The sequence below is a fragment of the Pleurodeles waltl genome, chromosome 3_1, assembly GCF_031143425.1.
Source record: "Pleurodeles waltl isolate 20211129_DDA chromosome 3_1, aPleWal1.hap1.20221129, whole genome shotgun sequence".
Taxonomy (NCBI): domain Eukaryota; kingdom Metazoa; phylum Chordata; class Amphibia; order Caudata; family Salamandridae; genus Pleurodeles; species Pleurodeles waltl.
The window spans coordinates 565,035,596-565,179,774 of record NC_090440.1 but is presented as its reverse complement, the minus strand read 5'-3'; the positions used below and the strand labels follow the sequence as shown (position 1 = coordinate 565,179,774).

General features: G+C 45.4%; 1 protein-coding gene across 1 annotated transcript; it reads right to left on the bottom strand.

Moving 5' to 3' along the window:
- Window positions 1–67,036: 67,036 nt before the first annotated feature.
- Window positions 67,037–124,091, bottom strand: ANKRD34C (ankyrin repeat domain 34C). The gene is made up of 2 exons (XM_069222981.1): window positions 123,919–124,091; window positions 67,037–73,138 (listed from the first exon to the last, which is right to left on the bottom strand). Exon 2 carries the CDS (start codon window positions 73,117–73,119, stop codon window positions 71,539–71,541), a length of 1,581 nt encoding a protein of 526 aa, XP_069079082.1. The 5' UTR covers window positions 73,120–73,138; window positions 123,919–124,091; the 3' UTR covers window positions 67,037–71,538.
- Window positions 124,092–144,179: the final 20,088 nt, after the last annotated feature.

The following is a 144,179-nucleotide window of genomic DNA, read 5'->3' as shown; positions in this document are numbered from 1 at the left end:
TTGAATCTGTTTGGCTGTCCTTTCAGCTTCAATCTGTTTGGCTGCTCTTTCAGCCTCAGCTTGTTTGGCTTCTCTTTCTGCCCTCCTCTCCTCCTGTTGCGCCTCAATTTTCAGTTTTGCCATTTGCAATTGGAACTCCCTTTCCTCTCTCCTTTCCTCTGCGGTCAGGCTTTGCATGGAGACACTGCTCCCTGGTCTGGAAGGGTGCACAATTGCAGTGGTAACACCATCCATAGATAGTGAAAATCCTTCTGAGGGGCCATTTTCTGGCTCCCCTTCCTCATCATCCTCTAAATGGGCTTCTGCCCAGGCCCTCAGCGCCACTTGAAAGTCCTCCTTTCTGGAGGCCCCTTGGGTGGGTACCCTTAATGCCCTGCAGAATCCTCTTAGTTGTTTGACCGTGTATGTATCCAACTGGACTAGGTCAAAGTCCCCTGTCTGAGACCCAGTCAGAGACATGTTGAGTGAGGATTTAGTTTTTGAAAATTGTCAGGAAAAAACGGATTTTCAAAAAGAGATAAAGACCAAGTTGACCTTCAACTGTGGGTAGGTAGTGAGATACTTAGCTACTGTATGTCACTGCACAAATACAAGTCCTATCCTCACCGCTGATCACCAATGTTAGAAATGGGGTTTTTGGTTGGCAGTCAGGTTTCCCTCTGTCCAAGCAAAAGCCCTCACTCTAGTCAGGGTAAGTCACACACTATCCAAGATTATCCTGTGCCCACCCTCTGGTAGCTTGGCACGAGCAGTCAGGCTTAACTTAGAAGGCAATGTGTAAAGTATTTGTGCAATAAATCATACAATACCACCATATAGCACCACAAAAATACACCACACAGTGTTTAGAAAAATATATAATATTTATCAGGATAATTGTAGGTCAAAAAGAATAAAGTTGCAATGGAAAATTGTAGAAATATCACAGGGAAGTGATATAAAGTGTCTTAAGTCTTTAGAATGCAATACAGTGTCTTTCAAGCACAAAGTACCTGGTTTCTGGTGGAAAATCTCCTCAGAGGGCCACGGGTGGAGAGATGCGTGGAAAAAGGGTGTGTGCGTCGATTTCTCCTCAGCACACAAAGACTTGCGTCCTTCTTTTCCACGCGGGGAAGTCGGGCGTCGTTTTCCTGCGCGCAGACAGTCTCTTTTCGTGGATCGCGGGGATTACCAGATGTCCCGGGTCTGTGCGTGGATTCTCCTGCTTGTTTTCCGGCTGCGCGTCGTTCTGCGGGGCTGCGCGTCGAAGTTTCGATCTCACGGTAGGCGTCGCGTCGATTTCCCTTGGAAGTCGGGCGACGTTGTCCTTGCGAGGCCGTGCGTCGGAAGTTTGGTCTCACGGCAGGCGTCGTGTCGATTTCTCCTTGGAAGTCGGGCGGCGTTGTCCTTGCGAGGCCGTGCGTCAAAGTTCCGCGCTCACGGTAGGCGTCGCGTCGATTTCTCCTGGAAAGTCGGGCGGCTTTGTCCTTGCGAGGTTGTGCGTCGAAGTCTCGATCGTCCCGAGGGCGTCGCGTCGTTCAGCGTCGGTGTGCGGCGTTTTTCTCGCCGCGAAACAAGCGGTGCGTCGAAATTTTCGGCGCACGGAGCGTCCAAGTGAAAGGAAGAAGTCTTTTTGGTCCTGAGACTTCAAGGAACAGGAGGCAAGCTCTATCCAAGCCCTTGGAGAGCACTTTCACAGCCAGACAAGAGTTCAGCAAGGCAGCAGGGCAACAGCAAGACAGCAGTCCTTTGTAGAAAGCAGACAGGTGAGTCCTTTGAGCAGCCAGGCAGTTCTTCTTGGCAGGATGTAGTTTCTGGTTCAGGTTTCTTCTCCAGCAAGTGTCTGATGAGGTAGGGCAGAGGCCCTGTTTTATACCCAAATGTGCCTTTGAAGTGGGGGAGACTTCAAAGAGTGGCTAAGAAGTGCACCAGGTCCCCTTTCAGTTTACTCCTGTCTGCCAGGGTCCCAGTAGGGGGTGTGGCAGTCCTTTGTGTGAGAGCAGACCCTCCACCCTCTCAGCCCAGGAAGACCCATTCAAAATGCAGATGTATGCAAGTGAGGCTGAGTACCCTGTGTTTGGGGTGTGTCTGAGTGAATGCACAAGGAGCTGTCAACCAAGCCCAGCCAGACGTGGATTGTAAGGCACAGAAGGATTTAAGTGCAAAGAAATGCTCACTTTCTAAAAGTGGCATTTCTAGAATAGTAATATTAAATCCGACTTCACCAGTCAGTAGGACTTTGTATTACCATTCTGGCCATACTAAATATGACCTCCCTGCTCCTTTCAGATCAGTAGCTGCCACTTCAACAGTGTATGAGGGCAGCCCTAATGTTAGCCTATGAAGGGAGCAGGCCTCTCAGTAGTGTGAAAACGAATTTAGGAGTTTTACACTACCAGGACATATAACTACACAGGTACATGTCCTGCCTTTTACCTACACAGCACCCTGCCCTAGGGGTTACCTAGGGCACACCTTAAGGGTGACTTATATGTAGAAAAAGGGGAGTTCTAGGCTTGGCAAGTACTTTTAAATGCCAAGTCGAGGTGGCAGTGAAACTGCACACACAGGCCTTGCAATGGCAGGCCTGAGACAAGGAAAAAGGGGCTACTTAAGTGGGTGGCACAACCAGTGCTGCAGGCCCACTAGTAGCATTTACTTTACCAGCCCTATGCACAAAAAGTGCACCTTACTAGGGACTTATAAGTAAATTAATAGTCCAATCAGGTAGGATCCCAGGTTACCATGTTTTAAGGGAGAGAGCATATGCACTTTAGCACTGGTTCGCAGTGGTAAAGTGCGCAGAGTCTATAAACCAGCAAAAACAGTGTCCAAAAAAATGGAGGGAGGCACGCAAAAAGTTAGGGGTGACTACCCTAAGGCTGTCAGGTCTAACACTGGGGAATGCACAGTACAGTGGGAAAGTGCCAGAGCCCTAAGGCCACGCAAAGAGAGTCAGCAAAAAAACACAGGATGAAAAAGCAGAAAGTGTCAGGGAAATCCCATAAGAAGGGCCATGTTCAAATGTCAGGCTATTATCCTTCTGGCATTCTTTGTTCCACATCATCCCTCCAACGAGGAAGAAAGACTGTATTGTCTGGACCCCAAAAAAAGCACTAAGCGTTTATATGGATCACACAAAAGAACAGCAGGTGGATGATCAGCTCTCTTTAATATTTTTCAGACTCAAGGAGGGCAAGGCAGTGCAAAAATGGTCAATTTCCTGATGGATTGTTCTCTGCATTAAAATGTGCTACACACTGGCTAAGAAGCAGCCTCCAGAAGGCTTACAGGCTCATTCTACCAGAGCCAAATCGGCTACCACTGTGTTGGCACAAGGTGTGCCTGTCCTGGACATTTGTCAGGCAGCTACATAAGCAATCGTGCATACGTTCATGAAGCGTTACTGACTTGACAGTCAGGCCCATTGAGAGGTGCATTTTGACCATTCTTTTTTGAAGAACATATTGGTCTGAGGCAATTCACACACCCACCACCTGGTGATGTACTGTTTTTTTTATCTATTCACAAGCTGAGGAGTCTGAACTTAGAAGTATCCATCAGAAGAACAAGTTACTTACCTTTTGAAAAGAGCTTTCATGTAGATACTACATCTAACAGCAGATTCCTCATCAACTCTTGTGCATCCTGGTTCTGTGAACTGGGCTCTGTTTCCATCTAAAAAGGTCCCAATCTAGAGATATGCCTACTAGTCATGACAATTTGCCGATGGGCTCTGAGTCTGAGGGTGCGGACAGCCTAAGAAAGCATCTGACTTCATTGTGCATGGGTGGTGCTTATATGCTGCAACAGGTAACTTCCTCATCACAGTATATGCCCCTCAGATGTAGTACCTCATCAGATATTGTGACAACCATTTAATGTGCCCCTCGGATGTTCTGCACATCAAACGCTAACTTTCTGATGCTGTGCTCCCAGAAACAGTGCTTTTCACATGGAGTACCCCTCAAATAGTTGCTACTCCAACAAACTCTATATCTCAGATGCTTTGCCCTTCAAAAAACCTTTCTCTTAGAAATTGTGTCCCTGCAGTGAATGCTCATTAGATGCAGTGCCTATGAATTACAATTCTCATCAAATAAGGTGCCAGTCAGATGCAGTGCCTCTTCCTGTGCTATGCCCTCAGAGACAGTGCCCCTTTGGTGTTGTGCATTTCAGAAACTATGCACTCCAGACCACTGTCCTACAGGTGCAGTGCCCATCAGATTTCGGCCCAGACTCATGTTTGTTCCTCAGATTCAGTGTCCCTCAGATGTTGTGTCTGATCCCTTGGTTTTCTTAGATGCAGTGATTCTCAGATGCATTGTCCTCTTTGTGCTGTGCATTTTAGAAATTACACCCTGAAGGTGACATGCTCTTTGGTTGCAGTGTCCGTGGAACAAATGCAGTGCCCCTAGTGCTCCATCGATGCTGGGCCCCTTGTACGCTGTGTTATTTCAATGGGCTCCCTACGAACTTCCACACATTATTGTGTGTGCAATATAGTTTTATCAGTGAAAGTGTGTGTCTGCGCAAATTTAGTGGCCATTCCAACTGAAATGTGCTGTCTGTAAGTGACCACACAATGCGTTATTACGTTAAAATACTGACCGCCTCGCGTTATTACATTAAAATACTGACCGCCTCATATTCATCAAAGCTAGGCGGGTCGTTTGGTGGATCTTATTCTGTTCCAGATCCCACATTGCTCCTCGGATGTAGTGCCACGGCCTACTATGCCCTTCAGTTGAGTGTCCGTCCAGCAGATGCAGTGCCCCTCTGATGCAGTGTTGCATCTATGCTGGGCCTCCTGGATGCTGTGCTCATACAGAGTCCCTCCCAGACTCTGAGCCCACATTGTTCCTAAGATGCAATTCCCTCAGATGTTGCGCCAGATCCCGTATGTTCCCTCGTGCACAGTACCCACTGGATTCAGTACCCTTCCGATGCTGTGTCCCACAATGATGGTTCTGTTCGTAAGGTGCAGTGAGACTCTGATGCTGCCGCTCCCATTGGCTGTCTCCTACGGTTCTGTGCCCCTTCGGTGATATTTAAAGCAGTAGAAAAAACATGTTTTTTCTGTAGGGGGCAATGGCACTGGAGCTTTGCGATTTTTACAGCAAAGCACGTATAGTTATGTATTTCCCACATTTGTCTCATAAATCTTCCACCATCTTCCACAGAGCCCACTGATGCCACCTTTCATCTGTTGATTGCTGTATTCAGACTTTGAAGACGCAAAAACCCTTTTCTCGAGGGACTGGGGGAAGATAGCACTTTATATATCGTTTTCATCAGTGACAGACAAGACCTCTTCAAAACAAAATGCATTTAAAATAGGATTGAGTGAATGGTGTATTTGTGCAGAAGTGCGTAAAACTAACATTTTAGGTGAAGATCAAATAAATAACGAAAGTGAAGAAAAACAACCCCCAGATGCCTACCAAGGTAAACACCCCAGAAATTAGACAGGTGACATGTTTCTCGTTTATTTAGATCGTGCTTAATTACCTTTTAATCTTGTTTTCTACCTTTTAAAGACACGTCGGGTGTACTTAACATTGCCATATACTCAAAGCAGCATTTGTAAAAGGAAGCCGCCAGAAAGTGATATAATGATAAGCATCTCTGTCTTTCCTTTACGGCCTCTGGGTTTGAATGTAACGCATCTTTAGGTGAAAGCCAAATATGTAAAACAGGGAAGTCCGACGTACTAGGTGGTACCGGAGATCCAGGAGGGGCGAGTGAGTGCAGTTTTAAGGTACCCACCGACTACGGAAACGAGTTCCATTTCGATGCATTTCCTGTGGAATTGTTTTTATGTGGCGATTCTGAAAATCTGGCATGATCCTCCCCAACCCTGATCTCCGCTGCACTAGAGCCATGCTTTATCAGAAGCACTGCTCTGCTGGGCTTCTGATTATTAGTAGGTGTGGCTTGCAGTCCTCCCACAGCGGTGTTACTAAATAAACACCAGCCTGATTCCCAAGAAATGTGTAAAGATTTGCTGTAGCCCGCCACCCTCCATATAACGCATCCAGGACAGCATTTTAATGTAAAGTCCTTTCATATTGCTGCATAGTAGGCTCGGCTCTTGGTTTCGGAAAGCCTCACCTAGACATGAGGCCCCCTCTGCCTTCTCTAAATTCCTGCCCTTCCCCGCCTCCTTTTCCATTTCCAGCCACCTCCATTTCACACATCTCTCCCCTGAGTCTTCTCTGTCTCTCTTCAGGGGGTTCGAAGCACTGTAAAGTGACCAAAGGGCTCATGTTGACGCCACACAGTTTCATATGTGCAGAAGAGCCAATAAGCTCACATGACTTATTTCACCAGCTTAGATAAATCCGTTACCCCAGCCTCAAGCTGCCCTTTTATGACCGAAGAAGGAGCAAAACGAGAGACGAATCCTCCCAACATGGTTCAGATGCGCTGCACGCACTAATCCTCTTTCAGAAAAAGACACACACATCATCTCAGAAGGATGTTACCGCCCCCTAGTGGACCCGCGAGGCGTGTTCTTCCGTCCAAGGGTACCTCATTATTTTTATCCTTTTGCGCCCTGATCTGCTATGTAGTTAATGGTCGAAGCCAGGGGCGTAGGAGACAATAAATTTCTGGGGGGGACAGGGACAGCCTTTGGGACTTTTAATCAACCCTATACAAATCGCTCGTTGTTTACGAACTGCAGGCTCCGATAAATATACACAATCATACAGTATATATTGGAAGTGAAATAGGGCGAAAGGAAAGCATGTTTTCACAGTCTGAAAGTATCTTTTATTGTTATTTACATTCACAAAGTAATTAGCTCAAATGTGAAAATAACGTGTTGATTAGCCTTGCATCTTCATGCACCAAGCACATAAAGGTAGGAGGGTAAAAAGTAAGAACATACCCTTTGCGCCCCATACCCATCATGCCCTTCGCCTCGCCTCATGCCAATTGGAACCGCACTGGAGATATCAAAAGCGATTAGGTACATTCGTGTAGCATGTCTTTTATGATGAAATATCGAATAAAGACTTCATTGACTTGACTTGATTAGGTACAATAGTTGTAAACTGTGCTCGGAAACCATAGTTCTAATAACACTTATATTCCTGTGTGTGATCTTGGGAAGCTCAGCTCCACATCAGTCGTAACTAGGAGCATTTCAACTGAAAAAGCTCTTGGAGTTACAGGCTATATAAACATGGATTCTCTAATCTCTGTATAAACTGCAGTCACTAATTTCTTTAGAAAAGGCTGTTTGTGATGCACCAAGTCACTACGTATAAAGAAAAGACATTCACTGATTATAAAGAAAAGACATCAGAAAATGACTATGATAGGGTTATTACAGACGAGTTCTGACATTACAATGCCTTCTGCTAGAGCTAGCAGCCAAGGTAAAAGGCAGCTCAGGTCACAGAGCATAATTAATGCAGCTGTTTAAAGCAAAAAATGGAATGTTGCTTTTCTTTCTTTTGCTGTACTTTAATAGCTTGGAATGACAGAAGGTATGCACTAAGGTTTTAAGTGGTTTGTGTGAAAGTTGGTGGTGTGATCATGTATTATATGGGGTAAAATACCCCCTGCGTACATAAGGATATTGCAAGTCACCTTAAAGTTCATACCTTATAAACAAGCATTGGCAAAGCCAATAGGTCTCCCCTATGCAAGTTCTATTGCCTTTGCCAATGTGTTTTAGCCATGCTGTACACTAGTGAGACTACTATTCAGCATGGCTCAAAGTTAATGGCATAAAGGAGAATGATGTGTCATCGACTGGTGTGGCGTAGTGTCATGGAGTAAGTAGAGTGTCCTAGAGTGGAGCAATAAACTAACTTTAAAGAAACAAGGGTCCCTTGAATAAAATGCAACACCACTCCCCCAAACAATGATAATAAAGTAGTATGCAAATTTAATGTTTCATGCAATATTCAATCAAAATATAAAACATCAAATGTAGTGGGAAAACATCAACAGGGTAAATTGAGAAAGATTGGTATTTGGGCATTACACAAGTTATCTGGATGACCCAATGTCACCAATTAAAAGAAAAATGGAAAAAGGAACCTATATAGTACAGTGGTTTGAAGGAGGCTGGCTGGTTTGTAGTGGGTACCTATGGTACTTACACCTTATACCAGGTCCAGTTACCTCTTATTAGTGAAATGTAGGCAGTGTCTAGAAGCCAGGCTCTCTAGGGGTAGCTGTAGCCAAGGCTTATCTAGGAGACATGCAAAGCTCATGCAATACCACTGTACTCACACAGTACTCACACACGACAGAAAATGCTCAGTGTTAAAAAAATAAAGGTACTTTATTTTAGTGACACAAATGCCAAAAATACCATAGAGACTATACTCCCTTAGGAGGTAAGTAATACACAAATTATATACACTGGTATGCAGAAATAGCAATAAAAACAGTTAGAAAACAGTGCAATTAGTGAAAATCACAATGGTTAGAAATGGGCATAGGGGAAACAAAAACCATATACTAAGAAAGTGGAATGCAAATGTCAGTTTCCCACCTAGGCAAGTGTGGTGTGTAGAGGGGCCCTGGGAGTATTAGAAAACACCAAAGGTAAGTAATAGAACCCACCTCAGAGCCCAGGAAAGCAGGAGTAAATCACAGTAACGTTCCTAGAACACACAAGAACACGAGAAAGAAGATAATGCAAGAACCAGAAGATACTTCAAGACACAAAGGGTGGTCTCCTGGACCTAAAGACCTGTGGAAGAATGGGACTAAGTCCAAGAAGCACAGAAGAGTCCAGGGAGGACAGGAGCCCCTGCTAACCCGAATCAAGGTGCAAAAGAAGAACCACTGTTGAAGAACAACAGTCAGTACTGCACCTAAGAAGATGGATGCGGGTTCCTGGTTGGTGCAGATGATATCCCACACCGGATGGATGATTGCCATCTGGTTTGCATCGCTGGATTCCGCCAAAAAGCCTTTGCACACGCAAAGCTCACGGTTAACGGAAAATGGCACTGCCTGGGACCAGGAGGGACCTGGTGGACTCTACCCAGGAGGAGTCAGAGGGGGCTCTCAGCAACTCAGAAAAGCCCACAGAAGACCAGCCAGCGCACACAGGAGTCCCCCAGCACAGGGACAAAGGAGATGCAAAAGGAGGCCCATGCAGCACAAAAACAAAGGATCCCACGCCACCAGATAACCACTCAGGAAGCTGAGCATCAAAGGAAGGAGTGCTGGGGGCCGGAGCTACATTGTGCACAAAGAATTTCATAGAAGGATGCCAACAAGCCTTGGCAACTGAAAAACATGTGGTGCACAGGGGTACTGTCTTGCTTGGGAAGGCAAGCTCTTACCTCCACCAAAGTTGGACAGTAGGACGTCAGGACCATCGGGACCACTTCAGTCCATCACCCGTGATGTAGGATCCATGCAACTCGTCAAGAGAGGGGACCCACGCAGATGGTCATCGTTGCAGAGAGGTGCCTGCTGAAGCAAGGGAGTGACTCCTTCACTCCAAGGGAGATTCGTTCATTCTTCTGGTGCAGGCTGAAGACAGGCTGTCCTCTGAGGATGCACGACCGGGAAACTGTTGCATTTGTGGGAGCTGAAGATACAATGTTGCAGAAGTGATCTTTGCTTCGTTGTTGCAGTTTGTGGAGTTCCTGGAGGGTCCAGATGCAGTTTCTTCGGTGAGAAGGTGAAGTAAAGGATACAGAGGATTCCTGCTGGAGTCTTGCAATCTGAATCTGAAGAACCTCCCAAAGGAGAGACCCTAAATAGCCCTGAAAGGGGTATTGGTCAGCTAAACAGGTAAGTACCTATCAGGGGACGGCTCTGACACCACCTGCTGGCACTGGCCACTCAGATGCTCCTAGAGTTCGCTGGCAACTTGGAATCCAAGATAGCAAAACCCAGGGACCCTCTGGAGGAGCTCTGAGCACCACACCTGGGGTGGTGATAGACAGGGGAGTGGTCACTCCTCTTTCCTTTGTCCAGTTTCGTGCCAGAGCAGGGACTGGGGGTAGCTGATCCGGTGTAGACTGGATTATGCAAGGAGGGCACCAAATGTGCCCTTCAAAGCATTTCCAGTGGCCTGGGGAAGGAAGCTACCCCTCCCAAGCCTGTAGCACCTCTTTCCAAAGGCAGAGGGTGTAACACCCCTCTCCCAAAGGAAATCCTTTGTTCTGCCTTCCTGGGCTTGAGCTTTTCAAGCAACAGGAGAGCAGAAACCTGTCTGAGAGGTGGCAGCAGCTGGGGCTGCCTGGAAAACCTCAGAAGGCTGGAATGGCAATACTGGGGGTCCTCTAAGGAGCCCATAGAGTGCATGAAATCATACAACCAATGCTTGCAAATGCCTTGGGGTATGATTCCAACATGTTTGATACCAAACATACCTGTGTTCAGAGTTACCATTATGTAGCTGGGAATAGGTAGTGACCTATTTCCAGTACACGTGTAAAATGGCATCCTCGCACTCATGAAGTCTGGGAAAATGGTCCTGGAGGTCGTGGGGGCACCTCTGCTAGTGCAGGGGTGCCCTCACACACAGGTACTCTGCACCCTGCCCTCGGGCTGGAGGGCCTGCTATATGGGTGACTTATAACTGACCTGGTGCAGTGTAACTGGCAGTGAAAGGGTGCATGCACCTTTTCACACAGGCTGCAATGGCAGTCCTGCAGAAGCCTTTGCATGGGCTCCCTATGGGTGGCAAAAGAAATGCTGCAGCCCACAGGGATCTCCTGGAACCCCAATGCCCTGGGTACCGAAATACCATATACTAGGGACTTATAAGGGGGCACCAGTATGCCATTTTTGGGTGAAATACTGGGTTACCAGTATGCAACAACCATAATTTAAGCGAGAGAGCATAACTACTGGGGTCCTGATTAGCAGGATCCCAGTAGACACACTCAAACACACATTGCAAGCAGGCTAAATGTGGGGGTAACCAAGCTAGAAAGAGGCTACTTTCCTACAAGGATAGCATCCACAATAATGATTTACAAGCTTTTATACACCGACTCTTCCATGAATGACTCAAATAGTGAATCACAAAGTCATAAGCTCATAGTACCTATGCTTAAGCCAACTTATGTTTAATATCACAAATTCAAGTCAAGGTACCTTGGCCGATGATATTTCGATCCCCTAGACAAGTATCAGGATCATCCTAAGCCTTCGTTAAGCTTGAGTTAAAAGGGTTACAGAGTGCTTGTAACGAAAATGACGAAGATAAATCGGACTCACGTCTCATATGAGTGAGAAGGCAATCAATGGAGATCTGAATCTCTAATCAAGCGCCAATGACATAAAGTAGTAGTAGAGTGGAGTAGTGTCACAGTGTAATAGAGTGTCATAGAGTGGAGTGGCAGAGTGTCGTAGAGTGGAAAGGCATAAAGAAGAGTGAACTGGAGTAGAGTGGAGTAAAGTAACGTGAACTGGCATAGAGAAAGTTGGGTAGAGTGTTGTTGAGCATAGTACATTGTTGTATAGTGGAGTGGCACAGAGGGTTGTGCAGTGGCGTTGAGTAGAGTATTGTAGATTGAAGTGGCATAGAGTGGTGTGGAGTGGCACAGAGTGGAGTAAAGTGGAACGGAGTGGCGTATAGGGAGTTGTGTATGGAGTTACAGAGTGGAGAAAGAGTTTAATGGAATAGAGTGTCAGAGTCTAGTACCATGGAGTGTAATGTCAGAGTGAAGTGTTATAGAGTGGAGTTGGGTGGTCTAGAGTGAAGTGGCATAGAGTACAGTGGTGCAAAGTAGATTGGTGTACAGTGTAGTGGTATAGAGTGCATTGGTTTTGAGTAAAGAGGTGTAGAGTGCATTGGCGAAGACTGCACTGGTTTAGCGTACAGTGCAGTAGCGTAGAGTGGTGAAGAGTTGAGGGGCGCAGTGTGGAGTGGCACAGCATGGATTGCAGTGGTTCAGAGTGCTGTGTCATAGAGTGATGTGGTGCATGGTAGAGTGGTGTGGTGCAAGGTAGAGTAGACTGGTGTAGAGTGCAGTGGTGGAGTGCAGTGATGCAGAGTAGAGTGGCACAGAGTGTAGTGGCATATGGTACATTGGTGTAGAGAGCAGTAGAGTGGCATATAGTTGAGCGGTGCACATTAGAGTGCCGTGGTGCAGAGTAGAGAGGAGTATGGTTCAGTGGCAGAGTGCAGTGTTGCAGAGTAGAGTGTCATAAAGGGAGTGGTGTAGAGTAGAGTGGCATAGAATGCTTTGGTGTAGAGTGCAGTGATGTAGAGTGATGCAGAGTAGAGCAGAGTGGCTTAGAGTACAGTGGTGCAGAGTAGAATAGAGTTGCATATAGTGCCGTGGCATAGAGTAGATTGCTGTAGAGTACAGTATAGTCGTGAAGAGCAGATTGTTGCAGAGTCGAGCATAGTGATGTAGAGTGCAATAGCACAGAGCGGTGCAGAGCAGATTGGAGTGTCACACGGTACATTGGAGTGGTGCAGGGTACATGGGAGTGGTGCAGGGTAGATTGGACTGGCATAGCATACAGTGGAGTTGCGTAGATTGCAGTGGCATAGAGGAGATGATTTCAAATAGAGTGAAGTGCCCTACAGTGGAGTGGTGTAGCGTAGATTAGAGTGCAGTGGGACAGAGTACAGTGGCATTGAGTGCAGTGGTGCAGAATAGAGGGGCATGAAGTTCAGTGGCAGAGAGTGCAATGTTTACAGATTAGAGGGTCGCAGAGTACAGTGGTGTATTGTAGAGTGGCATAGAGTGCAGTGGCATAGAGTGCTGTGACGCAGAGTACAGTGGCAATGGACACAGTGGAATAGAGTGCTGTGGTGCAGAGTAGATTGGCATAGAGTGCAGTGGCAGGGAGTGCATTGGTTTTGAGTAAAGTGGTGAAGAGTGCACTGGCAGAGTGCAGGGGTGTAGTGTACAATGGTTAGACTAGAATAGCATAGATTGCAGTGGCGTAGTGTAGAGTGCTGCAGACTAGAGTGGTGTAGAGTGGTGTGGTACAGCATAGATTGCAGTAGTGTAGAGTAGCACAGAGTGGAGAAAAGTGGTGTAGTGTGCAGTGGCATAGGGTAGATTGTTTTAGAGTAGAGTGAAGAAAAGATAGAGAAAAGATAATATACTTCAATATACTGAAGTATGTAACGATAACAACAACATAAATAATAACGCTAGGCATAACAGCCCAAAATGAAATATGGCTTCTCCCTGTTAGCCACGCTTTAATCGAGCCCTTCATTACCCAGATAACAAAACATCAAACATAAATGTTAGAAAAATATACCCTTCTAATAGCTAAATTGTTGTGTGAAAAGGTCAAATCTGGGCTCAATTTCAACTTCACTGTTTCACCAACTGGTGTGATCTTAGACAAATACAAATCTTGTGTTTCACAGAGTCTCCTTTCTAGCCTGCAGGCACCAGGGTAAGTGGGACTCTGTTTCCTCTTTAGATCTTCCTCATTGTATTGCAGCTCCTCTTGAAGGCCTTCTGCAGTGCTCCTCTTCAAGGCGGCAGGTGATGCAGACAGTAATCACCCAAAACTCTTCTCCTCCTCGTGCCCTTTGTTCTTATAAGCACCCTTAATGCCCACAGCTGTAAACAGGACAAACAAAAGGGCAGAGGGCGCAGGGGGCCTCCTGACTCACCTTCATTCTGTTCCCATCAGATTGGAGGATGGTCCGTACAGGGCTATCATAAGTAGCGCGTTTGTGCACTAATGGCCCTCTGAATAATAGAAGTGAGAGGGGAAATTATTTGTCCCCTTGTCCCCCCCACCTTCGTCCCCCCTGTCCCCCACCCTCCAAACTCTGGGGGGGATATATCCCCTGCGTCCCCCACACTTCCTACGCCCATGGTCGAAGCGTAATAAAAGTATAGGAACTTAGGGAAACTGCAAGGATGAGCAGGAAAAGTTTATTAAAATGCCATTTACATTTTGTTTTATTTCTACTTTGAGACGAGCCGTATCGGGGTTTCAGCGATTGTGCCATAAAGATACGTCCACAACACGTATTTCCAGTGATGTCAATGCATCAAAATGCCTGGGGAAGCGGAAATGACATGTCATGGTCTTTGACACCCCCAGGACATTTCATGCAGTGACTTCACATGGCATTTTACCCTGATGACATCAAAGGAAGTGTTAAACGCAATGAAAATAAAATATTTTTCTGTAAAGGGAAGAAAGGAATATTTTGCCTAACCAACTTAGATGGCCTTAGGGAACTCAGAGCAGAAACTGTTCGCTGACGATGGAGCTTGCTGAAAAGCCGATCTTTACCTACATAGACATGTTTTCATAAGATGTGTTACATGAAGGTGTTTCCTTTTTTGGATGTGGAGGTGAACAAGCCATTTAGAACTAGAGCCAGATGGTGTGCTGTGGCTCAGCTCCACGGCTTTTTTGGAACCTTGAGCCCAAAACACCCCGAGCTTTCATGTGACTTCTGCCTGCGACACTCGCTGCACCATCCTGCACACAATTAAAAACACAGCATTAGCATTTGAGGAAAAAAGTAGAGGCAAAGAGATACCCATTTAGTGGCTGATTTATACAACGTGAAACCAGAGAACCTGGAATTAATCTCTGCCACCCTGCATCACCAAATGCTGTGATTTTAGGAAAATATTTTATTTAACCAATTCCCTTTTTTTCTTCATTACCTGTCAATGAATTTATAATGTGACTTATTCATGTCAAAACTGCCACATGTTAAAGAAACATGATTTTTAAATTTTGAAGAGACTTTATCCTATCTTATGTGACATTTTGATATATGTATCGAACATTTCCAGGGCTGAAATTGTGCAAGGGTTCTTGGAGCAGTGCTTTCCAAACCTTTTAGAACCCCGATCCAATTTTTAAAACAACACACTTTTGTGACTCACCTAGCTTTAATGGACATCAGGCAGGCAATATTTTAATTTAACTAAAGCATCGTGCGATAGCAATCTGTCATTTACAGTCAGCTTATTTACCTTTAAATGGCCAGTAAATATGCACAGAAATGCAGTTTTACTGTTAAAATTATATTGCACACAAACGGTAATGTGTGGAAGTCAGGTTTCAGTGAATATTTATCATTTGTGTATCACCAAGTAAAGTATCTTGATTTGTTTTGTTTTCACACTTAAGAATTACAAAAAAATGTGCTTCGTTTTTGCTTTCCTGACTACTTAATGTGTGCAGTTCGTTTACAAGTATTTACATTTTGTTGTTTTTTACACAAATGGCATCCTACAGCCTTTCACTGTACTCTAGGATAAGATTGTCACAAAATTCACTTTACTTTTCTTTCTCTGACTGCAAAGTGAGAATGTTTGTAAACACCAGGACGATGTTAAAGAAATAAGCAGCAATTTGTCAGAAGACATAGCCTGACATTTGACCTGTCTTTGAAACCAGTAAATATGACAAGAAAATACATAATTTAAAGGCATTTCTATTTATTGCTTGGATTTTTGCAAAACACCAAAAATTGTCTCACGACCCACAACGGGGTCGCAACCCTTGGTTTCGGAAATACTGTCTTAGAGCCAAGCCAGACCCCTGGCTCAGGTCTGGCTCAGCTTTCGCTGGTGATTTGTTTGCTTGCCCACCTCTGTTTGGATGCATGAAAGAAAGCTTCTCAGAAAAGCGCATTAAACATGTTGTTATTTTTTACACTTTACAGACACCAGAAACATAAAAAAATACAATACAAAAAATTGGATTCTATAGACATTACTTTTGGATTACACTATCATGTTAAAACTAAATTTTGACACTTTCAATGCGATCCTGCCTCAGAGAGATTAAGATAGATTGGCTAAAACATTCATTTGTTTTTCATTCTTCAGTACTGAGCAGTGGCGGCTGATGGGTACAACTTAGAAGGGGGTGGGTTGACCACCCACACATGCACTCTCGTTTACACCCAGGCATTCACATGCAGACACGCACACACTCACCCATTCACAACATTCACCCACAAATACACATACATTCATGTATACATGCACGCACCAAACAGTCAATTAAAATACAAAATGTACTTGCTGCCGCTCTCAGGGAGGGAATCCTAGAATGTGCCTGGAGTGTTGGGGCAACTGCATTAGGTCAGCCAATCAGGTCAGCCAATGAAGGGAGCCAATGAGGGGATGCAGCAGTCCCTACCTCATCACAGAGACAGCTTACCCCACCCGCTCTGTGACAAGATGTCAGTGATAGACATTCAACCCTAGGAACTTCAAAGATTAAAACTGAAGCACCCAATTACAAGGCTATCACTGGTGCTCCCATTTGTCACAAGTTGGAGGGCTTCTAAGACCTTTGCTGAGCTTCGGAGGTCTCGCCCACAAGACCTGTGACATTCTCAGCCCAGCAAACTTCACTCCAGGTGGCCAGGAGCCTGCGCATTAAGCAGGTCTAGCTCCTGGCTGCCTCACCTGAAAATAAAGAATGTCTGTCAGACTGACTTTTGCTCAGCCTAACAGACACTCTTTATGTCCGAAAGGTTCGGGGGCATGGCACCTCCGCCCTTACAGATGGGCCGCTGATGGTACTGAGTACATGTAGGTTACATAGATGTGCATGCTTGACTGTTATCTGCAATTGTTGGTTTTAGCTTGCCTACAAACACGCTATTGGCAAGTTCTCATAGTCACCAACAATTCTAGGCACCAGCAAGACAAATTGGTGGATTTGCAGGAAGACAGAAGATTGTAAGAAGGAAGCCGATTTTTGCCAGCAGCAGCACTTGGTGAGCAGGTCTGCTCCCTGGTGACCTCAACTGATGTCAAGGTAGCTTCCCCTGTGCTAAAGTGTTCAGGAAACTGGACCTTTGCCAGGGCCCCTGCATGTCCAGCCTGAAGTTCTGAGTTTGAGGATGCCTCCCCGGTGTGTTATTCCCTATTTACTTTCTGATCTACAGCACACCTTGTAGTGCGTGGAGTGCTTCTCTGTCCCTCCATCAGCCCTGGTACAACACTTATAGAAGAATGGTTAAAGGGCAGACTCCGACATTGAGCCAGAGAAACATCGACCAACACTAACTCCCGTGCAGACTGGAACCTTACCATTCAGACCGGAGCTGGAATCCTGTTCCTTCAGGCTAGGACTTGGAGAAGATTGGGAGGGGCCACTGGACCCTGAGGAATACCAGCCACTAGACCCCAACATGGACTGGTATGAGGAACTGGCAGAGGCCAGTGGACTGGACAACTCCCCAGATACTGGAACGGGCTCTCCTCCTACAGTGGCTATGGAGGAGGGAGCTTTTTTTGCCGGGGTGGTGACAAAGGCAGCCAAGGTCCTGGACCATAGCCTGCCCTCAGTGGCAGTCAAGATAAGCAGTATGACAGAGGTGCTTCAGCCGGAAGTGACCCCCTCGAAACCATTTCTCCCATTCAATGAAGCCCTTTCAGATGTTCTGCTTGGGTCCAATCCAAGCACAGGGGGCCCTGTGATTAGGACAATTGCATGACGTGATCGCCCCATCCAAGGGGATCCCAATTTCCTCACACAACGCCCTACCCTGGAAAGCTTGGTGGTCCAAGCCTCCACTTCCAGTGTAAATCATGGCACATTCCACTGCAGAGGCTAGACATTTAAGGCAATAAAATGTTTTCTTTCACCAGCCTGGCACTGAGGTCTGTGAACACTGCATGCCTATTGGGCTGTTACTCCCAGGCACTGTGGCATTCAGTTGCACAGGTGCTACCCATGGTCCTAGAGGAGACCTGGGCCATACTTTCCCAAGCTATGGCAGATGGGAGAGATGCAGCCAAATTTACAGTTAGATGTGGGCAGGCTATGAGCAACTCCTTAGGCACAGTGGTTTCTTCGTCTGTTGCCTTACGGTGCCACGCCTGGCTGAAAACGACTGGCTTTCAGGGGATGTCCACGCCTCGCTTATGGACATGCTCTTAGATGGCTCCCATCTCTTCAGAGACAAGGCAGACTCAGTGCTGGTGCACTTTAAGGATAGCAGAGCTATGGCCCGGTCCTTGGGTCTCTCCATAACCCCCCACCAACCTCAGTCTGCCTTTTGCTCCTTTTGTGGCCACAGAAGGTGCTTCTAGCCCCATCCTTACCCACCCAGCCACCACAGCACGCAAGCTCCTTAGCCTCAGTGTGGCCGAGGATGCAGTACTCCCAGACCTCATTGGTCAGGCAGCCAGAGTTTGGGCCAATCCACCACCTCTACAGTATCTGCAGCCTCCAAACTGCTTTAGATTGACCTTCAGCTATGATTGGCAACCAGTGGAAGGCAGGATATACCATCACAGGCACCACCTGAGGTTGATAACATCAGACCACTGGGTTCTCCCGATTGTCTAACGTGGCCACTCCTGCCCTTTTGTCACTACCCCGACCCATGCCACACACTTGTGACAGGCTGACAGAAGATCACCGGGAAGTGACAGCTCTTTTGGCCAAGGGAGCCAGAGATGGGGTGCCGATGCCAGAAGTAGGTTGTGGTTGTTATTTCCTCTACTTTATGGTGCCCAAAAAGGATAGATGCCTTCATCCTATCCTAGACCTGCACCCTTCAATTTCTTCATCAGAAAGGAAAAATTCAGAATGCTCATGCTTGCTCAAGTCCTTTCTGCCCTGAAACCAGGAAACTCGATAGTCATGTTGGACTTGCAGAAAGCATATTTCTGCATTCCTGTCCTGCCTGCCCACAGATGTTACCTGTGGTTCATGGTGGGCCACAAGCACTTCCAATTCGCCGTCGTCCCTTTTGGCCTTGCCAGCATGCCTCGGGTGTTCACCACGGTGATGGTGGTGGTTGCAGCTCATCTGAAGAGATCGGAGGTACCAACCTGTCTCTACCACGATGACTGGCTATTGAAGGTGGGATTGCCCCAGGCGGTCGTCTCCCACTTCCAGACTACGGCAGCCCTTCTGCATTAGCTGGGGTTCACAATCAATGTGCCAAAGTCACACCTGGCTCCCTCTCAGATGCTCCCTTGTTGCTGTTCTGGACACAGTGCAGTTGCAAGCTTTTCTTCCTGAACAGCGAGTCCAGGATATTCAAGCTATGATACTGATGTTTCAGCCTCTATTCTGGGTTTCAGTGAGATTGATTCTGAGGCTCCTGGGTCTCATGACCTCCTTCATCCTGCTGTTGAGATGTACTCACTGGCATATGCGTCCTCAGCAGTGGGACCTGAAGTTTCAATGGGTGCAGCATCAGGGGAATCTCTCTGACATGGTCCAGATCACAGAGGGAACTGCAAACCATCTGCAGTGGTGGTTAACAAACAGCGATTGGGTCAGTGGCAGACACCTCTCCCATAACGAACCAGATCTGACAGTGGTGACAGATGCATCACTCCTCGGATAGGGCAGCCATCTTGGAGAGACAGAGATCAGAGGCCTCTGGTTTCTGGCAGAAACCCGACTCCACATCAACCTACTGGAGCTTGGGGTGATCCAGCTGGCATGGAAAGCCTTTCTACCCTCCATCAAGGGAAGGCTATTGCACTTATTCACTGCCGACACCATTGCAATGTGGTACAGCAACACACAGGGAGGGGTTGGGTCATGGACTCTTTGTCAAGAGGCCCTGCATCTCTGGACATGGCTGGAATATCAGGGCATATGCCTGGTGGTTCAAAACCTGGCAGGCTCTCTGAACACTAGGGCAGTTGTACTCAGCCCTACAATGCCTATAGTGGTTCACAAATGGCGTCTCCTTCCGGAGGTGGTACAAGGTCTCTTTCAGCAGTGGGGAGAGCTTTGGTTAGATGTATTTGCCACCACTGAGAATCCACAATGTCAGCAGTTCTGAACACTGTAGTTTTCAAGGTGGCTCTCGCTCTAAGACGCCTTTTGTCTCAAGTGGAGTTTAGGCCTCCTGTACATCTTTCCACACATGCCATTACTGCCAGAGTTCTCAAAAAGATCAGGAATGACCAGACTCAAGTCGTCTTTGTGGCTTTGGACTGGGCTTGAAGAGTTTCGAACCCCAAACTGTTGATCATGGTCATTGGTTTTTTGATCAGGCTACCCCTTTGGGAGGATCTTCTGTTGCAGCAGCAGGGAAGGATTCGCCACCTGAACCTGACAGCATTCCACCTTCATGTGTGGAGATTGAGCGGCAACATTTGACAGCTTCTGACCTTCTGCCTGAAGTCTGTAATGTTATTTGGCAGCCAGGCGTACCTCCACCAAGATGGCACAGGCCTGCAACTGGAGTAAGTTTGTGGCATGGTGTGCAGAAAAGCAAATTGATCCTCTTTCTTCTCCCATTTCTCAGGTCCTTCAGTTTATTCTCTCTCTTGCTCAGCATGACTCTGCTTTGGGCACCTTAAAGGGCTATCTTTCTGCCATATCAGCCTTCCTCCACTTGACAATTCAGACATCCCTCTTCATATCCCCTGTGGTAAATAGGTTTTCAAAAGGTCTCCAACATATGCTTCTACCTTCACCCTTATTCATGTCTTAGTGGGACCTCAATCTTGTACTTGTACTTGTACTTACCTTCTTGACCACTCCATAACTGTCCTCTCTAGCTCCTTACCATCAAGATGGCCAACATCTGCCTGAATGGTCAGTGAGCTTCAGGCCTTTTCATCGTAGCCTCTGTACCTAACCATCTTCCCAGACAACATGATTATTCGCAGTAGAGCTTCCTTTCTGCCGAAAGTTGTCACTCCCTTTCATGTAGGCCAGTCCATCACCCTGCCTACAGTTTAAGCTCTGCTGCATGCCTCTAAGGAAGAGAAGCCACTACATCGGCTGGACCCCAAAAGAGCATTGTCATTCTACAGTGACCACACAAAAGTATTCTGGTGGACGACCACCTCTTCACGGGGTATGTTGGAGCCAAGAAGGTGTAGGCTTTGCAGAAATATTCCACCTCCCAATGGATCGCACTCTGCAATAAAATCTGCTTCACACTGGCCAAGAAGCAACACCATGAGGGTTTGTGTGCTCATTCCACCAGAGCTGAGGCTGAGACCATTGCCTTAGCACACAGAGTTCCGATCCTTGATATTTGCCAGGTAGCAACGTGAGCTTCTATGCACATGTTCAACAAGCACTACTACCTGGACAGTTAGATCTGTCGGGATAGGCACTTTTCCCCTTGGGCCCTGCAGGAATTTTTAGTGTGAATTCGTCCCCACCGGTTGATGTTTAGTCCCCACCTCTGGTATCTATTCTAAGGTAAGGAATCTGTGCCTAGGAGTCTCTATCAGATGAACAAGTCACTTACCTTCGGTAATGCCATGTCTAGAAGAGACTCTGGGCCTGATTTAGAGTTTGATGGAGGAGTTACTCCATCACAAATGTGACGGATATCCCATCCACCATATTACACATTCCATAGGCTATAATGGACTTGTAATACAGCAGATGGGATATCCATCATGTTTGTGACGGAGTAACCCCAACCCGACAAACTCTAAATCAGGCTCTCTGTCTAACTGCAGATTACTCACCGACCTACCCATCCTCCCCACTTTTTGAACAGATTTCAAGGGTCAAATCTGTTCCACTTTCGGGGCCTTAGTTTTCCACATCAGTGGTCAGTGTTCTTTGTGGCTCTCCACTCCTTGCATGGAAAGTTGAAAAAAGAATTTGATGTCAGTGTGTTGGGGTGGTGCCTATATAGGCACTGTGCACATCGCTGCCAGCATAGACGATAACGACAATACACACACAGTGGAACAATGCCGCCTTCTGTGCACAGGGCTGCTGCTCACAAAACATTTCCAGGTCCAGTCTGATGCCTGGTGATAATTCTAAGGTAAGGAATCTGTGGCTAGAGTCTCTACCAGATAAGGTGTTATCGAAGATAAGTAACTTGTTCATTTTGAACACAAGGATCCTTTTATATTCATCTTTCTTTCATTTTGTATTGGTGAAAGTTACTTTCACTATAGGTTTCCAACTGGAACGGACCTCTGCAAGCAGCTTAGCTCAGCTTTCTGTTTCTGCGTTACAGCTCCTTTCACCACAGAGCATTTATTCCAGAAGTCTCACCAAAGGCAAAAAGAGCAATATGAAGATTTCTTTTGGTAGCTTCTTTGTTTAGCTCTACTTGAGCCTAGGGCCAGAACCCCGGTCAAACTACACTGTACCTAATCACCTCAGTTAATCTACGAAATATTATTGGTCCAAAAAGGAGCTGTACCAGCCAATAGCCCCAAGTACCTTCTTTCATAAGAGCCACTGATCTGCCTCCCCTCTGATAATCACCTATCACTTAGATTTTCTCTCATCACTTGACACCTGTTATAGTAAGTTCCTTGTACCCCAGTTATCTGTCACTCTGCTTTAGGGAACACTCGTTACATCTCTGTTTCACATAACTAAAGATATTCCCTGACCATCAAGCGCAAGCTGGGTCCTGTGCCAGGAGGATCAGTACTTCTAGACCTGTCTGAGCTGTCATGCAAATTCCTGGTGGCACATCACCTAGTGGGAACTCTAAATATCAAGGCAGACAAGGTCAGCTGCTGAAGCTAGAAAGTCATGAATAGTGGTTACACCCGGAGGTGGTGCAGGGTGTCTTCCAGCAATTGTGAGAACCCTGGCTTAATCTCTTTACCACCACTGGGAACATGCATTAGAGTTCTTAAGAAGATTCTTGCTCAGGGACACATTCCACATGCAGTGGAGCACAGGACTCCTATTCACCTTCCTGCCGATGCCTCTCCTGTCCCGAGTTCCGAAGAAGATCAGGAACAACTTTCCCAAGTAATTTTGGTGGCTCCAAATTGGGTCAGGGCAGTGTGATACTTTGGACTTCTGGGCCTGAGCACCTGTTCTTCTAGCAAACCGCTGCTTCAAGAGTATCTTTCATTGCAGCAGCAGGGCAGGGTCTTGTATCCCAGCCTTTGTAATCTGTATCTCCATATGTGGAGATTGAGCTGTGTCAGTTTATCATCTTCAGACTTCTTATTGAAGTTGTTGATGTGATCCTGGCAGCCAGGTGCCTGGCCATGAAATCAGTGTATGCTAGATGCTGGTATACGTTTGTGACTTGATGTGGCATTTGCCAGATAGGCACATGGAAGGACAAGCTGTATTGATGTTTATTTTATTTTGGCCCTACAAGGGCTTGCTGTGGTTACTGTTAAAAATTGTCTGTCTATTTGGCCATTTTAGTTTTGATGTACCAACTGTCTTTATTCAAATCACACATTATGATGTAATTTCTAAAAGGTTTGCAGCATATGTTTTCGGCAAAGCACTTTGTGATGCCACAGTGGGTCTTGAATTTGGCCCTCACTTTACTCATGTGTACCCCTTTCGAGCAAATCCACAGTGTCCATTGTGCCTCCTCACATTGAATATAGTCTTTTTGGCTGCGATAACATCAGCATGATGTGTGAGCAATATTCAGTCCCTCTCGGTCCAGCCTTGTTATACCACCTTTTTTCCAGACAAACTGGTGTTATGGACTACAGCAGCATTCCTACCAAAAGTGATGATGCCTTTTCGTGTCAGTCTAGCCATCACTCTTCTGACCTTTTGTGCGCTACCTCATCCCTCAAAAGAGTTAGAGAGACTCTGTCACTATGGTTAGATGTATACATCAGAAGAACAGGTCACATACCTTCTGTATTGCTCTTTCAGGCAGATATTTTATCTAACTGCAGATTCCTCATTACCCTCCCACCTCCCCATTCTGTAGAATGGTCTTCTTTTCCATCTGAAAAAATCTCAATTTAAGAATCTACCCACTGGCCATTCCAATCTGCTGATGGCCTCCACATATGAGGGCATGGACATGCTTATAAAGAAAATGGCATCAGCATGCATGGGTGGTGCTTATTTGCTGCAGTATTTTTGACTATTGAAGAGCAACAACGTCAGCATGGAGCCGCACTGCGCCATCTGACAGGGACCAGGGGTATTGCTTTTTGAGTTTCTGGATGCAGTCTGGAGTGAGGGATATTCACACGGTGAGCGTATCCATCAGAAGGTGCATTATTAAAGGTAAGTTGTTACACTGCTTAAATGAAAATTCACAAAAAAGTACAATGCAGGATTGGGGCACTCCTCTACAGTCTGGAACAACCTGATCACTGCATACTCCCCTTGGATACTGTTACTGTTGACCAGGCCTTCCTTCAACATATCTGAGGCAACTTTCCTTGTTCCCATACTTGCTTCAGACATTGAAAAACATTAATGAGAAGCAGGGGTGGTACTGCAGAAAGCAAAAATGCAGTAATAATCCAGTATTCCAGGAAGCGTGTACACTTCTGGAAGAGCCAGTGAGCGTTCAACAAATATGTAAACCTCCCCTAGCAGGCAAGGTACGGGTAAACATTGTCTGCTCTCCGGAATAGCTCACATTGGCAAATCAGACATGTTTGGCCTACATCATTCACAGTGGCCATTAACTTAGCATTCCTGTAAAGGAATTACCTCCTTCCTCTTGACCTCACTACTTAGACTTTTTGATGTTCTTGAGAGCTCAGTCTTCGGAGATACATGTATCCTTTTAACAGCTTTTTTAAAATTCTCCTGACATTCTCAAAGTGTTTATAAATATTTATACCATTGCAGATACATTCTAAAATGCCTTCCTGCCTACAGTTAGACATGTTCTCCTTTGTGCAGCTATCAATATTTCTTGACAATCAGAGTAATATGACAAGCTACCTCAAAGCCTGGTATTTGATATATAATGCAGTATATGGGTACCTAGCATATATTTTGGGAATGTATGGATGTTGTGCTGAGTTTTGAGCCAGAGCCCTGGCTCATCGCAGAAGGTGATAACCCATTTGATTATCTGTGCCTCCCTATCCAGTCTTCCCATTCTTTGCTCTTTACGCTGCTGATCCTTGATGCCATCTTCTTGTCTTTCCTTATATTTACTTTTCTTATATTTTATCATTGGACCTTTCTGCCCAGCTTCTGGGTCTCATGAGGAACTGGACTACCAAAGTAAGAATTTGCTGCTTCTCGTAGGTGGCGGTAGGCGAGGGGTTGCTTTCGCCTTGAAGTGTCAGTAGGTAGAGATAGTTTAGCCTGTATATTAGTGGGCACATGTGAAGGAGATGAAATGGAACTAGGATTGATTGGCTTACCTTTTCTATGATCAAGAACAAGTTGTGTTTTTATCTTCTGAGGGATTTTCCCACTAGCCTAAATGCTTATTATTGTGCTCTCTCAGAGTAGGTGAAGAGATTTAGAGCACAATTTGTGACTTTTAAGTGGGGTTTGATATCTGCCAGTATGCCACAGATGTATCTTTGCTGCACTGGTGTGGAAAATCGGTTTTAATAAAAGAGGGCAGTCCAGGTGATGATGTTTTTCTTTCAAACTTGTTTTTCCCGATTGTGGAGGAGCCACTTTGTCAGCAAAACCTGTTATAGGAATCACAACATGCAATTGACAGATGATGACATATCGGCCATCATATGTGGGTTTGAGGAATGACATTGTCAATACTAGGATGTCATGTTCCCCAAACATGTTGTGTGCTGTTTTTCAGAATTAGGGGGAGATTTGACACTTGAAGAAAGATCTTCACCATCTCCTTGACATTCTTTAATGAAGCACATACTGCTAAACATGGTGACAGACCAGGTACTCTAGATGAAGAAACTGATCTGCCACCACTACTGATGGCATTGGCGATGCATCATAGCAGAACAAATGGAGGCTGCACTAGAGAATCTCCACTAGAGGAAGGTATTACACCTTCTGCCTTCTGAAAAGAGTGGTTGGGTGGCAAGATATGCAGACAGGAATCTTGCAATTGTCTGGGATCATTCCTGTTATTGCCCTTCTATAAATCATCCCAAAACAAAGTGATGGATAGAATACTGGAATTAATCTAAGCCACTGGATGCATACCAATCTATCATTTTCCACCCACCATACCACTTCAGTTTAGACCCAGCCATCTGCAAATCAGCCTTGACTCTGCTCCTCGTGGTTTAATAGTCCAGTCCAAACTGCCAGGCCAGGTCCTCCCCGAACCAGAATACAAGCAACAAAGGCCCTGTTTTGCCCTTATTATGGGCTCATCAACCAGGTATAGTTTGACTACAGTGGCACCGTGAGCACGGGACCCAGGTCTCGATATTCCTGTCACACTCAGAGCATCCAAAAACAAAAGTGATGGGTGGAATGTTTGAAATAATCCTAGCCACCTGTGATCATTCGGCCCACATCCTAATCCATTGTTTCTCACCCACCGATGCACCTCAGTTTGGACTCAGCCTTATACACATCAGCCTTGACCCTGCACCTCGTGTAAACATCCAGCTTCAACAACCAGGCTAGGCCCTCCAAGAAGCAGAATACAAGCAACCCAGGAATGGGGTTGTCCTTATTATGGGCTCATCAGCCAGTTATAGCTTGATTTCAGTGACACTTGAAGAAAGCTCTCCGCTATCTCATTTATATTCTTTCATGAAACACATACTTCTAAAGATGGTGACAGACCAGGTACTCTAGATCAAGAAACTGACCTGTCACCATTACTGATGGCATTGTCAATGCACCATAGCAGAGCTGATGGAGGCTGCACTAGAAAACCTCCACTAGAGGAATGGGTTATATCTTCTGCCTTTTAAAAAGGGTGGTGGGGCGGCAGGATACGCAGACAGGAATCTTGCATGGATGTTGCATCCATTTTATAGAGAGTCAACAAACTCTTTTGCATTATTTAATTTAATTATTTTCTTTTCAAATCTTCATATTTTTAACAAAAAGATGTTAGAAATGGATAACATTGGTGAAAACCATGGGGATCGTGGCTTAATCCCTGGACTTTTTTATTAGCTTGTGTGACGCATCAATGAACACCATATGACAATAATTCCTTCAGTATTAATTCTTCAACTATCTAAGCTTGAGTTGGCGCAATGGCGTGGTGCTTCAGACCGGGGCTGTCACTGTGCAGTTCACCTCGGTTCCAATGGACTGATCTCAGCCACGTATTGGATTGCCCTACGTGGACACAAGCAAGCAATAGGGGGAATAGGGGGAGCATCAAGGAATAAATGGCCAGATTTAAGAAAAGTGGCGCTACATTTCATATAGTGCACTTTCCTTACGGCCCCTTGCGCCCCCCTACCGCCACCATGTGTGAGCTGTATTTAAAATACGATGCACCATGGCGCAAGGTAGGGGGCAAAAGCATCAGAATTTCTGACGCTATTGATGTACTGTTCAGGGTTAGTGCCAACATTTTGGCACTAACCCTGGACAGTAGATAGGGACCCAAGGAAAACAATGGCATACCTCCTTTTAACTCCTGGTCTGAGCAGATGTTAAAAATGCTGGAAAAAATTATGCGAAAAAATCTCTTCGATTTCTCTGCGTCATTTTTGCAGCCCCCCTAACGGGATCACCCTCCTTGCATACATTATGGCACAGGCATAATGTGGTGCAAGGGGTTACAAAGTGTCGCAATGCATGCATTGTAAATATGGCGCAGCAAATTTGGCCTTGTTGGGCCATATTAGCATAAAAAAAATACTCTAATGTGGCACAATGAGGGAAGTATTGTTAGAATACTGAGAAACACAGCTTCTTAGTGATACCTCTTTTACAGTGAAACAGTGGGATGTGATCGATTGGCACTTCCACTAGCCACCAGGGATTGTTTTGTAGGAGAAGCAGGCCCTTGGGCAAGGGCCTGTGCTCTCGCACCCCCTCCCCTAATACTTTCAGTCTTTCTGCTTCCCTTGGGAGGTGGGTGGGACAGTCACCCCAGTCTCCCATCGCCCACCCTCCCCAGTCTGGGGAAAGGCAAATAGCACACTAAACAAAAGAAAAACTTGTCATAAAAAATAGTGAGGTGCACAATGCAGAGAGCCATAGAGCCATGCACAAAGGTGGAATTACAGTCTTTCTTCCTCCTTCCCCTGGGGCTCATATTGGTGGGTTTGCCACAAGACATCAGGGAAAGTATTTTAAGAAACACAAAGGGGTGGGGTTAGCCCACAGTGCATAAGGCCATACACTCACTCCAGAAGGAGATATTACAGTCCCCCAGTCTGCACCCTGGGTGGGGTAGAAAGCCAGCTACACTCAAGGGATATATCATCTTTTTGTCCTTGCGGCACATGTGGGGGTGTTTGATATAGTCTGCCTCACCTTGGGTAGAGGTTGGGGGACAAAGAGCCCAACAGACTCTTAAAAAAAAACCAAAGGGGTGGGCGGCCCACCAAGGCATAGGGCTATGCCCCCACCCCAAAAGGGGGCTATGCAGTCTTGCTGGCCCCTTTCCACTCAGGTGTCAGATCGGGGAGTTCACAGCCACCCAATTTGCAAAAAAAAGGTCATTTTGAGTGGAAAAACCTGATCTGTCTATGTTGCGTTTAGGGCAGTACTATTATTGAGAGATGTCTGGGATCACTGAGTTGTAGTAACTATGTGGATTTCTGCAGTTTCTTGGAAAATGTTTGTTTTTAGCCAAAGGTTGAGGTTTGCAAGGGATTTGGGGGTACAGTAAGCCTTGTGAGAACCACACAAATCACATTATCTTTGACTCCCCCATGTGTCTAGTTTTGCGACATATCTGAGATTGGTAGGTTTTCCTGGGTTGCAGCTGAGCGAAGGACAAAATTGCACAGCTACTTAGAATGTAAAAGAAGCATTGTTTTTTCTGGCTGAAAAATGACTCCAAGTTGCATTTTGTGTTGCAGGTGCTACTCTGAGCCACACAAGTGAAGACCATTTTTATCAGAAGGAATGTGGGGACACAAAATAGTAGAGCATTTGTTACTACCAGTTACATTTGTAACTGGTACCAGTTACAATGTAAGCCATTGTTCCAAACACATTTTGCAACATTTCTTCGGATTCACATGATAATATAAGTACACACAAATTTAGAGGTACATCATTAATCACTGTTCAAAAATTCAGTTTGTTTAATACATTTCAGAAATAGTTGGGTTTCCTTCACACCCTTTTTCGTTCTTTATATTTTACTATATAAACTGCTGTATAGCCATTACTCAAAGAAAAATTCATTGTAAAGGGCAGCTCAGCTGTTGTCTCTGGGCATCTCAAGTTTTTGCAGAACCTACAAACACTATGGGGGTCATTACAACATTGGCGGTAAAAGCCGTTTACCGCCGTGCAGAAGACCGCCAACACACCGCCGCGGAATTCCCCCACAGCTATTATGACCCACATCTCGAAATCCGACAAAAATCAGACACCCACACAAGTCCGCCACACCAAAGGTCAGTGATAAACTGGCGAAAAAAAAACCGACACCGTCACGCCAACAGAAATACGCCCACACTATCACGACACATGAATCCACGCGGTGGTCTTTCAACCGCGGTATTCCATTGGCGGTACACACTGCCGCGCTCAAAATACACACACTTCTACAAAACACCGCCACATTGGACAATTCGAAATACACACACCTGATACACATACACACACCACTCCCACACACCCAATACAATATAAAACACACACCCACATCACCCACAAACCCCTACGACCACTATTACAGAGAGAAGGTCAGAGAGAGACACCACCATCCACAAACTAGCAGCCACAGGCACACAACACCATCACCCACACAACTTCCACGCACCCAACACAACACACCGCTACATATCACCACACTTATCACCACACACACCACCCCACACATCACCTACACCACCCCATGGCACGGCAAAGACACCCCAGGTTCTCGGAGGAGGAGCTCAGGGTCATGGTGGAGGAAATCGTCCGGGTAGAGCCACAGCTATTTGGATCACAGGTGCAGCACACCTCAATTGCAAGGAAGATGGAGCTATGGCGAAGAATAGTCGACAGGGTCAACGCAGTGGGACAGCACCCAAGAAATCGGGACGACATCAGGAAGAGGTGGAACGACCTACGGGGGAAGGTGCGTTCCGTGGTCTCAAGACACCACCAGGCGGTTCAGCGGACTGGCGGCGGACCCCCACCTCCTCCCCCACAACTAACAACATGGGAGGAGCAGGTCTTGGCGATTCTGCATCCTGAGGGCCTCGCAGGAGTCGGTGGAGGAATTTTCTCTGGTAAGTCAAAGCTTTACTATTACATCCCCCACCCTACCTGCATGCTATCACATACCCCCACCCTCACCCCCAGCACCCCAACTCCTCAAATATGTCCCAACATCACAAACCACCCATCCCAACACTAAGCCCTGCATGCAACAACAAAGCATGGACACCCATCACTAAAGCGTGCCCACTGCACATACCCATACACCCCCCTAAACCATTATCACAAAAGCCCCCACACAGGAATGCCAGCACTGGGGTACACGCTCACCCACCCATTGCACACCATGACACACACAGATGCAATAATCATGCTTTTCCACCCCTGCAGGACCACTTCCCAACGTCACCAGACAGGAGGGTCCAGACATCTCCACCCCACCCACAGAAGAGGCCCACAGTGATGACAGCAGCTCTGTCCAACTGGATCTAGATGACCAGCCCGGACCACCATGGGCCTCGGGACAGTCGGTTCCCCTCACACAGGCACAGTCCACCACAGACCTTCCCCCTTCTGGTAACACCAGCACAGCACCCACCCAGCGGGCCCATACCTCCATCCCCAGGACACGTCAATCAGCTGTGTGTCCACCACTACAGGGAACCCAGGATAACCCACCACCCCAACAACAACAGGGACCTGGGGGCAGTGGTAGTGGGCACACGGTCCAGGGGATGGAGGCCCAGGAACACAGGGGAACTGGGAGGGCTGGGAGGGCTGCTGTGCGACAGGGGACGGACAGGCCAAGGGAACCCACTCTCCACGAGGCCCTCTCCTCCATCATGGGAGCCTACCACCACTCCCAGGAGACGATGGCAACGGTCCTGGCCAAGTTTCAGGAGACCCAGCGCATACAGGAGGAACAGTATTTGGGGTTCAGGGAGGAACTCAGAACCATCAGCTCCGCCCTGGGCACCAGCGTAGGGGTGCTGAAGGAAATACTCAACACCAGGAGGGACACTGTGGCACTACAAGGGGCCCCTGACACTAGCATGGCCGATGAAATGCCCACCACCTCCGCCGGCGCTAGTGGACAGGAGGCACTGCCACAGGACCACCACACCAGCACCCCACCCCCTGCAGATGGAGAACCACCCCGCAAATGGTCCCTGAGATCCAGGAACAAGACAGAGCACGATGCCAAGACCCCCGCCAAGAGATGAGATCACCCTGATTGTCAACCCACTGTCCCACTTTGTCACCCTGTCCATATTGAAACTGCCCCAGCTCCACTTCCCATGCCCATATGGGCAATGCACCTAGGAGACAAATAGACTGGAGTCTGCCATGGACACTCCTCCGCCATCACCCCTCACCATTTAACTTCCCCCTACAATATTATTTTATGTAAATAAACACACCTAAAGCACCAAAAGATCTGGAGTCTGTCTGTGATTTTGAAAATATGTATTTGCAATTACAGTGACAACATTTTCAGGAAATAGTCATTTCAACATACCTATGTCACACAGCTCTAGTCCAAGAGGAATCTAAGCAGATGACACACGTTGGGACCCACACCTGTGAAACAGTAAGGGAAAGTGACAACTCAGTGACCATACACTGGGTGAAATCGACAGACAGGATAGAGGTAGAAGTGTAAAAGTACTTGTAGTAGGCAGGAAACTATTCTCACCTGTGTTTCACTGGAAATATTGCTGGATGACTGAGTCCCTGTTGTCAATGTCTTCTTCCTCTGCTTCCTCCTCATTACTGTCCACAGGCTCCACAGCTGCCACAACACCGCCATCTGGACCATCCTCCTGCAGAAAAGGCACCTGTTGTCGCAAAGCCAAGTTGTGAAGCATACAGCAGGCCAAGATGATCTGGCACACCTTCTTTGGTGAGTAGAAAAGGGATCCACCTGTCATATGGAGGTACCGGAACCTGGCCTTCAGGAGGCCGAAGGTCCGCTCTATCACCCTCCTTGTACGCCCATGGGCCTCATTGTAGCGTTCCTCTGCCCTGGTCCTGGGATTCCTCACTGGGGTCAGTAGCCATGACAGGTTGGGGTAACCAGAGTCACCTAATAGCCACACACGGTGCCTCTGGAGTTGCCCCATCACATAAGGGATGCTGCTATTCCGCAGGATGTAGGCAACATGCACTGAGCCAGGGAACATGGCATTCACATGGGAGATGTACTGGTCGGCCAAACATTCCATCTGTACATTCATCGAATTATAACTCTTCCGGTTCCTGTACACCTGTTCACTCCTGTGGGGGGGGCCAGAGCCACATGGGTCCCATCAATGGCACCTATGATGTTGGGGATATGTCCAAGGGCATAGAAGTCACCTTTCACTGTAGACAAGTCCTCCACCTGAGGGAAAACGATGTAGCTCCGCATGTGTTTCAGCAGGGCAGACAACACTCTGGACAATACGTTGGAAAACATAGGCTGGGACAACCCTGATGCCATGGCCACAGTTGTTTGAAAAGACCCACTTGCAAGGAAATGGAGCACTGATAGCACCTGCACTTGAGGGGGGATTCCTGTGGGATGGCGGATTGCTGACATCAGGTCTGGCTCCAACTGGGTACACAGTTCCTGGATTGTGGCACGGTCAAACCTGTATGTGATTATCAAATGTCGCTCCTCCATTGTCAACAGGTCCACCAGCGGTCGGTACACCGGAGGATTCCGCCATCTCCTCACATGTCCCAGCGGACGGTGCCTATGAAGGACAACAGCGTCCAGAGAGTCAAACAAGTCAGAGGTATGTACCCACTGTCTACACAGAAGACGATTCATACACAAAATCTGGCCTGTATGTGTGTTGAGAGTAGGCCTAGGTATGTGTGACGCAGTTGGTAATTAGGCCATGTGGGCCCCTGAAATTGCAGCTGCCTGACCTGTAAAGTGGGACAATGGGATGTGAGGTAACTGCGCTGGCGTTGTACACTGTCGCGGTAGGCGGTTGAAGACTGCGGTGCAATGCTGCATTGGTTAACATTGGACCCTATGGGTCCCAGGAGCCAATGACGTTGTACGCCGGCGGTGATGGTACACACCGCCGCGGACGTGACCCCCGCGGACGTGACCGCCATTTTCTATCTGTTGAATCACTCGATACCTGATCTTCGACAGGAGAGGACCTACACTGCAAGTGCTGCTGTGACCTCGGTCTGGAAAAGACAATGGCTCGTGCGTCTGGGGAAAGGGCCCCACATCGGAGGAGTTGGAGAAGCTCATCGACGGGGTCCTCCCCCAGTACACGCTACTCTACAGTCCTCCAGACCAACAGGTAAGTACACAGGGGGCATGTTGTATGGGCTATGCGTGTGTGGAGAGGGCTGGTTATAAGAAGGAAGGGGGTAGAGTTCTGAGTGCATGAAAGACGGTGGGTGCATGTGCTACATGGCAAGGGTAGGGATGGGGTCCACTCACTTTGACGGCGCAGTTGGTAATGACTTCTCTTCTTCCCCTATACATTTCATGTAGGTCAGCGCCCACCAGAAAAAGGATATATGACGTGCCATCGCCAAGGATGTCCGGACCCTGGGGGTCCACCACAGATGGAGCACGCTGGAGCAAGAAGACGGCGGAGGCTCAGCTGGGGATGGCCTTCCAACGTGGGAGGGGTGCCCGTCGAACATGACCCCCCTGATGTTCCGGATCCTGGCGGTGGCCTACCCGGAGTTGGATGGGCGCTTGAGGGCATCACAGCAGACACAAGGGGGTGAGTACACTCTCATTCTGCTGACTTTGCACGCAGTGGAGGGGTCTGGGTTGGGGAGGAGGGCTGTGGGTTTCCCTAGGCCAGGGCAAGTTCCGTAGGCTAGGCCCCTTCGTAAGGCATGGCCCTGTGGCCCCCCCACCCGACCTCTGTAGAGTGCCAAGTACAGCTATTCATGCACCTGTTTCATCTATGTGTGCAGATGTCGTCCATAGCCTTGTAGGCCATTTCCCAGGAATTGCACTGTAGAGCCCAACAGCGCGACGTAGTGCAGGGGGCTGCGGTGTCTGTCTTGTCCGCCAACGGTAGTGGTAAGCCATGCACTCAACCTGTCTTTCTTCTGTTTCCCCCTCTTTTTTTCTGGTCTCCCTGTTCTTGTGTACATTAGCATCATCAGGCGGAGGAGCAGTGGCACCGGAGCACAAGGGAGCTGTGTCCCACATGGCCATGGAGGGCCACACTACGGACTCTGAATACAACAGTGGGATGGAGGGCGAGGGGAGCACCACGGCGGTGACAGGAGCTGAAGCCAGCGACACGGACTCGTCCTCCGATGGGAGCTCCCTTGTGGTGGCGGCAACATCTGTGCCCCCCACTACCACAGGTACAGCCGCCACCCCCCCTACCAGCACCGCCCTCCCAGCAGCCCCTCAGCGTGTGCCCCATGTCCGCTCACCCAGGAGGGTGGCTATCACCTTCGCCCCAGGCACCTCAGCCCCTGCCCCTGTCACCTCTGCTGCCCTCAGTGAGGAGGCCATTGACCTCCTCAGGTCCCTCACTGTTGGGCAGTCTACCATTTTGAATGCCATCCAGGGTGTAGAAAGGGAGTTGCAACAAACCAATGCATTCCTGGAGGGCATTCATTCTGGTCAGGCTGCCCTTCATCGAACCTTTCAAACTCTTGCCTCAGCACTGATGCCAGCCATTGTCCCTGTGTCTAGCCTCCCCCCTCCAACTTCCTCCACCCAGACCCAATCCCCTGTACCTCTGCCTATCCCAAGCACACCATCAGATCAGCCTGCACACACCTCACCACACAAGGGAAGTTCAGGCAAACATAAGCACCACACATCCCACAGGCACTCACGCAAGCATCACACACATAAAGACACACCAATATCCACTGTGTCCCCCTCCTCCTCGTCTCCCTCCTCCCTCCCAGTCTCGTCTACACTCACACCTGCATGCACTACCACTACAGCCACTACGTCCCGCACCAGCACACCCACCAGCACACCCCGCTCACGTGCAGTCACCACCCCCACTACCATTCACACGTCCCCTGTGTCCACTCCCAGTGTGTCTGTGACTCCCCCTCCCAAGATACACAAACGCAGGCACACACCCACCCAACATACATCCACCTCACAACAGCCTCCAGCGCATGCACCTGCACCCAAAGCCACAAAAGTTGCACCTCCTACAACCACCACCTCTTCCTCCACTCCCAAACCCCCTCCAGCTACCCGTCCCAGTGTCTCCAAACAACTTTTCCTGTCCACCCTTAACCTATTTCCCACCACCCCCCGTCCAACTCATAGGTACCGTACTAGCACCTCAGCCACAAAATCTCCGGGACCAGTGGTGCCTGTTGTCACAGGTATGTGGAGTGCACCGGCCACCAGGCCAGCCAGTGTATCACGGAGCCAGAGCACAGCCAGTCCCCCCCCTGTGAAGCACCAGAAGTTGGCCAGTGCCCGGCGAGAGAGGGGGAAGACTCCAGCCACCCAAGCCGCTCACAGGGGTCCCGGGGGGAGTGTGGACTCAGCTGTGACTCCTCCCAAGGTGGGGAAGGGGCAGAAGAAACCTGCAAAGTCTGGGAGGAGCAGAACAGCGGAGAAGACCGCCATCATCCCCGCTGGCCAGGAGGCCACCGCCAGCCCCATCGTCGCTGCCCAGGATGGCCCCGCCAGCCCCATCGTCGCTGCCCAGGACGCCACCGCCAGCCCCATCATCGCTGTCCAGGAGGACCCCACCAGCCACAGCCCAGCTACCCTGGAGGGCCCCGCCAGCCACAGCCCAGCTGCCCAGGAGGACCCCGCCAGCCACAGCCCAGCTGCCCAGGAGGACCCCGCCAGCCACAGCCCAGCTGCCAGGAGGGCCCCGCCAGCCCAGCTGGCCAGGAGGGCAATGAAGGACCGCCAGCCCCAGCACAGCTGGGCAATGAAGGACCGCCAGCCCCAGCCCAACTGGGCAATGAAGGACCGCCAGCCCCAGCCCAGCTGGGCAATGAAGGACCGCCAAGTCAAGCACTGCTGAACAGGGCAAGGACCGCCAAGTCAAGCACTGCTGAACAGGGCAATCACCGCCAACTCAAGCACCGCTTAACAGGGCAAGCACCCTCCAGCTACCCGTCCCAGTGTCTCCAAACAACTTTTCCTGTCCACCCTTAACCAATTTCCCACCACCCCCGTTCAACTAATAGGTACCGTACTAGCACCTCAGCCACAAAATCTCCGGGACCAGTGGTGCCTGTTGTCACAGGTATGTGGAGTGCACCGGCCACCAGGCCAGCCAGTGTATCACGGAGCCAGAGCACAGCCAGTCCCCCCCCTGTGAAGCACCAGAAGTTGGCCAGTGCCCGGCGGGAGAGGGGGAAGACTCCAGCCACCCAAGCCGCTCACAGGGGTCCCGGGGGGAGTGTGGACTCAGCTGTAACTCCTCCCAAGGTGGGGAAGGGGCAGAAGAAACCCGCAAAGTCTGGGAGGAGCAGAACAGCGGAGAAGACCGCCATCATCCCCGCTGGCCAGGAGGCCACCGCCAGCCCCATCGTCGCTGCCCAGGAGGGCCCCGCCAGCCCCATCGTCGCTGCCCAGGACGCCACCGCCAGCCCCATCGTCGCTGTCCAGGAGGACCCCACCAGCCACAGCCCAGCTACCCAGGAGGGCCCCGCCAGCTACAGCCCAGCTCCCCAGGAGGGCCCCGCCGGCCACAGCCCAGCTGCCCAGGAGGACCCCGCCAGCCACAGCCCAGCTGCCCAGGAGGGCCCCGCCAGCCCAGCTGGCCAGGAGGGCAATGAAGGACCGCCAGCCCCAGCACAGCTGGGCAATGAAGGACCGCCAGCCCAACTGGGCAATGAAGGACCGCCAGCCCCAGCCCAGCTGGGCAATGAAGGACCGCCAAGTCAAGCACTGCTGAACAGGGCAAGGACCGCCAAGTCAAGCACCGCTGAACAGGGCAAGCACCGCCAACTCAAGCACCGCTTAACAGGGCAAGCACCGCTGAAAAGGGCAAGAACCACCAAGTCAAGCACCGCTGAACAGGGCAAGGACCGCCAAGTCAAGCACCGCTTAACAGGGCAAGGACCGCCAAGTCAAGCACCGCTGAACAGGGCAAGGACCGCCAACTCAAGCACCGCCTAACAGGGCAAGGACCGCCAAGTCAAGCACCGCTGAACAGGGCAAGGACCGCCAACTCAAGCACCGCTTAACAGGGCAAGGACCGCCAAGTCAAGCACCGCTGAACAGGGCAAGCACCGCCAAGTCAAGCACCGCTGAACAGGGCAAGCACCGCCAACTCAAGCACCGCTAGCCCATGAGCGGCAGGGGCAGTGACGCAACTGGGACCGTCACAGGGTGAGTGATGCACTCTGGGCACCAGAACCAGTCGAGACATGCATCCACTACCTGTGTCCTTAACAGGATGAAGCACTCTGGGCACCAGTCCCCCTCAAGAACCAGTGGAGACTGTTATCCACTTGAGAGACTGTGGCTTGGCACTCCCCAGGATGGTACAGTGGGCAAACCACCCACTGTAGAGACTTGAGAGACTGTGGCTTTGCACTCCCCAGGATGGTAAAGTGGGCAAACCACCCACTGGAGAGACTTGAGAGACTGTGGCTTTGCACTCCCAAGGATGGTACAGTGGGCAAACCACCCACTGGAGAGACTTGAGAGACTGTGGCTTTGCACTCCCCAGGATGGTACAGTGGGCAACCCACCCACTGGAGAGACTTGAGAGACTGTGGCTTTGCACTCCCCAGGATGGTACAGTGGGCAACCCACCCACTGTTGAGACTTGAGAGACTGTGGCTTTGCACTCCCCAGGATGGTACAGTGGGAAACCCACCCACTGTAGAGACTTGAGAGACAGTGGCTTTGCACTCCCCAGGATACATCAATGGGCAGGGAGCCCCCTCGTGGATCTGGCGTCGTGCACTCATCCGGCTGAGGTGACCCCCTTCCCTTCCCCCTGAGGTGCCTGTTGTATTTCTATCTGATGCCCCAGCAGTGTTCTTTCCGTCATGTTCAGGTATCTTGTGTGGGCCTCGCCCATGCATTTTGGCCCAGTGGTCCCCGGACTATGAATGGTGCAATACCTGGACTACTAGTCGTGGTGTAGATTTTGTTAATAGTGTATATATGTATATATTTGCTAACTGAATTTTGATATATTACAATGGTTACACTCATTTCCTTTTGTCTTTGCATTCTTCCGGTGGGGGGTTAGGGGGTGTTACTGTAATGTTTGGATATGCATTGGTGTGTGTGTTGTAGTGGTGAGGGTGGGGGTGGGGGTTGGGGTGTTGCGTGTGTGTGTCCCTGTTTTTTGCCTCCCCCCTCCCCTATGTCGTAGGTGCAGTACTCACCGTAGTCTTCGCCGCCGGCGTTGGTGCTCCTGGTACAGGAGCAGGAAGACTAGCGCAGGAAGAATATGGAGTTCCGGCTCCATGGTGTCGTCGTTCCTCGTGGAGTGTGTAGAGGTGAGCGTTTTTCCTTCGAAATGCCAGTTTCCGCCGTGTTTTTATCCACGGTGAATCCGCCCCGGAAAAGGGGGCGGACTGGCCTGTCATAATAGTGTGGGCGGTACATTGTCTTCCGCCTGTCTGTTGGCGGTGACCGCCGAGCTGTTTGTTTGTACCGCCGTGGCGGTCTGAGTGTTAAAGTGGCTGTCTTTGTTGGCGGTTTCCACCACGGTCGTAATTGCAAAATGTTTACCGCCGGCCAGTTGGCGGTTTTACCGCCGCTTTAACACCGTCCGCCAGGGCTGTAATGACCACCTATATCTCCCCTCAACCAGAAGGGTCTATCAGATGAAAAAGTATATTGCTTTTGTAAATGGGTTATGGTGACAAAACAATTACTGATGAATTGCTGATTTTCCCTGCCCATTTTCATGTTTTATTTCAACTTTATATTTCTATGGTGAAACCTTGAGTGATCTACACAGAAGGCCCCTTGCTGAATTCAGAATTGTGTCTACTTCACAGAAATGTATAGCTTTTCCAGGGTCACCCATGGGTTTCCCTCCTGTTTCCACCTGAAACTTCAAGTAGTTTGAAACCACAAAGTTAAGAAGGAACTACCTCTGAGAAAAAATGGTGGTAAAAAATTCCTTTTTGTTACAACTCCTATTGTTCCTGAAAGCTGGGAAGATGGTGATCTTAGCACAACAAACCTATAGTTGATGCCATTTTCAGAAAAAAATATATGTTTTCTTGCAATTTTTCCACAAAAAATAGCTATAGTTTGGCTATTTTCTCATGCAGGAGGAATCTACAAACAGCAGTGTAACGCAAACCGCCTCCCACACACCCCACAATGTAGGGTTGGCCCCAGGTTTCCTCATAGTGAAGGGGGTCCTTCTGGTCCCTTTGTAGCAGGAGAGCCACTGTGACATTGTCACAGCCAATGCAAGAACAGAACAGCAGTTGCGGTGTAGTTACAGCCTGCTGTTCGAGAAATGAGAAGCTCTTCAGGAGGAAGACACAAAGCTGCAAATTGTCCGTTCCTTCAGTTGCTGATGTAAAAGGGACACGTGTGTGTGTGACTGAGCTACAGCCTAGACGAGAGAAAAATAGGTTTTAAAGAAACAAGTGAGAAAAAGGGCAGCTGTGTATTTGTCTTTGCGTGTATGTGAGAGAGGAAGAGTTAATGAGAGCTGTAAAGAATGCAACAAAACCCACCTCCTGCATAGGTTCCAAACTGGAATCCTAAACAGATATTATCAACGTTGAGCAATAGGATGTGTACACATTTAAACAATAAAAAACATATACATACACATTTATTATCACAATTTTGTTATTGATTACCAATCACTATACTTAAATTAGTGCAATAAATGGACAAAATATGTAAACTCGCTCTCAGCCATCTTTCATACTCATATACACCACTCACACTCACCAATAAAAAACAAATAAATAGTAGGCCTAGAAGATATTGTTGTCAAAGCGTTCCACAAAGGAGAACACTATCACACATAATACAATGTATTTCATTAAATAAATTAAATATAGAAATTTATCATTCAATGTCCCAGATATAGATCTTAATCCAAAGTATTAATTGAAGGTTTGTTATGATATATTTGTTTCTTCTTCAATATGTCCTCCCTTGTTGTATGTGTTGTATGCATATTAGACATCTTATTCCACATCCAGAAGTATCCAGACAACCTCCATGGCCAACAACAGTGCCAATGAGAGCTGCAGCAGAAATGAGACGAATGGGTTGTAAAGTGACTAATACACGAGAAAGACAGCTGTGCGCGCATGTATGTGAGTGAGAGCGAGACAGCGAGAGAGAGATACTAAGAGGGAGCTACAGCAGATACAAGAGAAACGGGTTCTAAATAAGCAAGTGAGAAATAGACAGCTGTGTGTGTATGAGAGAGAATAACACTGAAGAAGAGACAAGGACAAGTTCCAAAAGAATAAAGTGAGAAACAGACAGCTGTGTGTGTGTATACATGAGATGGGGGAGTGGTAGAGAAATAGAGAAAGAGAACTGCGGCAGAGACGAGAGAGAGAAGGAAAAGATGACCAGCAACAAGATCAAGTGGGATAAAAATACAGAGCAAAAGGTGTGTGTGTGTGAGAGAGAGAAGTGGTGAAGAGACAGGTGTGAGAGAGACGGGTCTTGAAAGAGGCAGGTGAAAAGGAGATAGACCAAAAAGATCAGGACAAAGAAGGAGACTGGTGGCCCAGACGCAGGTGAGATTGAAAAAAGAGAGAACATCAAGCGGTAAGAGATAGACACAGGAGAGAAGAGGCAGCAAGGGATTCACCAGAAGGCATGTGTTCCACAGGGAGAGAGCAGTTGCAGTCAAAAGACATGCAGGAATCTTTATAGAAGCACTGATTCTTGCATGTTATCCCCTGATCATTTGTAATCCATTTTATTTCCCTGTCCTCGCAATTCCCAGCACTACTTGTAACAGTAACTCTGTAATGGGGAGATAATGAGGATTATTTTTGGCCACTCATAATCAAAGCTTAAGTTCCAATCAGGCTGCGCCATCATTCAGTGGGGATTGGCTCAGAACTAGAAGCAGCAATGCCATATGGAACAGGACAAGCACTATGTGCGAGGCCAGCAACTGAGAAGTGCGAGCAGCCAGGGTGGGACAGGTGTAAATTAAAATATATAGATATATTTGATGCTGGGATGTGTATTTGTGCAACCCTGTTTGTCTAACTGTTTCAGTGTGCGTGTCCCAGTTGCTTTCCTTTTGTTTTTTTTGGCTTTTCACACTGGAAAATCTCAGTAGGTCAGGCCCACTAATACAGGTGGACATATGAGCAAGCAACCGTTCCTACCTACATAACCTGGCACGGTACAATGGATGTAGCCATGTCTAGCGTGATACGATGGCCATGTGCTCTGTGACACATATAACCTGTGACGTGAATAATCTTTTTTTTTTCAGTAAAACGATAAGTACATGTTATAACAAAATGATTGTTGCATACTTTTTTAATAGAATACAGTTTCAAGAAAGAAGGTTACAGGATGACTATGCCCACTGCTAAGTCTGAGATCCCCGGCCCCCTAACAGAATGTATATCCATACAGAAAATTGTAGAGATGAGATCTGAGAGACAAAACGTCTAACAAGCAATCAAGTTGATATCCAATGCTTTTATTTCCAGTCCAGTATCAACCAATAGCCAAATTCTACAACGAAAAACAGCCAACACATGTTTCACAGCGCAGTCACTTCCCCAGGGCTCACTTCCTCAGGGCTGTGAAATCAAAACATAAAACACATTATACAATTATATGACTTATTACAATAAAGTAATATGAAATTTTGGAACTATAAAAAATCATTCTACCCAAGGGCACAGTACCATACTACAAAAGGTAGTAATCCACATTTAAGTGACAACGTTGTTCCCATTATAATCTAAATGAAAATAAAAAAGAAATAAGGAAGAAGAAAAAAAGAAAGAAAACATCAGAAACAAACGAAAAAAAATGTTTCCATTCATCTTAATTGCACCATCCTAAATAAAAGAACATTAAAAATAAATACATCGTGTATACACACTGATCCCAGACACATATCACAGCTAATCAGTCCATATTGTTATCTTTTCAAAAATTAAAAATGAGAACTTTATCTAATGGAAACAAAAACGGGCCAACAATATTACTAAAAGACATCATAACTATCACATGTATATGGTAACCTTTACCAATTATTTGAATCAATATCCTAAGGAAATAATATCTGTCACAGGTATAAGATTGTTTGTAACCCAATCTGAACTTTAATAGAACCATAAGCTGTACATTCTGTAGTCCTAATGTTAGTGAAGCTCGCGTTTTAACAGTGTTGTCAGAAGACAACCTAGCTATTGCATATATGTGGTTAGATATATAATAAATTGGGCATCATAGCTATCACCAGTATAAAATTGTCTGTAACACAATCCAAACTTAATAAGGCCATCATTAAACAAATATATAATTCAACACATTTGCTCATAAAATTGAGTGGCAGGCTCCACAGAATCACCATAGGTAAATACTTTCCTCTTGATCTTATTCAAATGTCAAGTGGAGTCAATCAATGATATTAAATTAATAGAAGACCCCTACAGGTACCTACCTGATAATGTCATTTGAGTTCAGCCTATTTCACCACATTCCACAAGTCTGCATTCTTTTAGTGATCCCTGTTATTTAATAACGTGAATAATAATGCTGGTAAAATTTAGTGTATTTTATCCACAGGTAGCCATATTTAGGAAGGACTCAACCAAGGTCTATTAACATGCTTACTAATGATCTGTTGTCCTCCATTCTTCTCAATCTAAATGCTACATCCCACATAGCCTCCAGTGTCCAGAAATAAAGCGTCTAAAAATATACAATATTCAGCAAATTAGAAGCTGGTTCTGACTGTGCCCTGAACATAACAATTTTAAAACATGCGGATCCGCTTGCTGCGATCTTATACAGACCATATACTATAAGACAAATTAGATCACCACCCAATAGATCTTGTCAAATCACAAGACTGTAGAACCACGTGACCCCATGAGAAGGGAACACTGCAAACAAATTCAAAACATATGATGTGCTATAAAAAGATGTTCATTATTTAATACTCTAAAAACACCATTATAATACTACAAAAAACACACTTATGTTCTACAGCAGCATTATCCAAACCCATCTTGTCACCATATTTAAACTTTCATGTCTAATTTAAACCCAAGGTCCTTTTACTACCATTGCTAAACCAAAATGTGTCTACATTCAATCATGCAAACATGCTACAAATCATCAATATACCAATTATCACAATCCGTCATTAATATTGCATCTCATAGACCTGCACGTCAAAATATCCAGCCGAGTATACTCAATGTATCACAACGAGCTGCGACCACCGAAACTATGTGCTGCAAAGTGAAACCGATCCATTTTCAAATACTCCCTTATATACTTTCAAAATCTGACTGTCAAAAAGATCAAGAACCATTTGTACGAGAAATAGAGCGCCGGCCCTGCCTGAATTTAAATTTAAAACTTTCTAATTCTATACGTCCATGATATAAAAGTAACTGATTTCAGAGCTAAAGCCCATTAAAATAAAAGTTATTAACAATTAACAAGCTGAACAAATACAAAAATCACAGTGATGATGTTCCTTGAGTTTTAAAATAAATAACAAAACTCCATTGCTATTGAGAATCAAACCCCAATATGTTGTGAGTGCTAAATAAAGCCTGTATGATAAATGGTATGTTCTGATTACTGCTTAATGAATTAAATAAAGAAAAACCCTCCCAAAGTTTGTGAAGTAATTTCACTCATTCCGACTTACTTCATGCGATACAATCTAATTAAATACAATCAGTTGAAAACCTCAAGAAATAATGTTTAATCTTCAATGGCCCTACTACCATGTATTGTGCAAAATATACATGTTATAAGTCATAACCTCACTAAGAACGCCATTATCTATTCTACTTTTTTGGTTGCATCTTAGACACCATTATTGCTCATATGCCACATAAAGTGATTCCTGACAAAGTCCCCACCTAACTATCAAAATAAAAATGACCCAAATAGAAGCAAATATTACAAGTACAAGCCAATTTAGGAGTTGGGGCAGAACCTTTGTTGTTATTCAGAATTAAACTGTCGTAGGACCCTCGTTATGGGGATGAGACTGCTGGATTCGGGTAGCAGCATTATCGCGTGTGGGGGACTGAGGTTCATCCTACACCGTCTGGCAGCTGTCAGCCTAACCCTTTGGGCTAGCCTGCAGCACCTCACCAAAACCCAAGAGTAAAGGTGTTTTGTGGCCGCCTGATGCATGCCACTCTGTGACTTTTCAAGGAAGTGGTGGTGAAACAGATCTTACCCCTTTCTCTCAGTTATATAAGTCTCATACATGCACAAGGCAAACAGAAGCAGAATTTGGTTCAATATATTTTATTGAAGCAACTGCGTTCCACGTAATGAAGCATGAATTGCGATTATTAGGTCAATAAAACACAACACTATCATCATTGTGATGAAAAATAAGAAACAGATAAAAGTCCCAGCATTCTATCACACTAGTGAATCTAAAATCACTACCTACTTTACTAAAAATGTACATGATTGCAAACAGCAGTGTTAGCCCTAATCTACCCGTACTTGGTCTCTGCGAGGAAGACTCAACCCCACACCTGGATAATGAGCAGGGGGGTTGCCTGTTGGTCTGCTGGGAGTCCTCCCAGGTGTTTGCAACGACAAGGCCAAGTCTAGCAGCAATACAGCAATGCAACAACATCGTAGAGCATAAAATGGCTGGCTGGAATGTTCCCCTCTAACCTGGTTCGTGGCAGTCCATTGTTTTATAATAAAGTGTGTTGTTGTTCTGAGAACTGCCCAGACATGATCAAATGTTTTTTCTGTGTAGGGTAGACATTGTACTTTTGGACGGGCAATACTCTGTAAATTATCATGTACAACTTTGTTCAGCCTTGGGCTGAGCACAAGATGAAATGTCATGCAAAAGAATTAATAACAAATTCTGCATTGAAGGGCAACTGATAAAAAATAAATAAACTGCACCGTTAAAATGAAACTTTTGCTAAAATATTAAAAGGAAAAATATGAAATGCAAGTAGGTGAAAGGGCACAGGCCTAAGGCCCAGATCTAAAATAAATGTGCCCATTCAAAGCACTAAAATAACTCCACAACAGAAATTTTCTCCAGTCTCCAGTGTTAAACATGTCCATTAACCCCTACAATACAGTTTCAGTAATAGTTTTTAGTCAAAAGCCAACCTGTTACACAGTTACCAGCTCCATAATGGTAACAATCGTAACAACAGTATCAATTCCTTTACTTTCACCTCCGATGCAGGCAAAATCACCATTCTCTATTCCATTATTTGAGCCTATTTCAAAATAGTAACCATCATAACACTGGTATCAATTTCTGTAGTTTCACCTACAATGTAGGCAAACTCACCATTCTCTGTCCCATTCTTTGAGCCTATTTAAAAAAAAATATCAAGCAAAATATAATGTTATTATAAAAGATTGACCTTAAATCCAATAATTTCATCATAAATATGTGAAAAGAGCCAACAAATTATATTTGCAGCTCTATCCAAGCAGGGTATGTAGTTCCCTATCCAAATTTAGACCCAGCGATACTGTACTTCATTTATTAATCCAGTAAGTGTCTCTAGGCCTAACTTTCTTCTCAAGATCACCTCCTTGTCTGTCATGCACACTGTGTCCTATACCCAAAAAACAGAGCTTATTAAGTTCAGACAGGGAATGCTCTTAAAATTAGTAGCCATTTGATATTTAGAATCATTGTTTTTGATTGCCCTGACATGTTCCTTCCATCTTTCCTTTAATTTCTGTGTTGTTGGCCCAACATACTGTTTATTACAAACACACGTTACAATATATACACAATTTGATGTGTTGCAGTCGATAAACAAATTGATCTCAAAACTGTACTTACAGGTTCCATCAGTGAAAGTTTTTACCTTGTCAGGTGAATGTTTACTACACACACATTTGGAACAGTATAGCAACCCCTTGGTTTGTCAGTTAACCAATTAGAAACTGCAGATGTTTATACATTGGTATGATACTTCAGTGTATCACTGGGACTGAGTGTATTACTCAGTGTAGGTGCTTTCTTATAAGTAATAAGTGGTTTTGACAGTAACATTTTGGAAATCTCTTGGTCGAGGGAGAGAATCCTCCAGTGTTTTAACAGACTTTTGTAAATAATACTATTACCCTCACTGTATGTAGTGATGAACCTGATATCATCAGTCTTCCCTCTCATTGCATGCACCTTACTTTTCGATAGTTACTCTCTACTAATCTTACTAGCCCATTCTTTAGTTAGATCAACACTTTCCACCTGATAGCCCCTCTGCAAAAATATATGTGTTATCTCCCTTTCTTGTACCTCATAATTGCACATCAAGCTACAGTTCAGTTTTGGTCATAAAAACTCCCCGTAAGGGATACTGTTGATGGATTTGCACAGATGTCCAGAACCTGCACGTAAAACAGAGTTTGTAGATGTTGGTTTCCTATATAATCTTGCAACCAGTTGTCCTTCCTCGACGTACTGTTCTAGATCCAAAAACAAATGTTGGTACTACTATATTCTAAACTCAAAGTAACATTAAATCTATCATTGTTGATGATATTGATGGAAGGACTTTCGGTCTACAACAGAACCTTTCCAAATCATGAATATGTTGTCAATATAACAACCTCAATACACCACATTATCAGAATCCTTCCAAGGGTCAGTCCAGGCATTTTCCCTCTGATACAGTCCCATAAAGAGATTTTCATAAGAGGGAGCAAACCTGGAACGCATAGCTGTACCTTTAATTGATGATATAATTGGTCCTGATAATAGAAAAACATTTTGGACAACACAATCTCTGACAAATCCAAGACCATCAAAGAATGTTGCAAATGTTTATAGAATAGTTTGCATATTCTTTACCAGTTTCACCGCCATCTTGTTTTTGGTATTCAGATGTACATAAATGTTTTAAAGTGTTCTTCAGTAAAGCAGTTTAATTTTGTTAGCCGGCCTAAGGACAGGTGGGGCCTGTTTCTTGGAGTAGGTTTATCTCCCCTGAATTGATGTGAGCTCCACTGCTGTGCACATTCACTTTTTGAGAATTATGATATTTTTCCACCACCTCTGTATCGATATTTTGGAACCAATCAGGTTCCCCCAGGCTACCATCCCCAAAAGGATTTAAAAGACCATTAGCTATTTGAGCTATCATCAAATATAAGAATGAATTGCACTAGACTGACCCTTTCTGAAAAGGTTGTGTGACCTAAAACACCTTGTGAAAACAGCACTTCACTCAGACTTTGGCACTGTTGGTGTCTGGATGCTTTCCTACCTGGCCTTTTTAGGTTTTTATTGTTACACCTTTTTGACATTGATATTTATGGCTGCAATGCTGATAAGGTAACATAATCCAGCTTGTGAGGGCACAACCTCCGAGTGGCATCAAAGAGTGCCATGATGCATCTGGAAGCAACAAGTGGTGCTTTTATTGGAGCAGGGCAGGCGCTGGGAGAAAAATCTCCTGGTGTCTATAATTATTGTACCCTTATTATTGATAATAATGAGCTTGTTTCCAAGTCCAAAATGAAGAGAATATTTGCTACCAGTTAAGATTTGAGCACAAATCAGGAATCCAGTATGCAAGTCAAAGATACATATGGCAGTATTGATGTGTTGTCTCCCACAAATTGACAGAGGGATGTTGCCCATCCATGTTGTTTCTAAGGTACATCTCCCCTGAGGCTGTTTTTCATATGATGAAAACCATTAGCTCTGGCTCACCAGACGATCCCTATCCAGCCCGTATTGGTGACACAAACTATTTATGCTGTTAATATCAGCAATAAATTCATCTTATAGATCCAGCCTACAAGCTGTCAAAGGACTGGAGAGATGCTTGTGCAGTTCCATTATTTTTAAAAAAGCTGTGCTAGACCTTGCAATTCCAGACAACTATTACCAGTTTCCCTTCTTGCACTCTGTACCTTGGTGGCTGAGAAGTAAACAAGTAACTAGTTCTTTACTCTGTCCCAGGTAATCTGGGTTTTGTCTGTCTCACAGCTCATAGTGTGCCGTCATCGCATTCCACAATGTGTTGAGAATGATCTTGGACCCAGGAGGGATGGCACCCCTCATCCTTCTCAATCTCTTAGCTGCCTTTGACACTGCTAGCCACTCTGTCCTAATAGGCAAGCAGGTGAGTGTTGGGAATGGCATAGTTGCACTGGACTGATTGCACTCCTTTTCGAGAACTAGGAGCCAAGCAGTCATCATGCCCCCATTTAGGTCTACTACCAAATGTTTCTCTCTCAGAATGTCACAAGAATCTTCTTTGAGCCCTACACTTTAACTCTTTACATGGCTTCATTGGCAAAGCTCAGCCAAGATTTCTAGCTATCTTGCATATGCTAAGTGGATGATACTCAAATCATTCTGAGACCGGATTGTCAAAGCTTGGATAAGAATCTTCCCTTTTCTCCTCCCATTGCTAAGTTATCTGCTACGTGTTTCTATTAATTACAAATTTTAAGAAAAATCCAATGTTCAATCCATGAACATTCCCAGCCATTTCTTCCATTTCCTTTTGTGTGTTCGAAACACACATAAGGTGATTGAAGGAATGCTAATTAGTCGTGATCCTGCACCAACAGGGACAGGCCAGGACGAACTGCCATGCCAGGTCCTCTGTGAAATGGATCACAAGCAAACCAAGACTGGTTTCACTCTCATAGGGGCTCATCAGTCGGGTGTGAAACCGGTCTTGGGATGCTTGTGTTCCAGTTCGGGGGGAGGGGCTGGCCTGACAGTTTGGGGTGGACTGTTTCTATTGGAGCAGGGTCAAAGGTGATTTGCATATGTCTGGGTCCAAGCTACGGTGCCATGGAGGGCAAAATAATAATGGGTTGGACTGCTAACCTAAGCAATTGCCAGCAGTCAGACTTATTGCAAGCATTCCTTCCATCACCTTTTGTGTGTTTGATGTATCACACATGAAAATTAGCCCTGCAGTATGAATCCAGAGCTTGGAGGCCTGTGTAATCTGCGGGATAGCTCAGGCCCATGAGGACTCATGAAAGCAGGTATTTGGAGACCATATGTGAGCAAGATATGGTGTGCCATACCTTGCATAAGGGCCCCTAAGATTTTGTTGCACCACTGTCTACAAACCCTGAGGGGCATATTTATACTCTGTTTGCGCCAGATTTGCGTCATTTTTTTTACGCAAATCCGACGCAAACTTAACTCCATATTTATATTTTGACGCTAGACCCGTCTAGCACCAAAATATTGGAGTTAACATAATTTTTTTACCGTGGAAACCTACCTTGTGTCAATGAGATGCAAGATAGGCGTTCAAGGGCAAAAAATGACTCTAAGGCATTTGCCCCTTATTTATCCTCCCATGCAAAAATGACGCGTGGGAGGAGGAGGTCCTTAAATAATGGCCCTAAGCCTGTTTAGCGCCATTATTTAATGCCTGGGTCAGGGCAGGCATTAGGGGACCTGTGGGCTCATTTCCATGGTAGGAGACCATGGAAGCAGTCCACATGTGCCCTTCACCCCCTGCCACCCCCACCCACCCTTGGAGGACACCCAAGGATGGGGGGACCCATCCAAGGAAGGTCCAGCTAAGTATTTTTTTTCTTTCTAAGTGCCATAGGGGGGCCTAACTTGGGCCCCTCTACATGGCACTGTGCCAAATGGCCATTCCCACTGGACAGAAGTCCCCTGGGCATGGCCATTGGGCAGGGGGGCATGACTCCTGCCTTTGCTAAGACAGGAGTCATGTCTATGGGATTTGTGTGTCAAAAAATTACGCTAGTCAGGTTAGAGTCAATATTTGTTATGCTAACCTGACTAGCGCCATTCTTTGACGCACAACCCCCACTCTTCCCTACGCCTCCCCTGCCCGGTTAGCGTCTTTTATTTTGATGCTTACCGGGCCTTAGCGCCGGCTAGCGCCATTCCTTAAATATGACGGCCGGCTGGCATCTAGTAATGGCGGTAGTCGGCAGTAAACTTTTTGACGCTAGCGCAGGTTTGGTCAAAAAGTATAAATCAGGGTCTAAGTACCTTTAGGTTGGTCAGGGTTTGGAAAAAAAAGATGCACTTGGATACCGTTTTTGGAGAAAAAAAATTATGAAGGTTTAAATGGAAGCTACCACAGACATCCGAAAAAAGGCTTAGCATTAGGTGGGGAGGATGTGGGTGGGGGAGCGGCTTAGCAAAGATGTTAAGGCACCGATGAACGATTCAATTAAGTAGTGACATAAATGGGCAGCTGATGAAACATAAATAAAAGATTTGAGAGAACCACCATCTTAGATACATACCCTAGTAAAAGTGATAGTTGTTGATTCTTTTTCAGAATTTTATTGAGTTAGACCCCTTTATTGAAATCTATTATCTGGAAGATCCCTTCAGTCTTCTTTAGTATTATAAGCCTCTAAGGCCTACAATAAAAACGTGCATTTCTCCGGGGGGACTGGAGCCACTGAAAATCTGTTTTTAAAGGTCCATAGCCGCTGTTGGTCCTTTTGCTGCTTGCTGCAGCTCTCGAAGGTTAAGTGCAGCCGAGGAGAGGACGAGAGGCACCAATAGATGTCAGCGAGTGCGAAGAGAGAATAGTAGAGAGATAGAGATTAGAGGGACAGAGAAAGAGAGAGATGAGGTAGAGTGTGGCTGGTTTGAATGTTTTTGCCAGGGCTGCAACGTCTACAACAGCACAGCACTGAACATAAATACAATAAAGGTGCAATAAGGTGATACATCTAAATTAATAGAAAAAATAACATCAAATAACAAATTAATACTATATAATTTGGGCTGAAAGAAAGATCTACTCCTTTAATTTTACTCGCACGCGTCTGCACTTTCACACTGGGTAGAGACTTTGGAGTGATTACTCACCCATAAGTTGGGGGACAAAAGTTTTGTCTGGTGTAGAGAAAGGTCATCGCTCCATTCAGCTCTTGTTTTTTTTTACAGTTAGATCTTTTATTAGCATTTTGCATAACTGGATAAGTGATTAACGTGATCTTAAAATGTGTGTTCCCATTCAGAGGGACCATGGCCTAGCAGTTTGGGCTCTATAGGGACGGGACGAAGACTGCTTTGTACATGGTTGTGCCTGATCGATAAGCTACATAGGAGCTAAAAAAATATGGATTTCGATACACCCAGAGTAACTACCAGTGACTTAGATTGATTGAAGCTTTTGTGCTGTCTATACCGAGGTAGCGAGACGGACGGTATACATACAGCGCAGATCGGAACCAATAACCCACGTCCAGTACAAAGTGCATTGCAAATTGCCTCACCAACATATGAGCCATAAAATAAACGAAGAGTCAGGAGCTTTGCATTGGGTGTAAATGAATTCATGAATTTTCTTGTTCAACGCACACTAAAAACGGAATCGCCTCTAAGCACACACAAAAAGCTAGGTAGCAAGTGAACTGACCCATAGCGCTTAAATTATTATGGCCACGTAACTGGGTGAAGCGGGAAAATGGGATTAAAAACTAGTCTCCTGCGTACATTTGCTCTTAAACTACAACTCCTCCTAAGTGAACCACAGTTAAGCCAGACCATGTAACATTCTGTGTACTAGCTCGAAGCATCTAGGAAATTCAAAGAATGATAATTAAGGAAGGTTGGATATTCAACTTTTCTTGTTCACATCATGCGAAAACACCTAGCAATTCATAGAATTTGTGAATTTTCAGTAATTCCCCAAAAGTATCTCTAGATTTCATGAGCAAATTGTAACCAGACATGAGGTTTTCTGCAGAAGGCTGTAGCTGCACGCTAGAGCTCATTTCATAAAACAGAGGAAACGAGTGTACAGAGAGGGGCTATGGAATGGTGATAAGCCCGTGTACAGCTCTTAGCCATCTGAGTGAACACTAACTGTATCAGGTGGCGCAGGGAGAAAGGCCTCCTTTTAAATCTAGGTATGGACAGAAATATCCGCCTGCAGAGATCATGTGATGTGATGATGTCACAACAGAAACTGCAAACACAGCACAAGTCATAGCCGCAACCACTGCTGTAACAACAGCAGTAACCAGAGTACTGACCACAGGTGCAACCGCAGCAAGGACCAGAGCAGTGACCAGAGATGCAATAACTTCAGTGGCTATTGCTTCCACCATTGTGTAAACATAGACTCAACTTCACCGAGAGCAACAGCATCAATCACAGCTGCCACTATGGAAACGGCAATAGCTTCTATCACTGCAGGGTCCGCAGAAGCAGCGACAAATTAGGCCCAACAGTAGCCACAACAGCTGCGATCACTGCCGCCGCCTCAGTAGCAACAGCTACTGTACTAATTGCAAGCACTACAGAGACCACAACACTGATGGCAGTTTCCACCTTAACAGAGACTACGGTAGTAACCACAGCTAACACCAGTACAGAAGCACAGCAGCAACAACAGCTGTACCTACAGCAGAGACAAGAGCAGATGCCACATCTGACACCACAGTATGGACCACGGTAGCAACAACAGCTGTCATGACAACAGTTGCCACAGCTGCCAGAACAGCAGAGAAATGACCATAGGTGTCATCATGGCAGGAACTACCGCAGCAACGACAGAAATGACTACCGCTGCTAGGGCAGCAGGGACTACAGCAATGACTGCAGCTGCAACCTCAGCAGAAATAACATCACCCACCGCTGCCACCACGGCATGTAGGAATGCACATACCCCTGTGCAGATCAACACTTCCTGGGCCTCTTATGTATGTTCCCTGTTTATTATCAGACTTTAATGCAGAGCAAGAGCGAAAAGTGCAGTAAAAAGAGCGAGCAGGAGGAAGCGAAAACAGTGGCAAAGACAGAGGTCAGGATGAAAAGAAACCTACACATGTCAGATAGAGACAAGATGTGTAGAGTGGTGGAAGAAAGATGAAATCAAGACTAGGAGGCCTTGGTATTTAACAACTCCGGCAGCAGGCTTCTAAGAAAAACTTTGGGTCCTTGTCCTTATTCACTTATTTACTTATTTACAAATTAGGCACTAGCTATAGGGATTCGAGCTGCCCCTCCACATCGATGAGACCAAGAAGGCTGAAAGGTATCTGGTCTACCTTCTGTTCCCATGTAGAGGATACGTCACATAATAGTTAAGGACGTCCTGTTGTTGCTTCTGGGCAGAGACAAGCATGGTGGCACAGACGAGCTAAAACACAGAGTGCCAAGAGTGATTATCAGCAGCTCAGATAGACCAAGCATTTCCAGCCATCATTTTTGTACTCCGATTATACGCAATTGCAATGATCTACATAACACTCCCAGTACTACAACGCACACATATTCTATGATTTTGTCTCTTTGCATGTTGAAGATGTGGAGGATGCATAATATACACGAACAGACACTCTGAAACCAGCTTTGACGCAATCAAATCCTTTTCACATTTGCAGTCAAGAGGCAAGTCTTTATTCTAGCAGAAAGCCCGGGTAGCTGTCCTAGGCAGGTCTCTGCTACCTCCACCTTCCTGCATTTATTTATTTTGCCATGATGAATGGCTCTTTAGTTAGTGGTGTGCCTTGCATTTTACAGAATGTTCCCTTCTACAAAACATTTTCCTCAGCTTTTGGAGAGCTCCCTTCCTTTACATTGTTCCAGAAAACTGCAATAATCTATGTCCTTCAAAATTCAGATATTTTGAGGCACTGTGCTCCTAAAATGTGGTCTCTGTGGCAGGCCTCCACCTTTGTTACTCAAACTATGCACCTTTCTTAGTTTCAAGCTAAGAGGACCAAGGCCCATATTTATACTTTTTTAGCACCGCATTTGCGCCACTTTTGACGCAAAAATGGCGTAAACTCACAAAATACAATTGTATTTTGCAAGCTTGCGCTGCTTTTGCGTAAAAAAATGACCCAAATGCAGCACTAAAAATGTATAAATATGGGCCCAAGTGTCTTGGATGGCCCCAGTTATTCAGTGTATGTTGTGGTGTCCCAACGAGGGACATCATAAAGATTTTGGGGCTCCCAGTTTGGAACAGCTTTGACTTTATGATCCAATTTCACCTCTTTCATGAATGCCCTCTTTGGCCAAGTCACTGACAGTGCACATGGACACTCATCCAAATTCTAAATGTTTTTACATCTATTATTCAGGAAAAGTGGTGTGTGTTTTTAATATCGTAACACAGCAGAGGCTCACTAATATTACTGCAAATAGTCTCTGTGACATCCTTTCATTTCTCATATGTGAGGTTCTAATTTAACCTAAAAAAAAAACTTTTTTATGGCTTTTGCATTAAACCTATGACCAATATTTCTCTGCAAATTATCTGTAATAGAAGCTCACAGACCACTCACATTAAAAATAACTTAAACGAAAACGGTACTTAAAACAACCTGTTTGAAAATTATTAAATGTAATCAGAGCAGTACTTGTTGTAGAGCAGAGCTGGCTCTATCAGGGTCCCCCTTGAAAAGCTGGGGCCCTGGGCCAGAGCCCATTTTGCCCACGCCTTAAAACTTCTCTGGTCACAACAGTTTTTATCACAATAAATCAGTGCTTAATTTGTAAATAAAGCGGTGCCAGTGCTCAAAGCCCTTTCTTAAACACGAGGCTGCAGTAATTAAATCTGCCAGCACTGATTACTGAGGCAGCGTAATCCTGAAGCCATCTCAGGCCTCTTCAATCCATTTACGGCCACCCCTGCCCCTTCAGCTCATCCAGCAACTTTCTACTTTCTCCCTTTCGCTTTTTAGTTTTTCCTTCTTCTGTCTTTCCCATATGTGTCTTTTGCTCGCAGCAAATGCTTGAGGCATAAGAATAGCCCCGGCCCTCACAAATAAGTGCCAGTGCTCAGCACCGGAAACAAGAAGCACAAATTAAGCACTGCAATAAATGAGTATCCCGGGTTGAAAAGAGGACTGTTTGTGTGTTAGCACATTTGTAAACATGTATAGTCATCTTTGTTCTGGTGTGTTACTGTACATGACACCATGCATACAGAGTAATTGCTTGGCCCAGGGTTCTGTGTGCAATGCTTTTAACAAGTCACTGAACGAGTCACTTGAGTTTCTGTACAGACCGCATCAGCTCCTGGTACTGCGCTTATCCTTAAAGAATGTCCATTATATATAACTCTGGGCTCCTGGGTGGCATGCTACTCGCCGTAAAACGCTTCAACGCCTTGTCAGGGGCAGTAAGCGCTATATGATTGCAATTTAAGTTTCCATCTATTCCTTGTTTTCTTCATTGCCCATTCTCTCGAACCCATGTACAGTCCTTTTCCTCTACTGATTTTCTGTGCTTGTATGAATATGTGGTCTACTCTAGCATGGGGAATAGAGGGAAATGTGAAAGCATTTGCACTATCTATCTCTGGGGTTCACGCACCTCTCCTATGAGCTCCTATGAATTATTCTGTCATTTTGTGACACTCATGTACCATTCTACCACTTAACATTTATATACTGAGACATTGGTCACCAGGTTCTAGGCACACTTACCATAGCGTCATCTTCCTCTGCTATTGACAGCTGATACAGAGTATTCTTTACAAATATGATCTAACTTTGGTGAGATCAATGAAGTAATACTGACAGGACCAGCAAAATGAATCAAGCTATAGCTGGGCTTTGTTACCAGTGCTTGCAGCTGGACACCTGATGCTACACACACCAGTTCTATTCTTCGGGACAACTCACTGCTTCCCCACAAATGTGTTTCTTGCGCAAGCAACATTACAATGTTCAGTCAGTGAAGTTTCTGGCTACCTAGTGAATGCTTAGTAATTGAGCAGAGCCTCTTTTCGTTAAAAGTTGCATTTATCTACATTGCATCCTTACTTCACATTCCATCCTTACTTCACCCTTCACCTGATCAGGTCAGTTCCCTTCTCCCAGTCACACATAGTTGTCCACTGCAAACGCTGTACCTGCATTTCTGGGTACCTTATTTCAAATCGGGCTAGTATTCTGTCCCATTGTTCTCACCTGCACCCAACATAAACAGTAAGAAGGACTGACAAAGCAAATCAGCACAAAAGCTTAACTCCGCTGCTAAGCCTTTTCCCCTCCTGTGCTAAGCCTTTTTTGGGTATTTGAGATAGTTTGCCCTTAGGTCCCCATAACCTTTTGTCTACATAAGCTATCCACGCCAAATCTGCATCGTTTTTTCCAACAGCCTGGGCATTCTAAAGGTACCCGTGGGTTTTTGGATTCCCCTGGTGGACACCGAGAAATTAGCCAAAATACAGCTTTAATGTGTGATTTTTGGGAATAATGGAAAACAGTGCCATAGAACTAAGCATCTGTTTTGTCCCTGTGGTGCTAAAATCACCATCTTCCCAGCTTTCAAGTACAGACAGACTAGAATCAGAAAACTAAATTTTTCAACACAGTTTTGGCATTTTACTGGGACATATCCAATTTTTCCTATTTTTTGTGCTTTCAACCTCCTTCCAGTTAGTGACAGAAATGTGTGTGAAACTAATGGTGGATCCTGGAAAGCTATACATTTCTCAAAAGTGGACTACATTCTAAATTCAGCAAAGGGTCATTTGTGTAGATCCTTCAAGGTTTTCCTATAGAAAGTAAGAGATGAAATAAAAAAGGGAAACATCCTTTTTTACGACTTTTTTATTACGAAAGTCGTGGTTAACGAAAGCGTAACAACGCTTTTTTTAACCACGAGTTCGTATTTTTGTGCCTTAACTACGTATGTTCTGAACAACGAACATGCGTGGTTAAGGTACAAAGAAGGGAGTTGGCAAAGGTAAGTGGTGGGTTTAGGTTTTGGGGTGGGGGGTCAGGGGGTTTTAGGTTTTGGGGTGGGGTTGGGGGGGGTGGGGTGTTTTTGGTTTTGTTGAGGGGGTGGGGGTTAGGGGGTTTTAGGTTTTGGGGTGGGGTTGGTGGGGTGGGGCGTTTTTGGTTTTGGGGAGGGGGTGGGGGGTTAGGGGGTTTTAGGTTTTGGGGTGGGGTTGGGGGGTGGGGCGTTTTTGGTTTTGGGGAGGGGGTGGGGGGTCAGGGGTTTTTAGGTTTTGGGGTGGGGTTGGGGGGGTGGGGCGTTTTTGGTTTTGGGGAGTGGGTGGGGGGTCAGGGGGTTTTAGGTTTTGGGGTGGGGTTGGGGGGGTGGGGCGTTTTTGGTTTTGGGGAGTGGGTGGGGGGTCAGGGGGTTTTAGGTTTTAGGGTGGGGTTGGGGGCGTGGGGCGTTTTTGGTTTTGGGGAGTGGGTGGGTGGTCAGGGGGTTTTAGGTTTTAGGGTGGGGTTGGGCGTTTTTGGTTTTGGGGAGTGGGTGGGGGGTCAGCGGGTTTTAGGTTTTGGGATGGGGTTGGGGGGGTGGGGTGAGGGATGTAGGGTGAATGGTGCCTATTGCTAATGATTTTATCAGGAATGCCTTTACAACGAAATATCGTTGTTAAGGCATTTGTGGTAAAATCATTAGTAGTAAGGACGAGGTCGGTGTTCCGACCTCGTTGTTAAGGTTAGTAGTTGTTTTTAATTCGGTGTTCCGTCATATAATCAATAAAAAATATTGAACATGAGTTGAAAATAAAAGCCATTGTTGTCTATTTTTTCATTTGTAACTTTTTCCAGCCATGGCAGATTTTCAAAAGCAATATATCGTTACGTCTGCTGGACTCTTCTGGTTCTGGGGATATTTATAGGGCTTGTAGGTTCACCAAAACCCAAGGTACCCAGAGCCAATAAATGAATTGGTTTTCATTGTGCACAGACTATACAGCAGTCCATTTGGTAAAATATAAAGAGTGAAAAATAGATATGGAGTTTAGAAGCAGTGGTTATATGAATATCTCTGAATTTGGGGCTACCCATACTTGCGTGAATTACAGGGCAATTCTCAAAATGACTTCTTTCTTACACACTGTCTTACATTTGGAAGGTGTAAATTCAGAGAAAGACAACTTTTATTAACACTTGTTCTGCTATTCCGTATTCCCTCAAGTCTCCCGAAAAAAATGGTACCTCACTTGTGTGGGTAGTGCCTAGTGCCCGCGACAGGAAATACTACAAAACACAACATGGACACATCACATTTGTCCATTGAAAACTGAAGGTTTTTTGCAAAGTGCCTAGCTGTGGATTCTGGGCTCAAGCTTAGCCGGCACCTAGGGAAATATAGCACACCTGTACATTTTTGAAAAGTAGATACCTAGGGGAATTCAGGATGGGGTAACTTGTGTGGCTTTCACCAAGTTCTGCTACCCAGAATCCCTTTCAAACTTCAAAATGTGTCTAAAATGCACATTTTCCACACATTTTTGTGATGGAAAGTTCTGAAATCTGAGGGTAACCACAAACTTCCTTCCACCTAGCACTCCCACAAGTCTCCCAATAAAACTGATACCTCGCTTGTATGGATAGGCCTAGTTCCAGTGACAGGGAAATGCCCAAAACGTATTGTGGAGAGATCAAAATTATTTATCAAAAAATTACCTGTTTTTGCAAGGGGGCACCTGTGTTTTTGGTCTCAGGCTCAGCAGCGATTTAGGGAAACCTAACAAACCCAGACATTTCTGAAAACTAGACACCCGAGGGAGTCCAGGGAGGTGTGACTTGCATGGATCCCCCAGCGTTTTCTTACTCAGAATCCACTGCAAACCTCAAATTTAGCTAAACTATCATATTTTCCTCACATTTCTGTGTGGGATCACTGGCACAAATTCCTACCACCCAGCATTCCCCTCAGTCTCCCGATAAAAATGATACGACTTGTCTAGGTGGGCCAAGTGCCTGTGACAGGGAAGGGCCAAAAACATGTAGAAATAGAGGGTAACCAAAAGAGTCCAAAAGGGAAAGTTTTTTTTTCAAATGTTGTGAGTCTGACTCTGCTTTCGGCATCCACACAAGTAGGGCAGAATTTTTTATTGCTACAGGTGGGGCAATGCTGGGTGGTGTATTCCTGTGGATTACAGAAGTTTCCATCACAAAAATGTAGGGACAATGCATTATTTCAGGTAAAGTTTGAGGTTTGTAGGGCACTGTGAGCAAGACAATGGTGTGAGGTGCATGTGAAGCACACCACCCTGGACTCTCCCAGATGTTTAGCTTTCAGATGTGTCTGGGACAGTAAGGTTTTTCTAGTTGGCAGCATACCCAAGTCCAAAAAGTGCAGCCACTCACCATTGCAAGTGGTGCGATATTGGGAGTTAGCCAAGCTCTCTTAGCCCATATGTAAAATAAACACCCAGAAGAGTCAAATGTCCTCTTTCTTGCCATTGGGATGAGATGCTGTTACCTCCTTCAGTATGGACGGGGGCATAACCATGCCCATAGTGGTAGGCAGCCTCTACCCCTCTATTTTATTTTTAATTCCCTGGAGTCAGTGGGCTTTATTCCCCCCCGGTGAGTAGATCAGGGGTAATTATACCATCTGCCCCCCAGGGGGGCTGAAATACTTGGTCCCCATTTATTTGGGGGGCTTGGCCATACCCTCACCCCTTTATTTAAAAAAAAGATTTCCTGGTGTCTAGAGGGCTTTGGTTGGAGTGAAAAAATCCTATCGCCCCCAGGTGTGGGGGGTAGAAAGACTGTTTACATGTTTGGGGCTGGTGGGGGCATTGGCTAGCCCATTTTGGTCAGTCCCCCACTCCAAAGTTTGAAAAAAATAATAAGCCCTGGTGCCTAGTTGGCTTTCTGCCCCTGTGAGGGGGGGCAGAAAGACTGTTTACATATTTGTGATGGGTGGGGGGCATTGGTAAGCCCATTTTGGGCAGCCCCCACCCCAAAGTTTGGAAAAGAAAAGGATCCCTGGTGCCTAGTGGGCTATCGGGAGCTATTACCACCTCCTGCCCCCCAAGAGGGGCAATAAGACTGTTTACATATTTGCTGTGGGTGGGGGGCATTGGTAAGCCCATTTTGGGCAGTCCCCCACCCCAATGTTTGAAAAAAAAATATCCCTAGTGCCTAGTGAGCTTTCTGCTCCCATCGGGGGCAGAAAGACTGTTTACTTATTTGGGGGTGAGTGGTGGGCATTGCTATGCCCATTTTGGTCAGCCCCCACCACAAAGTTTGAAAAAATAAATACCTGGGGCCTAGTGGGCATTCTGCCCCCCGGGAGCAGAAAGACTTTACATATTTGGGGAGGGGTGGGGGGGCATTGGCATGCCCATTTTGGGCAACTCCCACCCATATTCATTATCCCCAAAAAAGTCTCTGATACCTAGTGCACTTTCTGCCCCCCCAACCCCCCTGGGGAGGCAGATCAGGGGCTTATGCCACTATCTACCTCCCAAGGAGGGCACAAAGACTGAATTGGCCCAAAAACTTAATGAGTGAGCAAAAGCCCTTGCCCAAGGGGCAGCTCCCCCTCCCTGGTGTCTAGTGGATGGATCCCTGCTTGGGGATCGCCTTAATGTGACAATCCACAGTCCACTAGGGAGGGGTACCATTTGAAAGGGGTAATTCTTCCCTTTCCAACGATACCTCTCCCACCTGCCTCGGCACTCAGGGGGCTGAGATAGCCCCCTGAGCACCACAGCAGGGAAAATGAAATGCACCATGAAAGTGAAATGATCCGATTGGCTTATTTCACTTTCGTTTTCACTGAAATTACGTCAGTGCGATGTGCGTGCTGAAATGAAAACAAAGAAACAGCCGGGTGATGGGGAACTTGTTCCCCACCTCCCAAGGCTGTTTCTTTGAGAAGGGAATCCCCCTGGTACCCAAACCAGAGAGATTTCCTGCTTGAGTGCAGAGGACGGCAGGGGGCCATCCTCAGCACACGTGCACCGTAGCGGAGGATGGCCACGGCCATCCTCAGCATGGAAGGGGTTAACAGAAGCCCTTCATTATGCATGTTCCAGTGCTTATCCCGTATGCACATGCCATTATCCTTGACTGATGGCACCTTCTCTTCCCTGTAGTCTCTCCTTGGGATGTTTGTATTAATAACCCTTCCTCCCCAAAGGGAAGAGCGATATGTACATTCTTTGTTTATCTGGGGTGAGCTCACATTACCACTGAGTTGAATGACTTAGGAAGCTACTAGGTGCGACAGCCCTATCACCTGTTCTCTCTTCGTAACTCCTCCATTCCTGTCCCTATCACCTAAATATAAATAACTGTATTTTAAATGCAGCAATTATGAACTAATTGATGCTTTTTCATTTTTTCACTGATGTGTTTTTCTGATATCTCACTGAATCATTTTTACTACGGCTACTATAAGCAAACTGTTTCCTGATAGCAGTCCATTATGTGAAATGCTTCAACTGTATGTTGAGTATTGAGGTTTTACTGTATGGCACCTGCCATGTGGACTACATTGATGTATTTATGGACATGTGACTATTACTCCGCCCTCACCATACTCCTATCCTTGTTCTTACCACATCATTCCACCTTTCCATATTCCTCATTTCCTCACATGCCTTCTCTACCATTTTGATGATGAACAAGAAAAAAACTCTCCTCGTCTACTTAAAATGATATTAACAGTGTGTAGCTTTTCTATGCCTCTACAATCTTTCACTTCTCTATAGCATATAAAATGCTTTGGTATACCTATACTTTTGGCTCTTCAAATTCTACATGATTCTGCCTACTTGGGCCCACCAGAATTCCCTATGTATCCAAAAAGCAGTGAAAGCTTGTAATTAAAGCCCAATGCAATCTAACACTATTCACCCCGTTCAAGACCAACTACCCCTATTTCTAATCCCAGAATTACCCTGGTCATCATCAAAACCATTTCTCCTCATCTCTCATGGACATCACTTTCTTCTCTGGAGTACCAAAAGGTCTCTGATTATTACACCACTCTCAGTTCTTTATATCATCCAGTTTGTACAATAATCATCTCTTTTTACTCAACGTGTAATGGTCTTTTTCTTCCTGCACCTTCCTATGCTTTTCTTTTAATTGCTTACACCCACATGTATAACATCACGTTCACTGTGTCAAGCCTGACTGCCATTAGCTGATTCAAAATTCTTAGAAAGTATCTGTAGAGGCCACTGACATGTTATAAATTGTCAATTTCTCCATTTAACCCCTAACACAATAGGGTAATTGCTGCTATTGGTTTTGCTTGGCTTCTATTTAACCATATAAGAAAAAATTTGTTCTTGCCAATCATTCATTTCTAAGATTGGTGTTGCACTGCTTCCTGCTGTGAGGTCCTTTCACTGTGCTCTTCTTCTGTAGATTCTCCACAATTGCATCACTGTAATGGAAGAGACAATCCATAGTCCTCCCCATCTTTTATCACACACTTTTACTACATGCTTTACAGTGAAAGCAAACCCTGGTTGTGACTTACACCGGTTGTATCAAAAGGTATTACACTGGTCGCCCTGCACTTCCTTCTGATGGAGTTAGCAGACATGGCAGAACAATGCACTGCAGAGCATTGTCTCACTATTATTGAGGTATTTTACCTCACTATGTAGATTGACCAGGTCACCATCCCACTTATGACTTTTGAAGAACTGATAGAGGGACCAGAGAGTTATTTTCAGCACTCGCGGATATTTGGGCTAGGTGATCTGTCGAGATATTTCTTTATCTGGATTTTTGATGAACAGTAAACCTTTAAGATAACATCACAAGTTTTTTTGTACCATGGTATGAGGGGTCTAGTTTGATAAGGTGCCCTTATAAGGTCTGCTTACTTTTTCACAGAGCTTTACCTTGATCCACCTTTCAGCTTTACTTAAATAAATATCAGTTTTGTCAAAGGTTTTAGCCGAGTTTACACTTTTTCTTGCTAAAACTCTTGGAACTCCTCGGTGTATTTTACCGCTAGATAATACTGACTAAAACCCCAAAGGTTTTTAAATTCCTTCCATCTCAGCTATTCCTCCTTGTGGTTTCCCAGGGCAGACTTATTTTGTACCAAATATCAATCTTTCCATAAATAATTGAAGTAAATAGGATGGCTGGTCTTGGCTCAGTGTAATTTATCACAGTTACTCCAACTTTTTCTAGTCGCACACAGGCAATAGTGACTCTGGACATGTAGACTTGCTCTCGTTTTGCAGAAGGGCTAGGTCGAAAGCAAAGCCCCTCTTATGCAAATGATGGGCAGTAACAATAAATAAACAACATCAAAGAACCAATATCCAAGCAATCCAGTTACAAATTAGAATTTTAATAAATCCTAAATCCTTGATAAACATTATCAACCAGGTGGAGGGCTAGGATGTTGATTCCATGCTGTGGTGTTCTGAAGCACTGAAGCTGATGTGGTCTACAGGTTATTCCCACTGAAATAAGTAAAGTGTTCACTTATATTCACCTCGGATATTTGTTTGCAGGGGTCAAAGGACAATGTATTTACTCTTGCATGACCTATTTTTAATAGGGGACACTAGCATTTAGGGTGTTATTTAGATGTAGATGAAGTGGGAGATTCACCATAAACTGGAAGAGTTGTGGCCCAACCAAACTTATGGTTTTCCTGCCTGATTTAAGGGTGTGGAAACCATTGAATTTCTGATGACATAGGCTCAGTTGGCTCTGCTTTTGGAACCTCTTGCCTTGGTGTTCCACCCATCACAGGACTGCCCAGCTACATTGGTGATATTCCTGCCTTATGTAGGGGTGAGAAACCATCACTGATTTTCCCTGCCACACTAGCAGATGTTCTTTTAACACAGAGATCCCAGCAGGCAGAAAGGGATCTCTAAATATGGTGAGCACTCCTGCAGCAGGGGGTGGAGGTCAAGGTCTCTGAGAATCTCGGGGTCTATTAGATCAATCACCAAGGTCTAAATTACCCGGCTAGTGCTTTTCAGTCATGTAGAATTTACACATATTGTTGATTGCAGATGTGTATCTTCACAAATAACTTCTATAAAAGGATATTCTAGGAACCCATGTAGCCCAATGCCAAAAGCCATCTTGGATGAGGAACTAGGCAAAGGCCCTCAATGCTACAAAGTGTGGTGTCTACACACGACCCCATGACCCAGATTGACAAAATGGTTCACTGGGTACTCTTTCACAAGATAAAAGGAGAAGTTTGCTATTGGTGCTCTGATGCTTCCCAATGAGGGTGCATAGCTAAACAAGAAGGTACAGAGTTCAGGAACAGGGCAATGTATTCTGGCGTGAACTTGACTGGCCGGTTATTAGCTAAGATTAGTGGGTGCTCCTCTTGTCCTTGTGTCCCGGAGCCTCTCACTTCGGGTTATGAGATGGTTACCAGTTGCTGGATCTCTGCATCAGACTGGCAGGGAGTCATAGGGGGCATCAGTTGTCTCCAAATACTCTCAAAGTAGAGGGATACCAAGAGCCTGCTTCAGTGCCAGCTCGTTGCAGGGTTTGTGCTGTTAAAGGGGAACCACGAGGTCAAAAAAGGTGTCCATGGAGTAAGCCCAAAAGGCACAGTCACTAAGTCAGGCTGAACAGCTGCACCATATTGTGAGGGGCATCTGTACCACGCATTCCACTGCATCATCTGCTGGTCCTTACTGAGACTGCTGTCACAGTCCCTGGGTCAGGATATGTAGGCAGTACATGGCTGGCGTTTAAAGGCTAGCTTGTAGTAGTGTTATCGAGGTCTGCAGATATAGTCTCCGGCAAGCAGTCAAGCCAGTCAGGTCAGTGTCCTGGCAGATCTCTTACTGTTTGGTTGCGGTCGAGAGCACACACAGCATGCAGCCCCAATGTTCAGGAAGTACTAGAAAGGTCCACAGGGGTCTGCTGAAGTCTAGCATATTAATTGACTAGCCCAAATGGCCTAGAAGGGCACAAAGGCTTGTTTGGCCAGTCAACCAGGGTAGAGTCGAATTGTGATCTCTCTTCCTTGCAGAACTAAGGAGTTAGCTTGGGATGGAGAACAATGTATTTTCCGGCTCCCAAAGAAAAAGTCTGGTATACTGCAGATGTGCAGATATAGCTGCCAGCAATTTGGAGGGATGTAAACTGGCTCCCGTACATAGGGTAGCCATATAGTTGCAAAAAAGGTCAACTGAAGAATCCCTTCTTCAAGAAAGGAATTCGGGAACACTTCAAACAAGCTCTCAACATATAGGGGGTCATTTTGACCTCGGCGGTCTTTTTCCAAGACCTCCGAGGGACCGCCATGCGGAAGACCGCCAGTGGTGGCGGTTTGCCGCTCGGCCTATTATGACCGTTGGCAGCTCTCCGTCATTTTACAGACAGAGAGCTGCCAACAGCCATACTGGCGGGCGGCGGGGAAGTGGAGGTTGCTCCACCTCCACCGCCACGCCAACAGAACACCGCCCAGCGAATCACGTCCTGTGATTCGGCGTGGCGGTGTTCTGTTGGCGGAGCCCCCATGGCTCCCGTCCCCTCCCGGAGGATCGTCGGACCAGGTAAGTCAATCGTCCGTGAGGGGAGGGGGGTGGAGGGGTATTGTATGTTGTGTGCGTGCATGGGGGTGTGCGTGTGTGTATGTAGAGGGGGTGTGTAAGTGCGTGTATGCTTGCGGGGGTGATGTGTGTTTGGGAATGAGTGCGTGTATGTCTGTAGGTATGTCTGTATGGATGTGTGTGTGTATGTTTGTATGTGGGTGTGCGTGTCTGACTGTGTGTGTGGATGTTTGCATGTATGTCGGTGTGTGTGCGTGTATGTGTGTTGATGGTTCCTGCGTGCATGTCGTGTGTGTATGAGTGCTGTTATGTTGGGGGTCGGTTGGGGAGGGGGGTCCTGCCACCTTTGGGGGGTGGCAGGGGTGGTGGGGGGTGTAGGGAAGGGAGTCAGGGTGGGGGGTGGGGGTGACCCCTATCAGTGCTAGGGAACTGAGAACCGGCGGCTGACCATGGAGGTAACCGCCATGGTCATAATACAAAAAAAAAAGACCGCCAGCCTGTTGGCGGTCTTACCGCCGCTTCTCCGCCTTCCGCCAGGGTCGTAATGACCCCCCATAGTGTGATAAAGTGAAGTATCCTGTTATGAGGAACAGCTGGAGACTGACATATGTCTGTAGATCTCTCCCAAGGTACAGTGAAAATGAGGGACCTCTATTGTGAAAACTGCCGGGAATCACCCCATAGCCAGTCTGGCCACTGTGCAAGGATGAAGAAGCTTGTAGAATATATGTAGCTTAGCCTGGCAGAGTCTGTGACCATGCACTCTGGCCTTTCATACCTTGATGTGTGAGTGGCCTGTGGTGTCAGAGACCACCAGGTGAAAATAAACAGGGTGAACCTAAAGAAAAATAGCAAAAAATACTGAGTGGGGCAGGTACCTCACTTTCATCCTTAAGGCTTCCCATTCTATATTACACGCAGAGGGGGCAATCTCTCCAGGGGATTCACTAATGTCTAATCTGTTGTACTTTTTTTTAACGATCCAGTGGTATTTATATGGGAAGTTCTGCCATTTTCTCCTCCGTGTATTCTACTCACTGTAGAGAGATAAAGATAACTACAGGAGATTTCGTTTTTCTCCTTGTTTTGCCACTTTAGAGTAACGTAGGCTGTCTAAGCAGTTAAGGCCGTGCCAGTTCTGTAGGGACAAAACAGCTTCAGAGCCTACGCAATGGCATCCATCTCGCTAAGCACCTTATTAAAGGCTGTTGAAGTTTGCCCACCCCTGCAGCTGACACACTTGAAATGTTTCCATTCATGGTCTGGCTATCTGATGAGTGGACTACAGCAAGTATGGCCGAGACAGGAGGTGGGGGCTTCAAAAGGTAATCATATACATGTTTTACCCGCAATCTCACCATTTGAAATCACTGCAAAGGATTCAAGGACTGGTCTTGGCAATGCAGATGTCCTTGAGCTTCTGAAATGATGGGTTGGGTTCATTCCCCTTGGACTTCATTCTTGCTGGGAGTTCTGAGTACACTGTAAGTCTGTGATCAGAGTGTTAATTCAATACGGAGCAGGTCTGCAGGGGAATGCGTGCTCTATTGGCAGTATCCACCTTTTTCCCACGTACCTAGTCAGACTTGTACTTGCACAAAGCAAGCAAGTTTTCTAATTTCGATGTTGGTTTAAGTCCAGATCCTCTCGGTTTCCATTCACTTATTTTCTCATCACTCATCTGCTTACTGGCACCAGTTCCATGACATCCTCATGCCCACTTCGCCTCACCAGTCAGTTTGAGGGTAGCACGGACTGCAACAAAAGAACCCAGTGAAGATGCCATGTACATCTGTTTTGTGATGTTCCCCTTTTCCATGCATGTTCTCCGCTAGCCACAAAAATCTCATAAAACGAGTATCCGTTTTAGTGATGTTTAATAACTGTAGTGTTAACATTAATGAACATTTGCAACATCTTCTTGTACTGCGTTGGGCATCCACAGGGCCTCCAAAGCATAGACTTGGCAACCCATACTGTCTATGCCAACAACGGCGACAGCACCGAGGGCAAAAACAAACTGAGACACGTACAAAATCGGAAAAGAGGGCAGATGTCAAAAAAGAGATTTCTTACACATTCTGTGAACACGCTGTAGATTGAGTTGTCTTCAAACCATACCCAAGCATTACTTTCACAGAGAAAACATAAATGAAGTTAAAAGGAATTACTTCAAAAGTTTAAAACCGTGTTATGATTGTATTTTTGAAAATGTGCAAAGTACTAATATTCAAAAGGGACATTGTGAAGATGTAACAACTTTAATGTATTACGGCAGCCTAGCGTTAGAATGAATTGCAGACTCTCCAGAAAGCATTATTTGTTCTGTTTCATACCTACGACTAATGTGTGCAAATGTTCAAGGGTGAACTTCAGTTGCAGGCACCCACCTCCAGAAGCACCCCGCAATAGCCTTTATATGTACATCACCTGTGAATATTTAACAATGTCCTACTTGTGCAAGCACAAGTTAAGATAAACTGAACCTTTTGACCTATTGAAGAGGTCAACAAAACACAGACAAAAAATGCAAATGAAGATGCTTATTTGTGATTCAAATCATAGATTGTATTTTCTTGATGTGACTTAGACCTCTGTGTAAATTCAAGATGTAAATCGGTCGCAGATTTTTGGGTGCTTTACCGCTTGGTTGCAAGTTCTCTGTTAAAATGAATGATAACCACAAATGTCCACACCCGTGTTCTGTGTAAAGTTTATTCACTTCTTTAAATCACTATGGGGGTTTCCAGCAAAGAGTTTCTATGTCTATTGAAGCTGGTTTACAGAGAGTGGCCAGTGATAGCACTGAAATAGAGAAGGCCTCTAAACAGTTTTTTCCACTTCAGTTGCCTCATTATGTTATACCTCAAAGAGAATATGTTGTCTCACTGTAAAAGCATCTTATAGCTGTAAACGTCTTATATAAAGCATTTAAGACACTTAAATATAAACATCTATCACAAAAAAAAATGTCCTTGATAATGCCTGAAACTACCTGAAAACACTGTAGTTATTTGCTGATATATTTAAAACCCTCCACCGTAGAAGACTCTGAATTTCAGACTACATCCAGAAATATATGAAAAATCACACTCAATATATTTCGCTGCCATTCATTAAAGCGGGGGGGGGGGGCTCTTCAACCAGCATATTTATTAGCATGTGTGGACATCTTTATGGGACCATATCACTCTTATATATATGAGCCTTAACTTCCAATAAGCTACAGAAAAACTGCTGGAATTTCAAAGAGACTACCTATTACACCGAGGGGTCTTTAGACCCCGCCGTGTTACTGGATATTATTCCTACACATCACACCACATTTCCCATTGATGTGTACAAATGTTTCTGAACGTTTAAGGCTGCCAGAGTGAAGATATGACTGGCGGAAACAACATTACCACTGATTATGCCTCCAGATTACTGGGCACACTGTCAGTCTGCCAGAAATGTCTACCTCTAATGAGATCTCTCAAGTAGGCATTATCGCCACATGTGCCGACAGGTTTTGTAGATGGCCCCGTAAGTGCTGAACATAATCATCCATTACCTTAATCAAAAAAGGCAATTACCAAGGACACATTTCTAACCCGGAGAAAACTTTCTAAACTAGAAATTCTGTCATGACGGAGCACACGAACACTGAGGACTTCAATGTTTTAACAAAAAGCTAACAAAGTTTAGAAAATGTGTCCTGTGCTCCAGCAACTCCTAGTAGAAGCATAGACCCAGGCACTGCCTAACTCTAAAAGCAACTCAGATGTTACTACGCTTCCCTTGGTATCCAAGGGTTATGCATCCCTGGGGTAGCAACATCAACATCAGAACTGTCCCAACGCCTCTGCAATTCAGTAAGGAGCTGACGATCCACCTCATCAGCGATCACTACATCTCCACCAGGTAGGATTTCCAACCCATGAACATCCTGCTTCATTTAAAGGAACCCTGAATCCTACCTCAGGACCCCTGCTTCAGTGCAAGGGATTCCTGTACATAGATACCAAAGTACATTCATAGGTAATGACACCGTGCTTATCCCAACTTCGGTGTGCTGTGCTGAATCCACAGTCTCTTGAAAGGATGGCGAGGAGTTCTTCCACAGAGGTCATGCCAGGCAAGGTTCCAGCAAACTAATGGCTTCATGGTGACATCACAGAGTCTCATATGTCAGAACACCAGAAAAGCTGAGAGGCTGGAACCTGGTCATGGAGGCGTTACATCAGCATCTCTCCATCCTACGTGAGAAAGTCTGGTCGATCAGATTTACTGTAAACATAACGAATCTTTACATTTCGCAGCTCTGCCCCAAAGATCGCTTCCATTGATGTCAACATTTTTCTTCCTACATTTCAGCTACCCTATTAAAAGTTGCATAAAACGATTTGCATTGTTGCGAATCGAGAAAAATGTTTTAGAAAAAAACAAATTGGTTATAATCCACATTGTATAAATATGATCTATAGCAAAATGTGATAAAGCTAATTATTGTATATTTCATCATAGCCGTTTCTTTCTAAGACCAGTTGCAGAGTTGTTCAGTAGTCACAATCCCTCGCTGGACAGCCCCAGGTGCGAATTATAAAAAGTGGCCAACATCTACTTGTGTACTTAAGGAAATCTCAAGGTCCTGGAAAGGGTTTGGCGGCCGCTTATCATTACAGAAATGTAAGAGGTTTGATTGCTGCGTTATAACCACCAGGGGCTCATCAAGCGCCTTATGTAGGGGGCTCAGCTGGGACTGGGACAGACAGTATGGCAGGGGAAGGCAAGATGACACAGAGCCAGGGTCAAACAGGGACAGAAAATAGGCCGTGGCATTAAAAGTGGCCCACATTTGCGAATCAGATAGCTAAGAACGTGGCCCACATTTGCAAATCGAGGAAGTTCAGAACTTGTAGAGACAGCTGGTTAGATGTTTTGTAAGGTATAGGCGGCTGCATGAATTTGTGCTTGTTGTAGGCAATGTTTGTGGTAAATCAGGGAAATCAACAGTTAAAACTGGCTAACCAGACAATAAAACATGCCCACAAACAGCCAAGATCCGGCCCACACACTGACGCCAGACCATCCGTTCTGGCACTGCCGGTTTGTCTTACAGGCCAGTCCGTCCCTGCATTAGCACTACATCAGCGTCACTTCTTGGGTCATCATTTTCCAGAGAAGGATTTCAAATTACTAAGAAATCAGAAGTTCTTGAAATACACTTGCCCTCAGTTAGTCAAATGAAGATGAAGCAGGCAGGCGTTCCTTCAGGCTAACTGCTTTCCCCTGGCCCTGCCTGCCTGGATCTCCTGTAGTTTTATTGGCTGTGCCACCCAGTGCCAAGCTTTTGCAGTCATGCTGTCTTCAATAACCCTTCTAAATGCATAGTATTGCTCCTGTTTTTGTAGACTCATTGCACTGTCTTTGGCCGCCTAAAGACTGGAGTCCCTTCCACAAAGTCCTGAAATGCTTTACTCCATGGCTATGCAGTAGTGTTCACCAGGAGGCTGTGTAGTGGTGTTACTGTTCCCCATGGTCACCTAGACACACCACGTCACTGAGTCCATGCTGTGTGCTTCTGTGGCCCTGTAATACAATCCTTTCCGTTGTATATTCATACATCCATAACCCTGTTCATGTCTGTTCCAGGCACTTCACTGCCCTGTTAGTCGCCCGTAGAGTTGTTCTCTGTGCCTGTAGCTCTGTTTCTGAGCTGTCAATCCACAACTGTCTCCTCTAGTCTGTGTGCTCTGGGATTGTTTGTATATTGTTTGGTACTGTTCTGCATTCATGTGGTCCCCTCCTTCTGGTCCTGCAGATCTGTTTTAGATATTCACTTGTTCTGCTCTTGTGGTCATGCAGGTTCTTTGTGAGGCACAGTGCTGAGTTTTGGCAACACTTTACTTCATGCCTCAAGATGCGGCCACGGAGAACCTAACTGGGACCCTCGATATAGTACAGGCTTTGTAGTGCCCCTGTGGTGGTCAGACAGCTTCTCCTTTGCTGTGTATTCGGGCTGAATGGTGATGCCACGTTCACTGTAGAGCTTGCTGTACGGACAGATAGGTTCTGAACGGTGCAAAGTGCTGTCACTATGACCTGTCCTCCTCTGCAATATGGGCACTTTGGCTGTACAAAGCCGCCCTCCGTGCACCACAGCACTTTGAGTACCCCTCGTCCTGGGACGGGTTAGCTAAGAAGAGGCTTTTAAGACCTGTCCTTGAATCTTCCCTTTTCCTGCTGCTAGGGAGACCAAGCTTGCTGCTGGTAGAGCTCCTTTGGGGACTCTGCACTGGAACAGACTTCCCAAAACACCAAAGAAGTGACGTGCTCAGCAGAAGAGCCTGGGCAGATTTAAGATGGTGTAGGCAGCCACACCTATAGAAGCACTATTTCCTCAGAGGCCAGGAGATGTTTCATCTGCTCAGCCTGCATTGAGTGCCTTCGAAGAAGCTTTTTCTTGGCCCTGTGATCCAGCCTCAGTGCTGAGAGAGTTGTGAAAGAAGATGGCGACTTCATCCCTCCTGTGACTGGTGAAGAAGATGTGCTTTTGCTCCCGATGTCTGGAATGGGTGGATTGGGGTTAATGTTCAAGGGAGGCAGATGGCCTGGTCTAGTGTGAGAGATGTGGTCCAGCAGTAAAGTCCCTGAGCCCCGTCTCTCCAGAAGACCTGGCGGTCTGTGGCGTGTTACCCCAGGTGAGGCACTGCTGGTACTGTCCAAGGAATCTCGAGAACTGCTGGACAAGGCAGAGTAAGAACTGCCAAGCATTTTCCTAATCGGGGGCCCCTTTCCAGCCTGCTCTGGACCATAGGCCTGTCCTGATCCACAGTACAACAGTGAGTCTGACTCATAGTGCCCAGTCCCAGCATCATGGGGTCTCCCTTTATCGACAGGGACAGAGCTATGTCGTGCCAGGGTCTGGTGGGATGGTTGGGCCTGTTCATAGGATGTTTTCCGGGACACCGGGGCAGAGCTGGATGATCCCCTATGAGCCTGCTCGCTCAAGGATGGAAAGAGAGGACCCCCCTCTTTGCTTTCAGCGCTGTTACTTCGGGGCAGCAGTGATCTCCTTGCAGGTACCTGGTCACTTGGAAGATTTCCTTCATCGGAGCTGATACGCTTTTGCTCCTCTTGGCATTGGCTGGCAGCTAATACTGAAGGTGCAATCAGGCCCCAGGGCTCGGACTGGAGTCGCTTTAGCTGGGGTAAGCGTGCCCTTCTTGGGTTGCCCAGCTTCCTAGTGGGTGATGGTTGCTCCTTGGGTAACTTAGGGGAATAGCATGTGCTTGAGTGCCCTGGGTGGACGCTTAAGAAGTCCTCTGCTTTGCCACTAGTTGGTGACAGCAGTGCTGCTGTTTTCTGCTGGGTGTCTGAAGGTGGCATGGCCTGTGGAGGGGGTCGAGGCACCCTCTCTTCCAGCCGCGGAGAAGGGGGCACATTGAGGTACTGCCTAGTACTGTGTGAACCAGAAGAGGACTTGTCAGTGGTTATGATGATCACCTCTTTGCCTTTGGCTTTGCACGCGGTGAGGAGATGCTCCAGTGCTTCCTTGTCATTCATGTTGATTGCGTGGACCAGGGCCGAGGCCCCTGTGTGGTCCACCAGGCTGGGGTCCGCGCCATTGTCCAGCAGCAGTGACACAACATCCCCCCCAGCCTTGGCCATGCAGGCGTGTATAAGGGCGGTGCAGCCTGCCTTGTCCTGAATGTTAGGGTCCGCCTGCCTCTCCAGGAGGTATTTCACCATCTTGGCCCTGTTGCTACTCTGCTGGTCCTGGTGTGTCGTCAGGCAGGCGATCATCAGGGCCGTCTCACCCTTCTCGTTGCTCTCATTGATGTAGGCGCCACCTTCCAGCAGGAGGCGGGCCAGGCGCAGCCTCCCTAGCCACACGGCCTTCAGGAGGGAGTTCCCATCCGTCCGGAGCTCCCTCACTTCATCCATCGCATTCCGGGGCATCAAGGGCGGTCACCATCACCTGTGAAAATAAGAAAGAAAGGTAAGTGTGTAGATCATTGGCAGGGTCACATTCTGAAGTCAGGGCATCACTTTGTGCTCTGAGTACTCTAGCTTGAACCTAATGGGCAGTGACGGAGGGCATCCATGTGTACCATGATACCACCAGTGGCGTAACAAAGGCCCCAGCAGCACCCACGGTATGGGGGACCCTGAGCTCCAGGGGCAACCCTCAGCACAGGAGCCTCGCCTGAGAGCTCCTGAGTGAGTCGGAAGGGGGCCCCTCATGTACTGTGCGGGAGGAGGCCCTCAAGTTTTGTGAAGTCACTGGATACCACAACTTACAACCGGGCACAGCGAGGGACTGGGGCTTTAGGGACTATAGGCACTGGCGTAGGCTGTGAAATGAAACTTCGCTACCAATGGAAAAGATGGCATAAGCTGTGAGAATTGGCGCTTTTTTTGCACAAGCCACAGAGGGAATTCCCCATGATACTGCTGGATTTACAGGATGCCCAATTACCACGCCATTCCATGTTTTCACCTTCTGAATGGCGGATAACCCTTCAATGCTGCATTTTTTCCCATGTGCAAGCTCAGAATATGTGGTGTTTGCCCACACAATATGTGGCAGGTTTTACCTGAATCAAATTGCAAGCACAAAACCATGCGGGATGTAATTTTACTGCTCCAGTTGTAATCCTGTTTCTGAAGCAAGCTCCTGTTTGGGCCTGATCAGAATTTGCCCAGCAAAAGCAGTATGCATTTTTTGGCACTAGCATCTGCTCAGGATCAGTACTGCCCAACACAACAGGCGGTCCTCCAAGCTTACATGCAACTTACCGAGCAGTAGCAGTTGCATGATTGTGGTGGTTTCTCAGCCAAAAGGTGGTTGTCGCAGAGCGTGGGAATGCACAGGCGGCTGTTACAAAACACCAGTTCACCTTCACAGAAATGGTACCCTGGACCAACCATAGTATAGCAGACATGCTTGCTTTCCCTCATAAGGATGGCCCCACAATTGCTTAGTTTGGAGGATTGGGGAAGTAAAAGTGTTGCAGCAAGCGTTTTGCTCTTCTCAAGAGGAATGACAACATTGTTGCCGTTTGGAAAATGTGCTTGGGGTCCAGTGGAATTTATCTTCAACCTTAATTAAACTATGTTTTTGTTTATATGTATTGCTTAAGGTCTTAAACAAGGAGTTAAGACCTTGTTTATTTTTTTTAAAACGTAGTTTTTTTCCACACTTGATTGGTTCTGCTCATGCCTTAGGAGAAGAGCTTAGCCCTCATTGGCATTGAGTGTAACTGAGAGAGAATAGGTGAGAATGACTGAGACTGGGTGAGTTCAGTGAGATCGAATGAATCAGAGTAAGACTGATTGCCTGAGAAGAGATGAAAATGAGTGGGACTGAGTGAGCGTGACTTAGAATGAGTGACTCTGAGTGAGTCACAGTCTGAATGAGTCAGAAAATGAGTGATACTAATTGAGTCAGAGAATGAATGAGACACAGTGAGTTGGAAAGAGTGGGATGAAGTAGAAACAAGTGAGACTGAGTGAGACTAGGGGACTCAAAGTGAGACTGAGTGATGGATAAGTGTGAGTGAGATTGAATGAGTGTAAATGAGTGAGACTGGATGAGAATGAATGACATTGAGTGAGACTGTGTTAGACTAACTGAGAATGAGTGAGACTAAGTGAATGAGTCAGAGTGAGAAGTAGACCAAGTGAGAGTGAATGAATCAGAGTGGAACTGAGAGAGCCCCACCCCCCAAACCCACTGAGAAGCCACGCACACGGAAATCAAAGCATCGAATTGCCTGTGAGGAAAGAATTGATGCATCACCTCTGTCGCACCCAGAAAAATTAACACATCACTTTATTTTCCGATGCATCACCTCCTCTGCGGCCCTCTGTGTTGTTATTTTTGAAGCGTCCCAGGTACTTTGTGCTAAAAAGATATACCCATTGATTCCTATGGATTAAGACATAACTAAAATTCTGAAAAGTGATATCTTGACTCTTGCATATTGGATTCTTGTCATTTTGGTCTTATTTTTTTCAAATAAATATTATCTATTTTCCTAAACTCGTTTGGAGTATTTTTTGTGGTGTTTTCACTGTGTTACTGTATGGGGTATTTTACAAATACTTTCCACATTGCCTTCTAAGTTAAGCCTGCCTACTCTGTCCCAAGCTACCGAGGGTGAGCACAGGATAATGTGGACTGTGATGTGACTTACCATGACTAGGATTATGGTCTCTATGTGAACAGGGTCACAGTTTCTAACACTGTCTAATTACTATTCATTCAGCAGGCCATATTGCTAACCTGTGCAAGAGGACAATTTGCCTGGTGACCTCTTTGCACACAAGTTCCATCACAAAGTTCATCCCTGTTCACAAACCAGTTAGTATGCAATTTGTACATACTGATTTGCAAACAGGGGTTAGTATGTTGGGCCCTAGGTGAGATTTTTCTTTCTCACAACCTTCACAAAGTTATTTGAAAAACTTTGCAAATTCATGATGTTATGAAACGTTATGTTTTCCAACATTTGTGTAAAAATCATGACGTCTGCAACAAATTAGAATGTAGAAGGTAAACTTGTACAGAAAAGGTCTGCATATATTTGTCAGTATAGAAAGTTTAAAAACTGCAAAAAAACCTACTTTTAAAAAAGCTTCACAGGGCAGGGAAAAGCTGAGCTAAGATGCCATGCTGCTGTCCTAGCTAAAACAATGGAAGTAGTGTAAGTCTCCTTTTACCAAATAGTCTCCTTTCACCAAATTATCTTGTTTAACCTGAAATGTAATTCTCTATTAATAATGAAAGTGAAAATTATCTGGAAGTAAATTGTAGAATGGCAGAAGGATGCCTGCTCATGTAAAACCGAAATAGCAAGGGTCTAGGCATCAGTGCTTATTATGTAAAGAATAAATGCCAGGACCCAAAGTTTTGCTCAGACGTCCATGATCGGCACAATCAAATATTGGGGGTACCGAATACCAAAGCTGCATAGTCTTGATTCCTTCTCAGGCCTCTTAAGTCCACCGCCAGACACTTCATGCACCTTTATCCCACTTTTTTAGGTTCTTTTTCATCCCTGCTTTGTTTGAAACAGTTCTTCAATCTTTATTTTCTTCCTTTTTCCACATTTTGCATTTTTCTCTCGCTTTCTCTGGTTTAATGTCCGATGAGGAAAAATAAGTGCAAGTCCCCAAAAATGAGTGTTGGCGGGTCCCACTTGCAACCACCGACTCAAATTAAGCACTGCTAGGTGGTCAAAAAAGTTATTGGGCTAATTTGAAGTTGTGAGGACAAAAAGGTAATGTTGTAATGTGTTCTTGTACTGTCACTGCTGCGACCTACCAAGCGCTTTGCCTCTCACCCTCGCATGTGCTGGTTGCCAACCCAGCTAAGGCCTGGGCCATAACCTGACTAGGACTCGCCGCTGGTTCTCATCCAACTTTGTAAGACTTCAGGAATAGGAGAGAAGCTTGGAGCGTGATCCCCTTCTCAAGATTTTAGCCTCTTTAAACTTAGCAGGAGTAGCTGAAACCTGAGCTTCTATTGTATAGTTTCTGATCACGGTTCAAACATTGATTGCTCTTCCACCCTTCCCCCCCCTTGAGGTATATTTTACAGCACTAGGCAGTATCCCTGAATTTATAGCTAACACTTATGTCACCAACTCCCCTCTTGCCTATCTGGCATCATTTTTCTCATCTGATAGTAACTCTGCCCTGTCACATAATTACCAGGCTTTCTCTGATGAACTCCCTTTTTTGGTGTATACAGACACAGCCTCCAGTTGGCTATCAGGCTAGGTTGGTGGCGCAGAGCTGCCTACATGTTCTAATCCTTATACCTTAACTGCACTGTCTATAGCACAGACCATCCAGGTAGATTGCTGCATTTCCCATGCCTCCAGCATAATAAAGGCCATGAAACAACTTGGGACATGCAGAGTAAATTATAGCCACCAGCTAATCACACCTCATCCGTCACACCGGGAGGCCCTGTACCCCAAGACAAAATATGAGCACCTCTCTGGTCAGGCACACACAACACCAAAACTTTTCCCCATTTTAACAAGTACAACACTCTGAGAGCCACACCCTCCCCTACGGTATACTATGCGACCCACCGCAAAATATGCTTCGTGTCATGCAATGGGTATGAGGAAATATGTAAATGCTACCATATTATACAATACTAAAAGTAAACGTTTACATATATTATACGTGTTGCTTGGGTTTCGTTTTAGTGGAAATTATCATGCAAAAGGGTGAAAATATGCACTCCAAACTTTGGATGGCCGAAGAAGAACTTAAGCTTTGAAATCATAAAAACCGAGGGCTTAATTTGCATTAAGCAAATACTTGCCCTTCTCACCTACTAGTATTAACTTTAGATGAAGACCAGACTCGGCCTCATTTAGCAGAAGATTTGCCCTAATGCTTTCTGACCCCTTCGGAGTCTGAAACTTGCAGCCGGCAGTTTTTCTTTTTTTTTCTTTTTAGGGTCAATCGCGCAAGCGCTCTGGCCCCTGTTGTAATCTCTCTGTGGGCTTTTAACCACGCCCATGTCACACCCATCAGTTTCGCTATTTTGTGGGCTTACCTTTTCAAATTCTCTTGATTTCATTTGTGAAAGGCATGCATAGGTCATGCCTTTTCCGGTGTTTAGCCCTCCTCGATAACACCAGTAGACTACTGAAAACATACGAGGCTCCATGTTTTCCGCATGGCTTCTGGACTACTTTTTCTTTTTATTTCCTACGCAGCGTGATCTCGCTGGGCAGTAGTCGAGTGCTTTGCATGACACCGACCCTGTGACATGGATAATTGTAACTGGGGTAGCTCAGTGGGTTAATGTGTAAGGGTTCCGATAAGCCCACTCATACCTTCATTTTTCCGAACTTCGCAACATGTCTACTATTGTTCTTTAATCATTGGAAGCAGGGTTGCTATGCAGTGAACAGACATGAAGCCGGTTTCAGAGAGACTTTTTGGTTGACAGCTTATAATCCATATCATAAAGCAGGGCTTGCCTTACATGTAATAGATGCTGCTGTGATCAGATTTTTTTTTTAATTCAATGCCGTAGGATATTTAGTGTCTCCACTACTATGATTACCCAGTAATGTTCCAGACACCAACTTTTCTTGCTCAAGATCAGTAGGCTCACCACTATCATGGTTTATAATAAAATCACCCCGATCGCTAGTCGTGCCTTTCTCCATCTCCCCATGGTGCGGCTGAGTAGTTCCTACAAGTCACTCGTGTGTGATTCCCTCTGTCAATTCTGTCAACTGCAGATTGCACTCTGGCACTTGCAGTTCACATTTTAGGCATGCGAATCCTGGTCTGCAAAGTGCTGATAGTTAAAATGCCACAACAGGCTGAAGGTGTTCCACATGTGACACATGAAAAGAAATTGGACAAGCATGAAAAGGAAGTTCAACAGATTTTTTTTAAAAAATTCAATAGAGATAAAAATGATTATTTAGCAGGGAGGGTGTACACGTTTGGAAGACAATTTGATGTAATGTACAGCAGACAGGTAATGGACCAAATTCAAGATAAGTCAGATAAACTCTCCAATGTTGAAAGCTCTGAAGTAAGTTCGGGGGACGAAGCACCGTCGATAGCACAGGCCACCAAGTCAGATTTTTCAGAAGCAATGAGGTTGCTACAGATGTCAACTCGCAGGAAAGGCGGAGACAAGATGAGGCCAGGGGACCTGACTGACCGAAGGGAACAAGGCGGAGCAGGAAAAGGAAGAGGAAACAAAAGCACAAGAAAGTGATATCAGATTCAAATGATAATCTTGTGATCAATCTATCTTCAAAAGCTCTCAATAGTAAACATATTAATCTTTAAAATAGAAGTTTTACGTTCTGTCCTAGTGTGAGAATGGACTTGGCAACATCAAGAATTGATCTGTATAAATTCTGCAGAAAAATAAAATTAAAGAAATACTTTACGGATAAACCCCCCAAAGATACAAACTTGGGAGCACCTCAATCCTTGTCAAATTTTACATCAAAGGATATTACACCATTACGGGACTTATGGGACCTGGAACAAGAGTCTAGTATAACATCAACTCTGAATGAAGGGGAATTATCGGACTTGCAATTCTGTAAAAAAATGGGAGTGGAAACGAATAAATCAGGAATGAGTGGTTGCAAATCAAAATCTAAATTTTGTCCACAACTACCACTGGGGAATCAGGTTGATGTGTTTCAGGAACTGATGGTTGATGACCTGAGAGATATTGTTAAAAATGAAAAACAGAAACACTCCAGACATGTAAATAACCTGACTAATAAAGATTGGTGGGCATTACAAGATTTACAAAAAGACAAAAATATCGTAATAAACCCTCAGATAAAGGGGGAAACATAGTTGTGATGGATCGCAGTGGATAGAGCAAGGAAATTAATAGACAATTATCTATCCAAGACAACTATGAAAAATTGGAGAAAGATCCTATGAAAGAAGTCATGAGGATATTTTATGAAAAATTAAACAACTGACACAAAAAAGGTTTATTGGAAGATGAGGAATTGATGTATATCAAAAAACAACATCCCATAACACCAACAATATATGTGCTACCGAAAGTACACAAAAACATGAAAAATCCTCCGGGACGTCCTATAATCAATTCCTGTGACTCATTACTGGAAGATGCATCAAGATTTCTAGCCATTTTCTTACTCCAATATATTCCAGCACTTCCATCTTATATTAGAGATTCCATGGATTTTTTATCGGATTAATGGAATGCCATGAAAATGTGAGTATATAATGGCAACGGTGGATGTTGTGCCTTTATATACCTCAATCAAACATGAGGATGGCTTGAAAGCCTGTGCATACTTTCTACGCAGCAGATCACTAAGTTTATTGGAGCACACACAGATGTTGTTGGAAATTATGGAGTTCTATCTCACTAATAACATCTTCATCTTTGATGGTAACTATTATATCCAGAAGAAAGGGACAGCCATGTGAACATCCTTCGCTCCCACTTATGCGAACCTTACGATGGGCCACTGGGAAGCGGAGTGTATATGGACAGAAGAAAATACTGAGATTTTGGACAAGGTGGTCCTTTGGGTTCATTTTATTGACGATCTCTTTCTAATTTGGGAAGGAGAGCAGAATGAATTAGAGTTGTTCCTAAATTCATTTAAAAACAACCCACTTGGATTAAAATTTACATCTGAAATGAGCAAAGAAAGAATAAGCTTCTAGGATATTGAAGTATATATTGAATGTGAGAAGATCTGTACAAAGCTATACCGCAAACATACCAGCTGTACTAGCATTTTATTTGCCAAGAGTTCATATCCAAAAGCACTTAAATAGAGTGTGCTCTATGGAGAATTTTTAAGAGCCAGAAGAAATTGCTCTGAATTGAGCGACTTCAAAATAAAGGGTGAGATGCAGAGATTTATAAAGAGGGCATACCCTGCATCCATACTGGAGGACTCTATGAAAAGAGCCATGGAAAAGAACAGGTAGGACTTATTAGTTCCTAAAAATAATAAAAAAGAAAAGAAAAATAATTAGGATCAAATCATTAGGTATATCATGGATTATAACTGCTCAGATGAAGAAATCAGAATAACCCTTGGAAAGAACTGGAGGATCATTAGGAAAGATCAAGAATTGAAAGAATGGGTGACAGAACATCCAAGGATCACCTATAGAAAAACACCATCTTTGAAAGACTTGCTAGTTAAAAGCTATCTGCCCTCGCAAGGAAGTGGAACGGGAAGCTGGCTCCAAACTGAAGGTTTTGTTAAATGCACGAAGTGCAAAGCCTGCCAATATGGTAAGAGTATGACTCAGTTCAAATGTTTTGATGGATCCGTGAGGAGGATCAGGAACCGAATATCATGTGAAACCCCATTTGTTGTTTACATCTTAGATTGTAAATGTGGCAAAAAGTACATTGGGAGCACTGTAAACAAACTGAAACTACGCATATTGCAACATTTAAGAGCATTAGCATATAGAGACTATTCCTATGTTATCGCCAAACACATTTGGTATCACCATGCTGGAGATTATAAGGATATTTGTTATTATGTTATCCATCATGTGAAAACCAACATGAGGGGAGATTGAGAGCTGACCCTTAGGAGAGTGAAATCCAGATGGATCATAACAATAGGAACTGAAATACCTTGGGGTTTGAATACGGATGCAGAACTTTATGTCCATTCATAAATAATATGTAAATTATAAATGCTGTTGGGAAATCTCTGATTTTTATAACAGGCAAATATTTGCTGAAAGAAGATGTTGCCATCCCTTTGCCTATCACCTGCTCCATCTCTGCCCACATGTTTTTTCACATAATTTATACTTAGGTTGTCCGTTATATAATCTTCTCTTTCTTTTGAGATACAAGTGTTTACATGGGGAATATATGAGAATGTGATAGTCATGAAATTGTCAGCTTATATGAGGTCAGTATAATAAATCCTTGATTAAATATAAGTACTTTACTGGGAGATAGTCCCACCTCAAGCAAATATTTGATGGATTACTTATTTGTTATATGTTTGTTCCCATGGGGCTGACTGTTTTTTTTTAGATAAGGATGAATCATGAGGCACTTTACCGGGTCAGGTTTCTTTGCTGCACTTCACACTTTGCTTCTCGATGGGATGGCAGTGGTGAAGGATAGAAAATCATTTGCTGCAGTGAATGTAAGTAATTATGAAATCAATGAGTTAAACCCATGATAAGCACTTTATTAAGAAAAAGCACTTTATCAAAAGAAGTACTGTACTAAAAAATAAGTGAATTTTAGTACATGATTATGTGCTAATAGTAAAAGAAATAAATTATTTGCTGTAGCGAATTTTAATATTCATGATATTAAGGAGTCAAACCTATGATAAGCATTTTATCAAGAAATAGTATTTTATCAATAGAAGTACTGTATCAAAATATGAGTGAATTAATGCAAATGATCATGTAATTCTATAAATTGTAACTCATTACAAGGTCATTATATGATTTGGATTTTCATACTGCCATAAGGAGGATTGACTGTATAGGAATAGCTCTACATGGTTATATGAGTGGTTTGTGTGTGTTTATACCTTTAAGAGAAGGTGTAGACAAAAATGAGGAGATCCCTTTAAATCTATGTTTTGCACTGCACTATGGGATGGCCCAGTCGAAGGCTTTTCGCCGAAACGCATAGGCCAGGTTTTCTTTGTGGCACCTCACACTTTGCACTTTATTGAATTAAATAACAAATCCCTTTTGAAAAGCAACTAGTCGGACTGGATTTGTGCCGTCTCTTAGAATTGCCCGAAGAACAGTGTGCAGATTGGGGCAGGCTTCCTGGGAGAGAACCATATATGTATATATATATATATATATCAAAACAAAACCCTTTCACGGTTAGAGTGACGCATAAATTAGGCAAAAAGGAATAGAGAACTCTGGGTAGTTCCCAAGTTTAGGTGGAGAGCAGCTCTAGTAAGGAGCACCCTGCAACACCAGCGACACTCTAGATTTGCTCACCTCAAATGGGATTTGTTTTGACTTATACTGGGTGCTCCCTTGTGTCTGGACAAAGCTAAACCTCTCTGATGAGCTCTCATGAGAGCGAAACACGTGTTAGGGGTTGCGTTTACTCATTCCAGGTTGGCTTGGGCGGTATTTTACCAGTCCAAAGCTGTAATACTGTGCCTGGAGTGGAAAATGGCTTTTGTAATTTTACAGCTCAGCAAGGTTGACACTGTGTTAAGCCTATGCTTAAAGACTTTGCTGTACAAATGGCAAAAGACTTTGGCCCTCATTCTAACCCCGGCGGTCTCAGACCGCCGGGGCCAGGGTCGGCGGGAGCACCGCCGACAGACCGGCGGTGCCCCGCAGGGCATTCTGACCGCGGCGGTTTGGCCGCGGTCAGAAAGGGTAAACCGGCGGTCTCCCGCCGGTTTACCGCTACCCTTAGAATCCCCCATGGCGGCGCAGCTTGCTGCGCCGCCATGGGGGATTCTGACACCCCCTACCGCCATCCTGTTCCTGGCGGTTCGCCCGCCAGGAACAGGATGGCGGTAGGGGGTGCCGCCGGGCCCCTGGGGGCCCCTGCCGTTCCCATGCCAATGGCATGGGCACGGCAGGGGCCCCCGTAAGAGGGCCCCACAAAGTATTTCAGTGTCTGCCTAGCAGACACTGAAATACGCGACGGGTGCAACTGCACCCGTCGCACCTTCCCACTCCGCCGGCTCAATTCTGAGCCGGCATCTTAGTAGGAAGGTTGATTTGCCCTGGGCTGGCGGGCGGCCTTTTGGCGGCCGCCCGCCAGCCCAGGGCAAATCCCAAAATACCCTCAGCGGTCTTTCGACCGCAGAGCGGTATTTTGGTGGGGGAACTTCGGCGGGCGGCCTCCGCCGCCCGCCGAAGTTAGAATCACCCCCTTTGTCACTATCTAGCTCGGCGTGGATAGCACTGTGCTGATCCTATGCTTAAAAACTTTGCTAGATAAACAGATATTTGAGGTGAGCACATCTAGAGTGTCGCTGGTGTTGCAGGGTGCTCCTTACTAGTGCTGCTCTCCACCTAAACTTGGGAACTACCCAGAGTTCTCTATTCTTTTTTGCATTTATATATATATATATTGATATATATATAACGACCCCTGATTGCTAGTCGTGCCTTTCTGCATATTCCCATGGTGCGGCTGAGTAGTTCCTACAAGTCACTCATGTGTGATTCCCTCTGTCAATTCTATCAACTGCAGATTGCACTATGGGACTTGCAGTTCACATTTTAGGCATGCGAATCCTGGTCTGCAAAGTGCTGATGGTTAAAATGCCACAATAGGTTGAAGGTGTTCCACATGTGACACAGGACCACTCAGAGGTACATATACTATAATCACACGGATTTTATTGTTACCCTGGGTAATTTGCACCTCATCATAATCACCCCAACACGTGTTTATGTTTTGAGCGCAAAAGGATGGACTCTCTAGTTTTCTGAATTGTACCATTTTTGCAACAATACATGGTTGTATGTAATAAAGCTGACTTTCAAATTGTTATCTACTTAAAAGATGAGTTGGAATTGACCAGGAAACCATGTTTTGTCTTTCATTATTACCTAGGACTTTTTCAAAGAGGTTATATTTTAAAAGTTGTTTTGTTACAGGCTTTGTTTAATTTATTTACCTGTACTGTAATAACCCCTTAGTACCCCTTAACGCTTTCCATCCCTGAGCCCTTAAAACCCCAAATTACCCCTTAATTTTACCCTTCCCTGAACCCTAAAACCCCTTATTACCCCTTTATGCACCGTTCCCTCGACTCTAAAAATCCTTACTATGACTTAAAGCTGCCTTCCCTGAAGCCTAAAAACCCTTTCCTACTAATTAACGTTAGCCTTTCTTGAACCCTAAAACACTTTAAAATCCCTTATTGGTACCCATCTTCGAACCTAAAAAACTCTTATTCCCTCTTGCTACCCTTCCCTAAAGCCTAAAAACCCCTTTTTAGCCCTTAATGCTATCCTTCAGTGAACCATAAAACCCCTTACTACCCTTTTACACTATCTAATCCTGAACCTAAAAACCTCAAACAAAACCGTAATGCTAACCTTCCCTGAACCCTAAAATCCACCACAGGCCCACTAATGGTACCTTTCACTAACCTCTACCAAACCCCTACGACCCCTTAATGCTACTCTCCACTTAATCCTAAAAAGTCCTTACTTGTGCCCCTCCTTCCCACTTCAATGTAAATGCTCATGTGTACATAAACAGGAAGATGCCCCCCATCCAACAGGTCCCCCTAGACTAGCTAGTGATGTTCTTACTGGGGTTAGAGGATTCTGCCTGTGCAACTGTTTTTTTCCCAAGAGAAACAGCCCAGCAACGCCATGGTGTATGAAGGTTTTGGGCGATGAGTGGTGGTGGCCAGTCTGTGTCTTTATGCGTAAGTAAATGGCCATTTGATTACAAAAAAAGTAGACACCTGGAATACAACAAGCAGATTGCTTTTTTAGGTTCGAGCATGCCAGCGCTCTGGCCTGTTGTAATCTATCTGTGAGCTTTTAACCAGGCCCACCCTTGCTATTTATTCTTTGTTTGCTGTTCTTAAATGCTTCATTTCTGTGAAATATCCCTCCTTTGTGTGCTGAGTTTCCGCCCCAGGCCATTTAACTAAGTGAACATTTTTGACATCACTTTCTGTCACGATTCCTCGTAATGGCCCCTCCTCCGGTTTCGCTTTGCCTTTCATCCCAGCGCAATCCTTTCTATGCATTCGTACAAGGAGCCAGTAACTCTCGCGCTCACGCTCATAGCGGCCGTAGCGCTTTGAATGGGCTCACTTCTGTCAACCGGTTTACTTTTCATTTTCATTTTTTTGTGGCTAGAAAAGTCGAGTTAGGAATTTACAACGCTAATAGCTCTAACTCAAACAAACACGAGACTCATTGCATTGCAAATGCTTATTGTTAGCAACGGGTGTGCAGCTTCTGTAGCTGCGTTCTTGCCCTTTGTTCCTTTAAGACACACATTTGGGAGGCTGATGTTTGGTGGCCATGCTAGTTCCACGGTTTAACCCATTGTTGGTAAGGTTTTCCTCCCAGGGTTCGTCTATTTGTGTATATTTTAGGAGATTTTGCTAAATGGTTGTTACAGCGGTGTTAGTTCGAGAAAGGCATCTTTGTGGTGTAGCTGTAGAGGCATTTATTTGGCCAGTCAAAGAAGAGACAAGACAGATGTGGGTATTTTTTTTTTAGTTTTAGTTCGCGTTGTGGCTGGTAAATGTGTTTTCGGAAGCTTTGTTGTCAAAATATGTGATGCTCAGTGCGGCTGCTATTCGGCCCGGTAAGTCTCGCGCCGCTAGGATGAACTGTGACTCTAAGGCCGGTCTGTAGATCCACAATGTTAAATCTGGATTGTTCCTCTCCTACATACTTTTCTAGCCTCTGCAGACCATCACCATTCAGAATGGGCATCGAATCGTTGGTCATTCGGGGTTAAGCGATTGTCTCTGCCTCTTCCGTGGTTCTCCAGAAGGTGGCGATGTCGCCTTGTACACACAACGACACAGCAGCCCAGGGAAGTTAAAGCGAGTGACGCACACGATGATTTCGTGAGCACTGGAGTTGGCGTTTCTCTTCTACGCCAGGGCGTGCCCATCAATGATGCAGAAGGTGCAGTGGCACCGAGGTCCAAGACTGTGAGGGGTCCTCTGGGTCCCAATTATAGGTGTGTTAGTAGTGACCAGCAAATATGCTTTCATTAGGAGCCATTGCACCCCTATGCTCTGAGCATTTCTGGACAGTTTCCTACGGTATAAAAGTTCTCTGTCCCATTCTTTTTGTGTACGTTCACTACCGACATCGCCTGCCAGCTGATATGGGTGGTGGCCAGTGGGTCCTTTATCGAATATGCGAGGGCCCGAACAAACCACGGAATAAGCCGGCGACCCCCGCCCATGATATGCAATGCATGGATAAGTGGGTGTTGTTCGGGTTCTGTGTGTGATGTGCCACAACCTGGATAGTTCTAGTAATCGGCCATAAGTGGGAAAATGACCAGCCGGTAGCCCGTTTTCGCTCTGTAGTCTGTCGTATGGTATGAGCATTCCATCCTGAGATAGTGTTCCCAGCGTATCTAGCCCCGCATTCTCCCATGCCATTATAGTGTCTCTCCCTATCATGTCAGTAAACGGAGTAATGGAGTTTATGACTATTTCAGGGAGTACACGGATACTTGTGGCATTAGTCTGAGGCTGCGGTGGAAGCTGTCATGAGCCATTTTCATTAGTCTGTTGGTATCACGTGGGGGTCGTGCATGAGGGAGAAAAGATTGACGAACTACACTCAGTGCCTGCGTAGGCATGGATGATACCACTTCCCTGGAAAGACTTCCTGCAAGCCATCGTGCAGGCCTCTGCAGTTGTGCTGCCAGATAATAATGTTCAAAATTTGGGGCTCCGAGGCCACAGGGAGTTGCTGTTTGCAAAGCGCCACCCGTCGTCTCCCTTAGTTCCAAATAAAGCTGCCCAAGGTGGAATGCAGAGTGTTAAATGTAGATCTCGGAATGTGAACTGGAAAACTGTGAAAGTAGTAGAGTAAGCAAGAGAGTATTACCATTTTTTTGAGAGAGGCACTCTACCTTGCACCGTGAGCGGTAATGTGCTCCAAAATGCTATTTGGGGGCGCAGTGATGCAAGACCTTTAGTAAACTTGCTGTCTATTAAATCCTGAGTCTTGTAATAAATATATCTGTCCCTTGCTATCCCTCTGGTTCTGGTGGTGTGTGCGTGTGTGAGTGTGTGTGGAGAGGGAGGGGGGTCTGCGAGGCAGGGGATATACACGCGCACAGTTATTTGCGGTACTGGCCGTAACCTCTCCCCTTATTAAACTTATCAACAGCCATGCCAAGATACTGGGGAAGAAAACGGAGAGGAAAACTGATGGCGCATGCCTTTTGCTTGGGCCCCTCCATCGATGTAATTTCCTGTCGCACCAGCACCATCTTAAGGTTTTTGGGTCCCCAGGCGAGACATATTTTGGAGCCTCCTGTTTGAACACCTTTGAACTTGTTACTCATTTCAGCTAATTCAAGCCCATGTGATGCTAAATAAAATTGAATTGAACGTTCAACTTTCAGAATCGGAGGCAGGTAAAAAAAAAAAGCCCAAAGCTCATGCTACCCGGCAGCTGGCAGCCAGGCAGGATGTACTTCAAGTTAGCTTAAGCAAGTTTTGATAATCACGTGTCCCCCCTGTGCAACAACCCTTTACTGCAGACACCTGCTTTTACATATAACTATTCCTCGCAAAAGCGTGGTGGCAAATGCAAGACATTGCCCATATCTCGAGGAAGCCAAACCAAGGTGACAGAGATCCTTGTGTCCAGCGCTGAAGAGCGTATCAACTTATCCCCTGATTTGAAAACATTCCCTTTCAAATAAACCTGCAATCCTACCTCCTACATTCACTCATTTAATCAACTGTAAACAGTAAAAGGTGCTACCGAGTTCAACCCTTTATCCTGCCAACCAGGCACTTCCTGTTATACTGAGTTAACACAGCACCTGCATTTCCCCCACATACTCGATTGCAATAGCAAAATCCTGCAAATCAGTACCACCACCTAATTCTCCAAATTTAATGCCAAGGGAAACAGGCAGGGAACCCTGTTATTTTTTCACACCAGTCTATAAACCTTACTTGAAGTGTTCGAACAGCTTAGCATCCCTATCGTAATACCCCTTTCCAACAGATACACAAGATGTTGTGGTCCATGTAAATCACAATAAACACCCCTCCTCCCCCCAGAAGATACTTACAATCTTCTGTAGCATGTTGCTAAGGACTTACTTTCTATGATGGACTGATCTATTTCAGTCGGCTTCAGTATGCTTGAATCAAAAGGTATAATATAATGTTCTCGGTTCCACCCACAATTTCACACAAATTAGAATCAACACACACAGTGCTTGAATCCAATGTAGGCACACAATTAGCATTACTCACAAAAGTCAATGCCAGTGAAGCCTACTTTTGGATCTCATCGTTTCCCTGCCATGGTTTACCCAAATGCAAAGGTTTTTTAAAAATATTTAGTGCTCAGCCCATGTAGCAAACATTCATGCTCACCGAGTCATAGCATATATAGGACCATAGAGACCCAAAGAGGGTCTCTATGGTCTGGAGTGGTGTACCCAAGCGTCTGCACCCTTTTAAATGAGACTGCTGCCCACGTACAGGTTTACAGACACTTAGAAGTGCTGGAAGTACAGCATTTTTGAATCTCTAGTACCAGATGGGCTTTTCTTCCTGTCCCACTTAGTAAGCAAGGCATCTACCTGCCTCACTCTCCAAAGGTCTACCAAGGTGCCATCACCAGGGGCCATATGTACAAACACATTTTCCCATAGACACAGAATGGGTAAAACCATTTGCTACATCTGGCCCCAGGTCCTTTGCTGCCTTCCAAAGTGTATGGTCAGTGAGTAGGGACTATAAGGTGGCTGGTATTATGAATCTGTATGGTATGCAAATTAGGGTTATAGGAGCCATGGGAGCCATTTTGGACATCGTCTGGTAAAGTGCGGCACAAGATGGAGGCTGGGTAATGTTATATACTGTTATGTGTATTCTGTTGTTGTTTTCTTTTGAGCGGGTCAGGGCATGCAGTAGAGTGCAGGGATGGATATTCTAAGTTTGCCATTCAGTTGCTGGGAGCAGTGTAGTCAGCTGCACACTGTTACCTGATGTTTGTTAAAGAAATTGACTGCATCATGTTGTGGTGGGGACATTTCAACAGCACACCACCTTTACACTAGCAACGATCAGGAGTGGACCCACGTGTTGTGGATTTCACATGTTTGTTGGAGATTTTTGGTAGGTGAGTTTTTGTCCTTTTCTTCAGTGCCTGCGTCATCACGTGTTACGATATATCACGCAACCACATGATTATGTCTTCCTGTATGCCACCTACCGATCTATTCATAATATAGTTGACGTATTAATGTGGTTTTCCACTTGTTTCTCTTGGATTACATATTTCCACAATTATGAAGATTTTCCCAGGCCCTACGGCGATACGTGTAACATAAAAACATATAAGTGAAAGCATTTTGATGACAACACGTGTGCACTAATGTTTGACTTGTATATAGATTGCCTTTCAGCGCATCACCGTTGAGGTTTCCCGTACTGTAAGACCACAGTGACTATTTATTGTAATTTAGCTTGTTTTTTTCTATTGTTTACGATAATGTCAAGTATTTTGTCACCACCTGCAATTTTACCAACCCCAGGTCAACCTCCCCTATCGGAAGACATGGGAAACAGCATTTTTAGCCTCTGTGGATAATTTAGAACAGGGGTCTCCAAACTTTTTAATGCCGCGCCCCCCCCAGTTGAAAAATAAAAAGTATTGGGCCCCCCCTCAGAATTTTTCACAATTATTTTATAAAGATGGCAATGTTTAAATATTCTAGGCCTATTTAAACATTGCAGTTAAGTACTGTTAGCTTTTTAAAGATCTTTTTTTAAAGATGCGATTACATACTTCTGCTTCAAACAAAGCCCTGATTTCTGTATAATGCTTCTTTTGGCTAGAGGCTGGTGCCCCCCCTGGGATCACTTAAGGGCCCCCTAGGGGGGCCCGCCCCCCAGTTTGAAGACCTCTGATTTAGAAGGAGATGACTATGGACCAGAAAGGAAGTATCCCTATTAAAACACAGCTTAGGTAGAGTTGGATTGAAGGATTGTAGGAATTTACCTCTTTTTTTAGTCAAGGGTGATTTGATGTTTACAAATGTGCTGCCAAATAAATAAACAAAAAAGTTGGTAGGAAACCTAATGTGTTTATGGAGACATTACATTTTATTCTAGGAAAGAGGGTGCAGAAGAGTCTATTGAGGACTTGGTATCATCTTTGAGATCATTAGCATCTACTTGAGCCTATTAGTTCTGAACAAGTGTTACAAGAACAAGTGAAAACCAATAATAAGAATGTTCAAGAAAGACTATGGACAGGCATTGCTTTCTATCTTAATGCTGCTATTGAAATAGCCAAAGCTATTGAACATTCAGGAAAGTTTGTGCAAGAGATAAGAGGGGTTATGGTGGTGCAGCTAATTCTCTGATAAAAATGTTTCCAGATAAGTTCAAGAAAAACTCATTCAGGGAAGATGATACAAATTGTTTTATTTTTCATGTTATAGACGTGGAAGTTTTTCCCCTGCTGGTAATTTAAAAATTGTACTGGTGTTGACAAAGTTTCTTCAAAGTGTAAAAAGAAAGGACATATTAATAGAGTATGTAAACCAATCCTAGGCAAGTAAACCTTATGAGTGATGAACCATTGGTCAACTGTGGAAGTATTGAACAGGATCCCAATAACATTTTAAACGTAGGAAGAGAAGGGATGAAGAACATTTTTCCCTCATGTAATATTATAATTGATGGGAAATGGGTTATGTGCTGGTTGATTATTATGCTTGCTATACAGTTATAGGTCATGACGTTGTTAAGGAGTTGTGGCCTAACAATACATTGTTGCCTCCCTATGTATTTCTAGGAGGATATACAAATCACAAAACTGATTTGATTGGATATTTATGGGCACATTTGGATTTTCCAAGCAGACAATCCCATGGGAAGGTTTATGTGGCAAGGAAGGACAATCTTTGCTATGGTAGCCACATTATGAAGATATATTTATCAGACTGGATCATAGGTTGGACCCTCCTGTTTATATGATTGATAAGCCAAGTAATGATGTTTCAAAAATTAACAATCCTTTATCTCAGGAGGATAGTTTTGTACAGTTTGAAAGGAAAAATATAAGGAGGTGTTCAGTGAGAAGTTGGGGGACTTGTGAGTTTAGGAATCACATTATTCTTAAGGAGGACGCTGTTCTAGTTCAGCATACAGCTAGAAATGCCCTGCTTTCTTACAGGTGAAAACTTAAGGTAATGTTGAATGACTTGTGTAAGGAAGGTGTTATTGAACCAGCGGATGCTCAGTGGGTGTCTCTTTTTTTGTTTGTGAAGGCATCAGGAGAGTTTAGACTTTGCATTGATTTACTCAGTCTCAATAATTCTATTTGGGTTGATGCTCATCCTCTCTCAAATCCTCATGAAATGATTACAACATTATCTGGGGCTAAAGTTTTCTCCACACTAGATCTTGCTAGCAATTACAATCAAGTCAAGCTAGATGAGGAATCCAAAATATTAACCTCATTCATCACACCAGAGGGGTCATTCCAATATAGCAGGATGCAGTTCGGTTTGGCAAGTGCTGCTTCGGTGCTTCAAATGCTAATGAAACAGGCACTTAAAGGTTTACATGGTGCAATTGCCTTCCAGGATTATATCTTAGTGTTTTGGGTGGAATGAGGACGAACATGACAACAACTTGTGTTCAATGAGCATTATCAGGCAAGGGTTTGACATTGAAGATAACAAAATGTAACTTCTAAAAACATGAAGTGGAGTATCTCGGTCATTTAATAAGTAGGTCAAGAATTAGGTCTAAACAAAGTCATGTGGAAGCCATTTTGAAAGGTCCCATTCCTAGTTTGAAAGAGAAATTAGTAGCTTTTCTTGGTTTAACCAAATTGTACTCAAAATGTATGCTGAATTATGCTTCTAAAGTTGAATTGTTCAGGTGTCTGCTAAAGAAGAATGCTAAATTATTGTGGAGTGTGTCTATGACTCAAATGTTTAATGAAATGGTAGAGCTCCATATCAATTCATTGTGTCTTAAATCTTTCGAAGTGGGAAATGAAATCATGGTAGTGGTAGATGCAAGCAAACTGTGGATTGGGTGAAGTGCTAATGCAAAGAGATTGTGCAAGGGAATAGATTCTTCTGTATGCATCAAGAACACTTCGGGAAGAGGAAAGTCATTATTCTGCTACAGAGAGAGAACTCTTAACTTGTGTTAGGGATGCTGAACATTTTCAAATGTTTTTGTGGGGAACCAACTTTGTGATGAAACTGACCACAAACTGTTAGTGCATGTGTTATCATCGGCTGGTGGTCATATGATGTCAGACAGATTGGCTAGGTTATCGTCCAGATTACAGGTTTTCCACTACAGTATTGACTTTGTTCTGGGTAAGTACAATATCCATACAGATTATCTGTCAAGGTTTCCCTTATCGAGTGTAGATTTTTATGGCAAAGAATTAGATGACTGAAAGGTGGTGGTCACGTGCTCTCTGTATGATTAATGTTGAAACTGTTTTTTTTTTAAGAGACTACCTAGTGTGCAGAGATGACGTTGGATTCCACTTTGAGTGTTGTGGTCAAATTCCTTAAGGACGGCTGGCCAGAATAACAGAATGTTTCAGGGGAACTGATGTGTGTGTTTTTTTAAGTAAATAAGTAATGGTGTGATAAGGAGAGGGGGGAGTTTGTACCTCCTTTTGGGTTGAGGGAAAATATTGTTGCCTATGCTCATGAAGGAAATTTAGGAAATTCAGATACCACAAGATGTGTTAGAGAGAATGTCGAGTGGCCTTGTCGTAGTTGTGCTTTTAATGACAAATTGGCTAAGTCGTTGATTACTGATGCATCCCCTTCTGAACTTCTGGTTGGCCCTTGGAGAAAATTAGGCGTGGGGATTAATGGCCCATTTTCAGTTTGGCCCAGACAAGAAGCTTATGGTATTGTTGTTGTGGACTATTTTTCGAAATGGCCTGAAATCCAAATAGTTAAAGATGTCACTTCAGAAATGTTTGGCACATTTTTCGATGAATTGTTTTCTAGGGAAGGAATCCCCGAGGAAATTGTTTCAGACAATGGTGCTCAGTTTGTTAGCAAGTACACTCAAGGGTATTTGGTCAAATGTTGTATTGCTCATAGAAGGATTTTGGTTTTCCATCCTGAATTCAATGGACAGGTTGAGAGGTTTAATATAGTTGTGAAGAATGCTATTCAACATGCTGTCAAAGGTGGGTTAGACTGGAGGAATGCATTGCCGTCTATGTTGCTGGCATATAGGATTTCCATAAGTCCTTTTAAGTTCTTGAGAGAATGGAAGCTGAGTAGCAGGTGTGTGCCATAGCTGAAAAATGTGAAGGAAAACTATTTTGAAATTGATTTTCAGAGTATAAGGAAGGCAGTAGAGGAGTATAACTGGAGAATAAAACTCAATAAGAATTTGAAAAGGGAGGCCTGTAGTAAATGGTGTGTGGTGAGTGGTGATTTTGTATGTCTCAAGAAAAACAAGGGTATAGGAATGGGAGCAGCATCTTGGTCTGATCCAGTGAGAGTCATTACAATCTTTAAAAAAGTTGTTTATGTGGAGGGGGAACAGTGTGGAATCTGAATAGGGTTTCTTTGTTTGCTGGGGTGATTGCAGGATATATGGATAGAAGAAATGCCCAGTACAACGTGCTTTCGGATTTTCCTAAAGTTAAAGGGAAGAAGCATCATATAATACCACTGAATCATCATCAGAGGAAATTGCAAGTGGTAATACTACAGCACAGAATAATGTTTTTGTTGATCACAGAAATTCTTGTGTGGCTCCAGTGAACAGTAGCATAATACCTGTTAAATGTGTGGATATTTTTTGCATTGAATCTTGTCTTTGAAGATATTCGATTATATTTTGTTCTATATCTGTTCAGAAAAATATATGTTTTATTTGTTTCTGTAAAAAAACAGGACCTGTGCTACATATTATTATTCGAATTATGTTGTTGTTTTCTTGTGAGTGGGGTGGAGGTTGCAGTAGTGTGTGGGTGGTGGATAAAAGGTATGGAAGTTCCAAGTTCACAACTCAGTTGCTGGGAGCAGTGTAGCCAGCTGTACATCCTGTTAATTAAAGAAGTTGATTACATTATGTGGTGGTGGATTGATTTGCAGAACGTACCTTCTTGACAGGTAACTACCACCTCACCAAACAAAGTGACTGCTGACATTCCGGAAACTTTAGTAAAGGAACTAGTAATGATGGGAGGCAGGATGGAGACAGGGCTTTCTATAGAAATGTAGCAATGACATTCAGCTGTGGCCTGTATGATTGTTCCTTCCAGAGCCTCCCGACTAGGATGGCTCTCTAGTGTGAGAATTTCACTTTTCATTATGCTCTTGCTTTGGGTGATCTTCCTGGAGACAACCCCCATCACTCCCTGCAATGTGACCATCACCAGAGGCAAAGACAGTGTCTGCTTTGGGAATGAGGACTACACAAACTGAGTGAACTGCCTCAAGCCAGTTCCAGAACAGTGACAGAGGAGTCTACATTCCCTGCCTGGAAAAGAACTATAAGACGGAGCTTGAAACGTCCTCTGATTATTCCAGGATTTCTTACTGACCCAAGAGGTGGCACTCTACAGAATTTCAAAGAAATTCCAGAAATGGAGGGCTGGTGTCCCAGACAGCAAGTTTTCCACTGAACATCACCTGCAAGTCTTCAGCTACTTGCTGGAATAAAGGCTTGGATCTGGCTTGGAAAGGAGCCCTTTTAGCTTGCTAATAAAGTGAAGTGGAGGGTAGCCCTGCTGGCAGAAGACTGCCAAAAGGAGAGGTGTAGTTGTGGTGACCTGGACGAGGAAACTGCCCTGGAAATTGGACTGGCTGGAGGAACATCACAAGAAACAACCTGAGAGCTGGAGTGGGTCCCCATACATCCCTGCATTTGAGCCTGGTGCACTAATTTGACCCACACGGGCTCTGGTGGACTCACTGGAGATATGTGGGTAGGCTTTCATCCCTGTTGGGATGGAGGGCTTTGTGACTGGGCCTGAATTGCACTACCAAAGATTGCAAACGGCTCATGCTGAGTGTCTGTAGCATCTGTGACTTCCCCAGCAGCAGAGAGCGCAAAGTGGGCACACACATGCACCTGCACACACGTATCCAGTGATGACCTCGCGCCGGGGTCCCGCTGCACCAAAGAACGTAAACGCTAACTGAACACTGATCCAGGAACACACTGGTCTTAGAACTGAGACCGTGGGCCTCGTTTTTCATAATTAACTATTTAGGTACCATTAAGAGACTGACCTGCAGCTCACAGACAGAGTGGCATGTTCACACTTTCCTGCGACCCTGCACCGGTGATAATAGATCACTATTGCCTTATCCGTAACACCTTCTTAGAACAATGTGTCCCATTGCATATTTTATTTGTGCTGTATAAATAGTTCGTGTAAGGAACATTTCCGTTTTCATAAAGTTAAAACATTGGACTGGACTCTCATTATTGTGTTGTTCTATTGTGTGATTGCTGAGTTGTGGTTCAGTGACGACTGCCTGCCCTGGAACTACCAAAACACTTTTGACACCAACTTCACAATCTCTGCTCTTCATGGGGCCACACAAAGGTAGTTTCTTTCTTATCCCGCCGCTTTCTGAGAGGCTCAGTCAAAATAGTAAACTCTGGAACAAACGGAGAACAAGGATCACAGAGTCCAGGAAACAAAATCAAAAATTTCTGGTTGTCGTGAAGCTTTCCCACTGTTTGCCCACAAATTATTTTCCTTGATGGGATGCAGAACAAAAATATAAATGGAATTGTGTGATGGTAAACAAGAAACTGTTTAATTAAAGCTAGGCAGTCAGCACAGCCCAATTTACCTGATTTTCTTCTTTTAGGAGCAACCACCGAAGCAACTAACGTTGAAGAATTTACAGGCTCAGTCACTTGGTCATCACACATTTGCCTCAAATAATAAAAGCTCACACCACTCTCTGAGAGTACCAAATCTTAATTTATGTTTTTCAGTCATGGTGTGTTTCTTAAGTTTAATTTCCTGCACGAACTTTTAATCAGGAACCTACAATCAGACAATCTCCTACCCATTTCCCCGTCTGACAGCTCATAGCCCTAAAACCACTTCCCTCAGAAGACAAATTCCTCCAGCATGTCCGAATTAGTGGTCAATGCCAGCTTCCTTTTCAATAAAAGCGAATACCCGATCATATTGTACCTGCGCTCCTTTTGGTTCCCCCAGTCTATGGCCATGGGACCTAGACTGCTCTCCAGAAATGATGTTGGTGCCTGACTGTATCTGACCCAACGACAACATGTCTTTCATGCACTGCAGCTCCACTGCAAATGTCTAAGCACGATTTTCTTTGCTTCTGATACCAATCCGTCAGATCTTGATCACTGTGAATATAGCAGAGGGCCAGCCATTCTGTTCCCAACCATAGGATGTGTTTTCTTGTAAAATGAACTTTTAATTTCGAATACATCAATAAAAACTCTCTCTGCAGGGGTAACACACGATTCTATGGTTGACTGATGACAATGGGCATGGCTATCTCATTGTTCATCAACTTCTGAGTCTATAAACACAACATTACCAGTCCTACTAACAAATATAGGAATGCATGCCTGCGCTCATTTGCCTATCACTTATCAGACGGATTACTTGAAGATGCCTGTCCTGCCTAAAACAGTCCAGTGGAAATCACACATTATTGCGCACGTACCTCAGGTGCCACCTGGTCATCTTAATGATCTCCTTCAAAAACATTCCCCAGACCTGCAAATACTCTCGCAGTGACTGCATGATCTTCCTAGCGCGATGAGGCTTGGAATCCACCTTCGTTCAAAAGAAAATGCTCCTCGTAAACTACTGCCCTGTTACTATATCTTTTGAAGCTATGCTCAAGTGCACCAGAAACTGCTACACTTTTTCATGTCTAACTATTTGACCCACATTCTCCCTCACCAACCTTTGTAAAGTTCCTTGCTTCTCTACTTGCAACCCACTCATCATCTCCAACAAATCCTATTCAGTACCAAAAAACGACGGTGTCATCTCTGGACTTCCCTATTTTCTGGTACGTAGGGCACGCCAAAGATATCTGTCATGTCTACAGTTTGGTATAGAAATACCAGATGCTCCCCAGTAACTCTAACTAGCCACCCAACAAGAAATCTTGAAATTAGTAAAGCAATAAGAACAGGACCTCCCAGAGACATCCCATTCCAGGAAGGTGCTAAAAGTTTCAAAAAGAGAATAAAATATTGAACAACTGATCATCCATAAACACCTCATCCCCAGTATATGAAAATCCTTCTGCGGTACCCGCAGTTATCTGAAGTTAAAAGTGATATCAAATTTTCCCATCTCCCCATTCTCTGCCACAACTGTGGTGCATCAAGCCAATAGCCCTATTGATGTTGGAATAGGTTGCACACTAATCACATCTAAAAGGTTATGTACTGAAATTCCTCGTGCTAAGGCACTATGCCCAGGTAAAAACTGTAGGGAGAAATCAAATCTGTTTGTTAGCCCTCACCCCCATCCCACCTGCAAGTTCCTAGGCAACGTCAGTTTCAACACCTGTAGATGTTATATTGCAGGTGCCAAATCTGCTGCCAATCACGTGCTCAAGATTACAAGAGTAAGTGATCTTATCCGTGGATACCCTGCCTCTCACCCCTAATACTAATTATATAACAGACTGTATCTCAAGCACTTCTTTAGAAATCTTTGCACAGGCCTGGATCAGAAGCCTTGCTAAACCTCCAGACTACTCCACTGCCCCTGAAAGATCCGTAATCCTGCCAACATATCCCTCAATGGAATGCCCATAAGAGGAACTACAAGGGATCAGTTACCCACCTGTCGAGTAACCAAGAGCTGTGATCTAGGCTGGTGAGACGCACTGCAGTCACAGATCTATGTGAGGTTCTGCCGGCTAGTCTCATCGTCATCCCACAGGTGAGGTTTTAGCTCCTCATCTTATCTAGGTGAAGTAATTCCCACTGAATCTGGTAGGAGCCCTCCTGATGACAGTGGGATATCTGAAGAGTACAGCTTGTGTTTAGGAAAAATCTTGTAGTGCACTCTAGCAAAAATTATAAACAAAGATTTTTAATTCCTAGCCATCAAGGGAACCCAGGGGTACCTCACCAATTCCATCTCATACTTTTGAGCACTGATTGCAACAAGATTCTTTGTAAAACCTTGGAAGCTTAAATTTACTTCCCCACCATTATCTTGTCATTTGTCACCCCATCAAATGTAACCCATGGGTTTGGCTATATCCACTTAGGAACATTATGAAGGGAATGGCTGGAGGCACCTTGCCCATTTATCAAAACCACTCCAATATAATCATAGTTGTCATTCAACGGACATTCCCATTGGCCAGAGGTTGCCTTCTGAGGAGCTTCTGTGCAGAAGGTAATATAACTGCTCAAGTTACATTATTCAGATTTCAGCAGAAGTACTCAACAATTAATCATAATTAGAACACACTGGCACGCAACACAAAAGCCTGTAAAGCAATACCATAAGGAAGTTCAAAGAAGTAAGTATGCTGTTTCTTCTAGTGAAAATTGAATTGACTTTGCTCGAGTAGAAAACATAAAATACAGTACATATCCGTCTGCAATCAGTCTTTTTGACTTTTCAATTTGAGGCCATCAACACTGTTGCACAATTCATATAGTTCTTTCCCTAATATTGTTGCAAAGTGTCTGTTTCACAGGTAAAATACCTGGAAGCAATTACCACCATACAGTAATTTATGTGTCATTGATTACCCAAGTCGTTAAAGGGGATGTGAATCTGTTTGCCACATCTTCACTTTGAATGGCTGGTCACATTGTCAGGGATAGTCTTCCTGATCCAGGGGCACTTGGCCCCATACTGCTGACCCTTAGCATTGAGAAGATGTCACCTGCAAACTGCTTTTAGCAGCATTAGAAGATGAGATGTGCTGAACCCTGCCCACTAGCCCTACTGATTCGTCAGTACTGGATCCAATCATGCTGATGCTTAGCATTGCAGATATGTCACCAGCAACCTGTTGATATCAGCATTTGAGGTTGAAGTACATCGCGCCCTGCCCATTAGAAATTTTACACAATCTTTATTGCGAAAAAAAATGTACACACTCCTAATGGTGACCAGAAATTATTTGGTGGCAGTTGGTGCAGTCACTAGGTCTGCCCCTTAGGCAGAGAAGCCTTTTGCTCTCTTATAGTATTGCATTCTATTGTAGGATTTATATACTGCTTCATACCCCATTGTGGGCCAAAAAGACATTTTGGGACAGGGAGCACTCAGCAAGGCAATGTGTGGTTGGCAATGCGTTGTATTCGTTGTGCTCCTTGATAGGAAGCGTTTTTGGTGTGTGTGAGTGAGTAGAGAGGTGTCTTTTTCTTGGGGCACAGCACCTAGAAGTGTGATGGAGGAGGATGTGCAAGAATTAGAGGCATAAATAATAGTTATAGTTAGGATTACAGCTTATAGACAGCAGCACAGCACCATCCTAGACAGATGGGCAGAAAAGTATTGTGTATCTATGTTCCGTCATTTCCCCTGACCTCTTTCTATCATATCTTTCTCTCTACCATACCTCTGTCTACCTCATTGCGCTCTTTGCTTCACCCCCTGGTGTATCCCGCTCCACCCCCTTTACCTTTCTACCTCATTCTAAAATGTTGCCTAGCTCTGTTTCTCTACCTATCTCTTCCTCTTCCGACTTTTTTGTTGTATATCTTTCTTTTTTGCCTATCTCACCTTTCTCTCTTTACCTTATATCTCCCTCTACCTCACCTATCTTTATGCCTTGTGTTATGATGCATCTTAGGTTCGATGCATCATACATTCTAGAAGGGGAGGCACGGGACGTTCCGAGGTGGTCGGTTGACCAGCAGCCACGGAGAAGAAACTAGACGCCAGGTTGTGTCGTCTTCCAATAAACTTGTTTATCCAAGTTTATATGTCTTAATGGTATTTGCTCGCAACATTTTGGCGACGAGCTTCAACATGGACACAAACTGGGTCTGGTCATTGTGAGACTTACCTGCTGTTACCGAGGAGGTAAGGAAATTGTTGTCGGCGGCATTATCGGTGAAGTAGACAGAAAGTTGGGCCGCTAATCCCGACTTCGCACGTCTCTTCGCCTGATCGAGCCGTGAGGAGCAGCGTGTGTTGTCTGGCGGCATTATCGGCGGAACATTAATTGGGCCGTTAATAATTATTGCGCATGTTTCTTTGCCTAACGTTGAGTTGTGAGGAGCAGTGGCGTGGCAGCGACTAATCCGTCCAGAGAAAGTGCGGCCCCAGACTAGTCTGCTGAAGCGCACCGAGTGTTGTCTGCCCAGAGGAAGTGTGGCAGAGAGTGACAACTAGTGTAGTTTGCCCGAAGGTAGTGCAGAGAGCGCACTATTGCTTACTCGAGGACTAGACTGCTCACCTGGCCATTTTGCTCATGTCTGTGGCAGCCATCTTGTATTTTCTTTGAAAAACAAAAACGTTGTAAGTCAACAAAGACTAGACCACTCACCAGCTTTTGTTATTTATTTTAATTTAAGGTAATTCCTCCACCATTTCTCTTTAAAAAAAAAAAATAATTCTTAGCAACATTGACTTTTTATTGTGTTCAAGGAGAAATATTTGTAATTTTTGCTTTGACTATAATATTGGATTTGGCTTCAGTTGGGAACATTATTACACCACCCTTTTTTCTGCAACAAGCAGGTCAACCAGACATTTGTTGGGAGGATTGGATTGAGATTTTAGAAAATTACATCATAGCACTTGATGGTCAGAATTTTTCCCCGGCCAGAAAAAAAACACTTTTATTAAGTGCTTTTGGCAATGAGGGACAGCAAATTTTTAAATACTTGCCAGTAGCATTGGGCCCTAATGGTCAACCTATAGATGACATCTACAAGGAGGCGATAAAAAGGTTTGAGAGCCAGTTCGCGAAATAAGTAAACTTGGTCATGGCCAGATATAAATTTTACACCCAACCTCAAGGGGAACATGAGTCCATTGATGAATTCCTGGCCAGACTAAGAGAACTCTCCATTAAGTGCCGTTTTGGTAATATGACGGAGGAATTGATCTGTGATCAGTTCATTGTGCAGTGCCGGGAAAAGAAGATACAGGAAAGACTATGGGCAGCAAAAGACCCCTCACTCATGGAAGCTATTGTAATGGCTAGAGTAATTGAGGAGTCGCAGAGGTGCATGAAGGAACTCAACAAAAGAGACTGGGCTACTGACATATCTGTGATTAATCTGGGCCAACAGAACGGCGTCGAGAGGGAAATCTGTGCAATCAAGAGGAAAGAGAAGAAAGATTATGGCCTAACCAGGAACAAAGCGGAGCAGAGTGTTCCTGGGGCCAGGAGCAAAGGGGACTGTGCTCGTTGTGGCAGTATCTTCCACGATGCAGACTCAAAACATTTTTTTGCTAGCAACAAAATTTGCAGGAAGTGTAGGCGAAGAAGTCATTATGTGAGAGTATGCAAAATGAACAGGAGTGGTAGTTCTAGTGTGGGAGTGGTTGAGAGTACGATGGAAAGTTTGTGTACTGACAGGGTTCTTATGGTGAATGAGGATCCCAAAGCTAAAAGTGCATTCTTACCTGAGAAGAAAGTGAGGATGTCTAGGCCTACAGCTATATTCAATGTGTGTGGGAAAAACGTTGAACTTATGGTTGACTCAGGATCCATGTACACCATCATACCCAAACAAGTTTTCAAAACATATTGGCAGAACATTAAACTTATGCCGAAAGACATAAACCCGGGAGGGGTATCAAGGAGAATCCATAGACATTTTGGGGTGCATGGAAAGCAATATACAATATGGTTCAAGATGTACCAAGGGTAAAGTGTATGTGTCGATCGAAGGACCGTCGATTCTGGGATGGATGCACCAGTTTGATTTGAATATTATGCTAAATCCCAGAGCTCCTAATCAGGTGTTGGTTGTGGATGAACTCACTCTAGAGAAAGTGTTGACTGGAGCGGAAAATGTCTTTTGCTAAAAATTAGGATGTCTCAGAGGGTATGTTCATAAAGTAAGAGTGAAGTTGAATGCCACTCTGGTAAAGCATGAACTAAGGTGGGTACCACTGTCGGTACGTGATGGGTTGAAGAAACTATTAGCAGAAATGCTGGAAGATGGTGTTATTGAGCCTGTTGAAGCATCAGAGTGGTTGTCGCCTGTAGTCATCACCAAGAAGGCTGATGGTCGTCTAAGATTCTGTGTAGACTTGCGCTCTGTGAATCAGAATATTGTAGTTGATGTCTTTCCTCTTCCCAATATAAATGAGTTACTTACCTTGGTGAAGAACAAGAGATACTTTTCCAAACTTGACTTGAGGAGCGCTTATCACCAAGTTAGGTTGCATGAGAGCTCTAAGTCACTTACTACATTCATCACCACAGAAGGAACATTTCGATTCACCCAGTTGCCATTTGGTTTAGCATCCTCTGCTAGTATTTTTCAGGGAGCAATGACAAAGGTTTTGGAAGAGATAATTGATGTAATTTATTTCCAAGACGACATTCTGGTCATGGGAAAAATGAAGGGGGAACATAACACCACTTTACACTTGATGTTGAGAAAACTGGAGGAATATGGTCTCACGCTAAATCAAGAGAAGTGCACCTTTTTGGCTGAACACGTAGAATATTTAGGTTATAATGTTGCTATGGGGTCGATCAAGCCTAAGTGCTCTTTGTTGGATGCCATAAGTAAGGCACCTATCCCAAAAGATAGAGACCAACTAAGATCTTTCTTGGGGTTGGTGGAGTACTATGCTAAGTTTGTTGAGAAATTCGCAGAGAAGACAGAAGGTCTTAAAAAAATGCGCAAGGGCAGCAAGTTTGAGTGGGAGAAAGAACAGGAACTTTGTTTTGACAACATTAAGAAGGAAATATGCCAAGCGGGCATATTAACAGTGTTTGATAGAAGCCTAAAATCTGCGCTTACAGTAGGTGCCAGTGTATCTGGTTTATGTGTGGTTCTTTCTCAATTTCATGGTAGTGATGAAAAGACTGCGCCGTTTGCCTCTCGTACACTGACATCGGCAGAAAAAAACTATTCAGTCATAGAGCGTGAAGCTTTGGCAGCAGCCTGGGGTGCTGAATATTTCCGTGTGTACTTGTGGGGCTTACTGTTTGTTTTACGGACAGATCATAAGCAGCTAGTAAGAATTTTAGCTCCAGGTGGTGCAGGAAAAGGTTCAGCCAGGTTGGCTAGGCTTGCAGCAAGACTTCAAGAGTATATCTACACTGTTGAGTTTTTACAAGGCTGGGAGAATGTTCAAGCAGATTGCTAATCCAGATTGTCGTTGAACTGGGAGGAAGTTGATGATGTGAGATATACAAACGTGGAGGGTGCGGTCGCCACTATACAAGATGCAGTGGATAGTGGAACCGGTTCAATTTCGGGGTTGCAGTGGGAAGAGGATCCAGTAATGAGAGATGTAATCAAAATGATTTAATGTGGAGAAGTGAGAGAGAGCACTCTGGCCCCAGCTGTGAGACATTATTTGAGAATACTGGAAGAACTCTCCATCTGTGGTGATGGTGTGATCATGAAGGAGGATTGTTTTGTTCCTCCTGTGGGGTTGCGATTTCGAACTTTCCAGCTGGCGCATGAGGCTCACCTTGGGCAGGTACTGACCACCAGGAGGGTGAGAGCAAACTTCTGGTGGCCAAGAATGGACAATCAGCTCAAGGAATGGGTGCAAAATTGTAGCTTGTGTAAAGAGAGTGAGAAGCAGTTGGTTCTTGAGAAGTGCGAGGGTGGACATTTAGGAGATCCTGGAAAGGCTTGGCATACGGTCTACTTGGATTTTATTGGACCGTTGAGGGGACTGTCTCAAGATATGAGATTTGCAGTAGTAGTTGTGGATATTCATTCGAGATGGTTGGTGGTGGAATTTTTTAGAGATGTCACCACAAAAACCACCATTAGTGTCCTAAAAATAATTTTCAAAGGAGAAGGGGCTCCAGCAGCTCTAATCACGGACAATGGCACACAACTTACCTCACATGAGATGGTAAGATTTGTAAGGGCTTGGGGAGTCAGACATTCATGTACATTCTTATATAATCTAAATGAAGTGGCTGAGAGAGCTGTCAGACTTCTCAAAGGAACTATGCAGTTGGCATTGGCGAACCGTTGTGATGTCAAAGAGACCATTTCAGACATGGTGTGGGCATTTCATACTACACCATACAGTGTTACACAGAGGGTCCCTTTTGCGGATATGAGGGGGTGATTGCCCGGCACCAAATTAGTACCAGCCTGGTTGAAGAAGATCTTGTATGATCTTGTATGATGAGGTGTATATCATTGATCCAGTTATGTTTCCCAAGAAAGGAGATTGGGTCAAAGTGAAGTCAGGTACGGTACAGGGAGGTTTAAACAAATTCAGGGGTCCGTTCCCCGTTCAACAAGTTGGAGCACATTTCGTGATTCTGGAGAACGGTGAGAGGTGGAATTTTCATGATATAGCTCTGTATCAAAAGAATGGGATGTGTGAAAGGGATATTGATGAAGGTTGCTCAGGAATGATGTTTATGGGTGATGGTGAGGTTGTCAGTGAGAAGGTTGGAATGTCATTGGATGGTTGTTTTGTGGAACAGGATGTTGGAAATGAGTGTGGTAGTGGTTCTTTTGATGATTCTGGTGAGTGTGGTGATGATCATGTTTATCAGAAGATAATTAGGAAATCACCTTCTTACCTGAAAGATTTCATTAGATAAGGGATGCAATATTCTGTTGAAAATAGTTTTATTTTAAGAGAACTAGGAAACCATTCTCTGATATGAAAGATTTTGTTAGATATGAGATGCTGTTGAAATAATTTTGTTATTATTTGTATTTTTACATTTTGTTTTGCTACATTCAGATTTCTTGTATAATGTTTTAATGTGAATTATCTTTGTTATTTGTAATTTATTGATGAACAGGAGAGGATGTGTTATGATGCATCTTAGGTTCTATGCATCATACATTCTAGAAGGGGAGGCACGGGAGGAAAACTAGACGCCAGGTTGTGTCGTCTTCCAGTAAACGTTGTTATCCAAGTTTATATGTCTTAATGGTATTTGCTCGCAACACCTCACCTATATTTCTGTTTTGTTTCTCTATTCTAGATCTCTAACTCTACAACGTCCTATATACCAACCAGTCATTCTCCTATGCCCCGCTTCCTCAATGTTCTCCAGTATTGGAAGGGCCTATAGGGCACTCTGGCTTGAAAGGCCAGTGTGTAGGCTGTCCTTTGTGGCCCTGTGGGCCATGAGGACACCAAAAAAAAAAAAAAAACAGGTCACACACTGGGCCGTTCAAGCCGGCCTATCATGCAGTGCCGGAGTGCCAGACAGGCCATTCCAACACTGCATTTCTTTTACTCCACAGAGTCGTAGATCTCTGTCTAGCCAGAAAAGTGCACATATCGGAAGGGGAGAAAAGGGACAAAGCAGAGGAAGAGGATAAAGGAGAAAATTATGATATTTCAAATGAGGAATGGTGAGAATCCTTGAAACAATGCAGTGATTATTTACTGCTGTAGAGGGAATGCCCGTAATGCAGAGGGATTTATTTCTGATTACAAATATCCAGGAATTAAAGGTACCATTTCAAACATGATGTGCATAGGTCTTATTTTATTACCAGTGGGCAAGTCCACCATTGCAACTGGCAGAATTTGGAAACTCCTTGTTACTCTTGTAACGCAGAGATCCGGTCAAATTCCACCAGTTGCTGCATTGTGAAATTTCTTCCTGTGAAATTCCAGAAATGTGAGAGCCAGCAAGAGTTGGCGTCCACTAGTGACATTTTCTAACACCGGCAATTGTGGGTGGTCACAGTCAGAGGGCTGCTTCTTGAGTAGATTTGCTGCCTATCAAGTAGATTTTCTACTTGAGCAGCATCAAATTCAACTTGAACAGCTGCACGCTCTCGTGCACTGCATTGTGCTGTTTGCGCTGATTTTTCTGCGCTGCTCACTTTACTGGCACTAAACTGCAGTGCGATATGCATATTTCTGCCTGTAGTCGAAACGCTACAGAATCTTGCTGAGTTCTTATGTAACTGTGGAGTTCCATGGAGTGAAACTCTGTGAGTTTCGCCCACCCTGTTTTTAGGGTTGAGCGCACATGTGCTCTGACCCTGTTGTAATCTCTCTTTGGGCTTTTAACCATGCCCATTGTCACGTCTGTCACTTTAATTGGCTCGTGGGCTTGCCTTTTTAAATCAGATTGATTTCATTAGTGAAAGGCATGCATACATCATGCCTTTTCCAGTGTTTAGCCCACCTCGAGCTCACCGGCCAACTACTGAAAACATACGATGCGCCATGTTTTCAGCCTGCTTACTGCACTACTTTAGCATTTTATTTTCCACGCAGCGCGATTGCGCTGGGTTTTACATAGCACGATCATGCTTGTTTTTTTGTTTTTCAGTTTCAGCGCGATCGCACTGGGTTTTACATAGCGCGATTGCACTCGTTTTTTTTCTTTCAATCTATGTGGCAAGAAAAATCAGGTTAGGTGTTTACACCGCTAATAGCTCTAACTCGAGCAAATGCGAGACCCGTTGCATTGCAAATGCTTGTTAATACTATCCACGAGTTCATTAAACATCCAGCTAGTGACCCTTACACTGTCTTTCCTTTCAGTGGGAGAAACAGACTAGTTAGATATTTAATTTGAAGTAGAATATTATTGTTGCAAGACAAAAAGATATCCTGATCCTGTGCAAAAAGAAATGACTATGGCAGAAAAAACCTAATGGTGAAGAATCCAAGTGTCATAATTCAACAAGAAGAATCAAAAAGACTCAAAACATAATAGGTAATAACAAGCACAGAAGGTATAAGACTGAAATACCAGCAGAGACTGATGCTGAAGAAAAAAGGGGCAAAAAGATAGTCAGCAGGAAGGATGAAGCTACTGAAAACACTCCAGCTTCCTTGTGAAGGCACAAAGGAAAAGACCGTGGAGTACCGATGGCAGCCATGTTGGATTGTTAAGTAGCAATGCATGGCTGTACCTTAGTGGCCATCTTGATATGAGATGTCAAGTGGGGTCGAAAACACATTTTAGATTTCAGATGGTGGATGGTGATCAATGGTGCAGTTTCCTGGTGCGGGTCTTCCAAATCACAGGGGTTGCAAATATGAAAAGGGCTTTAAAGGTGGAACACTGGGTATTGGGGAGCCAGTAAAGGTTAGTCAAATCAAAAGCTATAGAAGGGTACCACAGAACATTTAGTATCAAAAGTGTGTCAGATTCTTTAACAATCTTGAGTTGCCAAATTATGTAGCGTGGCAGACCAAGATACAGAGAATTATCGTCTGATTAGGTTGTATTTAATGAGAACATTTATATGCCACACAGTACATCTAAGGTTGTCTCAAGAGATGCGTTGTCTTACAGTTTGTCACTGGAAGCTAAGGATGTAGTTAATGAGGGTAAGAAGTTTGCTTTGGTTGAAGAATTGGTAGAAGGAGGTGCGTTTAAAGGGATTTCGGTTCAGTTCTGGTAGTGCGATCTCAGGAAAGAGGTGTGCAACCTGTTTGCCATCTCATGCATCTCAATGATTATGTCTGATGATTATGTTAGTCTGTGGTTAGAATGGGAGGGGGTTTCTGGATATAGTTGTCTGACTATTCATTCTACTGCTGCCTGCTATGTTAGATGCTTTAAATCAGGTGTGTCAAATTATAAGGGACCGATGTATGTCAGAATTTGAGGATAGCCACTGGCCCTGTAAATACGTTCAATTTAGATTAATTTTATCTAAATGTATCTTATGTGGATATCCTGAAAACCAGGCCTGGAAGTAGCTCTCCTTGACCTAGACCTGCATTAGAGTACTCTGGTTTAGATGTACTTACTTTTAATTGAGTGGCCTCATGTTGCACTTTGTTTTATTACCTTTCGAAGTTCTGCTCAGTTGCTGCTGCTCATGTGAAGTGTGTGGATGGTGGATGTGGGCACTTACACTGGAAATAAATGTGCTCTTATTATCGCTATTGATGGAGCGTGATTAAAATCTAATAAGTAACATGAGAAGCTTGCAATATAATGCTTAGTGAAATTGCATAGAAAATGTAAACGTTAACGCATGTGTATGAAATGTGCCCACGGGGAGTGGGCACCATTGTATTCGATGATTAATGAAATTGACTAATGATGGATTACTAATGTATTAATGTATGATTTTTCTGTATTAATGTTAGGTATTATGTATTATAATTGCTAAATTAATCACTAGGCCTTAGTTAGCATGAGTCGGGGCCTAGCTGTCTAGTTTCATATTAACTGCGTTTTCTAACGTGCAATGTAATGTTTCTTGAAGGACGTGAAGCTGTACTTTTCCAGGAGTTAGAGATGTGTGTGTAACCGTAGTAAATTTTCTCATGAGAGCACGACTTGCTCAAGGAGACATTCTTGTGGAGCGCAACAGTGTAATTCGCAACAGGTACAAGGTCATTTAGACTAGGGAAGACAATGGGACTACTGACTTCAGTAACAAATGTCACTTATTCCTCACCCGACATTCTACCCGTTGGAGGCGTCAAACCCAGGAATCAATGAGCTGCGTGAGAACTGTCAAAAGTGGAAAGCTCTAATGGAGTGACCGTTGGACTATTGGATGGAGATAATGATGCACCAAATATTGACCAATTGGAAATTAGAGACTTGTTCGACAATTTTGATATAATTGTAGGACACGAGGAAAAGTGAGCCGATAAATGCTATTCCATTGGCATAGCCATTACGTGCCTTTGCTGTTGCCTAGACACTCTGTCACTCTGTCTTAAAGACTTTGTGGTTAAATTATTCGAACCATCCGTGTTTTGCCATGTCGATTCGTACCTTTTCTCCTTGTGAGGGAAAGGTCCCTTATTACCCGTCTTGCTGAACTTTGCTGTGTTTCTTGGCTGATGGCAAATCAACTGCTGTCCTGAGGACGAAGCCTGACTCTGTATGCTGACCCATTACGGAGGGTAACTATATAATGATGAAATTGTAATTGTCTGTTTGCCTTTTCTTTCTAGGTACCAACTGCTTCTTTTGATTGAGGCCATAGTTAGATGTTTTCGAAATTTGTGTTGCTAAATTGTTTTGCATGAAGCCCAACATGCTAATGCTGATTCGAGGTTAGTTAAGGAGTTCACTAGACGGACGCAAATAAACAAATGACTGAATCTATGCTTTGTTGAATAATGCGCTATTGAAACTCTGCTAAGATTAACCCATGTTGACGTCGTGCTTTGTTCTAATGTTTATGATTTTGCCTTGATGAATCTTATTTGAGTTGCCATATTATTACCGTGTTGATGTGTTTTCTGGTATTGAGACTAATAAACTTACTCGTAGAGGTGTAATCAATAGGGAATAAATATCATAAATCATACAAAATATTGTGTGGTTATTTCATGACTGAGAGGCCTTGGTGTGTCTTGATTCTTACCTATGCCATTATCCAATTTGAATCGATTTGCTATAGTGAATGTTGATAACATTATTGATCTATTGATTGCTATGTTGATTAATTGTCTCGTCCTAAGGTGTCTTCAATCAGGGTCAAAAGATTCATTGGCCTAAAACGAGTCCCAGACTAATTATTTATTTAAGACGGGACGCGTTATCACTACACAAATTCTCATCTCATGCATGTCACTGTTACCAAAAATGGTGCAAAACATCCATATTATTTTCTAAGGGCCCCACAAACCTCATCGATCCCTGAAAACTCTCGGGTATAGCTTCGTCCACAGGAGTGACTTTTCGGGCTTAACTTGGAATGTCATCTACCTCAACCTTGCAGTAACCCCTAACCTCTTGGTTAGCTTTTTATTTACCTCCATGGACGTTACCACCCTTAGGTATCCTTGTAATTATCTCATGGTCCCCTGTTCCCAAATACCATCACATCCTTCCAGGGTGACCCGTCAGGGTATCAGGGGTCACCACATTCTTACCCTGAATGAAGTAAACATGTTTTGGCTCACAAGGTGACGTGGTAAATATGTTGGACCTTGAGTGGGTCGGTTCAGTACCCGCTTTCCACTGTAGGGGGACACGTCAACTTCACTAACATCATTCTGTCATTGCTATCGTCACAGCTGACAGAAACAGGGCTGAAGTTTTCCTCCATTTAGGAACGTTGGAAAAGTTGTCAAGATTATTAAAAGCGATGCCCCTTCCCCAACACGTTAAGAGCAGTCAGAGTTGGCGCAGGCCCGGCGACTGTGTAATGGGGGCTAAATAGTTTGAAAAATGTGAAAAGATCAACGGCAGAAAAAAAATCTAGCGCAATGACGCAGCTGTTCAGTCCATTGCTGCTTAGTAAGTGGCTCCTAAAACACATCACAAGGAAGTTTACACAGATTCCATCCCATAGAGAAACAAAGCAACCACACCTTAGCCCCTGACGTATCTAGCACTTCTTATAACCTATAGGATTTCAAACTGTTTTGCTCTGCCCCCCGGCGCAATGCTTTATAGTTAAGAAAAAGGCAGCGGGCTGGTCGGAGGATGGAGACAATTAAATAATTTCGAGGGGCCACAGTAAATATGAGAGATAGAAGAGGACAATCAACATTGAACGAAAACAGAAGTGGGTGAAAAAACGCTGTTCCACATAGTTGAGATGCAGTGAGTCCCTCATGTCCCTGAGCCAGGCTGTCTCTTCCAAACATTTCGCCTATCTGCCAGCAGGGCCGTTGCTTCAACACAAAGAAGGCTGCTTTTGCCCCTTTGAGATAAAAACAAGCCCCATATTTCACCAGGCCCTCCCAGCACGAAGGTTACGCTGGGCCCTACTTCTAGCAATGAAAACGGCCCGACTCCTATTTTGTGAAGTGAAACAGCTATAATTGGGGTGAAGTGGGTCATACACAACCCTGGCCCAGGGCCACTCCAACACCTGCACCAATGACCACTAGACTGTCACTGATACAACAAATTTGCGTATTAACCTGACTCCTCTCCCTTTTCGTCCCTTAAACATGGGCCATCACCAGAAGGTCCAAAGCAAGCAGTCTGCAGCTTTATTAAAAACAATGAGCCCCGAATGTTGCCCCCTCTCCCTATTACTTAGGCACCCTCTTCAAGGCCTGAAGCAACACAGGTGCAGCAATGGGACTATAGGCTCAAAAGCCACCAAGTAAAATGTGCCCCCTATTCTGCTTTTGGGTAGCAGGATTGCCATAACGTTGGGTGTATTGGGAACCTCATGACACTGGACCCTTTGCCAATGCACCTGCTACTCTAATGGTATCTATGTCCATAAAAAAGGGCAACCCAATATACCCTTGTAGGCTTGGGTAACTGATATGAAAAAGTGAAAGTGCCAACAAGGGTTTTATTTCAGCATAAACCTTTAAAACAATTTGTTGACTATTTAAGAAGTCCAAAAGTGAGATCCAAACTGAATTAAGTACTTAATAAACAAGAAGAAAGCAAAAATGACAATGCAGGCGTATATATTAGTTAATGTGTAGTCTAAAAGAAAAAAAATATTTAACACAAAATTACAGTTGTTCTTGTCGACTCTGTTTTACTGAAAACCCCTGGAAGGTTTGTTGCTTTTGTAAGTAAGGATGGATTTGTGCCAGTTCAGTCATTAAGTGCACAGCCCACTTGTGCCCCAGTAATCAGTGTGGTTTGCCTTTTTGACCCCAGTGAAGCAATCTACAATGTTGATGTTCTGTACAAAAAAGCAGCCTCATGATTTTGCCACTTTGTCCATCCTGTCCCCCAAAATAGTGATATGCCCATTTCCTGGTGTCTTTTTAGGTCAAAGGCTAGCAGACAATGCAGTTATTTGGCTTTAAGTCCTTGCTCTGAGGCAAATTTGGAAAAAGTTGTCTTTCAATTTTTTTCTTCTGAATGAGTAGTTACTCTAGGTTGGGGTAGATTAAAGTAACCGCAGTTTTAACGGGAGTCTCGAAATGTCATCTTGATCGTAGGGTAATTAGGATCATTAGCCCGGTGCCTTCCTTCCTCCTGCACAAATACCTTATTGAATTACACAGTTCATAAAATTCTCAAAGAGGATAATTGCAAAATCAATATTCCCTAGTCCAAATGAATGCTTTATTGAAATGATATCACATTCTTCAAGTTAATTATATCATAATAGTTTTCAAGAGGATTGTGCACACACAGCCAACACGTGTTTCTGGAGTTCACCCCTTTCTCAAGACCACATCAGCTCCAAAATTCCAAATCAATACATCGCTATGATCTCCATTTTATGAAATGCCTTAAATTTCTGCCCACTGTTAGAATTCTAAAAATGTCTTTTAGAATTCTAACAGTGGACAGAGATTAAAATAATTTCTGAATCCTGATTCCATATAATAGGGAAGCTTAGATGGGCCATCAACTGGCAGGATGGAGAGGTGGAGCTGGCCACAGACCACTTCCCCACGTGCTCTGCCTTTACACAAAGGACACGTCACCACTGCATTGTTCATGCAGCCAGCTTGGAGGAATGGCAGGAGAGGCAGAAAACTTTAAGGAAAACTTTCTAGAAACTTCCCTTACTTCAAAGATGTCACCAGGTATAAATATTAAACACTCAGACTCAACTTTTCACTACACTCCTGAATACTGATACTACTGAAGAAGGACTGCTGTACTGCTTTGTTGCCAGAAAGACTGCTACTCTGCTGCATTGTTGCTCTGCTGCCCTGCTTGCTTAGAAGGAGCACTGGACCCGCACCCCTCATCCTAAGCTGAAATGACTTCAAGGGTCAACTGACTGACCTCCTGTTTTGAGCTACAGGGACATAAAACACTCCAGAAACTCCCTGCAAAAGCCCAACTGACCTGCTCCCTGGACCTGCATCTGCACCAGCATCTGGACCTTCCTGAGCCATGTTGGCCTCTGCTGAAGTGAGTTCGTGACCTCCAAGTTGTGCCTTTCAGGTCCTGGACCCTTGGGGTGGCATCAGTTGAGCCCTCTCTTTAAGAAGAGGAAAAATCCTGAGGTTTTGGGCTCTTTGCAACCATGGATGGGCCCCTTCGCACTAAGATCTTGTGGCCCACCAACACAAAGCTATGGGAACTTGACTCTTCACATGATATCGATCACCAACGACGACTGGTATCACAAGATTTGTACTTTGTGCTACAGCAGCCACAGCTCAGCAGGACTGCCAATAGCAAGCTCCAGCAACAACTAAAGCAACTTCTCAGAAAATATTTGTTTTTATTTTATTTTTGCAATTTTATATAGCACGGACGTGGCCTGAAGGCATCAGAGCACTTTACAACTTAGCAGGATACATCGGTTACAGTGAGTTCCCATTACTTTCGATTAAACGCAGACTTTTACATCAAATGATGCATGCAGGAGTAACCACATCAGATAATTACAGCAGTTAATTAGGTGTTGTGCACAGTTAACACATCTATTTAGATGGTGGGGATCACATAACAAAGGTAGTTCTGATCCTGGTGAAGAGAGTACTTAAGTTTGTTCGAGGGAGATTAAACAAGGTGTCTGTCAAATAGGAGGAGTTTTAGGTTCTTTTTGAAGGTGGCTATGCAGGTGGTTAGGTGGTGGGTGGGAGGGAGGCAGAGAGCTCCAGATTTGTGTGGCACTACCAGAGAATGTTTGGCTCATGCATCGTTCTCGACTGAAGGTGGGGGGTTCCAGGAGCAGGGATTTGGCATTTCTGTAACCCCTGTTTGCTCCATAGATTTTCAGTTCCTCGTTTAGATAGTATGCTGGAGAGGAGTGCCGTGCCCTGTGAGCAATGCAGGCGGTTTTGAATTGGGCCCGCGCTTTAATGGGAAGCCATTGAAGGATTAGCATGGCAGAAGAAATGTGGTCACATTTCTTGAGACCTTAAACAAAGCACTCTGCTGCATGTAGTGTTGCTCTTAGTGCACCTAGGTGAACTTTGGGAATACCTGAGAGAAGGGCAATTCCATAATCTAGCCTGGAGAGAACAAGAAACTGCACCACTGTTTTGAGGTCTTGTTCCAGAATCAATTGTCTGATGCCTAGAGCTGCCTAAGTTGGTGACATGCACTTTTGGCCATGGCTGTGATATGGGTGTGAAGATTGAAATGATTGTCAAGAGTGATACCAAGTGATCTGGTACTCTGGACAATGGCAGAGCAGCCATCCAGAGCGGAAATGTTAGCCAGCCATTTCTGTGCTGGAGTTTTCACTTTCAGAGACAAAATCAAAAGAAATTCTGTTTTACTTGGGTTGAGTTTTAAATGGTGGTTGGACATCCAGTTTTGAATCTTTAAGAGCATGAATGAAAGCAGGGCAATGACTTCAGGGGATTACATTTTCATGTAAATGTGGATGTCATCAGCATAGAGGTGGAAGAGAATCCCAGAGTTTCTGAGAATCACACATAGTGGTTCTAGGTAGAGGTTAAAGAGGGTAGGGGAGAGAATCGAGACTTGAGGCCCCCCTTGATGTATGCTGATTGGTCTTGAGAATGAGTTACCCATTTCCACTATTTGGGAACAGTTGGTTAGGTATGAGAAGAACCAGTTGAGGACTGTGCCACCACAAACCATGCATTGTTCTAGAGTGTGCAGATTGTTGACAGTGTTGAATGCAGCGGATAAATCCAGGAGGACCAGGAGGCAGGAGTTACCTGAGTCGGGGATTGTAAGGGAGTCATCAGCTATTTGGCGGATCACAGTTTCTATCCTGTGGCCCTGGCTGATAGTGTCTAGGAGGTTGTTTGTTCAAATATGTGAAGCTGGTTGGGTTGTTACACAACTTTCAAATTACTTTGCCTAAGAATGTGAGTGTGGGGATTGGGCAGTAGTTATTCATGTTTTCTGGATCGAGAGCTTGTTTTATCAAGAGAGAAGTGACTGTCGTTCTGGAAATATCCCCTGTTTGAGCGAGGTATTGACCATGTTGGTACATGTGTGGAGTAGGTGAGTGGCAAGAGATTTGCTAATTGAACCTGGAATGGTGTCCTGAATGTGGTTCGAGGGTTTTACTTTAGGGGTTGTTCATTATATGTCCTGTTCGGAAATTGGGGAAAAAGATGACCATGAATGCAGCGCTTTGCATGTTAGAATCTCAGCCTTTTCTAGTGAGTCTGGTGGGTAGCAAGATATGAATCTTTAACTGCTTCATATAAAAAATCCACAAAGTTGTTGCCACAGGCCACTGATTACTGAGGAGCTGAAATGGTGGAGGGGTTTGTAGTCTGCGTGATAATGTCAAACAGGCACATCAGTCTGTTCTGTGCACAGTTCACAAGAGCTCTGATAGGGGAGGATTTGGCTCTAAGGATTTGGTCTTTGTTTTGTTTTCTCGCTTTGCGAAGGTTGATCATACTTAGGTGAGAGAGGGCTAGTCACCATTCTTTCTCACATTTTCTGATTTATTTCTTTTGAGAACCAAGGACTAGAGGGGTTTGGTCTGGATAATTTGCCCTTAAGAGTGCACATTTGTCGATAAGAGATTCCATGCAGGAGATCAACTTGTCAGTGTCCTCGTAAATATTTAGATTTGGCCTAATTGAAATTGGGTAGGGAGAAGCCTGATGGCCGTGGCTTCTGTGTCAAGGTTGGATGTGTCCCAGAAACATATTTTCGCTTTCTTAGGTTAGAGAAAGATAGGGAGAACAGGATCTGTGTGTAGTAGGACCAGTTGACTGGAATGGGGGGTCATATGACAGTAGGTTGGGGGAACTGGAGATTATCAAGTCCAGAGTGATGCCTTTGTGGGTTTCTGGCAGTGTTGTTGGAGATCATTGTCTTTGAGAAAGGAGATAAAAGTGTCCACAGAGCTGTTACCCTCGCTTCCCCAGTGGATGTTGAAGTCTCCAAGGAGGATAGTATTGTCCAAGCTGATAAGTTGTGAGGAGAACAAATACATGCATTCCTCAATGAAAGTATCTTTTTGACACAATGGATTGTAAATCACATTCAATCTGATGTAGGAGGTAGTGGATGTAGACAAAGTTTTACACTAAAATATACTTTGTATTTAATATATAATAATTACATAGCAGCAAAAAATCTGTACACACACAGTGGCAAATCTAGGTCACACAGTGGTAGTATAAGGAAAGGCTGAGAATAACTCAATACTCTTTCTGTGGTCGCAAATAAACTCACCTCACCAAAGCACCGCCAACTGGTGCATGCAGTTCTCAAACCTGATGTGGCGGGAGCACCAAGAAGCACATAGGTGTGATACCAGAGTATCATCAGCAATATATCGTCATTCCACTCAATAGGTCTCTTTTGGTAGATACAAGAGGACTTCTTCCTACCATTGGTACCCAAATCCCCAGCAAACCAATCCTGACTCAAAGTGGTTAGGGTGGTGGACTGACCCTACATGGTAAACAGAAACTGAGCAAGCCAGACCTAAACCCAGTAAAACATTCACACAGTCAGTAGCTGGGACCACTTAACATGACATTTATACATAAATGTGTCACTTTATGTTGGCCTATACCAGCGATATATGGGCTTAAAACTCATCACCGGACAACAAATCATGCAAAGCCCTATCACAAGCAGCATCGTGAAACACAAGGTGCCCAATGAGTTGCATAGTTGCACACTTCTAACTAATTGTACATAGATCTCTCACCACTATGGGTAAGGCCTTCTCCCTCTTTTGCTCACCAGGAGACTTCCAATCTCTTTGAGCTGTCACCTTACAAATGCATATCCCAAACATTCCAGAGTTTCATACATTGTACAATGGACAGAAAACAGAGCAAAGATCGAGAAAGATGGCTTAAGGCTTCAGAATAAAACTATTCAGAGATACTCCAGGGCAGGTCTGCCATGACAATCACCAACTGTAGACTGAGTGATCATAGACTGAAAGACTAGAGAATTGGAAAACTGGAAATAGAGACTGGCAACATAGATCAACCCTAAAACTCAGAAAAGTCAATGTGTGCTCTTTGGTGATCCGTGATGTGGAGTGGTATCCACACCGCGTCAAAGACAACTATTTCTCACATTCTGCAAGAGAAATGAATGCTCTATAATATCAATAGAAAAATCCAAAGCTTCAGCCCTTCCTTGAAATCCATAATCCCACCTTCTATGAAGACAATTTAGGGGCAAGGCGCTCATGATTGTTCCAGCCTTTATTAATGCCCCCCGCACCAAATGTATTTTCACTCCAGCTCTACAAATCAATCAGATATATGCCTACAAAATCACCCCAAACTCAGCCCCAATGTCTATATTGACTACTGTCATATCACCAACCTGTCGGTTCCTGGCAAAGTTCTCATGTGGGCACTGGCTTTTTAGCTAGCTAGCTGTACAAACCTCAGCAGTTTTACCAATCCAGCTTCAATCCGCACTGCCCATCATTCAAAGATGTACCTAGATTGACTACCGTACAGACCCGCAAAAAACCTTCTGAAGGCAGTGTTCCATACATCAATGTATCTCTATGTCTTGAACTTTTTTGCAATCACCCTTTCATTGAAAAAGGAATGCTTTGGGTTACAATCAGAGTGCATCAAATTGTTTCCATCCACTGCATTACTTTAAGAAGGGACCTTCAACAGGACTATGACATTCAATAAGAAATGTGCTCCTCTGAGCCAGTCCCAAGGCCTGCGTAAATATTCCAGAGAATGGACTTTGAGATGTGACTGTACACAATACAGGGTGAGCCTACCAACATAGATGCGGGCAGCACACATCAGCCTTTTCTCGGTCCAGGCGTGTACATGGGTAAACAGGATCAGGCTACACTGCAGCATTGAATGTCTTCTTTCAGGTACACGAGAACACACTCCCTTCTGTAACAATGAAGACATCTGTCTACTTCATATACTAGATCCATCTGTAGCTGTTCATGCCATTGACGACACTGCACTCTTAAGCATCTTCCTCTCAGACCAGGGAGTAATCCATGAAGTATTCAGACTGTACACATTTTTCTTAAGCATCAACTTGTTCAATTAAGGCCATCATGATAGTCACTCCTTACCACAACATTTGGGTGTCTCGGGGATTGGGCCTTTTGCAGATGGTGTTCAGCCTCCACAGTCTACTTTCAGAAGTACACCTTGCCAGCCACAGAATGCATATTCACCAGTACAGAGAAGAATCTCATTTCTTCCTAGAAGTATCATCAACAAACAGCGAATACTGCCTCAGAACGATCATAACTCAGTACCTTCCTATCAGAGGTATCAAGTGCCCAAACTAACACATCACTAACACTATTAAACTCTATTATATCCTATCTGAGTCCTGTTCTGCCTGCATAGTGAAAAAGCTTTCTCACAGACCTAATGCCTTCCTCCCCAGCCAGCATCAGACTGCCCTCGCTGCTTGCACGAAGGCAACACGGGTTCCACCTCTTTACCTGATTCTCATTGAAATGCACTGGCTTTTCCTGCGAGTTAGTCTCAAATTATCCTCCGTGGCTTGCAAGGCAGCTATAGGGCAATTTCTCTACGTACCCGGCCCGAGACAAAAAATCACTGTACCGGATCCCGGCCCGGGAGAGAAATTCACTGTTTTGAGTACTTTACGACCAGCATGTCCGGCTTTCTTTAGGGCGGTGCGACTGGTGTGGCCGCACCAGGTGTTGGCCTGGATGGGGGGGGGGGGGGGGGGGGGGCACTGACCTCGGGGGAGCGCTGTGTTGAGCAATAACTTACGAAACTTGGGGTTTAAAAGCACCTGCTGAAAAGTCCCTTGTGCGTCCAGCCTTCAGGAAGCAATTAAAATGCCAAGATAACTATTGTGATTAATATTCTTGCTAGAGGGAGAGATCGGCGTTTTGTCCAGCGGCAGTTTTGACTTCATATAAAGTGGCAAATAGGGTTAATACACCTACTGCAAAGAACAGAACAATGTTTTATGTGGATAGCTGAGTGAATTAGTAAAGTCAGTCTTTACAACAGCATTAAAACAAATGAAATGTATGTGAGAGAGGGGCTATGGCAAGATCAGGGCTACTTTGGCCTGGCCGGGCGTCACCAGTGCTAAAGCCGGCCCTGAACACCACAATGAAAGAGAGAAATGGGTCAATGGCACGCCTGTGCAGGTTATGTCACTAGACTGTCGGGTGACACCCCAGAAAGTCAGACTCACTCACACCTTCCAACAATTCACATAGGGGCTTGAGGAGCCCCCGTTCGAGGAAACATCTATACTACTTCCCCCTTGAACTATGCACTGCATTTCACATAACCCTTGCTTGAATATCACCAAAACATCACTTCTTCCCCTCACCGCATGGTCTTATGACTCCACTCCTCCTGCCCCGTTCTACAACTGAAAGGTCTCTGGCCTGACTTGGCGACAGCAACATATTTTGTGTTTTTATGTCCAGCCCTGCATGTATTCTTTCCTCCATGTCTCCACACCTGTGTGGGTTTGCCCAGCTGCTGAGTCATCCCAAAGTTTTCGATTTGAACTCCACAGTTCTGGCTCCCTGGGCAAACAAACTGTGCATACTCTCACCCACTTCACAAACCTGACCCCATAGACAGACGCACTGCTCATACTCTCACCCACTTCACAAACCTGACCCCATAGACACAAATCTGACCCCATAGACAGACGCACTACTCATGCTCCCACCCACTTCACAAATCTGACCCCATAGACAGACGCACTGCTCATACTCCCACCCACTTCACAAATCTGACCCCATAGACAGACGCACTGCTCATGCTCTCACCCACTTCACAAATCTGACCCCATAGACAGACGCACTGCTCATACTCTCACCCACTTCACAATTCTGACCCTATGGGCAGAAAAACTGCTTCCTCCCATCCGCTTCACAAATTCTGCCCCAAGGAGCTGGCAAGCAGCTCATACTCCCACCCTCTTCACAAATCTGACCCCATAGACAGACGCACTACTAATACTCCCACCCACTTCACAAATCTGACCCCATAGACAGACGCACTGCTCATACTCCCACCCACTTCACAAATCTGACCCTATAGACAGACGCACTTCTCATACTCTCACTCACTTCACAAATCTGACCACATAGACAGACGCACTTCTCATACTCTCATCCACTTCACAAATCTGACCCCATAGACAGACTCACTGCTCATCTGCTCACTCACTTCACCGTTCTGACGTTATGGCCAGGTAGGCTGGGCACACTTCCTTTCGATTCACAGGTTCTGACCTCATTGGCAGACATACTGTGCATACTCCCTCTCACTTCACAATGTTTTCCTCATTGGCATACTACACATTCTACCACCTACTTGTACATTTTGTCATTCTTAAATGTGCACTGCCCGCTGATGTATGCTGGACAACATTGAAATTCAAGTCTGTCTCACTTAGTAACCATGAGTACTGAAGCTTGTTGCCACATTGTAACATCCTCCAGTGTCTGATTACCACAGTCTCTCTCAGGCTCGCTGGTTCATAGCCCCAGTATCCCTCCAGCTGCAGTGTAACCAACCCCAGGAACTCCCACACCTAAATGTGACCGGACCCCTGTATCCCCCCATCACTGCTCCGTATCCCCAAGTCCCCGGTGTGACCAGACCCTGGTATCTCCCTGTATCTGTGGTGATCCGACCCCAAAAACTCCCAGTTCCAGTGTGATTAGATCCCAGGATCTCCCAGTCCCCAGAATGACCAGACCCCAGTATCTCCGAGTCCAAAGCTGCCCTGGTCCCTGAGTATTTCTTCCCAGTACAGTACCTTAAGTCTGTTGTAGTTAGCTCGATCCTCAGCACTGTGTTTCCTTGTGTTGTAAAACCCCCAACTTCTTTTTCCCTTAAGTCTATCCAAGCACTAGTGCCTCTCGGAGCTCTAGTTTCTTCTTGTATCCACTATCTTGGGTGCCTCTGATTCCCTTCGTCCCAGTGACTGACTGTCTCTATGACTAGACCATGGCCCTAGTGAATGATTCCCTCAGGCTGCATCTCCCAGTCAGTGATGCTCCCCACTTCCAAAGTCTTCCTGTCCCACAGTATCCAAACATGTAAGGCTACCCTCATCCAGGGGTTTCCCAGCCACCCGCCCGCTTTAGCTCTGTTCCATAGATTGCTTCTTTCAGTGTCTTCCAATCCTAGGATGCTTGAGCCCCATTATCTGCCAGTCCCTGCTGAAAGTCCCAGTTCCTTAAAATGGCTTTCTCTAGTGCCTTCTGGTGTCTCAGTCATATTGTCTACTAGTAAACTCATCTACCTTAGCTCCTATTTCAATGTAGCAATGCATAGAGGTGTCCCTCGGTCTCCTGTGTGCCCTAGCGCCGGTGTCTTCCAACCTACCCTATGGCCAGCATATAAATGTCTCTAAGACAGAGGTTCCCAGTAGATAGTATCTCCTATCGTCTGTCCATTTATCTAGACTGGGCTAGTTACAGTGCTTAATTTGTGCAGGTAGTTTCTGGTGCGGGCACTTATTTTTGAGGGCCGGCACTTATTTTTTTTGCCTCAAGCATTTACTGCGAGCAAAAGACACATATGGGAAAGACAGGATGAGAAAAACGAAAAAGCGTCACAATGGGAGAAAGCAGAAAGGAGCAGGAATGAGCTGAAGGGGCAGGGAGTGGCTTTAAATGGATTCAAGAGGCCCGAGATAGCTTCAGGATTACACTGGCTCAGTATCCTGTGCTTGCACATTTAATTGCAGCAGCCACAAGTTTAAGAGGAGGGCTTTAGGCACCTGCACGTTTTTATTTACAAATTAAGCACTGGCTAGCTACACTATGGCCCTCATTCTGACCTTGGCGGGCGGCGGAGGCCGCCCGCCAAAGTCCCGCCGTCAGGTTACCGTTCCGCGGTCGAAAGACCGCGGCGGTAATTCTGACTTTCCCGCTGGGCTGGCGGGCGGCCGACCGCCCGCCAGCCCAGCGGGAAAGAGGCTTCCACGATGAAGCCGGCTCGGAATCGAGCCGGCGGAGTGGAAGCTGTGCGACGGGTGCAGTTGCACCCGTCGCGTATTTCACTGTCTGCGCAGCAGACAGTGAAATACATTTAGGGGCCCTCTTACGGGGGCCCCTGCAATGCCCATGCCAGTGGCATGGGCACTGCAGGGGCCCCCAGGGGCCCCGCGACCCCCCCTACCGCCATCCGGATCCCGGCGGTCGGACCGCCGGGATCTGGATGGCGTTAGGGGGGGTCGGAATCCCCTCGGCGGCGCAGCAAGCTGCGCTGCCTTGGAGGATTCAATGGGGCGGCGGTACACTGGCGGGAGACCGCCAGTGTTGCCGGTCCGACCGCGGCTTTACCGCCGCGGTCGGAATCCCCATTGGAGCACCGCCGGCCTGTCGGCGGTGCTCCCGCGGTCCTCCGCCCTGGCAGTCTTTGACCGCCAGGGTCAGAATGAGGGCCTATGTTATCTAATGATCTAGCGCTATGTATCCCATTTACTTAGGAGCCCTATATTCATTGCCCTAAATACTAAAGGGGCTCATTTCATGCGCTCCCTCAGGCTGCACTCTCCAAACAGAGTTCTAGACATTTAGGTGCCCTGAACGCGCTGTGGCCTATTCGTGGACCGCCTTAAAACTATGATGCTCCCTAGACTATCCCTATTCCATCAAGTTGCCTAGGCCCTATTTATACCACACCCAAGGCATCTTCATCCCAGTGTCTAAAATATTCAGCAGCCTAGCCACAGGGTCTCTCAGTATTTTTGGGTGTCCCACGCAGTCCGTAGGCTGCCATAAATCCAACGTCTGCCAGTCCCTTACTAGTCGGCCAAATTGTCCTCCTGTCCATTTGCTGCCCTATGCCTGATGTCTCCCTGTCCTAAGACTGCCCTGGGCCCATTATCCCACGTCTCAGAGTGCCTTTACCCTGGGGCCTCCCAGTGGCCTAGTGTATCTTATTTTCTGTGGTACCAACCCAATGTATTCTTGTCTCTTACTCTGCATTACTCTCAGTGCTAAGTACTCCGTAATACTACCCTAGTGCCTCCTTTCCCTTTTATTTCCCTAGTCACTGTGTTTGTCAGAAGCTGCTGCCCTGGCAAATTACCCCCATCAACCTATTGTAATTTCCCAGTGTTCCCAGTCACTGCATGTGTTCTAACAAACCCCACTGCCTCCCAGTCTCTTTGGTTACATCGGTCCCAGTGTCGTTAGTCCCTTGGCTGCTCGAGCCACGTTGTCTCCGGTCCCTTGAGAGGCGTATCCTGGCCTCAGCCTCTCGCCGTCTGTAGAACAGCCCAACCGCGGCGTGCTTCATGTCCAGGGGTGCCCGGTCCCCCGTGTCGCGCAGTCTCTATGGTCGTCTTGCTGTGCCTCCCCTAAGCTTCCCTCGGTACCGAGGGACCTCGTCTGTAGTGCCTGTCTCCCTGCTGGCGACGCTTCCGATCCCTAGTACCTCACAGTCCCAGAGTTGATGAACCCTATCCAGGTTCACCCCTCCCTTAGGATGCCCTGGCACGTGTCACCTCCCGTCCTCACTAGATTTGTGGCGCAAGTGAAGGGTTAAATCCTGTCATATTAGGAGTTGAACACTGAGGTCGGAGTCCCCCCTCCCAGTTTTTTTTGACCATCACCACTGTCCCAGCCCCTCCTCCCAAGCTCTCACCTCTCCGGGTCCAGACACCTGTCATCGGACGCCGTTTGCGCGGCAAGGAGTCCTCCAGCAACAAAGTCAGGGGGAAACAAACTCCTTCCTCAGCCGGCACCTCCCCATCAGGTGGTCCTCGAGCAGGGAGAGGCCCGTCCCTCCTCTCTGCGCCGCTGAGGACGAGTGGGAGCTGGTGTGTGTGTCTGGGAGAGTTTATATATATATCTCCACTGAGATGGAGCTGCACGGCAGCACCTCCTCCCCCCGCTCATACACACTGCGCCCCCCTCACACCCACTACGCCCCCACCCTTCTCACAGATACAAACACTACTTCCTTAGCAACGTCCTGCCAGGTTCTTCTGCCATGCATTCCCCATGGATATAAAATCCGCAGAAACCAGTGCTTAATTTGAGCCGGTGGTCTCAGGTGGTGCCCACCAGCACTCAGTTCAGGGTACCGGGGCTTATTTTTCGTCATCAGACTTTGACCCCGAATTAGAGAGAGAAGCTGGACGAGAAACACGGAAAATAGTGAGAAAAGTAGAAAGCTTGGATGAAAAAGAATCTGCAAGCGTGAAGGTAAAGGGGCAGTGAGTGGATCTTGATGGATGAAAGAGGCATAAACCGAATCATGACTAGAGACCCTCAGAAGCCTTCCAGGGGCCCTAATGCAAGCTAGGAAAATATTCCCCTACCCGAGTATTTCATAGTTAAAAACAACCAAAATAATACAGAAGTGGGTTTTGCACACCCCCGGACATAGATGCCATTTAACATGCTTCACGATTGATAGCATCTGTTCCTTCTCATGTACCCTGCATCATTCCATGACAGTCTCCAAACCTGTCCTCTCTTTATTCTGCCTCCCATTCCTCTGCATTCGGCTGTATCCATTTTATATCTCCTGCTCTCCTCCTCATCACCAGGCTCATCTCCCCGTTATTATTCTCCCCTTTGCTCAAAGTCTATTCTTGTGTATCACCACTGTCGGTCTCCTCCTCTCCCTACCTCTGTATCTCGCTATATTCCACACTCACCATCTCTACATATCCCCTATTTCTCTCTGCTTCATTCCCCTTAACAATTTTTTCCTTTATTTTTCAATTCTGTTGTTTCTCTCCGTTCCCTAGCCTCCCCGTCTTTTTTTATTTGTCCACACTTCAACTCTGTTTTCTGTCCATCCCTCCCGTGTACCTTTCCATACTCCCATGTATATCGCCACCATCCTCTTTTTCCTTATTACCGGTGTCTCTCAACCCCTTCATTTGCTGTCACCTCTGTTTCTGTAGTCTTTTTTTTGCATCTCACCATCCTCTCCTACGTCTCTTTCTCCACTTATTTTGTCCATTCTTCCTATATCTTTCTATATCTCTCCACTACCCCTTTCAGTCACTCTCGGCTCTCCCTATAATCGATCTTTTCCTGCATATATTCAGGTGCACTGTAATTATGCGATTTTGCAACTGCTGCGTTTTCCACATACTTATGGATCTGCCGCACTTGCCACATAATCCATCATCTGCTGCATAATCTACAGATTTTAACAACAAACTTGTTTCTAGTGCCATCTAATTAAATTACTTAAACAGAGACAATGGTGGTCATTCCGACCTAGGCGGGCGGCGGTTGCCGCCCGCCCGTCGGAATCCGCCTGAATACCGCCCCGCGGTCAATTGACCGCGAGGGGTATTCTGACTTTCCCGCTGGGCCGGCGGGCGATCTGATTCAGATCGCCCGCCGGCCCAGCGGGAAAGCGCCTTCCACAAGGAAGCCGGCTCGGAATCGAGCCGGCGGAGTGGAAGGCGTGCGACGGGTGCAGCAGCACCCGTCGCGCTTTTCAGTGTCTGCATCGCAGACACTGAAAAGCCTAGTTGGGCCCTGTTAGGGGGCCCCGCGACCCCCCCTACCGCCATCCTGTTCATGGCGGCTTTCCCGCCATGAACAGGATGGCGGTAGGGGGGGTCAGAATCCCCTCGGCGGCGCAGCGAGCTGCGCCGCCTTGGAGGATTCTAAGGGTCAGTGGAAAACCGGCGGGAGACCGCCGGTTTTCCCGTTCTGACCGCGGCCAAAGCGCCGCGGTCAGAATGACCAAGGGAGCACCGCCGGCCTGTCGGCGGTGCTCCCGCCCCCGTTGGCCCTGGCGGTAGGGAACCGCCAGGGTCAGAATGAGGGCCAATATGTCTTGCAGCGAAGGCGGAAGCTTATCTCAAAGGTAGACTGGTCACCGTTCAGGTGGGTTTTGCTGTACTTAGGTGTCAAACTGTTACTATACAGATAGAATGCCCGTGTGTAAAAATAGCAAAATAATGAGCTAACACTGTCACAAATTGGGCCGCAACATGCTGCTTCATTTGTCTTTTCTTGCCCCATAATTTAGTCACTCCTGCTGAATAATTTGGTCCTCCTCTGCCTCATAACTCCAGTGGCCTTGCATGTATTCTGTCATGCATTTCTTTGTTAACACCTGCATCTCTTTATCTTTCTGATTTTCTTATCCCTTGCTATCTCCTCCTTTTTCGTTACCTCATTATTTCTTTGTTCTTGTTTCTGTCTCACTGTATCATTAATTATTTTCTTGCCCGCGAGGCAGTGTGCAGCTCCTCATCCTCCCCAAGCCCCCCTCACTCAAACAGTGCAATTAGACTAGTCTCCAGGCAGGCAGACACTTAGAAATAAAGAAAATCCGTTCAAACGGCCTCTTAAGTACACTGCACCTGGTCCTGGGCAGACTCTGCCCCCATCCTTCTGGGCTCTGGCACCACTGCACTGGCAGCACCACTGTAGCAATGCTCCTAAGCAGCCTTGGCATTCGGCTGTCAGCTGTGCTGGCAGTGGGCCTCAGAAAAAATCTTTGGTCACTTGCACTGCACTTGCTCTTTTACAAATTACGCAGTGGCAGCACCACACGGATAGACCCGCCCCCTCCTCACCGTAAGGACAGCTTCCCCCCACTTCCCACTAGATCCCAAATGTATAACCCAGTAGATCCCGGTCGGCTTATACAACCACTCCTGGGATGTCACAGAAGGAGGTTAGGGAAGCCCTTTGCTTAGAGAGCATATGAGTAAGCATCGTCATGATAAAAAAAACAACTGTTCAGGCCGGCTGCGGTGTCACAGGCCAGCTACGGTGTAGGGAAGACCCTCAAACAGTACCTTGGATTTGTAGGGCGTCATGATCCTTGCGGTGAGCTCCGGAGAGCGCCATCGCTGATGTTGTGGTGTTGGTTCCAGAGTTGGTGCAAGAGTCGTTGGGCCCTTGAAGTCACACACGTTGCAGATCGAACTCCGGGTTGATGAAGTCAGGAGCACTGGCGTGGATGGTGTCGGGGCTGCGGTGCGATGTGGGACAATGCGACATGCAGTGCCCACAGATCACGATGCAGGTAGCAGCTCAGTGATGGTGTCCAGCGGTGTCGGTGAGACTAGGCCTGCAGTGTATAGCGGGGCAGTGCAACGTGAGGTGTCCACAGGTCACAGTGCAGGCAGCAGCGTCGTCGCTGTGGAAGCACTGTCATCGGTAGGCCCAAGCCAGTGGTGCGGGATGGGACGGTGCTTCGTGAGCCTCACGAGCGGTGTCCACAGGCAACGGTGCAGGCAGCTGCGCCGGTGTCAGCAGGAGCGGGATCATCGGGGAGGCCCAGGCTGCAGTGTGAGCAGGCGATGCCGGAGTGCGGGTCCCACAGGTCGCGGTGCAAGCAGCGGCTCGGTGAAGTCGTCTGATGATGGTGTTGGTGAGACCAGAGTAGCGGTGCAAAGCGGGCAATGCGACTCTGTGCGGCATCGGCAGGTGACGGTGCAGCCCAGCAGCATCGTTGGCGGCGTCACAGTGGTTTCTCCTCTTGAACAGCACAAAACACAAAGTTCCCAGTGCTGCAGGTCAAGGAAACTGAAGTCTGGTGTCCCTGAGACTTCCAACAGGAGGCAAGCTCTACTCCAAGCCCTTAGAGAACTTTCTCAAGCAGGAGACACAGCAATGTTCAACCTTCGCACTCTTTTCAGGCAGAAGCAGCAACTGCAGGCCAGTCCTACAAAGCAGCACAGCAAAGGGACAGTACTCCTCCTCCAGCTCTTCAGCTGTTCTCCTTGGCAGCGGTTCCTCTTGATTCCAGAAAGATTCTAAAAGTCTGGGGTTTTGGGTCTTCTTCTTATACCCCTTTCTGCCTTTGAAGTTGGCAAACTTCAAAGCAAAGTCTCAAGTGTTTGCCAGATCCTTCCTTGTCCAGGCCAGGCCCCAGAGACACACCAGGGGGTCGGAGACTGCATTGTATGAGGGCACGTACAGTCCTTTTAGGTGTGAACGACCACTCCTCTCTCCTGTCTAGTTCAGATGGCTCATCAGCATATGCAGGCTACACCCTGCCCCCATTTGTTTCACTGTCTAGAGAGGTGCAAAACAGGCCAGCTGTCAAACTGACCCAGTCAGACAATCCATAAACAGGCAGTCACAGAATGGTTTAAGCAAGAAAATGCCTACTTTCTAAAAGTGGCATTTTCAAATAGACAATTTAAAAACAACTTCACTAAAAAAATGTATTATTAGATTGTGAGTTTAGAGACCCTAAACTCAATGTTTTCATCTGCTCCCAAAGGGAAACTGCACTTTAAGGATATTTAAAGGCCCCCATGTTAACCTATGAGAGAGATAGGCCTTGCACAGTGAAAACCGAATTTGTTTTTCACTGTTAGGACATATAAAACACACTAGTATATGTCCCACCTTAAACATACACTGCACCCTGCTCCTTGGGCTAGCTGGGGCCTACCTTAGGGGTGCCTGACATGTAGTAAAAGGGAAGGTTTAGGCCTGGCAAGTGGGTACACTTCCCAAGTCGAATTGGCAGTTTAAAACTGCACACACAGACACTGCAGTGGCATGTCTGAGCCATGGTTACAGGGCTACTAATGTGGTTTGAGAGCAGTGGAGGCACGTTTCAGTGCCAGAGAGGACAAAAGTTCCCTTTGGGTGCACAAGCCTAGTCCTTTCCCTGATTTTGAGAATTCACACACACACACACACTCACCAAGAACCTGGAAAAAATTCATAGTTCCCTGTGAAACATGGATTTCATCACCATATTGGCAGCCCCCAAACCAAACTTCTGAGCTTTTCTATTGCCAGGGCTGCTATGATTATGCGTTATGGAGGGCCAAGTTATGGAGCAACATTAATCAAGTTATAAAGCAAAAACACCAAATATGCAGCACATTCTCTGGCAATATTATTTCATCCAATTTAGATATAAACATTTTTTTGCGAAATCTGCAAATCATTTAGAAAATTATGTTACAAATGCAGTAAATTCATTTTCTGACACAGACCTCTAACCACAGATTCCTCACCTTTTAGACTATTCTCCAGGAGTCAGAGTGTATCCAGAAAATCTTGAGCAGTACTACTGCTCATGAGTAGGTGGCATTTGTGGTGCCACGGCACTATCATCTGCATTGGAAGTGACATGTGCAATGCGAATATAGGTGCCACCCCAGCGCACTATCAGTTATTTTCTTTCCATGCCACCAGCGCGGATCCGGAGAGCTATCTCAGTTGTTTTTTGACCGATATTCAGACCTATTTGTCAATTAATTTTTGGGCCAGTGCTCTCAGTGTACTAGGGACATGTCCCTCAACAAACCTATGGCTTTTAAACTTTGTGGGGAATATCACAGACAGATATCTGTTTCTCGGTTTGTCTCAGGTGCCTGCAGTCGGACCACACACAAAGGCAATCCAGAAGCAAGCCATGAAGCTCCTAGCGGCACAGCAAAAAAATATGTTGTGTCGTTCACGATCCTGTGGGAGATCTTGGGCACAGATTCGGTCTCACAATTGGTCATCTTCCAAATTGAAATCATCATCATAGAAGCTGGGTAAGTGCAAGAAGGACAAAAAGAGGAAGACAAAGCATTCTCCGACTTCCCCCTCTCGACCTTGTGCATCTAGACCCTGCTTACACACTCCTCCTGTGTAGCCGGATGTTGGGTCCACTCCGTAGCTCCCTGAATTCCCTGGAGTCAGAGCTACCCTTGCCCACCTTAGAGAGCTCTGTCAGGTCATGCACTCCAACTTTTGGCCGCAGAGTCCATAAGGTGTGCTTTCGGCCCCCAGAAGTGCTCCACCTGGGATACTGCTGGGAGTTTGCTCCCGATGCCATCTGGGCCCTCCCAATCCACCCCCAGATCCAGACTGACTCCATTGCTGAGGCCGAGTCCTACACTGGAGCATGACACCTTGACACCACAAGTGACGATTCAGAGCCCATTCCCCTTCCCGACTCTGAGACAGCGCTGCCTGGCACTGTTCGGCATTGACTCCAGCACCAACTGGACCATGTTAACCGTCCAGTTCGGACATACTGCCTCTGTCCCTTGACAGACTCTGTGCGGATTTGGATTTTGGTGGTGGCAATGACAATGGCTACCAGTTTTATGACCCATCTGATAATTCTTTTTACCTCCTACAATGACAGCAACTGTTATGAGAAGATGGGAGATGCCAGTGGACTGGACATATCTCCAGAGTCTGGCCTGGTCTCACCTCCAGGACTTTCTATTGAGAAAGGCAAACCATTCATCATGGTGGTGCAGAGGGCAGCATAGGTCATCAACCTATAGCTCCCCTCCATGCCAGTCAAGACCAATGTCTTGACAGTGGCACTTAATTTGAGGCTCTCCTCTGCAGAGCCATTGCTTCCCTTCAATTAAGCCCTCATGACATCATCCTGGAGACTTAAGCCTAGCCCTGCACTGGTGTTTCAGTAAGGCCTGGGTGGAACTCGCATTCTTTAATTCCGTGGAGTTACAAATAAACTCAGTGAGATTCTGTGGAATTTTGCAAACGGGCAGAAATAGGCATGTCACGCTGCTCACACTGTCATTTAGTGCCAGGAGCTCATTTCATGCTGGAAAATCAGCATAAACGGCACCGTGCCACATGCCAGAGGGATCAGCTTCTCAAGTTGATTGTGCTGCCACTCGAGTAGATATGGTGTGTGAAGGATGCCTTTTAGTGGAGCAAGGGAGGTCTTTGTGATGCCAAAGTCCAGGATGTTGCCTCCGTCTAGGTGAGAGAGGATGGGCATTCTGAAGTATTCCACAGAGAGAAAAAGTTTCACTTTTTTCAGGAGAGAAAGTTAAAACAAGACTGTTGAGGACTTCTGGGCAATCGGAGGCATTTGGTCTGTTCTGTCAGTTGGGGTGTAAACTTGTCAGGTTTAACTTGGAAAACCGTGACTGACTCAATTAATATTTGGTATTTTTTGCAACCAGGAAGAATTTGGGGCCAGATGTATCAAACTTTTCTGCATTCGCAAATGGTGCCAATCGCAAAATTTGGCAGTTTTCAAATGCAAAAATGCCTTCCACGATGTATGAAAGGCATTTGCAGTGTGAAAATAAGGAATCAGTAAAATTGTGAATTTTAGCAAGTATGACATGGTTTTGCGTGTCGCAAACAGCGTATCGCAAATAGCGACATGAATTACCGAATCGCTATTTGTGTGACGCAAACTGCGATAAAGATTTGAGACTCGCAGATAGTGATCTGCAAAATTCTGACGCAATTTGTGATACGCTGATTACAGGATGCAAAACCCTATGGCAATGCGATGCATCAAAAATTCACAAATTGTGAATATTCGCAGAATGGCCTTTTACCACGAATTGAAATCAGGTGGTAACCAGGTGCAACCTATATAAAGAGGTCCAGAATGACTCAGCCTCAGCCTCTTTTCCACAATGGCTGTACTCTACGTGATGGTGAGGAGAATGAGGATCTTGGCAGGTTTGAGGAGAGGGAGAAGGAGACAGGAGCGATTTTCAGAGTGCACATAACCCTTTTTGACCAGACAGAGGAGGAAATCTATGAGAAGTACATGTTAAGCTCAGCCATGATACTTGACCTGATTGCAGATCTACAACCGATATTGCAGCGCACAATACACAGGACCAATAGTATACCCATCCATGTACAGGTATTATGCTCCCTGCACCTATTAGCCTCAGGGAGCTATCAAGGGTTCATAGCAGCAGCAGGAGGGGCCTCACAGAGTGCTCTCTCAAGCTTCTTCAATGCATTTCTCAATGCCATGCTGAGCAAAATACAAGAGCACACAAGATTCTCCAATACCCCACAGGAATTACAACAGAAGAAAATAAATTTCTATCAGATTGCACAATACCCACGTGTCATAGGTGCCATTGATGGGACTCATGTAGCAACCTGCCTACCCTCGGCCACCGAGTATGTGTATCGTAACCGTAAGAGCCATAATTCCATGAACATACAGGTGATTAGCAATGCCTCCAACATCATAACCGATCTCATGGCCAGATACCCAGGAGGCACACATGACTCATACATATTTCACCACAGCGGGATTCACACAGGACTGCTAGCTAGGGATTTTGGCGAAGGATACCTACTGGGTAAAGTAATAGTTGACAATGTTGCATTGATGTCATAGTGACGTCAGATATCAACAGTACTCATTTTACTCTCTGTTCATTCCAGGATACAGTGCCTACGCAGTGCGGACCTATATACTGACACCCTACATGAGCCCTGCAACGCCAGCATAGAGGAGGTACAATGCTGCACATAGGCAAACATGCAGTGTGGTGGAGTAGACCTTCGGACTGCTGAAGAGCTGCTTTAGGTGCATCCATAAGAGTGGAGGTGCACTACAGTACAGCCCAGAGACAACCTGCAAAATTGTGGCTACATGGGCAATGCTGCACAACATTGCAACTACAAGGGGCATACCAGTTGAACCAATGGAGCCGGACTCAGATGAAGATGGTGATCCCTTACCATCCCATTACCCAGTGGACAAGACCAGTGCAGCAGAGGGCAGGCAAAAACGTGCTGACATCACGTACAACTATTTCTGATGTAAGTAATGACAACACCACTTCAATATTATATATTTCTGTAGTTATCAACTTTATTACCTTGACTTCAGGTAACTTATGTGTCAATAGGACAAAGCCATGAACTATAGGCAAACGTGCGATTAACAGTGTCACACTAATAGCATCATAATATAACTGTAAAGCTACGTGTTACGGTAGTCCCCTGTAGCCCTCAACATTACTTTATACTTCCACACACCCCACTTGAGTGCTCAGTGGCCTCACTGGCACCTCTTGTAGCAGGTTCACAGGCAGTACTGTGTCTGGTACTGCGACACCTAGGATCCATCACAGGGGTGGGAAGACTGCTGAGGCTAGAGAACTCCTCACTATCCCCACTTCCCAGTTCTCTATTTGTAGCACTGTGTGCTGTTTGCATTGCATCCAGGACATTGGTTATTTGCACCAATCCTTTTGCAACGTCCCGACTGCAATGTGCCATCTCCACCTGTATGCCCACAGCACGTCGTGAAATCAAGGCAAGTTGAGCTGGCAAGCCGATTGACCGATCTGCAGAACCCATCAAACCTTCCCATAAATTGGTGATGGCGCCTACGGTGGCTGACACGCTCCTGATGAATCTCAGTGCAGAGGTCCCTAATGGCATTTGTCAACTCCTTTGTGTTTTCTGCTGCTGCTTGCTGTCCCTCATTCAGAGACTCCAACTGCTTGTGCAGTGATCCAATGTTTTCATTGAGTGCATCCATGTGCTTGTGCAGTACTTCCATATTGTCATTGTGAGACTCAAACTGCCTGTGCATTGCTCCCATGTTCTGATTGATTGACACCAACTGCCTGTGCATTGACCTCATGTGTTTGCATTGCAGGCGCTGCACTTTCAGCATGGAAGCTTCAGGGGTCAGCGATTGATGGGCCCTCTCCTTCATCTGTGCACTGGCTGCCTGCTTCGTGATACCTCCTGAGGTGAGTTGACTGATGCTGGGGAAGGGACTGCAGTCTTCCTGTGGGTCTAGCCTCTGGGGTGGTGTGGGGACTTCATCCGGCATTTCATCTGAGTCCAGGTTATACTCTAGGAGAGGTAACACTCTTGCCCTGCGTCTAGATGGTGCAATACTGAAAGACTCTCTGGTGTTTGAGTCGGACTGTGGCTGTGTTTCGACATCCCCCACATTTCCACATTCTGCTGCAGCAGGGCCCGGGACATCTGCAATGACAACGTGCAGCATGGCATTTATGAATATATCACAAGAAGCTGCACAATAGTAATAATTGTACACTGACATTGTATCACTGTGAGTTGTTTGAGTTGTTTCTCTATGTGGCTGAACACTAACTTACTATTTATGTGGTATTTTCACTTTAGGGTTGTGAACTACGACTCCCATAAGGCATAGCTGCGTTAAATGTAAGATGTGGCATGGACTACTTATAACAATGCATCTAACTAATAGCTATCTTCTAAGGGGCATTTGTACATGCACATATGGGGATACACATTATTGCTGGCCTTACCTTTGCTGGTGCTGGGTGTCCCTGAGGTGTCAATGTCAGTGACACCACTGACAGCTTCAGGTAGCAGTGTGGAATCCACCATGCCTTCCATTGGCGTGGACGCTGTCTGGGTGGGTGGTCCTCCTCTGGTGCTCCTTGCCTTCTTTAGCCTGCTGGCTACCCTCTCTTTGGCATGGGAATGCACTTCATACCATCGCTTGCGTATCTTCTCAACAGAGCGGTGCACAACACCCACTGCACATATTTTGGTCTGGATTTCTGACCACAATTTCTTCTTCTCATTTTCAGGTACCTGGAATGAGTTCTTCCCAAACAGTTTGTCATGGTTCCTGACCACCTCCTCAGTGAGCACCTCCAATTCCTGCTTACTGAATATGAGCTTGAGCTTCCTGTCTCCTTTGTCCTTCACTTTCCCATAATTGGCCATGTTGCAGTTTGGTCCTGACAGGCTCACAAAGCTGGCTCCCTGGTGCTGGGCTGTGTTTCTCTGCCTGCTCCTGTGGGTGTGGCTCCTGGAAACAGCATGGGCTGACTCACTTCCTGGTTGTGATGCCATCAGGCTGTTCCAGTTTGCCGTTTTCGCAATTTGTGATTTTCAGATACTGAATCGCTATTTATTTGCGATTCGGTATTTGTTAATTGCAAATTGCGTTTGCAAATTTTAAGAAATCAAATTACCGACTCACAATTTTGATACATCTCATTTTGCATTTCTAAAATAGCGATTTCTTAAAATTCGCTATTTAAGAAATGCAAACCGGAAGCTTGATACATCTGGCCCTTGGTCTTGGTGTGGTTTATTTAGCATCAGGTAGTTTGGTGACACCCAGGACTGGATGCCTTCAAGTCTCTTTATGTCATTAATTGAGAAGATTTTGAAATAGTGTTGGGTGCTGTGTCAGAAACTAAAAGACCATTACAATTTAACCTACAGGCCATTCCATAATATGAGAAGATAATTAAAATACATATAAAAGTACTGCTCAAATATTCAATGATGTGACAACATTTATTAAGTAGTTACACAACTCTTCAGATTCCTGCTCAATACGCAGCATGATTTGGAGTAATCACTGCAGAGCAAATAATCCAGGACATTTCATTGTACTTTGAAGGCTTTATGCACCAAGCATCTGTTCAAGGTTTGATACTCACTTTGCTGAGTACCATCAGATTACTGATCTTAGTCAGTCCCCATGTAGTAGAATTATCCACCTGGAGTCATTGTAATTATGGCATTGTCCTCATTGCCCCATTGTCATGTTCAGTGTACTAGTATGTAAAGCACCATTACATACCAGTTTTCACAATCCTTAAATAGGTAAAGCCCCATAACATCACCTATGTCAATCTTGATCCATTGCCTCTAACTCCCTCTACCTCTCTTCTCTCTTTTTACTTCACTCTTCTCTACTTCACTTCTTTCTCTTCCCTCTCTTTCTTGTTGTATATAATTTCTCCACCTCACCACTCACTAATCCCTGTCTTTCTCTCTATGGCACTTTTGTATCTACTCCTATCTCTGACTATCTGTCAGCTCTCTGTATCACCTCTTTCTCTCTCCCTCATCTATCTTTCTTCTGTTTTCTTTCTACATACTTCATCTTACCTTTTCTGCCTCACCCCTCTTGCCTTACCTTTCTCCCTCTCTCATTCCATCTCAATGTACTTACTTCACCTCTCTCAACTTTGATTCTTTTTATACTCCATCTCCCTTTTACCTTTCACCCTCCCTCTGCCTTCCTGTTTGCCTTCTCTTAACCTGACATGTCTTTTTTACCTCACTTCTAATTTTGCCCTTCTGTCTCCATCAGCAGTCTACCGTGCATCTCTCTGTATTTCTCTCACTACCTCATGTCTGTCTTGTTTTGAAACCTCGTCCCTATCGATACCCCACACCTCTCGCAACATTTCTTACTCCATATCAGTAGCTCTGTGTTCCTCACTCTATGACCGTACCTAACATTCTACTACTATTTTGCTCTCTGCCACTGGATTATTCTTTCTAGTAACCTCACTTTTCTCTTTTTACCTTTTTACTCTTTTCCTTCCTCACCTTGTACCTTATGTCTCCCCTACCTCACCTATCACTTTACTCATCTCTCATTCTGGTTACCTCTCTGTCCTTCTCCTGCCTCCTCTCATTTCTCTTACTGAGGAGAATAGGTGATCAGTGTCTAACCAACAAAGTGTTCAAATATAACAAGGATAGTTGGGATGAGGCAAGTGAAGAAAATAAATGAGAAAATTATCAGTTTTTTTCCTCATTATATAGATTTTCACTGCTGTAGTGAGATTGACAGTTTTTAAGGTGGTTTAACTTGTGATTACAAGTATACAACAAATAAAGTAAGATATCAGGTCCTCTGAGCATATATTTTGATTTTAATACTATCCTTTAGTCCATGAAATATCCACCAAATCGCACTTAGCCTGTTTTTTCTACAATGTGGGGGACAGACAGGTTAGACACTGAATTCTACTTAAAATGTTGCAAGACAAAATGAAATGCCTGAATCATAAAAGTAAACTTACACTTTTGTGTAAGTTTACTATTTTTTGCTATTAACTATGAGCAATAATACGTTTAAGACTGCGGAGACTACACAGTTTGGGCGGAGAACTCATCACTTAAAATATTAGGCCTGTCTTATCTTTGTCTCTGCAGCTACTGCTGAATCTCCACAGTTGTAAACTTACTACTAACTCGTAATTTGTGAATAACAAAAAAAATAGTAAAACTTACACAAAAGTGTTAGTTTACTATTGTGAGCGAGGCCCTTAGTATCAATGGTTGCTTAAGTTTTCCCTGGCCTAAAGAGCATGGATAGCTTAAGCTTTCTGCTGACTTTTGCGTATTCCTGTTGCTGAAAGTTGAATGTATAATTCGGTATTATGGGACATCCTGAGGAGCTGAATTAAAGGAAAATGGGTAACAATTAAAAAGTTGTTCTAAACAGGGAACCCCAAAACGTGTCTTGCCTGGACCCCAAAATCCTTAAAATAACATTGCTCTAACCTCCTTGTATTGATGATACCTTCCATCCTGCCAAATCATTTTGGTCCCTTCCCATTTACATAACATTATCCTGGAAAAAAAGTACCTTGCCTTACAAATATATAAAAAGCAATGGTTCACTTGGAGTTCATTTAGAAAACAATCACACAATTTGTGAAATCACTGTGTGCATTTAATGCTTACATCCTGGAGGATTCATATCCATGGGACACTGATGGTCACACTGTTCCTGTCTTTAGGAACTCGCTTGCGTGACACATGTTAACAAAAAAGGCCTTGGAGCTCGCCCATTGTTTACAATTAGATGGCTTGCCTGGCATGTTAATTTACAGTCTCGTAATTTGTCACTACAGGCCTGGCATCATTTCCATTCCTCTCTGTGGAGTAGGGACCAAGCACTGATTAACCCAACTTAATCAGTGACCGTCCGCCACTCTTGATGTGACTGAGGTACTATTTTGTTCTTTCTAACTTCTAATGCCCTGCAAACAGAAGGCGTGTGACAGGCAAAAACACGCCCAGCAGGACAAACAAAACTAAAAAAAATTATTTTCAATAGTTAACTTTCTTTTTTTTTGCTAATGCTTCTTTTCTCACTTTGCACTTGTGGTTTGTTTTTGCTGGTGGGCACTGTTCTCAAATTATTATGCTTATCTTGTTCTAAATATTGCAAAACAACATTATTTCCTTCTTATGTGTAATTTCCGAAACTATGTTTTAACTCATAATTGTACAGTACACCCCAGTCCACCCCACTCCAATCAACGCAAATCTACCACACCTCCTTCCACATCAATCCACACCGGACCATTCCAGTCCAGCCTACTCCAATGCACCCCACTCACCCAAATCCAATCCACTACAACCCTCCCAAACAACCCCACTCCAATCTGCCCCACTCCAGTCCAAAACAATCTGCCCCACTCCAATCTGCCCCCCTCCAATCCAAAACAATGTGCCCCACTCCAATCTGTCCCACTCCAATCCAAAACAATTTGCACCAATTTGGTTTCTTTCTCTTCACTGGGAGCACAGTGCACATACATTTGGAACCTCAATGAAACTGTTATCACTATAACGATCATTATGGCATAACATATATAAAATTGTTTTTGGTATCACTTCATTAATTATGTAATTCTATCTCCAACTTAGATTTTCTTTAGAATTTCCCTACCAATGTGATGGGGACAGTATTTAGATAATTTTACTAACATCCCCCCATGTGGGTTTTTCCATCAGATTCTTCTGAGCAATAGGCCATGTAAAAATCACATCTGATAGAGATTTCTAGCTGCAGTTTCCTTACCTTAGAATTATCCCCATGTGACAAACTGGATCCGGAAATTTCCTAATTAGCAGTACCTGTGTGAGTTGGTAGGTAACGTTGTTTGGCTCCCCATGGCATTGTTGGTGTCATATGCACCAGGAGTGACATATGTGGAACCAATATAGGCACCACCCCAGCGCGCTGACATCATTTATTTTCTTTTTGCACCAGTCAGCTCTGATCTGGAGAGCGCTACCCCGGTCATTTTTTGACTAACCTTTTTTAGATTTTGTTGAAGTCCTTTTGAGAATCTGCTCCTGGAGTGGCAGGATGTCAACTAGGAAGGCTGGCTTCAAGCCTTGTGGTGCCTGTCACCAACAGATGCCGGTGGCGGACCCACTCCTTGTTTGCCTCTGGTGCCTCAAATGCAACCACAATGCAAAGACCTGAGTCGACTGCTGCACCATGCACCCCAAATCGTTGAGGGAGTGGTTCTTCAAGCTCTTTGCCGCTCGACGTACAATGCCATGGAGGTCTCAACCCTGGTCAAGAGGAAGGTCCCATGGTCGCAGAGCCCAAGATCCTTACTGCAGTCTAAGTCACCCTCAGATAAGTCCCACATGAAAAAGAAAAGTAAGAAGTCGAAGAGGTCTTTGACTTCGCCTCATCCATGGAAGTCATCAGACGGGAAGTGTTGTCACCTGAGGCCTGGCACTGAGGTTGAGCCTGAGCCTGCTCCGCACCTTCCCAGGTTTCCAGGAGCAGAGTGACCCCGGTCCAATTTCCTGAGTTCTATGAAGCCACACTCCTCTTATTTTGGCAGCCCGTTAACGCTGGCATACCTTCAGGGTCCGGGGGGTTTGGGAGGTGCCACCAATGGTTCTCCACCACCGGTTCCATCACTGGCTGCAGTCGGGCCTCTTGGATCCATGGATGGATCCGGACTAGTGCAGGTCATACCTTCTTGACCTTCCCCAGAGCCAGTCCTGATGCCTCACTCCCAATTCTCACCCTGACTCTGACACAGAGCCTGAGGGACCTCGTCTGACGCCAGTGCAACTGAAGCTATGCCTTCCAGGCCGGAGCCGTATTCCTATGGGCTGTGACTTGGGGAGGATAGGGAGGGGTTGCTGGACCTGAAGAACATCAGCCCCTAGACCCTAACATGGACTAGTGTGAGGAATTGGCAGATGCCAGAGGACTGGACACCTCTCCAGATACTGGCATGGTCTCTCCTCCTTCTGTGACTATAGAGGAGGGGTCCTCTTCTGCTATGGTGAAGAGAAGGGCGACCAAGGTCCTGGACTTTAGCTACCCTCAGTGGCAGTCATGACTAATACCTTGACAGAGGTGCTGCAGCCAGGAGTGACTCCCTCAGAATTGCTTCTCCTGTTTAATGGAGCTCTCACTGACGTCCTGCTTGCGACTTGATCCAGACCCTTCACAAGGGTTCCTGTGAACAGGATGATGCCTGCCACTACCACCCTGTCCCATGGGACCCCAATTTCCCCACACAACACCCTACTCCAGAGAGCTTGGTGGTTGAAGCTCCCACCTCCCAGGTAAACCCTGGTGCATTTCCTACCACTCCATCAGATAGAAATTCTAGGAGGCTCAATACCTTAAGAAAATGCTTAATTACACCAGCCTGGAACTGTGGTCCATGAATGCTGTGTGCTTTTTGGGACGTTACTGCCATGCACTATGGAATTCGGCTACGCAATTGTGGCCCATGGTTCTGGATGAGGTCCGGGCACTACATTCCCAAGCTATTGCAGGCGGGAGAGATGCAGCCAGTTTCATAATCCAATGTGTTCTGGACACAACCAACTCACTGGACAGAGAAGTTTCTTTGTTGATGGCCTTGAGAACAACTGGCTTTTCCCGGGATATCCAAGCCTCGCTTATGGACATGCCCTTTCCTGGCTCTCGTCTCTTCGGAGACAAAGCAGACTCAGCGCTGGAGCACTTCAAGGATGGCAGGGCTACGCCCAGGTTCTTGTGCATTTCCATGGCCCCTCGCCAACTCCCCTCTGTCTTTCGCTCCTTTTGTGGCCATTTAAGGGGCTTCCAGCTGTGTCTTTACCTGCCCAGCCACCACAGCACACACATTTCCCAGCCTCTCTGTGGCCAACGACGCAGAACCCACAGACCCTGTGGGTCAGGCAGCCAGGGATCAAACCAGTTACCACCCCCCAACAGTTGCAGCCTCCATACCCCTTTAGGTTGCTCTCTTACCATCATGAACACCCAATGGGCGGCAGGATACAATATCACCTGCCCCACTGGAGATCACTAACATCAGACCGCTGGGTTCTACAGATTGTCTGAAGGGGCTACATCCTTCCCTTCATGACCTTCCCTCCACTCATGCTACCCGCTTACAACAGTCTGATGGAAGATCATCCCTCTTTTCTCCACCAGGAAGTTAAAGCTCTCTTGGCTAAGTAAGCCATAGAGAGGATGCTGACGCTAGAAGTAGGTTGTGGTTGTTATTCCCGCTACTTTCTGCTGCCCAAGAAGGGTGGAGACCTTCATCCTATCCAAGACCTGCGCCCTCTCAATTTCTTCCTCAAAAAGGAGAACTTCAAAATACTCATGCTCCCTCAAGTCCTGTCTGCCCCGGACCAGGGAAACTGTATGGTAGCATCGGACTTGTAGGATGCATACTTCCACAATCCATTCCTGCCTGCCCAAATGCATTACCTAAAGGTCATGGTAGGCTAGGCACAATTTCAGTTTGCTGTGTTCCCTCTTGGCCTTACCAGTGCCCCTGAGGTGTTCACCAAGGTGATGGACGTGGTTGCAGCTCATCTGCAGAGTTCGGAGGGGCCAGTTTTCCCCTGTCTTGATGACTGGCTGTTGAAGCGAGCTTGCACCAGGCTGCCATCTCCCATCTCCATAGTAGGGTGGACCTCCTGCACTCACTGGGGTTCACTATCAGCATGCTGAAGTCACACAAGACTCCCTCTATACAGAGCTGTTCTGGACATGGTGCAGTTTTGGGCATATCCTTTCAGACAGCGAGTCCAGGATATTCAGGGTATGACACTGAAATGTTAACCTCTATCTTGGATTTTAATGAGACTGAATCTGAGGCTGCTGGGCTCATGGCCTCCTGCATCTTGCTTGTGGCACATGCCTGTTGGCATATGTGGGAAGTGCAGGGGGACCTGAAGTTTTCGGGGGGCATGGCAACAGGGGAATCCCTCTGACATGGTCCACATCTTGGAGGGAGTTGCAAAAGATCTCCTGTGGTGGTTAACGAATCGCAATTGGGTCAGCGGCAGACCCCTCTCTCTTCCCCAACCAGATCTGACAGTGGTGATAGATGCGTGACTCCTGGGATGGGCGGACATCTGGGAGAGGCGGAGATCAGAGGCCTCTGGTCTCTGGCGGAATGTGGTCTCCACATCCACCGTCTAGAGCTCCAGGCGATCCGTCTGGTATCAAAAGCCCTTCTACCCTCCATCAAGAGAAGGCTTATGCAGGTGTTCACAGATGAAGCCACCGTCATGTGGTACTGCAACAAACAAGGCAGGGTGGGTTCATGGACCCTTTATCAAGAGACCTTGAGTCTCTGGACATGGCTGGAAGATCAAACCATATCCCTGGTGGTTCAATACCTGGTAGGCCTCTGAACGCCAGGGCACATAAACTCAGCGGAAGATGTCTAGCGGATCACAAATGGCATCTCCATCCGGAGGTGGAGCAAAGTGCAAAGTCTCTTTCAGCAGTGGGTAGAGCCTTGGTTATAGCTATTCGCCAACACAAAGTACAAGCAATGTCAGCAGTTCTGAGTGCTCTAGTTTCTAAGTGACTCTTGCTCAGAGACATGTTTAGTATTGAATAAAGCTCTAGCATACTGTGCTCCTTTCCACTAATACCACTGCTACCCAGAGTTCTCAAGAAGATCAGGAATGACTGGGTCCAAGTCATCCTTGTGGCTCCAAATTGGGCCCAGAGAGTTTAGTATTCGTGCTGTTGAACATGGTCATTGGTCCACCAGTCTGCCGGCCCCTTCGAAAGGAACTTCTTTCGCAGCAGCAGGGGAGGGTTCTCCACCCAAATCTGTCACTGCTCATACTTCATGTGTGGAGAGTGAGTGGTGACAGTTGACAGTTTTTGACCTTCAACAGTCTGCAATGTTGTACTGGCGTCCCTCCACCAAGACTGTATACACCTGCGGTTGGGGCAAGCTTGTGGCATGGTGTCGTGAGAAATAGGTTGATCCTCTTGCTGCTCCCCTCTGTCAGGGCCCTCTCTTAAACCTTCCAGCGGCCCTGCAGGGCTCTGCTTGGTCACCTTAAAGGGCTATCTTTGTGCCACTTCAGCCTTTCTGCGGTTGCCAGATCTGCCATCCCGCTCCAAATCACCTGTTTTAAATAAGTTCTTGAAAGGTTTGAAACACGTTTCCACCTTTGTCCTTCATCATGCCTCAGTGGGACCTTAATCTATTCCTAACTTTTCTGATGTGCGGTCCCTTTGAGCCATTGTACAACTGTCCTCCCATGCTCCTCATCATCAAGGCAGCCTTCTTAGTTGCCTGGAGGTTCAGTGTGCTTCAGGCTTTGTCATCCTAGCCTCCATACCTGAATATCTACCAAGAAAAATTGGTTCTATGCACTATAGCTTCTTTTCTGCTCATAGTTGTCACACCCTTTCATGCAGGCCAGTCCATCACCTTGTCTACTTTTTACACTCAGCCACATCCCTCCAAGGAAGAGGAATGACTTCACCATCCGGACCCAAAAAGATCAGTTCATTCTATCTTGACTGCACAAGGGAGTAACAAGTGGATGACCAATGTTTTGTGGGGTATGTTGGAGCGAAGAGGGGAAAGGTTGTGCTGAAACAGACCATCTCCCAATGGATTGTGCTCTGCATTAAGATATGCTACATACTGGCAAAGAAGCAACCCACTGAGGGTTTGTGTGCTCATTCTACCAGAGCTAAGGCTGTGACCACTGCATTGGCACGTGGCATTCTAGTCCTGAATATCTGTCAGGCAGCAACGTAGGCTTCTCTACACAAGTTCACAAAGTATTACTACCTGGACAGCAAGGTTCTTTGGGGCACTTTGCTCGTTCAGTCCTGCAGGACTTTCTAGTGTGAAACAGGTTTGCAGACCTACCTCCAGGAAGGTATTGCTTGGGTATCTATTCTAAGGTAAGTAATATGCGGTTAGAAGTCTATATCAGATGAACAAGTTACCTTTGGTAACGCCTTATCTGGTGGAGAGTCTATCTAACCCCAGATTCCTTACCGCCCCACCCATCCTCTGTGAATGAATTTCTAGGGACAGGGCTGTTTCCCTTTCAGGGCCCTAATTTTCCACACCAGTGGTCAGTGTTCATAGTGGCTCGGCGCTCCCTGAGTTTAAAGTGTGAAAAGAAACTGACGTCAGCGTGCTGGGGTGGCACTTATATAGGGACCACACACGTCACTTCCAGAGCGGACAACGTCACATGGAGAAGAATGATGCCACCTACTGCCACGCAGGGGTACTGCTTACAAAAATATTTCTGGATCCAGTCTGATGCCTGGGGATAATTCTAAAGTAAGGAATTTGCAGCTAGATAAGGTCTCTACGAGATAGAGGG

Excerpts from the sequence above, each read along its gene's own strand:
- ANKRD34C (XM_069222981.1), bottom strand. The coding sequence starts at position 73,119 with ATGCCCCGGAATGCGATGGATGAAGTGAGGGAGCTCCGGACGGATGGG.